Source organism: Rhamphochromis sp. 'chilingali' (assembly GCF_963969265.1).
Source record: "Rhamphochromis sp. 'chilingali' genome assembly, chromosome: 6".
Classification (NCBI taxonomy): domain Eukaryota; kingdom Metazoa; phylum Chordata; class Actinopteri; order Cichliformes; family Cichlidae; genus Rhamphochromis; species Rhamphochromis sp. 'chilingali'.
Genome location: NC_137933.1, coordinates 26,076,171 through 26,220,349, shown reverse-complemented (window position 1 = coordinate 26,220,349; position 144,179 = coordinate 26,076,171). Strand labels below are relative to the sequence as shown.

General features: G+C 39.2%; 5 protein-coding genes across 12 annotated transcripts in view; 4 read left to right on the top strand and 1 right to left on the bottom strand.

Moving 5' to 3' along the window:
- spon1a (spondin 1a) overlaps positions 1 to 58,172 on the top strand; it is a 58,715-nt gene extending 543 nt beyond the window's left edge. Inside the window, exons 1-16 of the mRNA XM_080884126.1 lie at positions 1 to 163; positions 1,118 to 1,224; positions 5,551 to 5,684; positions 15,284 to 15,357; positions 15,743 to 15,865; positions 19,464 to 19,612; positions 38,876 to 38,940; positions 46,570 to 46,771; positions 48,821 to 48,961; positions 49,906 to 49,981; positions 50,087 to 50,269; positions 51,706 to 51,876; positions 51,988 to 52,155; positions 56,135 to 56,299; positions 56,926 to 57,192; positions 57,277 to 58,172. The exon at positions 1 to 163 is cut by the window's left edge and continues 543 nt beyond it. Coding sequence (XP_080740252.1) covers positions 1 to 163; positions 1,118 to 1,224; positions 5,551 to 5,684; positions 15,284 to 15,357; positions 15,743 to 15,865; positions 19,464 to 19,612; positions 38,876 to 38,940; positions 46,570 to 46,771; positions 48,821 to 48,961; positions 49,906 to 49,981; positions 50,087 to 50,269; positions 51,706 to 51,876; positions 51,988 to 52,155; positions 56,135 to 56,299; positions 56,926 to 57,192; positions 57,277 to 57,440 — 2,352 coding nt within the window. The 3' untranslated portion in view covers positions 57,441 to 58,172. The remainder of the gene's footprint in view (positions 164 to 1,117; positions 1,225 to 5,550; positions 5,685 to 15,283; positions 15,358 to 15,742; positions 15,866 to 19,463; positions 19,613 to 38,875; positions 38,941 to 46,569; positions 46,772 to 48,820; positions 48,962 to 49,905; positions 49,982 to 50,086; positions 50,270 to 51,705; positions 51,877 to 51,987; positions 52,156 to 56,134; positions 56,300 to 56,925; positions 57,193 to 57,276) is intronic.
- A 9,633-nt stretch (positions 58,173 to 67,805) lies between these two features.
- LOC308398070 (putative nuclease HARBI1) lies at positions 67,806 to 69,766 on the top strand. The gene is made up of 4 exons (XM_080884464.1): positions 67,806 to 68,443; positions 68,520 to 68,632; positions 68,718 to 68,829; positions 68,910 to 69,766. Exons 1-4 carry the CDS (start codon positions 68,011 to 68,013, stop codon positions 69,290 to 69,292), a joined length of 1,041 nt encoding a protein of 346 aa, XP_080740590.1. The 5' UTR covers positions 67,806 to 68,010; the 3' UTR covers positions 69,293 to 69,766.
- A 45-nt stretch (positions 69,767 to 69,811) lies between these two features.
- On the bottom strand, positions 69,812 to 71,361 carry LOC308398885 (uncharacterized protein; the record flags this gene model as incomplete). Its single annotated transcript, XM_080885753.1, has 5 exons — positions 71,074 to 71,361; positions 70,890 to 70,960; positions 70,541 to 70,717; positions 69,948 to 70,009; positions 69,812 to 69,871 (listed from the first exon to the last, which is right to left on the bottom strand). Exons 1-5 carry the CDS (start codon positions 71,244 to 71,246, stop codon positions 69,812 to 69,814), a joined length of 543 nt encoding a protein of 180 aa, XP_080741879.1. The 5' UTR covers positions 71,247 to 71,361.
- A 14,020-nt stretch (positions 71,362 to 85,381) lies between these two features.
- On the top strand, positions 85,382 to 114,014 carry syt9a (synaptotagmin IXa). Its single transcript, XM_080885365.1, has 7 exons — positions 85,382 to 86,035; positions 94,877 to 95,372; positions 96,027 to 96,582; positions 101,454 to 101,574; positions 101,672 to 101,843; positions 102,095 to 102,224; positions 113,430 to 114,014. The coding sequence occupies exons 1-7, from the start codon at positions 85,888 to 85,890 to the stop codon at positions 113,496 to 113,498; spliced, it is 1,692 nt and encodes a 563-aa protein (XP_080741491.1). The 5' UTR covers positions 85,382 to 85,887; the 3' UTR covers positions 113,499 to 114,014.
- Positions 114,015 to 121,368: 7,354 nt separating this feature from the next.
- On the top strand, positions 121,369 to 141,163 carry ppfibp2a (PPFIA binding protein 2a). Of its 8 annotated transcripts, XM_080884549.1 has the most exons (24): positions 121,369 to 121,492; positions 122,428 to 122,675; positions 125,897 to 125,983; positions 127,010 to 127,123; positions 128,793 to 128,924; positions 130,509 to 130,805; positions 131,098 to 131,190; positions 132,389 to 132,500; positions 132,694 to 132,726; positions 134,097 to 134,158; positions 134,792 to 134,870; positions 135,022 to 135,146; positions 135,272 to 135,339; positions 135,422 to 135,482; positions 135,714 to 135,852; positions 136,767 to 136,890; positions 137,986 to 138,114; positions 138,391 to 138,541; positions 138,738 to 138,849; positions 139,119 to 139,207; positions 139,382 to 139,504; positions 139,950 to 140,075; positions 140,188 to 140,376; positions 140,464 to 141,163. In XM_080884549.1, exons 1-24 carry the CDS (start codon positions 121,429 to 121,431, stop codon positions 140,683 to 140,685), a joined length of 2,979 nt encoding a protein of 992 aa, XP_080740675.1. In that variant the 5' UTR covers positions 121,369 to 121,428; the 3' UTR covers positions 140,686 to 141,163. The 8 variants fall into 8 exon arrangements, with proteins under 8 accessions (XP_080740675.1, XP_080740676.1, XP_080740678.1 ...); XM_080884550.1 differs by lacking the exon at positions 132,694 to 132,726; XM_080884552.1 differs by lacking the exon at positions 130,509 to 130,805 and having other exon boundaries at positions 121,370 to 121,492.
- The last annotated feature ends 3,016 nt before the right edge of the window (positions 141,164 to 144,179 follow it).

The window sequence follows — 144,179 nt, the reverse complement described above, 5'->3', positions numbered from 1 at the left end:
ACGTTTGCATTCACCGAGGAGCCTTCTGACAGAGGCGGGAGGGCGGACGGGTATTGTAGTCGGGTATTACGGGCTCAGAGCAATAGGAAAGAGGGCAACAGCGAGTTTCGGCTCCGGGTAGAAGGAGACCCGGAGAGCTATCACCCAGGGAGCACATACAGAGGTTGGTGTTAGCGATATACGCGTAGTACGCTGCTTTCCATTGTGCCTGTGCATTGCCTCTAAGCCACAGTCACCAGACTATGCAAACTTAAGATAAGTTTCTGCACAATCTACTTTTGATGCGGGGCGAGCGCTAAGATGATTACGCACAATCGCAATAAGCAGACGTGTATTTTAACTACTAAAAGATTAACGAGAGATCATTTTAAATCTGATTTGAACATCTGTGAGCAAATAGAGTGCCTAAAATAGTTTTGTATGATCAAAATTTTAAGAAGGCTTTTTTCTGAGAAAGCTAAATCCCTCTATGAACTCTTGCGTGCTTTTGGTGTTGTGTTCCATACTTAACAAGTTTCTTGAAAGCCAGCCCCGGATTTCTCTCTCTCTCTCTTTTCCTAAAAGGAAAGTTTTTGGGTGCAGTAAATGGGCATGTGCCATCTGCTCTGTGATTTCTAGTCTCCTGCCCTTCTGGTTCCGACAATGTGTTGCGCTGCAGTTGGATCATTGCTGCCTGCTTTAATTCCAACTACTTTTTGTTTAGCAATCAAAATGACAACTGCATTATTTTAAATGTTTGAATGATTTAGCTTCAGTTTAAATCAGTATTTGTTAATATCTAAAGACACCAATTAAGTTGCCGAGTACAGCAACTACAGTTTTCTGCAGTAACTCAACGTTCTTTAATGTTGTGACTGATTGTAAAAATGGGCAGAAATTCCATCCTAAACATAATCTGGCTAATTTGACAATCTGAGAAAGGCAATGTGCAAATTACATTAACTTTAGCTTGTCCTTTATATATTTGAGCTTAAAATATATAGTATTATTTATACATACAACACTACTCAAGCAGGTATTTTAACCCACTTTAATCAGGTATTTGGAAGAAGAACTGTAGTTAAGCTGCTCCCTGTCAGGTGATGTTGTCTTCTAATATTTTTTTGTTTCCATGTAGTGACTGTGACTGCAGCCAGCCCCTCCTACTTCAGAGGGTTCACCCTTATTGCCATGAAGGATGGTGCAGAAGGTGACAAAGACGAGGACTATGCTGGGAATTTTCAGGTATGGTAACAGCCAACACATATGGCTGTGTGTTATGGATTAGAAATTTCTCACTGATTAATAACCCATCCCCTTATTTGTCTAACATGTTTATTTTTTAAATTGGGACACAGCAAATTTTAAATTAATACTAGCCAGCATATTTCGCCACGCCTGCACTCTTCATACCATCCTTCATCTAGCATAACAACTGTGCATGACATGAGTGGAGAGACAGATATTTTCCTTAGACAGCCCTCCTGTCTTCACATGTGTCAAAGTGTGATTATTCTCACCTCACCTCCTCTAAAAGGCTTGATATAGCATGTGAAAGGAGCCTACTCTCAGCACATCTTCCCTTGAGCTATGCTTTGCTTTGACTGCTGGAAGGTGTGTGTAGAGTTTGAGAAGCCATCTATTCAAAAAGTAGGCATGTATGTATGTACTGTACAACAAAGTAGATGAGAGGGTAATTAACCTTTTATACAAGAAGGTCCAGCTGGAGTACTGTAGGGAGGAGGAAGAGAACAGAGAGGGGCCAAGAGTGTGAAAGACAAAAAGAGAAGGCAAGGCAACTGGTGCTGCTATGCACATGTGATAATGGCCAAATAATTGTAATGCAGCGTGATCAGACAAGTGGTAGGGAAAAGACATGATAGTTAATGAAATTTCATGTGTATTTCCAATAATTTGTATGCAGTCTGTGTTACTACTATACAAAGGAACTACACTATAAGGTGATAAAATTTATCCATCCATCCATTCTATTCTGTTTATCCTTATCAGGTTTGTGTGTGTGTGTGTGTATGTTTGTGTGTGTGTGTGTGTGTGTGTGTGTGTGTGTGTGTATGTTTGTGTGTGTGTGTGTACAGTTAGGATGGCAGTTTAAAAAATGTCTAGGATTTAAAGATTGCATAAGATGACACAAAGGATTTGGAAAGAACTCAGCAAGAAAATAACTGATTTTAGCTTCATAAATATTTCATAAAAATCCTAGATTATAGTTAATAAGGCGTATAATAAAGCCATTATATCACATTAATATACTATAATAATAAAGAAAAACCCATTTCAGTCTTAGTCATAGCCAAATCCATATTCCTGTTGAGAACTTTTAACAGCATGTCTGGCTTTCTCCTGTTTAGCCTCCTGCAAATGTGTTCATTTTAACTGTTTCTTACATAAAAATCCACTATTTTACTAAACCTTTACGGTTCAAAGAGAGGTTCACACAGCAGTGCACAGGCTGCTCTGATCACAGTTACTGCAATGCTGTGGCACTCTTTGTGAACCTAAGCCTTGATTATGACAGGACATAAAGACAGGAACACATTGTTTTTGTCCTGTCTGCACCTCACAACTCATTACCCAGCATCAACACCACCAAGGTTCTTTTTTCTCTCGTATTTGTTGTTGCAGTTGATTTCATGACGTTTTTCTTTAATGCCAGCCTCGAGTGCGTCCCTCAGACATATGCCGGAGTGTGGCTTGGAGTGACGGGGCGCTAAACGTCAGGAGTTAATATAGGAGAGACTGCATCATTTAAATGACACTCACATCCCTCAGCACATGAATGGGTGCTGAGTGGACAGAGAATAATAGATAAAATGGATAGATGTTTGATCATTGCCTTTTAGATGTTCGCTTTAGAAGTAAAAAGAGCAGATGTGTCAGTACTGTGACCTGCTGCTTTTGATTGGACTCCTGCCGGGTTTTTTAGAAGTTTAAGGTCTCTTTCACGGCTGCAGATGATCACCTGTCTTTCCAAGCAGTCTGTGACAGAGCAGTAAAAATAAACTGCTGTCTAAAGAGATATGTCTCTATCATCACCTGCTCAGTCAGTCTTTCATACTTTATGTCTCTTATGTCAGAAACCTATATACACATACGCGCGCACAGACACACTATTGCTCCTTTGTGAAAGAGCTCTGGGTGGACCAGCCCCAAGGAATTGAAGGAAAAGAAAGAAAAAAAGGAAGCTGCAACAGAGGCTTTAGGCTTTATTTAACATACAGCTCATTTGAAATCTGCTGGTGTGCCCCATCTCAGCCGTCTTAGGACAGCTCCCGACTTGATGAAAAGCACTTTTATTGAGCTCTCTGGGGAGGTCAGCTGCCACTGTGTGTCTGTGTGTGTTTTTTTGGCAAGAGTGTACACCAGCAGGGAATGCTGGCGATGTCTGATGAGACATTACTTCTCAGCAGGGTGAGATAATAGGACAAGAAAAGGCAAATTGTCATGTGGCTGTGTAGCTATATGTGGGCTGGAATTGTCAGGATGTGTTTTGAAATTTCTGTGGCGGTTGTGCCATTTGCAGCTACTTTTCTGCAGCCCCTATGTTATTTTAGATTGTTGCTGAATGATGTTTGGCTCTGACCAGGGCATAGCATAGAACCAAGCACTTTCTTTGACACAAAACTCTTGCATAAACTCAGAAAACGCAACTCGAGTCTTCCAGTGGAATGTCCCGTTTTGTTAGTTTTCCTAACAGCCATTGTCAAGCTATTGGCAGAAGATCTGAAAACGAGGGAGTAAAAAAACAGGATCATAGGTTGTCTTGCAGCAAATTAGTCGCTTCTTTTTGCAGATGGTGTTCAATGCAGTCCCATGTGACTTCTCTGCTTTTGACATGTGGTGTAGTCCATTCAGGGCAGCCCAGAATGCCTGTTAGAAACCATGGGAACATGGAGGGGAGGGGGTGTGTAATCTTTCAGATCACGATCGGCTGCATACACATGGATGGCATGCACACACACAAAGCTCCCGGACTCCCCTTCTGACTCTCCGTCTAACTCTTAACACACTCTCTCACACACAATTTCAAAGGGAACTCATTCATAACGTGGAATGACAAAGGAAATTCTCCGCTGACAGCTTTATGGAGTGAGAAAGTTCCCTGCCTTTACTGCCCGGATGTCACTTCCTATCAAACAGATCCTTGGTCTCAGCGGTTGTGCTCTCTCATGCAGCCAACTCAACTAATTTTCTGTCCCACAGTTAAAATCATTCAGGTGCTTAATATCTCAGGTGTGGAGCTGAGTAAAGAGGGGAGCACGGATTTGGACTCTTCAGCCTAATTCAAGTCTGGGGACTTTTTTTAAATGACCTGAAGACATCAGAAGCGAAAGCTAAAGTGACTGCATCCCGCCTGTGCCCCACGTCATGCAGTGCCTCTGCTTCGGCCAAGAAACCTCACCTGGTGTGCATAGCTTTTATGAGCTCGGTTGGCTTACCCACAGGGATGTTCACACTGTGCTTTGATGCCAGAAAAAATTCTAGAATCAAGGTTGAGACTTGCAGTGGCCAACATTTGCCTGCTAGTCGTACAGCCAGGCGAGCCAACATGAGCTTGGCTGACATGATAGATAGTGACCCCCCTCTATTCAGGGAGGAGAAGCCCCCCCGGTGGTGGAGCCTTCAATAGCTTATTACTTTAACCAAAACTGCTGATTCGTTTCAACTGTCACAAGCATCTCTCCGCTCAGTAAAATAGATTGTTCTACTGCTTCTGTTTACCAGAAAATATATAAATATGCAGCACAGTCGGTAGGTTTGGCATCCTGATGCCACTTTATTATAAACAGCACCTGCTCACAACATCTTCTATAAATAGCTCTTGCATAGTTTGTAGCCACGATTTGTCCTGTTGTAAGAGAACAAAAATTGTTTAGGCACATCAGACATGTATATCAAGCCATTAAGCTCCCACATTACCACCCTTGGGAGATAGCTTTGAGCATGTCTATGTTTTTTAAGTGTTCCTTTTCTCTTTAATCCAAACACGTCAGCCTTAGAGCATTTTTCCATGATATCTGTAGCTTTTCCTTAAATATCTTTTAATATCTTCTCTGTGGAAGAAGGTTTTGCTCCTTTTTTGTGTTTTGACGCTATCATGGAACCCACAAAGGCTATCTATGTATCTATCTAAAAATGCAGTCCCCAAGATTAAAAACCTATTTTTAAGAGAGTCTTGGGCCAACATCTAGCACAGGTTTAAACCACGGACCCTCAACAACAGTAACCACTCAGCCAACATGCTGTTAAACTCATTACAGTAACTATTAAAGCTGGAAATGTGTTCTCTAATAACTAAAGCGTGTTTAAAGACCAGATAACTGATGGTGTAAGACTAACACGATTCACTGAATTGACTCATGTTTACAAAAAAAGTGTGTTTAATCTCAGTTCAGCTGTTAATTATGTTTGTGAGATCATGATACGACAAAATGTATCTGTGCGATCCAGCATCAAGAGAAGAAAATTACCTGCAAGTGTTTCCAATTCTTGTCTGATGCATTTATACTCATTACTGATCTCTTTGTGTGTTTGTGTGTCGATGCTTTACAGATAATTGATGAAGAGGAAACACAGTTTATGACCAACTGCCCCCCTGCAGTGACAGAGAGCACTCCTCGCAGAAGGACCAGTATCCAGGTGTTTTGGACTGCACCCCCTAGTGGCTCCGGTTGTGTTTTTCTCAAGTATGTATACAGCAACGGCTGGTCAGCCTGCTTAGCAGAGTCAAGCCCTCAGCTCAAACAATGAAAACAATATTCAAATTTAGTCTACATATCCAGCCTTCTGTCAAAAATACGGGTAATTGCAGGTTATCCTCCAGATGTATTACTCATGTGAAACTGATTCATGTAAGCTGAAGCTAGGCTGATCACGTTTAGGCTGCAAAGCAGAATTGGTCCCAACTACAGTTTAAATATGTACCCGGAACAAGAAACTCACCGTTGAGGCAGGCAGACATAATGCTTCGTTATTGTATTGTCACAAGGAACTTTGCAATAATTAAAAAAATGCAGAGCAGCACCTTTATAAACAGCACAGTGTGTGCTTTCTCTCCTGTGTGTACACACTTACACTCACACCCCCACAACACCGCAACCATCGCAAACAGAATCCAAATCTGACACTCTGTAACTGTCTGTACTTACTGTGCTTTGCCTGACTTAATATAGCTTTATAAATATCTTCAGATATTTAAATAAGATATTTTTTACCAACACTCTTGCTCTCTCTTAATTTCAAGTCCACATCTAATGAATTAATATTTATACAAGTATACTAAGTGAAATGTAGCCTCAAGTCTCAAGTAAGCAGCTTTTCGATTTTAAATAGATTATTTAGAACTAGGATTTTTAAAAGAGATTGATTTAGTGCAATGACTTTAGTTTAATTTTTTAACTAAATCCTTTCATTTGGCTTGATAAACTAAATATTACCTTCAGTAGTTTTATACCTGATATGCACCACTCATTTCTTGCTGTTGTAAGTGCTCTGGGCTTACTTGAACACAGAAGACTAGTCATGTTAAGCTGAGGACACATCATGACAGAAATCCATTTATTAATCCTGTACTTCACTGCGGGGAAATAATGAGAGTGCATGAAGTGGAAAGGCACTGAGGGTCTGTGCGGTTCACGAAGGCTTCTGATAAATGCATTATTTAACAGTTTGTATGTTCTTTCTCTGGTGTGTGATCTACATCTATCATTGTTTATTTACAAGGGAGATAATGGTTGAATTGTATTTGGTACTTAATAGATAAAGGAAACAGTTTAAAGTGTGACAGAGTGCACAGCCTTGAAAGAGATACTTAAAAGTGCAGAGATGTCGCTGCACTATCAGCACATAGACAATGCGGAAAGGAGAGAGTAAGAAGCTTACTGTTCAGAACACATGTCTGTGAAAATCATAATTACAGGCTGGCAGTGGGTATTTGTCTCTGCTCTTCACCCTGACTGCAGTAATGATGACAAGGTTTTTGCATATGCCACTCTGCTCGAATGCAGCGACTGTCCTAGTACAGTCTTATTGATATAAAAAGTGAAACTCTGTAAAAATTTTATGTGAAAGTCCCTGCACAAAAACCTCTTAGAGGGAGATACATTGCTGTTCACTGGTGGTTATTATATTGCACAACTTCCAGTAAAACGTTTGTGCATAAACAGGCACATACGGCATAATCACTGAACAGCAGAAAACAACATAACAATGTGAGATACCTTCCTATCTTAGATTAGCTTAGAGTAGACAAGTTTCATTACCAATGCAGGTATAGGGTAAATATTTGTTTTTCATTTTCTCCATATCAGGGAAGGTAGCTGCCTTTCAATAATGCTGTTGGTAAAATGTCATCTTTAAAAAAACAAACAAACAAGCAGACAAATAAAAAACATCTGGTCATGAACCTACAAGTGTGTGCACAAGTCTGTCTCATAGAAACTGACTCACATGTACCAGGAAATCCTGCTCCTCGTGAGTGGTTTGCTACAGTATAATTGATGGTCAGTTGCTGTCTTTTAGATGGAAAGTCTGAGCTTGGTGGTTTGGGTTTCTCAAAGGTTGATCCGTGATGATAGGGTTAGGCAAGGATGCTCATTTACCTCCTGAACTCAGAGCATTCATTTAAAAAATCTTACCATTTATTTTTAGCCTTCTCATAAGCTCAAATCAAAACCAAACTTTCCTTTGCTGGGTTTCTGTTGGTGTCTCACTCTTGTTTAACTAAAAATGATAGTATACAGAAGCGATGCAAAGATATATAGGCCTTGCAGAGTGCTATGAGCCTATTAGCAAATATAATGACCGTTATTAATGAAAGTGGCTGCTTAAAATAAGAAGCTGCTATATACGTGTTACAGTGTTCAAGAGAGAAATAATCATTTAATACGTTTTTTATTTATTTATTCCCTTGAGCTTAAGGGAATAATTGCTACTAGCCATCGTAATTCAAACCTAGTTAGACACCAAAAAGGTTTAAAAAAATGTCAGAATCTGAGAAAGAGTTGATTTTCTTCTCAGTCCTCTATTATTACTTTGGTGTATTATTATTCCTTGATTGGAAATAGAACATAAGAGACTACAAAGGGCTCGATAAATATAAACCTGTAAAAACCCATACCCATAAGTATCTAGTGACACAAAGTACTCTAGTCACAGTGGTATTATCAGACTGTAGTTCCACACAACCTGATTGGGTTCCACGGAAGCTATAACTAAATTCACTCCATATGTTGCTGTCACCACTGAATTTGCTACTATCTTGTCTCTTTCCATTTGTTGGTGCGAGATGTTTTATTTGTAATTTCCCTCTGGCATGCTATATGGATAGTAGTGTGGTATGTTTTGATGAGCTGTCTGAGTATATCAGTGATCTGGTGAATGTCACAACCACATGCAGCTGTCAGAGTGTGTTTAGCTCCATCAGTTAGATGACGCAGCAGATAAAGGATGCTTTGAGAACACTGGAAGCAGTCCTACAGAAATTAAATGTAAATACATTTGTCTTGGAGTGGATTTATGTTTAGGCATCTTGTGAGTTCTTCTTGCAACTGAGAATATGGATCTTCATTAATTTCATCTTTTTGTTGTAGCAGGAGCTGGTTGTAGCCCTAAAACAGTAGTCTCTGCTGCCCCCCCCCCCCCCCCCTTTTTTTTTTTTTTTTTTACCTTTGCTTCTCTCTTTCTCACTGTCTTTCCTTTTTCTTTTTGTTAATCTCTCAGACTTACACTACCCGGAGACAGACACTCGTACACACACACACATTCAAATCAGTGCACTTTTGTGGTGATTGGGATCGGCGGTGGTGTGGATCCAGCAAAGTAAGATAGAATTTAAATTGGATGTTAAATAAGCATTACTCGGCCTGATTGTCTAGCCAGTCCAGGAAAGTGGGTGAGCAGTGAGGCAGAGTTTGCTCGTCTGTCTCTTGGAGATATGTGGAATTGGGGTGAGATTGAATTAAAGTGTGAACAATTAGAGAAGTGCTGGTGGTGTCACTTACCTTGAATCAGTTCATCTGTGTTATATGAGAGGCTATTTTGGCAGTAAAATCATACCTTCTTTCAAATACCATTTTAATCTTACATCAAGCAGGGATGTGAGGGAAGTGAGTACTCTCATGTGTAATATGATCTTATTGTCAGAGGTTCCCAAATTGTCTAACTTCTCAGTATTTGCCAAATTTTTAAGTTAGCAAACAGGATATTTTGATTAGAAATAAAAAAAGAAAGTACAAACTCAGTGCAACAAGAGTTAAGGGACCTGTGATCGCTGACGCAAGCTAGAAGACCTTTGATCATCGGAACAGAATCACAGACATGATTTCTAATGAACCTAACTACTGGAAACGAGAAAGGACAGGGGGAAAGATCGATGGCTAACTAAATAAAGGTTTTGGAAAACATTTCCAGCAATAATCTGGAGATATAGATTGAACCACTGTAACATTATTTGAAGTTGCAGGATGTCCTCAAAGACGTGCTTCAGAGTTAGTAAAAAGGTAATCAGCGGAAATTTAGGTTTCTGTGACAACCTGGACAATGTGAAGGAGACTGCATCCAGTCAGCCCCTATGGATTATGTCCAAGAAAAAAAATCCTTTTTCTCTTCTCTTGTTCTCTTCAGCACAGCACTGAAAGATTGGTGGAATTTGGTCAGGATTACTACTGTGAATGCATAGCCCTGATGGCTGGATGAAAGCGCTAAGCCAGTGTGGGTTTGTGGATGCAAGAGTGTTGAGGACACAACATTTATAGAGAGCACAATGCATGTCTGTGGAAATAACAAAACACTGGCTGACAAGATGCCTCCCAGCCCCTAGAAGCCTGGCAAAAGAGGAATATCCCAGCATGATAACAATATGAAGCTTCTTCTTATTCTTTTGGCTGCTTCCTTTAGGGGTTGCCACAGCTGGTTGCCTGCCTCCATCTCCCCCTATCCCTTCTGTCACACAAACACACTTCATGTCCTCTTTCACTACATCCATGGATATTTTCTTTGGTCTTCTTTTTTTTCTTCTGCCTAGAAGCTTCATCTTCAACAACCTTTGCCAGTATATTCACTATCCTTACACATATCTCTACCAAACCATCTCAGCCTTGCCTCTAACCTTTTCTCCAAACATTTCAACCTTAGCTGTTCCTCTGATTTCGATTTCTTATTTCCCTGCCACCTCCAGTTCTGCTTCATGGCTTTCTGTTACTACCATCATCTCCAAACATCATCACATCATCGCAGGTGTCAGTATAATCACGTAAATCTTCACTTTCACTCTTGCTGCTATCCTTTGGTCACAGATTACCCCTGATACTCATTCCCACCTACTCCACCCTGCCTGCAATGCTTTAGTTCACATCTCTTAGCCACTGTCTGTTGCTTAGGATGGTTTGATCCTATCTACCTTCAGTACCTCTACTCCTTGCAGCTTCATGGTTATACCTTTCTCGCTCTCTTTCACACAAATTCTGTCTTGCATCTACTGACTTTCATCCCACTTCTTTCCAGAACATGTACCCAACTCCAGGCGCTCTAGATGCCTCCTGCTCTTTACTCTAACTATAGATCACAGTGTCATCTGAGAATACCATAGTTCATTGCTGCTTGACCTCACCTGTCAGCTTGTCCATTACCACTGCAAACAAGAAGGGGCCTAGAGCAGATCCCTGATGTAATCTATCCCCATCTTTAATTTATCTGACGCGCCAACCACTCCTACCTTGCTGTTTTCATATATGTCTGGCACCACCCTTGTATACTTGCTTGCTGATCCTGACTTCCTCATTCAATACTATATAGAGTTCCTCTCTTGACACCCTATTATATGCTTTCTCTAGATCCACAAAAGCACCATGTAGGTCTTTCTTACTTTCTCTGTTCTTCTCCATCAACACTCTGCTCTTTTTTGACATAAACCCATACTTCTGCTCACTGATCATCACCTCTCTTTTTAATCATGCTTCAATAACTCTTTCCCGTATCTTCATGGTATGGCTCATCAGCTTTATTCCTCTGTAGTTAAAATAGCTCCACACATCACCCTTGTTCTTGAAAACGAGCAAAGTCCTTTCAGTTTTTCAGGCATCCTCTCACTCTCCAAGACACCAATTTCCCCAAACTGCAGAGGAATGAATTTTGCTCCATCAAAGAAAACAATGGCGGCTGTGATTTTGATATAGTGGATCTAAACTGTTTTCATTTATACAAGTGTAAGTAGCTTACTGTAAAACTTGCAATAATGTAATTACTGTATAATATCGAAACATTTGGCATTTAGATGATAGAAGCATACAGTAATGTCAGTTGCATATTGTACACAGTGACACTCCGGGCAGGATGTCCACCAGGACGAACAGGCGACTAAATCTACCCATTTACACTCCAGAGGTTTATTATATCCCATATAACGTCTCCCCCCCATTCTGTAGAGGGGCACCGTTGCGAGCAGCGGCAGTGTCCACAAGGACCAGAGTTACTTGACTTCACTGTCGAACACCTTGTCCGGCGCTCAGACTGTTCCTGCAGCTGTGGCTTCTGCTGGGCCACTATCCAGGCTAGCGACTCAACTGGCAGGGCTGGTCGTGGTTCTGCCGTGCCACGGCTCAGGTTTCAGCACCACTGTGACAGAAATAAAGGACCCACACACACAGCCTTACACGTTGTCAGGTGTTTTATGTCTAACTGATCCTGACACACTTTGCTGCAGCTTTTCAGCTGCCTTCTCCGGCTTCACACACCACACAGCTCCATTCAGGTCCTGGCAATCTACTTAGGAAAGGCATAACCAGGTAATGAAGAACAGCTGTGGGGGTCAGCCTACCCTCACACCACACCCTGAACCCACTGCTTCACCCCTCCTGTGCAGCTGAGCCACAAACCACACCCTGCCACAATAGGCTTTATGTCAGCGAGATTAGATGGCATACAGCATGTGGAATCATCTAATTGCGTGATGTCAAAAATGAGAATTTTCTGCCTAATTGACATTTCACGTGGTGGAGAATGGTAGCCTGTTGGAAGCCTTAATTCAAAAGTATTTCAACTACAGTCAGGCTTCTATGGCTCACCAACTCTTGAAATAAAAGACTGGATCTACTCAGTGGCACTGTTCATAATATGTTGAAAAGCTAAATGGGGGGGGAATCCCAAAATTCACCATGTTTTGTTAACATTAAGGAGCAGATACACTTTTTTTAATCAATAACAGCTGTAAGCCTTCCAGACACTGAAGTTGATTTTTTGTTTGTTTTTTTTTTTTTTGGCAGGTAGTTAAAATGGGTGGAATTGGTGGAAAGGTATTTTTTGTTACTTGCAAACGGTCTTATCCAGAGGTGTGGACTCGAGTCACATGACTTGGACTCGAGTCAGACTCGAGTCATTAATTTTATGACTTTAGACTTGACTTGAAAAAATGTTCTAAGACTTGTGACTTGACTTGGACTTTTACACCAATGACTTGGGACTTGAATTGGACTTGAACCGGTTTACTTGAAAAGACTTGATATTTTACCCCAAATACAAAATTTAACATGCATATTATATAGAGATTGAAAATGTGACGTCATTCACGGGTAGAACCGCAAAGGATTCTGGGAACTCGTGGCAAGCGGTACTAGCGCACGCAGGCTTTCAATTAAAATCAGTTATACAGCGATAAAAAGAAACACAAGAAGCCGTTGTATTATTAACTGCAATAGCCGGTCGCATGACAGCCACGGGAAGCAGACGGGTAAAGAGATCGGTTGTTATCGGATTACCTCGTTGAAGAGAAATTGTTCGAGCCATGTTTCCGAAGTAACAAAGAGGCGACGGGTGGCCTGGATTGCAGCCATTCAAAGGTCAAATATAACGTCCCAGAACCCTCCAGCTCACAGGTTAGTCTGCTCCAAGCATTTACACAAAGGTCAGTGTTTTTTAGTAGTTAATACGTCACTTTCATAACATAACTGGTGATATAGGTTACAAGCATGTCTGGCGCTGAACAGAAATTGTCGCGCTATGCTCCTTTATTTATTGTGCATAAATAGTAAATTGTCCTGACACAATATTGCGTTTCGCCTCTGTTATTATGGTACATTGACAAAAACATATACTTTTATTCACAGGATAAAACAGGTTTTTTGTATCACTAATTGCCCAGTACGATTACAGCATACAGTATTATTGTCACTGCTACATTTCTGTGATGCTACCAGAAATTATTTCCACTACTAATTAATTACCGTTGAGCTCAAAGGTTATATTAATAAACGGTTAACGAATGTGTATTTATGACGACGATTTGTGAGACTGGTAAACTTATGATACGTACGATGGTCTTTACTTTCTACACGGTGCATTTCAAGGTCCTGCACCCATCCGTCGGTAAACTGTACCTGGGCTTGTTGCAGTGACCGGAAGTTACTAAACTTCATGAGTGTATGCACTCACTCCAAGAACCGTATAATTATAAATATGCATATAAATATGCTACGATGAGATAGCTGACTTCATCTAACTAGCAAATGTTGTCCAGGCTACGTTGGTGATACAGTTTTTTTAATGTGTATGATATTTTTGTCATGCGATTTTAAAGCCGGTCCTACAACCGCATCCAAGAATAACATGCAGCTTATCTCAGAACTGTCGGTGAAAATTATTCTTGGAGCTAAGTTTAATTGAGCTGCATTTTAAAGAGGTGCAATTTCACAATTTGTGTATATTTTCTAAGTTCACTATTTTGTCATGTGTTGAGAAAAACACAGATTTTAAAATGACATGGTCTAACATTTACATTTAGCATAACTGCAACATTATTTTTTCGTTGTTTTTTTTTTTTAAAGACTCGAAAGGACTTGAAATTCAAAGTTTCAGACTTGTGACTTGACTCGGACTTTTACACCAGTGACTTGAGACTCGACTCTGACTTGCCTGACATTACTTGAGACTTGACTTGAGACTTGAGGATAAAGACTTGAGACTTACTTGAGACTTGCAAAACAATGACTTGGTCCCATCTCTGGTCTTATCCTTCAAACTATACAGTATTCTCAGTCACTTACAGAATGTCATTATTGTACACACAGAGATAACTGGATGTGTTAAAGTCCCAGCATTTATCAAATTCTTGATCTTCCACCTAATCTGCAGGATTACCTGCATTGAACATCTTGGTTTTAAATGGATATTCACAGTGATCATCTCTTTGTTTCTCCAGTTTTGTAGAAAACTAATATTTGGCTATTTAACAATATAAATATAGACTTTGGAATTTATTGTATATTGCTGTTATCCACTGATATAGACTTTGCATTTGCCATTGAAGTGGTCATTCATGCTTTTTTTAAATTTATGTGAGAGGTGCATGTGGACATATCAGCAGTGAGATGTGCAGCTCTGTGTAAAAACACAATAAATATATAAGATTTCACACCCTGTAGGCTAATGCACATTTCCTGTTGTTTTTGGGATTAGCTCAGCTCAATAGAGGATGCTGCTGCTCAGCGTAGCATAGCATCCAAACTGTCCAGCTGGAAGGGGCCCACCTGGATCAGATGTTACCCCTGGACTTGCATCCAGTATCTCATTGTTGGGGTTTATCCCCGTGGAAACCTTCCTGCAACCATGGCTGGTGTAAATGGCTGGTGTTTGTGAGGAAGTTAGGTCCCCGTTGGCTTGTTTTCTGTTGTTGCTTCTCAAGTCTGTTGGCATCTGAAAAGGTCTCTTTGTGGCTAATTTACATGTCAAGGCCCCACATAGACATATGCTTCTTCACTACTGAATGAAATAAGCCTCTGAAACAGCTCAATCTAGAAAAACCTCCCCATTGCAGACCTCACATTTGGTGGGCATTACTTTTGGCCTGTCATTCATTCTTTATTGACATAGTGCATAGCCAGCTGTACTGTACCAGGCATTTTGGTGAACTACCTTAGGAACTTTTGTCGAACTTTAACCTTTATTACTGAGGCACACTTTTTGGTTTATTGCAGTTTAATGCATTAAATAACTTGAAAAACATTCTTTTAATTTCCTGAGTTCTAATATCTGCTTTCAGGAAGATACTGAAAAACAGAGAAATAGGTCTATGAATAACTCTACAACTATTTGCTCTGCCATGACAAACAGCTCAGACTAGTATTGTTATTAAAAAATACATAAATAAATAACATTTCCTCATTTTGTCCTGTCTTGGTATTTTCTTTTTGTAATTTGCACTCTTACTTTTTCCTCACTTTACACTTGCACGTTGTGTTCCCCTCAACAAACTTTGCTTCTCACAGTTCCCCTCTTTTCTTGTTAATCTATTTAGGGCTAGCATTGTGCAGAAAAGGATAATCTATTTCCAGGATGAAGGCTTACTCACCAAGAAACTGTGTGAGAAAGGTAGGTTCCTTATAACGCTTTGGATAAAAAGTATTACTATCAAAATGATGCTTTATTTTTGCTCCCCATTGACAACCTTTTATTTTTTTCTATCCTTTTACTCAATTTTTTTGTTCGCAATTTTTACATTTCACTTTGTCATGCACTGATGCGAATGATTGTGAGTACGACGCCCCGGGGGTTGCATGGCAATGGATGCCACACTGAGTGGCGAATCAAAAGAACAGTGCTGTACACCTTTTCTCCCTGTTCTTCTTTTTGGCTCACCGCTTTCTTAACCATCACTCTCTTATATGACAGGCACCCATCTCTTCTGCTGCTTATTCTAATCAGTAATCTTACTCTGTGTGATCTTTTTTTTTTTTCTCCCATCACTTCTGTACAGAATCCCTGTATGGAGATACTACTGATAAACCATTGCTTGACTGTTGTGCCTGTGGAACGGCAAAGTACAGAGTCACCTTCTATGGGAACTGGTCAGAGAAGATTCACCCCAAAGACTATCCCCGTAAGCACAATTTTTCAGTTCTTCATGTCATCTCATGTCTTATACATACTGCATGAATTAAGGAATTGTCACTAAAGAAACTAAACCTGTAGTAATGTGATTTTGCTAACACGCATTGTGGGCATAGCCATAATTTTAATTTAAATTAGCATTGATTCTTCTGTGGTTATAAATTCTTACTATGAACATTTAATTCTGCTTTGATAACATCAAACGTAAAACCACAGTGCCTTCTTACAAAACAGGTGTTTGTCTTCTGATTTGTTGAAAGACTGTTCTAAAATAATGGATTGGAACTAAGAGTCACATAAAAGGTTGGATATCAGTGGGAAAATAGACTGTATGAAAAAATTATGTAGGGACGTAGGACATAGCCAGTTCTGGCTACCTACTACCTTGAGCACCATGAAGGCAACTGTCGTTGTGATTTGATGCCAAATAAATTAAACAGAATTTATCCGAATTGCTAATAAACTACTAGGATTTAATTAAACAAAAGTGAAGTAAGAAAGAAATTGTTATGGAGGATTGAACAACATGCAGAAAGCATTCTGGAAGTTTGAGAATTGTAACACTGGAGTAGGGATTGACTTCTTTTTGGTGCCTGCCTCAGTAGGCAGTTTTTGGTACTTCTGCAAACCACCAAAATATACACAATTTAGTGCTTGTTGTGGTTTACCCAGGGAAAGGATGGCTGCATGATTCACTGTGACAGTGGTTGTTTAACTGTGGAGCAACCAGATGACCAGGGTAAAAAAATATGGAATGAATCTAAGGCTACGTCCACACGTACCCGGGTGTTTTTGAAAACGCAAATTTTTCTATGCGTTTGCACCTTTCGACCACACGTAAACGCCGTTTTTGGTCACTGAAAAGATTTTTAAAAACTCCAGCCAGGGTGGATATTTTTGAAAACTCTGTTTTTGCATTTACGTGTGGACGAGAAAAACAGACAAAACGCAGCGTCAGAGGTGTGCGCATTTTTTGACTCACACTGTGCGCCACGTTATTGTTTCAGTGCAATGAATTTCTACAATACTGTTACTGTTAATTGTACTCTCTGCAGTGTTTAAATGCTTACATATACACACAGTTACTGTCCCTCCACACATACGACTCGGTTCTGCTTCTATGCCCCAGCTTTGTTTACTTTTTCCCACCGAGGCTTCTAGACTTCTGATTGGCCAACATTTCTGCACAGTTAGGAATATATCGCCACCTGTTGCTTTGGCATGTTCCTAGCAGAGTTTTCCTTCATTTCTGCCTTTACGTGTGGACGGGATTATTTTTTAAAACGAAAACGGAAAATCTTTGTTTTCAAAAATACCCGTGTACGTGTGGACGTAGCCTAAGTTGAATAGGAGTTGTGTATGGGAAAAGGATAAACAAGAATTTGTTGATACTCTTATTGGGAAAAATGTGTTTCCCTGACCAGTTAGTGAGTGGTTGCAAGTGGTTGCTTCCAAAGTTTGCATAGAAGATGCACATTGCCTGTAAACAGTTGCCAACTTCATTTAAATGCTTTCTAGCTTTTAATGTAGGACATGCCAAAAACAATGTGAAAACCACTGCATACCCCTTAATGGCAACACCATTCCCTGGTCATTTGGCTGTATAACAAACACACAAAAAAAATGTTCAGGAATGGTTTGTGTAAGATAATGAAGCATTTAAGATAAAACTTAAATAACTAGCCCAAATAAACACCCTAAACTTATAAAGAATAGCTAACTCACTCTCACATTTGACCAAAACAGCAACTCTACAGTGTGGATGATTTAGCTCTGTGGTTTAGGCGCTGGTTATAGGCCTGAGTAATGATGTGAGTATTGAGCTATTTTACTGTGGTTGGGTGCACTGCATATAACCTTGAGACTCACAATCAGGATGTGAATGGACTTTAAGATTACACTGGCTCTCTTGTTTAAATCAGGCTCTTGCCATTCAGATCAATATGCCGATTAGAGTGGAATAAGATAAACCCTGAGATCGAAAAGCGAGCTAATTCACTGTTTTATAGAAGGAGTAGCTATATGAGAGTCACTGTCACACAAATTTATGAAGACACACACAAACACATACACATACACGCACACACCTCACAGATAGATCAATTGTTAAAAGGATAGGGCAAGCTGTGTGGCTTCTATTTCTTTCCCTTGCTACAGATTGATTCGTCCTTGCACAAAGTTATTTCCTTGGTAAGTAGTTGAAATATCTCTGCACATATTGTACTACACAATATTATTCACTGACTACACCACAGAAAGGATATAGTATGATTTTGCTCTTCTGTAGTAGAAATACATTTTTTGCTACTCGAGATCTGCTTTTGAGCCACATTTCACTCTCCTATTCTTAACTATGTTTCCTTTAACTGGAGAAGCCATACACTGCTGTTCTGACTGAATTTTAGTGTAAAACAGGCCAACAGGAGATTTTTTTTAACTACGTGACATGATAACCTTGACAGTTCTATTTTCTTTTTCCCCCTTTGTCCCCATTATATGTCATACAGACAAGTGCAGCTATTTAGTTCAAGTGATGGCAGTTCCCTTGGACACAGAGCGTAGACACCTGCCCTAGAAAGATTGATAGAATTAATATATAAGATATTAAGATAAAAGAATAAAAAAGAACAGCATTCCTCCATCAAACTTAAACAAAATATATTAAACAATTATGTCTTTCATTTTTTATCTTGTTTGTCTTCTTTTCCCTTGGACTAAATATTAATTTTCTTTGTAAGATTTCACAAGCCTGTGCATTCACAGCGACAAAAATTGTTTCTTTTTACATTAGATAAAGTAAAGTTTTTCAACACCACAACTACACTGTCCTAAATTCATCTTCTATGAATCCAAACATCCAGACTAATTTAACTGCCTTATAGTATGTCCCAGATAAATATACGACTTGCCACTTGACTGCTATTGAACTATTTTCCATCATATGTGGGTGAGAATATCATGTTTAAAATGAACAAAAACTTTACAAAAACCTCTGGCATTAACTCATTTTTTTTGCAGCATTGTATTTTCATTTGCAATTTAACTTTGAAAAAAATAATAATTATATATATATATATATATATATATATATATATATATATATATTTTGTATGTATAATAAGGGTATAATAAGGCTTTTAGTCACAAGCTCATGGTGCTTTATAGGTTTAACCAGGGGTATACAAACATTATTATACTTTCTGATTGGTAGAGCAGAGTGTCCTTTCAATACTGGTTCATAATAAGATCCTAGTAGGCAAGGTGATAATAAGATAGGATGGGGGATAATATAAGAATGTGAAAACATGAAACACCAAGAGCTTGAGTTAGATTATTGTGATCCCACAGTAAGATAGTAAGGACAAAAAATGACCTGTAGTCACGAGGAGCCTATCGATCCTAGATAAACTACAGTATTCTATATATTGTTATGCTTTACATAATAGTGGAGGTTGAGGTGTGATGTCTACTGCTGCATTCTTGGTTTGATTGCCGGTGTGGGATCAGTAATGGAATGATGCAGAGGGCATTTTAGGAAAAAGGGTGAGATGGCCAATTAAAATAAGCTTTATTGTTTGGCTTTACAGGTCGTGCCAATCATTGGTCAGCAATAATTGGTGCCTCCCACTCTAAGAACTATGTCCTGTGGGAATATGGGGGCTTTGCCAGTGAAGGTGTCAAACAAGTGGCTGAGCTGGGTTCACCAGTTAAAATGGAGGAGGAGATCAGGCAGAAGGTAAGATACTCCAGTTGAGATGACTGTATTATACATGTGGTAAAAAGCATTTAAATTTGTATTAATAAGATATGCAGTCGGGATATTTACCAAGTAAATGGGTCGATTGTGGCTCAAGAGTTGGGAGTTCGTCTTGTAATCGGAAGGTTGCCGGTTCGAGCCCCGGCTCAGACAGTCTCGGTCGTTGTGTCCTTGGGCAAGACACTTCACCTACCGCCTACTGGTGTTGGCCAGAGGGGCCGATGGCGCAATATGGCAGCCTCGCTTCTGTCAGTCTGCCCCAGGGCAGCTGTGGCTACAACTGTAGCTTGCCTTCACCAGTGTATGAATGTGAGAGTGAATGAATAGTGTTATTGTAAAATGCTTTGATGGGTCCCAAAAAACGCTATATAAATGCAATCCATTATTATTATTATAAGTAAATGAACTTATTTCTAAGAATGTTTTTCCTTGACGAAAACTGGTAAAAAAAAAAAAAGGGGGGGGGGAGGAAAAATGAATTGTGCAACACCACAGGAACCTTAGTTAGGCACACCTGAGTGCGGTATATGATGAATTGCTTTGACATTGTTGTCCAGATCATTTAGTGCTTTCAGGCATCTTTGCTATTCTTAGCCTGCCTCTACTACCACATTTAACCAGTACACAGCATCAGGAGCAGTACCGCTGCTGGGAACCGGTTTAGACGTTAGAAGCTTAGAAGATATTTTCCCAGGTGTTTCATGAAATTTGGATCAATTATACCTCTAAAAAGTGCAGCCGCATCAGTTAATCTTTGATCACAACATGGGGTTTGAGACAACTCAGGAAGTGCTTTGAAGGCAAAAGGAGGAACCTGTTGTTTTTCATCAAGACAGTTAATTAGTAGCTGATTTCAGTTAGGTTGGACTATGTCTCTCTATGTACTATGTATCCGAAGGATGTTTCTTTTATTTTAACTTTATAACTGTCTTTTACAGCATCTGATTTTCTTTCCAATGAAGTCTGAACTTTTTATACAGTCTTTGTACTTGTCATGTTCTTCCTGCTTCCTTGGACTATAATCTCTGGTACTTCCACAAATAGCATGTTATAACTTTTTTTTTTCTACCTCCGCGTTGCTGTCTCTCTGTCTCAAAATTACCCATGCAGGCGTCTCACCAGGCATATGGTCCCGTTGAGCGCTTCCTGCTAGCTAATTTTGAAGACCTGGTGTTGCAGCAGATAATGAGGGCATAGTTTGAGTAAGGGGGTCTCCATGTCATTTCTACCTTCCCACAGCTATTGCAACACACTCTATTATTCTTTTCTCTCTGCCTGGATCATTAGACAAGTTTCTTCCATGGTTAGAGGTGAAAGTGAAATTGGGTTTGGATTTGACTGACAAATAGAAAATGTTTTCTAGAAAACACAAATTTGATTTAATTTAAACTGGCTTTCCTCGTATTATGTCTGGAGAACATGAAACAGAAATTCTTCACAAATGTAATCAAACTGTGAAAGAGAACCCCCTTTTCTTTAGATGATTTACATTGCTGGACTGGACGCTATATTTTTTTCAGCAAACAATAATATGTGGCAGAGCACGCAAAAACCTGGCGAACAACATTTTAATTATTTTTTTTTGCTTTGTAATGTTTCTTTAGGTTTTGAAACTTAAAGATTAACATTTGCAAATGTAAATGATTAAACTTCTGATTTAAAAAAAACAAAACAAAGCAAAAAATCCCCCCTCCAACAGACTTAGAAGAATCCAGTGATAAATCACAATCCACGCATTATTGCCAATGGCTATACATGGAACAGTTGCCAACATCACTAAAGGGGGAGACTTTCTCTCGTGCCTTGCCTGGTCAACCCTCCCTTAGCAGTTTGGCTGTCTGACCCTGGGTTTCCCACTCGCAGCCGAGAAGTTTTTTTGCATTTTATTCAGCAAGCTACATTTTTGGGACACGGTTTTGAGAGATTTTGCAGACAGTGAAGTTAAGATAACAAACACTGGGAATATTGCAAAGTCTAGTTGTTCTTGATGGTGTCTTGCTTGGTTGTTTTTGTGAGCACCCAGGACTGCAGCGAATGATTGTACTGTAGTAAATGAGGTACTTTTTCTCACCAATAACAATCATATCATCACCGAGTGTGGCTTGGCTTGTGCAGTTTATTTTATCTCAAGAAGGTATTGAGAGCTACCCCTTGTTTACAATTATGTTGCCTAACAGCTGCATAATGACTCAGTAGTAAAGTGGAATTGGCACATGATTGCAGGATGATGGTTACACTGGCAATCAGTATAAACCTGATTGGTCTCATACTAGTGAGATGCATGCTGTTATTCATTGCCCGACATGATGGAAAAGTAGTGAATAATCAACCTTTTTCAGTCATCTGTACATGGCTTAATTAGCATCATTTACAGAATTGTGTAGGTAGACATTAGGTATGATGGTTCTGTAAATAGGTCATTTTCCCTCACGAGGCTCATGCGTTATCCCCGTTTGTTGAAAACGGGTTTAGTCTGATGAACAGAAACTAAAAAACATGTTTTGTGCAATCACCTCACATGTCCACCGTATCCAGTTTTCTACAAATAATAAAACACAGAAAGTCAGTCGATGCCTTTTAAGTACGGAGGCTCGGTGAAGGAGACTCCCTCTTTTGAGCAGTGTAACGCGGCTTGGTAAACGCTGACGCAAACAGAAAGCTGATTCGCTTTTGTGTCAGGTGAGGCGTCAAGGGGGAGCAGCTAGCGATGAATGCAAAATTGATATTCATAGTCAGGCTTCACTCCAGCCAAGGGATGCACTGATCTGAGTGTTCATAGAAAGTTTCATTTGCAGAGCCAAGCAGTTATGCAGACCACGCGAACACACACACACACACACACACACACACACACACACACACACACACACACACACACACACACACACACACACAAAAAAAAAACATTTCTACAGACAGTCTTTTTTTATCTTGCCTCTGTCAGTTCAGACTATGATGACTTTATTTTATATTCAACTTTGCCACCCTTTCAGACCTACAACAAGGGTTGGCTCTACAATGTGTCTTGCTGCTCCTGCTCCTCAGATAGGTGGCGAAAAATATTTGACATCTCATATCCTCTGGGATTAGCTACATCTTTAAAATTGGAATTTCAGTATAGTACACCTCTACCGATAACGGCACCAATGTTTAGTATTGGATTTTCTTTTTAGAAGAAGAATGATAAAATATATTGATGTGACATGCACAGGTGGCTATATTTACCTTATCCATCTCCACTAGCTTTCTGCTTGTCTTGCATAATTAACAAGCAGTTCCATATAAAACTGTCTTTAAAAAGTCTGCCAGAGACTTTTTAAATGAACCCTTCAGCCTCATATCATCTATGTAGCTTGTGCCATACAACTAAACGAATTAAACTAAAATGACAAAGGTTACTGTAATTACTCATTTAAGGATTTATATATTGAAATAATTGCCATAAACTTACATTTTTCAGTGGTTTAAAAGGTCTTTTGGTCCAATGTCAAATAAAAGGACACATGTCTTAAGACATATGTAAAGTAGCTTTAGTAGGTGAGATGCAGATTGTAAAGCAGGACCGAACACTTTTTTTCTTTTATAAAAAAAGGCTTTCGGACAGTAAACAGATGTGCATACTGTTCCATATGTCATATACAAATGCGATTATCAGAGGACTTGGCAGCACCGGGATGCAGCCAGAGTTCATTGTTGTTGTCCCTCCTTTCATGTTTGAGGTGATTTGTATATGCATTCAATCATTATAGACGCACAGTGTGTCACTAATGAGAAGTTTAATGAGACTCTCTCCAGGACAAGCGGCCAGGGCCAAGGCCTTAGACGGATTATGAAATCTTCTATTTCCTTTCACAGCATGGGGTGTTTTTCATTATTGCACAGTACAGACGCTTACGGAATTCTCTATTATCGTGAGCTCTGCAGCTGTGTCATAGAGTGGCGATAACACCACTCGGGCTAGAGCCAGAAAGAGACATTACAGATTAATGACAGGAAATGCAGATCTGTATAAACAGATACACCTGTTGCCCTTAAAATATTGCCTTTTTTTTTTTTTGCACTTTTATTTTTTTTAATTTTGTTTGTAAAAGTGACTGAGATCCCCTCTAAATTCCATTTTGAATGTCAGAGCTTAATGTATGAAATTTCTCAGCTGGATTCATTCAGTTGGTAAAGCTGTTACCCTTATTGCTGCTTGCATTTTATTACTGTCAAATTGTCTTGCTGATGGAAGCTAAAGGTAGGATTAGAGCTGACTAGGAGAACAACAGGTATTATGGGAAAAAAATGTTAGCTTGTTTTTAATGTTTTCCTCCTTCTGATCCCCCTTTGTGTGCTCCTAACAAGAATTCAAATGATAATTCTTCAGTTAAGTTGTTGTCAGAACAGTAAGGTCTGCCATCTGTAAGTGGGAGGCCTGTAGTTAGGAGCGTGGGAAGAGAATAATAGATATGCAGGTTCCTTTGGGTCCTTGACTCAGTCTGAATGAGCAGGTGTGTATGTGTGTTTCTGCTTGTATACAGAGAATTACCTCAAAACCACTCTTCAGTGCATTGAAATCTTTATTCCCTGTGGTTTTTGCTATACTTTAATTACCTGTCTTGGTAGTATTGACCAAACACAAACCCCACTGGTTAAAAAAAAAAAAAAAAAAACAAAGCAAAAAAAAAAAAAAAAAAGAAGAACGACCGAAAAGAAAAACCAAAAACCAAAAACAAAATCAAGCACTGATTTGAAGTACCATTTTTAGAATTTATTAATGAAAGGTATCATAAGAATTGGTTCTGGTGACATTCCTACTTTTCATCTAGTCTTTGATGAGAAGAATAAAGTAATGTTCTGTTATCTTCGATTTCTATTAGTGTTTTTTCTTTATGAGGAATCGATGCTGTTTTGTTGTTTTCATTTTTCGTTTTATATAGCTGGATTTTGTTTTCTTTAACCAACAACTCCACTAATGCAATAATTTGCACAGGAACAGCTACAGAAACCTGAAAAGTATCTGGACAAATGTGTGCACGGCTGAGCGTGAAATACACATCAGGAGCACATCATGAAACCAGAATTACAAAAGCATACAAATTTCAAAGTGGGTTCAAATTTGTATTCACATTTTCATCATGAGTGGATGCATTTATTTTTTTTACTTATTTTCTTATACTGAAGGTTTTCTGATGTAATTAAAGAGTCATGTAATTGAGTATTAGTGTTTTACTGGGTGTAAAAGGAAAACCTGCAAACACTTACATTACTTAAAAAATATTTGACCACCTGTATAGATGCATCAATGAAATTTTATTTATTTTTATTGTGTGTTCCATGACATCGTGTACTTCACAATTGCTGAAAACACACACTCTTTGTTTTAATGACTGTTGACATGATTGCATGTGTGGAAATGTGTTTATGAGATTCATACAGTAGGCACTCTCCTTGTATATTTTATGAAGTCAATGACACAGAAAGACAAGTGGCTTACTAAAAGGGGTCAAGTTGTGCAGGTGCTGGGGGTTTTAAATTCTGTTTGAATTCACGGTGGTTCAGATTTTTACACTCGAGTGCTTCTGAGCTAAATCTTTCTCAACCATGTTATAATATAATGAAGCACTGAAAGGGGAAACTCACTGTCTTAAAGGAGGCCATGTCCTAGACTGTTGCCAGATGAGGATCTTCCAATTTTTTGGTTGGATAAACAATTTCATACATGTCTAAATAGCTATGTATTATCTTAAGTACTGTTGTATTAATATATTAGTACACTACAATTGCCACAAGTTGCATGCTTGTTTTTCCCCCTCCCGTTTTGTGGCTTTAATGATTGTACTAAACTCCAGTATACCGTTTTTGTACTTCTTGTGTGTCTGTGCTTGCATGCTGGTGCACGAGTTCAGGTTTGCCACAACGGGATAGCAATTAGCTCTAAAGGGGCCTCCAACAGAGTGAAGTCTTGACCCTAACTCTGTATCCAGCCTTGCCAAGCCGTGTTGGACGGTGCCAAACCTCAGTGGGTGAAAGAGCATGCAGAAATTCCTAACACTTCACTACCCACTACCACAGTACCAATATATATATATATATATATATATATATATATATATATATATATATATATATATATATGAACAAAAACAAACAAACGAATAAAAAAACCCTCGACTTTAGGAATGAATTATTCTTTAATTTCAGCTGGCATTTTTTTCTTGGCCTGTCAAGCCCAGCAGAGATATTCCTGTTTGAGAAAACAAAGCTCTCAAAAATCTTAATGCGGGCTTTGGCTCCCAGAACTGTTATTATGATTCCCACAATCGAACAGTACAGCCAGAGGCAGGCACATTTTAAAATTTGGTGGGGTAAAAGTAAGCCAGTGTGTGCTTTGTGTATGTGTCTCTCTGTGTGCATTTGACTGCACACAGAAATGCATTTTTATATTAACAGGTTATAACAGCGAGACGTATTCATACAGATATGTTTTTATATGTCCTCCATTTGTGTATGTGTGTGTGTGTGTGTGTGTGTGTGTGTGTGTGTGTGTGTGTGTGTGTGTGTGTGTGTGTGTGTGTGTGTGTGTGTGTGGCCCTAATGTTGAGTTAACTGGCATTGGGTGTAACTGGCTGACTCACATTTCAGGGCTGCCTACACAAGGATAAGAGGTGGATTATTCTGGAATCTCACACATCTTGGCCAGAGGCAGCTTTGATAAAGCCATCCCAATACCAAGTCCCATAGAGAGGACTAGGCAGAGCTGTAGTCCCTCATGTGAATGTTTCAAGGCATTCAAAGACTGCTTATTTTCCCTGTGTGTCTTGTTTGGATGTGCCAGAACTTTCCTGTGAATGTTTGTCAGTTCCTCGGAGTGCGAGATGACACAGTTTAGGGAAGTTAAAATTAAAATTTATGCTAAACATTGAGATGCTTTGACTTAGTGCTCAGTTTTTTGTCTCTAAGGGTTAGCTTTCTCCCTTTTATCAGGGAGAAACATAATCAAAGCTATTAATACCTCCCTTGTGTTTCATGTGTTTATCTGTTTATATGCATGTGTGCTTTTGAGCTTGTTTGTTTGTGAAGTCAACTTCAGATTTCCTAGTTGACGTGGCACTGCCTGTGTGTGAGTAGTCTGCTGTTAAGTGTCCAGACTGCTACATCTTGCAGATCTAGAACAAAGTATAAGGAATTGGCAAAGCGGCATAGAGGGATTGGGAAATGGTTTGAGAAAGTATGTTTAAATTAAGCATGCACTCAGTAACAGAATAGTGTACATGGTTAATGAGACACATGCATGGGACTATATGCCTTTCACATGCTCACACACATGCTTACTCAACTGCAAAAGGCTGTATTACTCAGTGTAGTTTTCCTTCCCATCTGTTGGGAACTGAAGCTATTCTAATTTACTGTACATGGTAACATTTGATGTAACAAATTAAACAAAAAATACTGGTAAAAATAGTTTTTTTTGCTGGTTAATCATGGTAACATATTGTGAAGTTACAGTACAACCTGCATGCAGTATTTTCCATTACAAAGTTTGAACTTACCTTTGAATTATAGAATGGAAGCGTCTCTAATTTTTTTAAAGATGGTCATGAGATGAAGGCCAACTAAATAAATAAATCATCTTTAGAAATTTGTGTAATCGTTTATTCATGAGGTGCCGCGATAAATCTGTTTTCAGTAATAGCTCTTACCTGTTATGTTGTCCCCGTGAAAATGAGACCATGGGTCTGAGGCCCACTATTCACCTCAATCTCCATATCATTTGGCAGATTGGGGACTACGGGTATGTCTTCACAGGCATGGGTTAAACAGATCAAACAGAGAAATACTGACTGACAGCTAAGGACCTAGCAAACCATTAAGACACTACCATGAAGCCTCTGTTGCAGAGTACGTTGTGATTGTACGCCACTAAATTCATCCATAGAAAGATTTAGCTGGCGAGGTTATTGCATTATTACATTGCTGGTAAAACAAACAGCTGCTGTGGGCATTAGTGAAATATAATGAAAGGAAAAACTGTGTCTAAACATGAAGAGGCACAGAGAGTCACAGTTACATTCTAGCTGATGTGTGGCAGCAGCCATTCAGCTGCTATCAGCTAATTTCAGAACACATGAGATAAATCCACGCATTTTTAGGCAACAAATGAACCTGTAAGCTGCATTATTTGTTTTCAAATCTTAAAAAAAAACCCACTAAAAATGTGGGACGTTTACAAATTACACCTCCAACGGATGCTTCTGTCCTGCAACATTCAGTGATAGAAGCTGCGTTCGGTAATAATAGAGCACACTGTGTGAGTATATTTATAATGGTTTAGTACCAGGTTTCGAGATAAAAATCGAACCGTGTGAGAGGGAAAAGAGGAATAGATAGCTTTATCTTTCATCATCACTATCATTAGTCTACAGTTGCTTCGTATGAAAGTCAGGGAGACAGCCATGATTTATTGTCTAGAAACACTGTTTTTGTACCACTAGAGCTTTTTTTTAAAAAAAATCCTGGGTTTATTGTTTATTCATTTACTTTTAATGCAGTGTCTTTCATTTATAATGTATTATTTCCTCAAATGCATTAAAAAGCTCATTACTCTCTGTGTGTGTGCGTGGGTGTGTGTGTGTGTGTGTCTGTGTGTGTGTTTCACACGAACAAAACACTCTTATGATTCTTCACTGCCTTTAGAGAGAACTAACAAACACATGATATTAATTTTATCTGCTTGGGTCAGCTTCTTGCATTGAAGATTTTAGAGGCAGTAAAACTGTCTGGTCATTGTATCAGAACTGGTAAATGTTTAATTTCATGTATGTGTGTTAAAGCTGCCTTATAATAACTTTCTTGCATGTAAAGATTAACGGGGACAGTGGTGTCCGCATAGATAGTTGTGTTCTTTGTTTGTGCACTGCAGCTGAGCTCAGTTGCCGCACATGTTGTAAAATAGCTATGCACTGTTATACAATATATGCAGCACAGAGATATAGCTCTGACAGTTTTTGTTGTTTTGCATACTGTGTATTTATGCTAAGTTATGTTTTGCCTTTAGCATGTGTGTCCCCCTTGCTTAGTTAATGTCTCTTGTGAGTTCCAGACTGAATTATGCATTCTGATTCATAGCTGTTTGTAGAGTCAGTAATGATTTAAAGGTATCTAATTTTGTATGGATGGCGATGCATGGCTGGATTATATCTGGTTTTAATATTACTAACATTTGGTAGTTTTATGATTATCACATACTCTGCAGTGCAGTACATCTAACCACAGTGGCCACTGACCTCCTTAGAGAGCACGAATTCTGAAAGTAAGAATGAAAGTTAGTAAAATGGAAGAAAAAGCATAGAGAGCAGAGACACCCTAAACTGGGTCATCAAAGGCAGTTACCTCAATTCATCTCTAATAATATACCCTAGCCCTGGGCCCAGGTTTGCTGGAGTAGCCTGTATGATGGCTCAGGTTGCTTGATGAATGAGTGTGCCAGGCAGCACTATAGCCTTCCAGACTGTGCTGCAAGGCTCAGAGATTGCCACTGAGGACAACCATGGTCAGCAAATCAATTCATAGCTCTCTAGAGAAGTAGTGAGTGCTTGCAAACCCATCTGCCTTTAGCATGGATGATTCACTTGTCACCACATTTTCCCCATAGCCTGTGGGATGTTCTCCTGTCCTGTTTTGAGCAAGATTGGTGTGACTGAAGTGACTTCACCTATGCAATATCTGAGCTGCAGCCTATTCTGCAGGGCAGGATATGGGAATGTCAGTGGAGATTTAATTAACACCTAAAGGCTGCGTAAGCCTTTACGCTATGCGCTGATAACAGCCAGCTTGCATCCCATTGGAATTTCGAAGCAATTTTTTTATGTCTATTAATAGTTTGGAGTACGTGCTGGGACAGACAGATCAGAGATTCCTGAGCAGAACTTTGATTACAACATCAGACATGCTCGTATCTCACCCGGGGAAAAGACTGCTTTAGACCAAGTGGGGCTTTGGCTCAGAGGCAGAAAACAGCTCTTAATTCTACATAATTGTACTGTCCTAGGGAATAGTTTGGCCATTTTAAATACAGAAGGGATATTCTGGCATCTCTTCATTAAGAATAATCCTTCTGACCCACATCTTATTACCAAGAGCATTATGCAATAATCAAACAATGTTGGAAGTTCTGTATAATAATAATAATAATAATAATAATAATAATAATAATAATAATAATAATAATAATTCATTGAAAGTATATTGAAGTACATCTGAAATTGCAGGCGTGTAGACAAATTATAAGTTAACACAATAGTTATTTAGAGTCTTCAATGTCAGGTCAGGTTAGCGGTGGCAAAGCATATGAATGACTAATCTGCATAATTCTGCACACACAGGAAATATGTTTTTTTCTTATGGTAATAATATTGAGGTGACAAAATAACTGAGGTATTTGCATGGTAATTAGCACTAATGATGTTTTTAGCATGGTGATTATATGAGCGTCTGCTGAGGCTGAGCTTCCTGAGGGATCTGAAAAGAAGCTTTATTGTCACAGCTTTGTCTTCCTGCTATTGCATTGAGTGAGAAATTGGTTCCCTCCCTTGTGTTAGCATAGCCACTAGGAAGTGGCATTAGCCATTAGTACAACACCAACTCCAAAAATGTGAGTAAAATGATTTGCAGATCTCATAAAACCATGTTTTATTCATAATTAAGCATATAAAAAATATCAGATGTTTAAAATGAGAAAATGTGACAGTTAATTTTTTTTAAAAAAGAATTTGATAAATTTGATTGCATCAGGATTCCAGCTGCTCAACAGTCCTCTGTCGTCCTTGTCATATTTTTCATTTCATGATGTACCAAATGTTTTCAGCTGGTCAAAGGTCTCAATAACAGGCAGTTCAGCACCCAGGCAGTCTTGCTGTTAAAACAGAGGAAGTATAAGGTTGAGCATAGTCTCCCTGAAATATGGAAGGTGAGAGCATGTGTTTTAAAACCTATATATACCTTCCACCACCGATAGTGCTTTTACAGATGTGCAACCTGCCAATTCAATAGGCACTAATGTAGCCCCATACTATCAGAGGTGAAGGCTATCTCTGAACTGAGTGTTCCTCACCTCTTTGATCCACCTGTTACACAGTGGCCATGTTTTCTAAAAGAATTTCAAGTTTTGTTTGTCTGACTAAAGAACAGTTTCAAACATTGCCTTAGTCCACTTTAAATGTTCACTGTTTCTGGATCATGTTCCCATGTTCACTTGTTTGCATGATACAGCTTTAACCTGCAATTGCCGATGGCACGGTGAACTGTGTTCCCGTCTTGATTGCGTGATTTAAAATCTATGGATATGTACAGAGGCAAAATTACAAAAGTGGTGTTATTGTCCAAGAAATTTTGTATCTTATGGTACAGACATACAAAAACATGCAGAGAAAGTAACAGAACAATTGCTCTGGTCTTGTTTCTGGTGCAGATTTTGCCAACACAATGGACTATTTCATTTCATTTTTGTGACCAGATCATGAAAAAAAAATAGTGAATCAGTATGTCCTAGGGGCACTGGTCATCATACAATACCATATAATCCACCTTTCTTTGAAGGTTTACTTCCAGCTAGACAGAAACCCCCCAAAAAGATCCAGAACTCAGTGGAGGAATTACATATCGCAGCTAGCCTGGCAATGCCTTTGGCTACCCTGGGAGGAAATGGAGAACATTGCTGTAGGCAGGGAGATGTGGAATACTCTGCTTAGCCTGCAGCTAACACTGACTTTTGATAAGCAGAAGAAATGGGATGTATGGCATACAAATAAAAATGTCACAGTGCAGTTAAAAGATTTGTAGTATAAAGCAGTTAGGCAATAAGTGTACACAAAAGAACAGTCTGAATAGTTTATTCTGTCACTGATTATTGACCTTTCAGCTGGTGGATACTTGTAGGAATAAATTATGTGACAGCTCTTAAAAGCTGGTAATGGCAGCTTCAGGGTTGAACGGTGTATTTCTGTTAGATAATCAGCAAATCAATGATTTGCTTTCACCATGAAAGCTATGTGATGTATTACAATGTTTATGCCTTATCCCTGGCATTTGAGTATTCTGTTAATTTATGTGAATCTGCATCAGTGACAGGGAAATCAAGTTTTCATTACAGACTATTTCCCTAAAATGTGAAAACTTGAGGACTGAAAGAATTCTGCCAATAAGTTGCTTTATCAGGTGTTCAGATAAAAAAAAAAATCAGTTATGTGAGTGTATTTGAAGACCCCAAACACAACTCAAATTCTAAAGCTATTTATAAATGCTTTAATTAACTACGTACTATTAACTATCCAAACTTAGTATGGTAGCTGAGTAGATTTAGTAGTAAACTTAGTAGAATGAATGAATGTTCCCTATAGTAGGTGTTTATTTGTGTAGTCATGACTGTAAAGCCTTCTTAACCTAAATGAAGTAAACAGTCTTTCTCTAACTGTGACAAATACATTCTTGTATACGTAACTAAACCAAATACAAATATGTACATTGCCTTATGTGTTTCCAGTTGTTGGAGATGTTTTCTGATTTGGTCTCTTCACCATAATCCACATATTAAGTTGTCATTCCGTTTATATATCTAACATTAAATAACTATTTCTGTTTTACCATCCATGTACAACACAGCTGTGTGTGAAGGTTAACTTAATGTGAAACAAATGTGAAGTCATTTTGAAATTAACCTGAGCATATTTTTGTGTTGTATATTCAGTAAAAAAGGAACAAACAAAAAACCCCAAAACAAACAATAACAACATCATAATATCCTAAAGTTGCGTAACTTTTTTTTTCTCAGATTTAGTCTTTTATGTGTTTTTGTTACTCTCTGTAAATGTTGTGCTGTAAAGCAGCACAAATGAATGTTCACTGCGCTTGTCAGGGCTGGATGGAAATCATTCATGCAATATGAATCTTTTCCCTCCAAGATGAAAGAGTATGTCATCTGCACTGCATGATGTGTCTTCTCTAATGGATACAAATACTACTCTGTTATGAAATACTACTCAATTACAAACAAATAAGTGGAAGGCTAAGTTGACTAAGGTGGTTCAAAAGAACTTTTCCCAAGAATCATGCCCTCTGAGTACATGTTACCATTCAAGTGTAGTTATTGTAAAAATATATGGTTCTATTGTTTCTGGGTTTGCAGGTAAAGAAGCTGAAACGTATCCTTCCAGCTTCCAAAAAGGCTAGAATGTCAGAAAAGGGTTCATTTTTGCCTTGTGCAGTCTGTAAATGTTGAGTGTTTGAGTTACATTATCATCACTATCATGACTGAAAAAGCGATGCAGATTTAGGACAGGTTTGCGATTGTTCATTTTGCTGCATTAAAGCGTGTAAACAAATGTATGTTTGCCATTCCAGCCACATTCATATGAAACCATTTCAAATGTCAGTAGGGCATGCAGCCAATATTAAACCATATTAACACTGTGACTCTGTTGCTAACCATTTCTTATTTGCAATGATGCCAGTTTAAATGCCGTTTCTTGCCTAACAGGGAATTACAAATGCTAAATCAAGCAGCACAAATGAATGTTCACTGCGCTTGTCAGGGCTGGATGGAAATCATTCATGCAATATGAATCTTTTCCCTCCAAGATGAGAGAGTATGTCATCTGCACTGCATGATGTGTCTTCTCTAATGGATACAAATACTACTCTGTTATGAAAAGGACTTCAGAGGTTTTTTTTTTTGTTTTGTTTTTTTTACAGTATTACAGTATTTGAATGCAAACAATATTTAAAATAACATGTTTATGCTAGCGTAGAATGCAACAGCTGCAGGTCTGTTTGAGTGTCTTTCTCCTTCTCTTCCTTTCTTTGTGTGTCAATGTTATATATTTGAAATATTAAACAGTAATATCTGTTAATTATATTAGTAAACAAAACAAATATGACAATACTATAAATAATCTATTGGTGTTGATTGTGTGTTAGCAGATGCTTTCTCTTTTTCCGACTCACCATAATGACTCTTTTAGCATCTTCATCTGAAACCCTCCATGTTTTCATGTTCATGGTGCCTGAATGACATACTTCTTTATGAGCTCTTATTCTTAATTAGAACTTTTATTGCTTTTTGGGGGGCAATAAACCATATTTAAGCTTTAAAATTAGGCCACTCAAATTTGTGTATGGTGCCAATTTGTAAGGCACCTAATAATTTGTATTACCCATATAAAACCATGTGAAGAACTGCCCCGTGTCTGCTGCCTTGTGTGACTGTTGGAGAAGGAGCAGTGTGACCTTAAAGGTGAAAAATTTTACAGGAGAAAATTACTGAGAGTCAGATCAGAGAATCAAAGATTGTACACAACTAGTAAATTCATCTTTGTGAATAAAAACATTGCCTAACCTGAAGAACAGCTGAAGAAAAGCCACCCTGCACAGTTGTCTTGGTAATGAAGTTAAAGGAAAGATCCGATGGTTGCCCTTTTGTCCAATAGGGAACCATGCACAACTTGGATATTACCTCGCTGAGGCAGCACTTAAAGACTATACCTTCAGCTCGCTGTGAGCCAATTTCATGGCTGATCTCCTCAGTGTGAGGGAGTGCGACAGGTCAGTTCTATCCCAGCAGGAAAGGCTTGACCCAGTGGCTTTCGACGACTCTGTCAATGGGATGCATTCCAGTGATGATTCTTTTTAACAGGGTCAAGAGAAAAATCCAATGCAAATGAAAGATTTATTATTTATTCATGCATGTCCTTGCTATTGCACATTTTTGATTTCCCGAAATAATTACAATGTTTTTGACCAAAAGACTGCACGTTCACCTCAAGTATGACCTCTATCCGGGTTTAATCGAGGAATAATTCATGAGATTTTGAATACAGTTGTGTTTTTAATTTGACTGAATTTTTGTTAGTAGGTTGTGAAACAATAAACAAAATACCAAACTATTACATTTTCAAGCCTACTCTCACATTCTGTCACTTTTCTGTCAGAAAAAACAGTTTTTATATCAGAAGAGTCTGATCATCAGCAGTAATAAGTCAATCTGCTACACTCATGCGTAACCGTAACATAATTAGAAAAAAAGACACTCTAGACTTGATAAACATGAGCAAAAAAATCATTATCTGAACTATTTTCAAATGCTTAAGACCATGAAAGAAATGTTTACATTTATATAAGAAATATAAAACACTTCTTTTTCCTTTTTCATATTTCCAAATCCCATTTGACAAAGTCACATGATTAGGTAATTATTTGTATTAATTATATATGATATAATCAATATTTATTAAATTAATATTTAATTTAATAAAAAGAACTAAAGATAAAATTAATTAAATGGTTACTGACAGTAATTACTAGCTCTACATTGACAAATGTGCCCTTGTTTCGTATTGAAATGTTTGTTTATTGTATAGAATATTTTAATTTTTAATGTCACTTTGTACTTGGGTTTGTGTGTCCTGTTGGACAGAAGCATCTGACTGCTATCGCAACATGATGAGTCATTAATGGAATTAACTATATTGTATGACATGATGTGTTAGTGTAATGGGGTTCATTTATATAGATTTCACTGATTCTGATTCTAATAAGAAAAAAAATCATATTTCCTAAATGAACAGCTGAAGACATTTCTATACAGACAAGCCTTTAATTAATTTGTTGTTTTATGTTGTCGTTTTATTGTGTTACATTATGTTTTTTAATTTCTGGTTTCATTGTGAAGCACTTTGTGATTTTTATCTGTGAAAGGTGCTGTATAAATACATTTACTTACTCAATAGCAAAGATTGATGAAAAATGAAATTCTGCATGTTTGTCCGGATGGACATTTTTATAACTTGAGGAAACACTCGAATTGGACATGTGACATGTGAGAGCAGGAAAGAGCTGTGGATTTATTAGTAACTGCTTTTTTTCTGTTCTAAAGCATATAAATTGAAAAGACACTTTCTGAGTCCATTCTAATGACTTCCTGAGAAGTTGTTCCTCAGCTGCCACCCTGTGAAATGCAAAAGATTTATAGGTTTGCTTTTGCTCAGTATTTAATTAGTTGAGGGAAATGACAGGTTCTCTGAAAAGCTAACTACTGTATGTGTTTGCAGGGGAAGCAAAGAACAAGTTACATTGGTAATAGGGCTCAGCTTTAGACTTCCCTGTCATTACTGGATTTATAGTCAATTTAGGCAGTAGGAGGTCTACTTACACCGAATCTTTGAAATTCTATCCCTCTATGGCTGCCTCTGACATACACATGAGGAAAAGCAAAAAATTTGAAATAATTCTTCCATTGAGAACCCTTTAATTAGTGGTGTAGGCTGACCAATAACATTCAGTATTCTAAGCAGGAAAACTGCAACATAAAACATTAAAACAACTTATATTTATATATTATAAAGAAACAAACAAAGTAACAGAAAAAAGATGACAGTAATGAAATCAAAGCATCTCTTAATAAATTCTATGAAGAGCCATCTGGGAAGCAGAAACATGATGGCATGATATTCTATGTCTTTCGAGGCACTGCCATAAAGTGATGCTGCAGTAACCAGTTGCTTAGGCGATAAAGATTTTCTTATAGCAGCACGACAATCTATGGTAGATGCACTCGATAAGAAAACATAGAAAAAAAATATCTGTGCAACGTTATACATGTTAATTAAAAAATTAATTCAGACTCTTGGAATTTTGTGCCAAGATAATGATCTGTTGCAGATTTTTTTCATTAGGCCAATAAATGTGTGTTCTCTGTTCTGCTCGATAAAGCTAGCAACAAAGTTGTATGGAGTGTTTGTTTTCATGGGTGCTTCTAATACATTAAAATATTTATACACAACAGAAGATGGATGATCTCTCTGTAATTCAGAAGTAATAATTTTGCAATTACAAAATAAAACATTTTTATTTCCTTTTTTAGAGTAAAATATAGACACATAAACCTCTTTGATAGTCAAACAGTTCTTTAAGCTACAGTAGCTTGGCTCAGATGTTAGCAGTTCTCCTTTACCTTTCTTTTTTTTCTTTCCTTTCCGATTTTGCATTGACAGATGGTTCCTTTCTTCTTGAACGGGAATAAAAACATTGTTTTTCCTTTTTTTTCTTTTTTACAAAAAGAGCAATTCATATCAATTTCAAACATAGTCAATAAGGGTCTAAGGTTGTTTTGCTAGGAGTTGTGCTGTAGGTGCTTTAGACTATTTGCTTGTGTGATGCTCTTGCTTTACATATTTTTCATGTGACTAACATTAAAACTCAAACATTATTCATGTATTTTTTTAACAGTTGCAAAGAAACTGTATATTGTGGATATTGTGAACTTTCACTTATTGCCAACTTAGAAACTGTAAGAAACTGTCTGTGTTTGTCTATGTGTGTATTAACAACTGCAACTCTTCACCATGTTGTGTAACTTCTGAGTGAGAAAACTGGAACATTTTAGCATAAAATAAAATTCACTAGAAGATAAGGTCAGTGGTGATGTCAATTATAGGTAAATTAAAAATTAATAGTACCGAGGGCAGGGGCAGATGTGCCTGAGGCTGCTTCATAGCTTGCGGACATGATACTGACATGTCTCCTATTAATTATGACACTTATCCATTCCATTAAAATGTCTAGAGAGCTACTAAGTGATGGGTATCTGGCAATTACTGAGTAATGATGGGAAATATTAGATGACATCCTCTTTACTGCTCCTGAAAAGACTTTCAACAGACGGCCACTATCTAAGATACGGCCGGGGGAATACCACTGAGATTCTACTCTGTCCTTTTTTTTAACTCTTTGCAGAAATTTATTAACCCTGATACTTTATATTTACTAGTTTATTTTCAAGTGCTCTTATATTTTCCCAACCACAGGTACACATTGTGCCCATTTAAAGTCTAATGGTTTAGATTTTGGCATCAATTACATCTAATCATCTCCTGTCATTCTCTTTTAAAGAAGGTCCTTTCACAATAAAAGAAAAAAAGATGCTCATATTAGGAAAGGTGCAGCATGTTACCTTTTACATGCAGCTCTCCACTGTGACATTTCATTAACACTTTGATATGAAAAAAAAAACATCCCTTTTCACTTTTTTTTATTCAGTGCAGTATATGGCTCAATTACAAACAAATAAGTGGAAGGCTAAGTTGACTAAGGTGGTTCAAAAGAACTTTTCCCAAGAATCATGCCCTCTGAGTACATGTTACCATTCAAGTGTAGTTACTGTAAAAATATATGGTTCTATTGTTTCTGGGTTTGCAGGTAAAGAAGCTGAAACGTATCCTTCCAGCTTCCAAAAAGGCTAGAATGTCAGAAAAGGGTTCATTTTTGCCTTGTGCAGTTGTGATCCTTGTTACTGTGGTAGTCTTGAATATTGCTTGTTGTGTTATTGGCTTTTCTATTGGTCGTAGAGCAATATTTGCTAGCTCTTTTCTCATTAGTTTACAAACTGGTAAACAAACTCTTGTTCTAACCTACTGCCAGGAAAGTTAGATGGCCAAAACATTTCTCCTCAGTCACCTTTGCAGGTCGAGATAAAAACAAATACACCAAAGTTGTAGTAATGTGAGATGCTGCATTATTATCTGACATTTCTTTTAAATACAAAAACACCTGAGAAAATAAAAATGTTTCCTTTTGCATAAATACAAACCAAAACCTTTTTTAATATGTGAACTAACCTACGAATTCAAAAGTGATAACTCGACGTCATATTCATATTCACACTTCGCTTTAAATTTGCAAGTGTGGCGTTAACTTATGTTTTAAAACTGACTGACTGAGGATTTTACGCAAAGGTTATAAACCTTCTTAATATGATACAGCATCACAGATGGAATTAAGATTGGATACCATATTTTGACATAGAGAATATATTTTAGAAGAAAACCGAACACAAAGAGATGACAACAAAATGCATGTATGTGTAATTTCTTGTTGTTATCATTGAGAGTGGAGAGTTCCAACTGGAACAGAGCCAATAGCAGTTCTTGTAACTGCCAGATTAAAAGCTCTACAAACTGTCTTATCAAATATGATGCTTTTACAATTTCCATAAAATTCAATTACTAATAATTTCATTACATTTTATATAGTTTTATATAGGATAGATTCTATCTATGGATACGTTGCTTTCAGCTATTTAACCACACATATCACATGTATCCAAGTCATAGAGTGTGGAAAGTCTTTCACTGGTCTTTTTGAAGTGAGATGTTAGATAATTTCAGCAGACTAACACTAAATCTTTGTGCATTTATCTTTCTCCTGTAGGGTGATGAAGTCCTGACCGTCATCAAAATGAAAGCACAGTGGCCCGCCTGGCAGCCGCTTAACGTGTAAGTGATATGTCTTTAATTATGATGATGCCTATTTGTGGTTTTGGAAGGTTTATAAGAAATGTAACAGCACATTATTTTATGCTTTATACCAGGACGTTTCAGTTATCGTAATATAAATAAATAAATTAGGTAATTATCATGTCATGCATTCAAATATTCCTGAGGTTGTGAAATAAAACTCTTTTAGACAATAATACATAAAAAAACATTTTTCACTTATAAATCGATAAACAAAATTCATAAATTGCCTGAAAACCCTAATTGATTGTATAAAATGAATAATACAAATAGTTAAACTTGCTTTTTAATACTGTTTAGGACTTAGATGTGTAAAGATGCATAAAGGCTTGTGAGCAAAAATAAACTGTCAAGGCCCGCGGTACTCATTTGTATCTTGGATCTGCAGTGTATCAATGACAGACCAAAAACAAATAAATCATAAATTTATCAAACCCAATCCTGGCAATGTGATAATGTGATATGGGGCTATAATGTGTCAGAGCTGCTACACAGGAACAAGTTTAATCTAAATTGACTAGGATCACTTCTGGAATTTGATGATTTTTGTTTGAAATCAATATATCTCAGATATATACTAGTGTATCTCAAAAAAAAATTAGTTTTGATGATTATGGCTTATAGGTCATGAAAATAGAAATGCAGTATTTCAGATTATTAAAATTTTTAATTTTAAGTTACAGTGAATTATTTTTCAAACATTATGAATATGGTCTAATCAGTCTATTCTAGTACACACAGTCATCAACACCCTCCGCAAGGAGCTACAGACGGTCATTACTGAAAAAGGACTGGCTGGCAGAGTGCTTTATCGTAGTCTTGAGCCTCATTTCTTCATATTTTGCTTCCAAGGAGAAAGACTTTCTTGTAAGGCAACAACCAGGCTGGACCCAAGTGCAGGCTGTGCAAACATGCCCCAGAGACTCTCGAGCACATAGCTGTAATATAAAAAAATTCAATATGGGACACTATACAGTGAGAGGCACAACCAAGTTACTGGGATATCATAGAGGAACATTCATGCCACATGGAAGTTCCCAGCTCCTGATGGGAGATACTGCCAAAGGTGGACCCTTTTCTAGCTGTTTTTGGGCTTCCAGTCAACACTGGTCTAACCGACCCTACACACTTCAAAATATTAGCCTTTACATCACTTTTGGCTAGACGTTGCATCTTACTCCTTTGGAAATCTTCAAAGCCACCTTCAGTTTCTTTTTGGTTTAGAGATGTGATGTCATCTCTTAAATTGCAAAAGATAGGCCTTGTGGCGAAGGGCAAATACAGAGAATTTTATTCTATCTGGGGCCCCTTCGTGGACTATTGCAAGTCATTAAACGCTCTACCAGCTGATTAATATCATGTCTCCCCCCCCCCCCCCCCCCCCTTTTTTTTTTTTTTTTTTTTTTTTTTTTTTTTTTCTCTTTCCCCCCTTTTGGGGTTTGTGTTTGTTTTGGGTTTCTTATTAGGTTTTGTTTTGTTTGTTTACTTAAGCGTGTGTGTAGGTGTGCCTGTGTGTGTGTTATTGTGTCTGTTCATGTAAGAAAAACTAAAAAATATGTGAGGGGAACAGATTGTGTTGTCATTGTAAACTACTGTACACTTGTCTCTCAATAAAAATATTAAAAAAAAAAAAAAAAAAAGGTGGTTAAGAACCCCAAAGCTAAGGTCCTGTGGGACTTCAAGGTCCTGTGGGACTTCAAGGTCCTGTGGGACTTCAAGGTCCAGACAGTCAAGCAGCTGCTGGCCAACAAATCAGACATTCAGATGGTTGACAAGGAGCAGAAGACCACAGTTATGATTGATGTGGCAATCCCCTGGGACAGCAACATCAGAAAGAAAGAGCACAGAAAAAAACGGAGAAGTACCGAAGGCTGAAGGGATAACTTGAACAGATGTGGAATGGTGAAGTCCAAAGTGGTCCCAGTGGTAATAGGAGCGTTATGTGCTACAACCCCCAAGCTGAAAGAGTAGGTCCTGCAGCTTCTAGATACAACATCAGAGGTCTCTGTCCAGAAGAGTGCAGTCTTAGAAACAGCTAACATATTGCACAGAACTCTCAACCTCCCAGGCGTGGACCTGAGGTTAAGGAACAAACACATACTCACTATCTCTAATTGATGAAATTTCAAAATCTTAATCATCTTAGGTTCTTTAAATGCATCATTGATTGCAGTGCAGTACTGATTTCCTACCAATATTTCAGGGATTTGTTGAGCCATTTCAAGCAAGAAGCCTTATCAGTAGAGTTTGTTCAGTACTGTGAAAAAATGACTCAGTTTTTCACCCAAGTTCACTAACACTAATTGGTAGTGCACTAGAGGCAGTGGAGCTGTTTTGTAAGGCATTGGGGAATGTGCAAATTGAGTCTATATTTGAACTTTAAAGTAAAAAGTCACGTTTATATTTTGTTTTTTTTTAATCTTACAAATATTTTAACTGCATTAAGACATAAAGAAATGGGATTACCTTGAAGTAAAAAGATGGGAGGCAAGAAAAAGAGTCTATATTATTATCAGTTACAACTGCTTTTGCTTTATCATCTGGCTTGAATGATACAGTGAGTTTTTGAAAGATTTTGCATGACTAAATCATCGTGTGAAGTTTTTAAGATGAAGTTATCATTTTAAAGTCGATCATCAGAGCTCGCTGATCAGGGAAAACCACCAGCGACACTAACTTACTGTTTGCTTATTTATTTACCCCTATATTCATATGAGTCATTTGCTTTCTCATTCATGTCAACAACAAGAACCTGTTTTAATCCGTTAGTATAGAAAAATGTCCTGTGTGTTGTTGTGTGTGTGTTGTTTCTTCAACCACAGAGCTAGAATAAGGGCATTGGGATTAATATCTGAATGGAAGAACACAGCCAGAAATAGAAGCAATGATATCCACAAGGGCTAATTAGCCTACCCTGCTCTGTATATGCAACCAATTAACTGTTTCACACAGTGATTATGAACAGCACATGCGAGAGTGTGTTGGATCAATTATGTTGGTTGGAAGAGGAAAAAGGAAAGGACATTTTATGTAAATAATTACAGAGAATTGCCCTCACCATGGTCACTGTGCGTCAAAAGAGTTAAGTACACATTTCAGTCATGAAATTAGAAAATGCACCATGTAGTTTTTAAAAGAGTCTTATTAGGTTCGCATATGAAATTACATACAGTGTATGGATATTTATGGAAGCAAAACATAAGGTTTGCTGGTACCTTTGTGTGTTAAAGGTACCAGCAAACCAGAGCAAATGTCTAAGGTGGTGTGTCTCAATGTTTGTGCTTCTTTAGGTGTATGAATGACTTTTCTGTGCAAAGTCTAAGTACAACCCCTAGACTAAACACAGAATAGAGATGGGCCTTTATCCCGAAGTTAAAGTGTCCATAATAATATGCTTTTATTATAGATTCCTGCCAAAATAGGTTTATGTGCTTTAATGCTAAAAAACAAATTGTCTTAAACTGAGCATTACTGAAACACCTCTTTTCAATCTGTCTAAGAAATGCTAGACCGATTGTCTAAGAATCGCTTCCCCAGATGTTCAGTTTGCTCTTTTGACTAGCTAGCATGATGAAAGTTCAGTTCTCTGAGTATTCCCCAAAGTTGCCATGTCTAACAAAGCTATTTTGTCAGCTGGATACGCCAGATCCTCTTCTGAAAATACCCAGCTAAGAGTATTTGAAAGCAGGTGCAGGATTTTTTTGACTGAGATGCTTTGTCTGCAATATTTGGAAGTAATGTGTTGCATTACTTTGATAGCAATATTGTTGTAGTACAGACATGAATACTCAGAGACCAATATTTGTGCATCCCATCTCCATTGGGATGGTTGATGAGGTGTTGATGTAGTGTTTCTCAACACCTCTTCACTTTGATTGGACGTTTTGGATGACACATGACAACCACAAGAAGCACTGTTTTTTACCCAAAGTTCAAAATTTTCAACTCTTGACTGAGTAAATAAATAAATAAACCAACAAACTACTCAGCGCTCAAAGTGAAGAAGCAGCTCTGTGCCTCAGTATGCTGCAGGTGTTTCTTCGAGTCAACACTCTGTTTACAAACATCTGAAAAATTATCTTTCTTAGGTTTCTCATTCTTATCTCCATAGTCCTTACACTGTCATATCATTTTGCAGTCAGTACAGACTGGTACTTTTCTTGTTTAAAAGACAATATTTTAAACCTGAACTCTCACCTAGTACAAATAATGCTGGCAATTGTATTAAAAGTAACTGATCCTGAAATAGTCCAGGTAAATGTTGTGATCTATCTCAGCTTCCTGACTGTGAGAGTCTGAGGCAGTCTTAGTTACTGTCTCTCTATAAAATATTACAGAAATAGCGCTGTTGGTTTCAGTAATAAGAAATTTAACATGTAATTAAAAGAACTATCATTTCAATATTGTTTTCCACTGAAGAAGAAAACTCTTATTTTCCTAAATATTGCAAAGCCTACTGTAACACCAGCATCAGTATGGATAGAGGTTTTGTGTTAAGATGCGCTAAAACAAACAGATCGTTTTTCTTCGAAAATGCAATAAATCAGTTTTAGTGCACAAAGTGTTGCTTCTTACAATCTCAGTTTGAGCCTTTTCTAAAGGCTAGAAGAAGGTTACAACTTTATTTTCACAAACTACTAAAGACCACTTCTCAAACATAACTTCATTGACAGCGTTTGCTTATAAACTGAAACACACACATTTTCAGTCCCAAATAGATGTCAGTAAACCATTTCAACACCAGTTTTCCAGTAGATTTTGTTGTGGGCGTTAACATAATAGATATTCCTGAAGGCTTCACACAGATTCTGACGAGTCTACGCTTTATTCTCTGACTCACTCCTAAATCACATTTTTCACTACAATGTTGCGCTTTCAGTTTCTAACTAAACATCTTTTTATTAGTTTCACTGTTTCTATCTTTGGTCTGTAAAAGATAAATAAATAAATGGCAGCTTGACAGCTCCATGACACTCACACTGGCTTCTTATTGCCTCCCCGCTCCCGCTAACCAGGACTATGGTGTTATTCTGTGAGTTTTATGTGAATAGCAGCTAAAAGCTTTAAGTACTTTATTATACAGTCCTGTGCAATGACTTGCTTCTAATTTTTAAAGTGCTCTTGAGCAATAGTTTTCCAGGCTTTCTGAAGGTCTTTCAGAATTTTACTTTGGACACTGGCTGCTTTTTCGCTCATATTCATTCCATTACCTGCCCATTTTAAAAGGATTTTTAGGTCATGCATACGAAAGGGGACATAACTCAAGCGATGAACCAGTGTTGTGTCTCACAACAGACAAGCTGTCAAAAAGCCCATTTTAAATTGGCACTTTAGGCACTTTATTCCGAGCAGCCTGTCACAAAAACACATCATTTGTTCCCATTTCTTGAGTTGGATCGACAATAAATGCCAGTGATAAAACAATTTGACAGGCATAAAATAGTATTATACCAAAGAGCTTATAGCCAGAAACCTTGGCATATCTCAGTATGGTGTACAGTGTGCCCTTAAAAAAATTAGGAAACCAAACAAGTGGAGGATGAAAAAAAAAGTGGGAGGCATAAAATAAAATAATAATAACATAAAAAACAATTTGCAACAAAACAGCATCTGAAAGTCATGTCCCTAAGAAAACAGGAAAAAGCCCAACAAGACCTGAGAGATGGAGCTCACCCTTCAGCTGAACTATAAATGATCACATTGAAATAGTGACTGTTAAGAAATCATTCGTAAGGAAGGGAAACGGAGAGAAAAAACTGAAAATCAGTAGCAACAAGTCTCGTGAAGTGATAAAAATTCTAAAATTTCCTTTCATCAATATGTACCGAGGGGGTCAGGAAAGAAGTACAACAGTACAGCAATCTGTAAAACACAGGTGAGGCTCTCATTGTTTTAGGCTGCATTTCAGCCAGTGGTGTTGGGGATCTTGTCAAAATTTTATAAACCCAGAAAAATATGATCAAATTTTAATTCACCATGGATAAAAAAATAAAAAAAAAACATCGGTAATGGATTGGCCTCTTTAGAGTTTGAGCCTAAACATTATGGAAGCAGTGTGAGAGCATCAGCCCATTTTATGTTGTGTGCACAAAACATGCACGTGATATGAAACAATAGCTTTATGTCGTATAATAGAATATAAAACAATTGCTAGCAATGCAATAAGAAGCAGTGGAAATCGATCAAAAGTAACTTTGTCAAGAAAAAACTTTGTTTTTCATTTGTTTGATTTGCATGCAGGAAACATTTCCTTTTATCTTAAGTAAGTAGTCTATGTCTCCTTTACCAAGCATAACGAACGCACCGATTAACCGCCCACACAAGTCATTTTTGAAACTGTCATATTCACGGGAGTGACTGAATATATCCCTGTACCAACATTTTGACACCTACTAAAATTTATATCAACTCTCTTCTCCAAAAACACGCCTGCGCGTATTTATAAACCAAAACATTTTGGAATTAGTAAAACATTTCACTGGGGTTATCTAGGGTGATTAATCCCCTGCCTTATTTGCAACCAGCCGTGTTCTGTCTCTTCTTTTCTGTCAATTACACCTGACTTTTTTGTGGAACCCAGGTGGCACTCTGAGATAAAGCGGAGACTTGCAGTACTCTCTGAACGGAGACCTGGGGGAGTTGAGTCAAGTTGTGTGTTCTCAGGGGATAACAGTTATTTCAGCTCCTCAGAGGCATCATTAGCAGAATGTGCAAGTGCAGGACAGAGTTGGCTGAAGTCATAGGTTTATGTAGCCATGATGACAGGTGAAGAGGAATCACTGGCTAATTGTATCTCTTAGAAGAAGCTTCTTGCTCCTAAATATTCTTCTGTTATCTGGAAAAATTCTTGCAATTAGTTTTGCTGTTAATCATTGGTCAAGTAAGATGGTGCAAGTGTGTGAGTCTCCAGTGTTAGAACAGAGTAAATGTAGTGTGGAGATAGATGTGGTCTGACAATCTGAATCTATAAAAAATGTCAAAGAAATTTTTATCAGTTACTATGACTTTTAAGCTGTATATTTATCTTCTTATATGCTGCCTGTAAAATTCCACAATATTCCAATATTAGATAAGCTTTCCTTCTAGCTGAGCATAATATTGAGAGTGTTGTTTTTCTTATTTCTGCTTCAATTTATATTAACCTTTGTGAAACTATAATAATCTTGGACCAAGTTGCATGGCAAAATCCAATGTGCCAGGAACCAGAAGTACAAAATATTTATTTTCACATCACAGCTTGAATGTGCACACAACATTAAAGACACCTGATTCGGTTCAGCTAACTCTGGATATCTCTTTTGTGATTGATGGACTGATTAAACATTCCACAACCTCAGAAATCTCAGTAACCTGCAAACTGTTTCATTCATTTCTGGGACACTTGAGGGCAAAATTGAAAATGCATGGCCCCACAAACACATGAGGATACAGCAAATGCATTACTGGATTACGTTTTGTCCAGAACAGGTGCAGCTTACCCTAAGGTGTTATGAAGGACACATCCATTGTGTGCCACAGCCTTTGGAGATTCCCACTTGTCAGTTGGGCTCTCCCTTACTCACAAAGTGGTTTGATGCACTCAGAACTCATACTCACGCTCTTCCTCAGGCGGGCTGCCCCCTCAGCAGAATTTTCAGTAGACCGGACACGTCACCTCATGTCCTTCCTGACGATGTTGGGGCCCAGTCCAGACTGGAATATAGGTCTGTCTGCTGAGGACTTGTGTACAAAGGAGTGTGGTTGGGTCCAAAAGGTGGTCCAGGACCTAATCCCCTGGGATGCAGGCACTGATAGTGGGGTGTCATATGAGGTGGGTACAAATTTTATAAAATTAAATGTAATATGTTATTAATTTACCCTCAAACAATGGCACAGTAAAGTGTTTTTTTTTTTCTGTTTTTGCTCTAAGCGTGCTTGTGCTATGTAAAATGTTTTTAAATTTGTTGTGACGTCAGCCGTTACTAAAGTGAAACATGAGGAACTACCATTAATCTAATATATGGTGAGGAAAGCACTTATACCAGTGTTTCTATGTTTGTTAAAATGTAAGATTGTACAATTTACTACTGAGATGTTACTAAACATTGTATGTGAATATCAAAACTTGTTAACATAATAGCTTATTAATTTAATTAGTTAAGTTGTCTTAATGCATGCTCAATAAGCAGTTAAGGTTTGACTTAACTAATTTTAACTAAAACCTTCTGAAAATGATGCAACAACAACATTAGTGTCCCCCACTCAAATAAGGTTACAACCCCACATTCCCTGGGCAATCGCAGCCTTTTGCAAGCTGTTGTTCGCTCTGCCTTTTACCCCCTGGATAACCTTCCTCGCTCTCATCACCAGCTGAGACTTCCCTTCACACTCACATTTTGACCTTGTCATTATACCAACCTCTTCATCTGCCTGTCTGCCCACATTCACAATCACTCCCTCTCTCACATCAAACCGCCAGGCTGCAACAATTCAAGTGTCATCGCCCATCCAATTCTCCTCTAAAAGCCTTGAGCAATGTCCCTCCTTCAGCCCTCACTCTCAGGTGCTGCATGCTCAATATCTCCTGTCAGCACCAAGAGATTAGGCTTACAGTTCGACCAAATTTTGTGACTAAACATGTATGAAACTTTTGGCTGATGTATTAGAGCTCATACAGTTCACCCACTGAACTGTAGCCTCTTGTTTATTTTGGCCAGCCTATCGGTTAATTTAACCTTTTCTCTTCCTCTGTTTTTTACTGTACAAATATACAAAATTGTATTCAGCAGTGGATTTTAAAATATGTGAATTTACCACTTGTGAGAGGAACACCTTGTTCCTCTCTCAAGTGGACCTAGAAGAACCGAAAGAAGTATGTAGGCTAAGAAATATAAAAGGCAATTGTGGCAATGAGCCTCAACAATTGTTCTTCTTTAATGCTGGTTGAGGGAAGTCTGAATCCACAGTTTTTGGCTTTTGTTTGACATGCATTTTAACATAATGTAATGACTGCAGATCTCTGCCTCAAATAAATGTCAGTAAATTGCATGTGAATAACACAAAAAAAAAGTTCCTTCTTGGAACTGTATGTATTGGAGCAATGTTAACACAAATGTTCATTTTGTCTTTAGGATCTAAGTAATGCAGTGCACTCTTACGTTTACTCTATCCAAATGCAACATTTTCAGCGCAATGAAAAGGCTCCACTGTTCTAATCTCCATTATTTAAATATTGCCAAAATAAAATAAAATAAGTATTGAGATATAAAACTATTTGTTGTTGAGAATAAAGAATGACCATATCAGTAGTGCAAAAGCTTTTTAAGAAGTCTGTTGTTGCTATTCTGGAAGGATGAGACGTTGCGTCTTTGTTACAAAGTTGTTAAACGCACAGGTCTGTAACAGAGTATCAAGTCTCAACCATTGTACTTTTACAGTAACGGTTGATTAATGACCACTCTTCACCTTTTTGCTTATCCTTACCTCTCTGACAAACAAAAACAGCTCTGCTCTTTCTCTATTTTTCTTTTGGGTGGCCTCAGTGGGGGTTGAAGGATGAGCTGGTCTTCTGCCTCCAGACTGCCTCTGGCGGTGGTGCTTCTATCAGCCCCCTGCTGGCAGACCTTTACTGTTGACTGAGAGTAGCTCCCATAAAAACTACACTGCTCGTCCACAGCTGCTCTCTGACTTTGAAACTTGTCCTTTGTTCAACTTGCATTTTGTGTAACTTTTGTGACTTTGCGCTCACTGTCCTTAACGTGAAAATGTATTTTTCAAAGAAGTCTTGTCAGAGTGTTATTTTTAAAATCCTAAAGCTCCACTTTCTTGTGGCTCATGTATTTTTTCCCCCTTTTTCCTTCTTTGTCTGTGCTTCTTTTAGTCTCCTAACAAGCCTAGTGTGCCCCAGGAAAAAATTCGTCCCTTAACCAGTCTGGATCATCCACAAAGCCCTTTTTATGATCCTGAGGGGGGTGCTATTACCCCTGTGGCGAGGGTGATGGTGGAACGCATTGCCAGAAAGGTTTGTCTGTTTTCCTAACAGTCAAGTCTTGGTTGTGTCTTTGATGGAATAGTGATATAATGCACCCAATTTCATTATGACAGACATACACCGACCTCTAAAGGTAAACATTTAGTCATTATACAGTGTTTATACAGTGTTTACAGTTGATCATTCTTTTTTTTTTACCACACTTTGTATTTTAGTTGTGAAAAGTGTTTCAGTGCAATCAGTTTGGTGATCTGAAGAAAGCTCCATTACAGCACACTAAAACTCATCAATCCAGTGATTCCTTTATGAAGGGGAGAGATAGGGGTTTCCTCCCCAAACATGAAGAAAAAAGCTTAGGGAGCATTTTTTATTCACTTCCTGCATTCTGTTAGGGCAGTACGGTGAAAAAAATGTGTATATTTAAACCACTTATGAACAAATTAGTGGTTTATTTAAAAAATTTTAATTTTTTGTCATATAATGATATCAGTAGTAGCAATATGTGCAGCACTAGTATTGTGATGTTCAGTACAGCTTGTGAAGGAAGTGCAGCATAAACATTTAATTAATTAAACCATTTAATGCAGGTATTTAAATTAGTTTTCTACAAGATATTAAGCTTTTTCAATTATGAGGAGTGATGAAACATTATCGCTGCAAGAGGGCTCAAAGGTTAGCAGTCCTTCAGTGGCATCTAGAGGCAGCTGTGGGTATTTTTTATGCATGATTCTGTGTTGACATCCACAAATTATGAAATGCATTCCTGTACTCTATAGTCATTATCTATATTGTGTGCCTACCACAACTAGGATCATTTTAAATGTATGGTGACCTTTTGCTTACCTGTGTGCTTCTGCTAGCCCTAGGAGGTGAATAGAAGGACTGAACAAGAATAAACAGAAACCCAGAGCAACAAACCACTTCCACAGCGGTGGACTATTGTAGCAATATAAATGTCTGTCTTGTGTTCACAGGGTGAACAGTGCAACATTGTCCCAGACAATGTGGATGACATTGTAGCAGATATTGCCCAGGAGGAGAAAGAGGAAGGTCTGCATCCTGTTCCATTTTCTCTTTTTCACACACCCAAGATTAAAAGCACACTTAACAATGGTAGGCTATTATAGAACGCCTATTCCCCTTTCTATCCTGCAGATGATACTCCTGAGACATGTATCTACTCAAACTGGTCTCCATGGTCTGCCTGCAGCTCGGCCACTTGTGAAAAGGGCAAACGAATGAGGCAGAGGATGCTGAAGGCACAGTTGGACCTCAGTGTTCCCTGCCCACACACTCAGGATTTTGAGCCTTGCATGGGGCCTGGATGTAGTGATGAGGGTGGGTATTTATCTAAAAACAAAAACTAATCGCACTGGGTTGGCCAGAAAAAAATAGAAGACTGCTTTGAAGATGGAGAAACAGTATAATTAATTAAGATTCCTCCACAGATTCCCCATCCACTGAGCACCTTTATGAGCATTTTTAATATCTGTGATAATTATCGTACCCATTAATGTCTTGAAAAAGTTATGGCATGTTTTGAAATGCTTCTTTTGTTTGTTATTCATAAAATACCCGAGGTAGCACTCTACAGCAGCAGGAACGTTAGAGTAGAAAGACAGGCGAAGAGAACACTTTGTTTCGAAGAGGCCATTAAGCATATTTATTTAGAAGAGACATTTGGCTGTAAATTGTACTCTGTGTTCCGGAGCACTGCCTCAGGGCTGGGTTAGACTTGTTTTATGTTTTCAGACTTCACCTAGCCATTAGTTTGTCATTTATTACACTTGGAGAAAGGTGTTGGTGCTCTGTATTTTGAGATGACTCGTGACACGTATGAATAAATAATGTGAGGAATTCAGCTGTCCATTAAGACTGCGCCCACATTTAAAACAGGCATGATGCCTACATTCAAGCCATTTTTTATTTTCCTGTTCTCTGTTAAATCCTTCACTTTTAACAACAAATGACTACGAACAAAAAAAAACGGTAAAAAGGCCAATTTTGTTATTTATATGTGGCACGGGCATTATCAGTGAGTCTGCACTAACATCATTCTTACTTTTTTGTATTTGTGTTTCTGGTACAATCAAACTTATGATGATAAAAAGAAAGTAAGAATGATTAGAGCATTCGTATTAATAATAATAGTAATATCACTTAACATCGTGAACGATACAATAGTGTTATTCCACTTTGAAATTTATTTTTAATAATTACCATAAATTTGAAAGCAACTTTTTTTCCATAGTCATATTGGCTTTGTCAAAGTTGCTAATGAGATCAAGATCTGTAGATATTATATAAAGAAACTCAGCTATTCCCTTATGAGCAACCACTTGGGAACAGGGGGGAGAAAAAAAATCCCTTTTAACTATAACAGACCTCCAGGAGAACCAGACTCAGGGATACAGGCCATCTGCCTCAACAGACAGCAGAGAGATAAAAGATTAACAGTATGGAACAACAAACAATATTATAGTTAACATAGGAATTATATATGAAAACAGAAATACAGAAAAGCAAATCACAACTGCGTCATTCAGGGAGATTTGATTATAAGCCAAATCATTCTGTGTAAATAATTTGCAAGGGCACCACACTTATACTGTCCTAGAATATTTAACACAATTAACATTTTATATGCAGTTTCATTAAATACAATGCAATTTGTGATTATGTACAGTCAAAATTCATAATTCTTTCTGTTGCCAAAATCATCCGGCCTTTGTTGGACTCATTGGCTGCTTCATCTTTCTCCTTTGACTCTCAAGATGCTTCCACTTGTATGATGTCAGAGTGGATAACCTGGTCTCCATGCAGTGTGTCCTGCGGTGCAGGGACACGTTCCAGGGAGCGTTATGTTAAACAGTTCCCCGATGATGGCTCAATCTGCACTTTGCCCACAGAGGAGACTGAAAACTGTGTGGTAAATGAGGAATGCTGTGAGTTTTTGCTTTCATTTTCCGTTTATCAAACTTTCATATCAACACATTACTTCTCAACTGTAAGTAACACTGAATTTTCTGTACCGTGCACTTTCCTCTTGGTCTTAGCTCCCAGTAGTTGCCTAGTTACAGAATGGGGTGAATGGGATGTCTGCAGTGCCACTTGTGGTCTTGGCATGAAGAGGAGAGAGCGAATGGTGAAGATGCCGCCTGCAGATGGCTCCATTTGTGGGGCAGAGGTTCTAGAAGTGGAGAAGTGTATGATGCCAGAATGTCGTGAGTAGCATCATTTTCAGTCCACAACTATCCTAAAACCTCCTACGGTGAAAATCTGGTGAAAATTGCCCCATTAACACTATCTACACCAATCACAATATATTTCAGCAGTCAGTGTTTTCACATTATGTAAAGTGTTAAAACTATTTTTTGATATAACCAAATGGATTTCCTGTAGTTATTGCCTGAACTTCTGTCATTTGAAATTATTTTTTTCCCCTTGTTCCCTCATGACAAACTTTCTAGTGCCTTCATTCCAAGTTTCAATTATACGTTTTGATTGCATTTAAAATAAAACATTTGTTACAACTTTCCAAAAAAGTCAGGATGCTGTATAAAAATGTAAACAACATCTGAATACAATAATGATACAATAATTAATACACTGTATTTACTTGCTGCAATATTTTTAAGTGTCAAATGTTAAAACTAAGAAATTTGAACATTTTTTGTAAAATAAATACATAGATTATACAGTGCGTAACAAGTTCTTTAGACCATCACCCAATGGTTTATGCCATAGCTGTGCTAAATTAACAGTATTCGTACTTTTTATGTCTCTGTAATAGCTACTCCACCAGGTGTTTAACTACAAAGTATTTAATAAAAATAAAGCAGAAATAAAGCAGAAAAAAATAGTAAAACATTATTATATTTTTTGTAACCTTTGTTGATATCAGCTTGAGCATATCATCACCTGTGTTGAATTATATAATTAAATCATTCAGAGGATCCAACGAGATATCAGAATAAAATGTACACGGCTAAAAATGAAAACAGCTATGACATTAAGAACTTTGGCAGCACGACATTTAAAAGACAATTCTGTAGTGCAAATCACTATATCACAGCATGGAGTCAAGTATACTTGTCAAGATGCTGGTTTAGTTCATTACAGATAAGGTCAAAACCCATAAAAAATGGTGCTAAACTGGGCTGTCTACAGTCCAGGCCGTCCACTTTTACAAAAAAATAGCCTATGGCAGATAGAGAGAGAGTGAGGAAGAACAGAACAGGATTACAGCTATGAGTTTCCTTACTTCCCAAATTCAATACAGTGTTATTAAAAGAAGTGGTAATACAACACAGTGCTGGAATAAAATTCAAACATATATATATATATATATATATATATATATATATATACACACAGTGGGGCAAAAAAGTATTTAGTCAGCCACCGATTGTGCAAGTTCCCCCACCTAAAATGATGACAGAGGTCAGTAATTTGCACCAGAGGTACACTTCAACTGTGAGAGACAGAATGTGAAAAACAAATCCATGAATCCACATGGTAGGATTTGTAAAGAATTTATTCGTAAATCAGGGTGGAAAATAAGTATTTGGTCAATAACAAAAATACAACTCAATACTTTGTAACATAACCTTTGTTGGCAATAACAGAGGTCAAACGTTTACTATAGGTCTTTACCAGGTTTGCACACACAGTAGCTGGTATTTTGGCCCATTCCTCCATGCAGATCTTCTCGAGAGCAGTGATGTTTTGGGGCTGTCGCCGAGCAACACGGACTTTCAACTCCCGCCACAGATTTTCTATGGGGTTGAGGTCTGGAGACTGGCTAGGCCACTCCAGGACTTTCAAATGCTTCTGACGGAGCCACTCCTTTGTTGCCCGGGCGGTGTGTTTTGGATCATTGTCATGTTGGAAGACCCAGCCTCGTTTCATCTTCAAAGTTCTCACTGATGGAAGGAGGTTTTGGCTCACAATCTCACGATACATGGCCCCATTCATTCTGTCCTTAACACGGATCAGTCGTCCTGTCCCCTTGGCAGAAAAACAGCCCCATAGCATGATGTTTCCACCCCCATGCTTCACAGTAGGTATGGTGTTCTTGGGATGCAACTCAGTATTCTTCTTCCTCCAAACACGACGAGTTGAGTTTATACCAAAAAGTTCTACTTCGGTTTCATCTGACCACATGACATTCTCCCAATCCTCTGCTGTATCATCCATGTGCTCTCTGGCAAACTTCAGACGGGCCTGGACATGCACTGGCTTCAGCAGCGGAACACATCTGGCACTGCGGGATTTGATTCCCTGCCGTTGTAGTGTGTTACTGATGGTGACCTTTGTCACTTTGGTCCCAGCTCTCTGCAGGTCATTCACCAGGTCCCCCCGTGTGGTTCTGGGATCTTTGCTCACCGTTCTCATGATCATTTTGACCCCACGGGATGAGATCTTGCGTGGAGCCCCAGATCGAGGGAGATTATCAGTGGTCTTGTACGTCTTCCATTTTCTGATGATTGCTCCCACAGTTGATTTTTTCACACCAAGCTGCTTGCCTATTGTAGATTCACTCTTCCCAGTCTGGTGCAGGTCTACAATACTTTTCCTGGTGTCCTTCGAAAGCTCTTTGGTCTTGGCCATGGCAGAGTTTGGAGTCTGACTGTTTGAGGCTGTGGACAGGTGTCTTTTATACAGATGATGAGTTCAAACAGGTGCCATTCATACAGGTAACGAGTGGGGGACAGAAAAGCTTCTTACAGAAGACGTTACAGGTCTGTGAGAGCCAGAGATTTTCCTTGTTTGAGGTGACCAAATACTTATTTTCCACCCTGATTTACGAATAAATTCTTTACAAATCCTACCATGTGAATTCATGGATTTTTTTTTCACATTCTGTCTCTCACAGTTGAAGTGTACCTCTGGTGCAAATTACTGACCTCTGTCATCATTTTAAGTGGGGGAACTTGCACAATCGGTGGCTGACTAAATACTTTTTTGCCCCACTGTATATATATAAACACCCAGCACGCCCATGCGGGCGGTTTATCCTTCAAGCTCGGGTCCTCTACCAGAGGCCTGGGAGCTTGAGGGTCCTGCGCAGTATCTTAGCTGTTCCCAGGACTGCGCTCTTCTGGACAGAGATCTCCGATGTTGTTCCCGGGATCTGCTGGAGCCACTCGCCTAGCTTGGGAGTCACCGCACCTAGTGCTCCGATTACCACGGGGACCACCGTTACCTTCACCCTCCACATCCTCTCAAGCTCTTCTCTGAGCCCTTGGTATTTCTCCAGCTTCTCGTGTTCCTTCTTCCTGATATTGCTGTCATTCGGAACCGCTACATCGATCACTACGGCCGTCTTCTTCTGTTTGTCTACCACCACTATGTCCGGTTGGTTAGCCACCACCATTTTGTCCGTCTGTATCTGGAAGTCCCACAGGATCTTAGCTCGGTCATTCTCCACCACCCTTGGGGGCATCTCCCATTTTGACCTCGGGACTTCCAGGTTGTACTCGGCACAGATGTTCCTGTACACTATGCCGGCCACTTGGTTATGGCGTTCCATGTATGCCTTGCCTGCTAGCATCTTGCACCCTGCTGTTATGTGCTGGATTGTCTCTGGGGCATCTTTACACAGCCTGCACCTGGGGTCTTGCCTGGTGTGATAGACCCCAGCCTCTATGGATCTTGTGCTCAGAGCTTGTTCTTGTGCTGCCATGATTAGTGCCTCTGTGCTGTCTTTCAGTCCAGCTTTGTCCAGCCACTGGTAGGATTTCTGGATATCAGCCACCTCCTCTATCTGCCGGTGGTACATACCGTGCAGGGGCCTGTCCTTCCATGATGGTTCCTCGTCTCCTCCTCTTTCTTGGGTTTCTTCATCATCATCAACCCAAGAAAGATATATATATATATATATATATATATATATATATATATATATATATATATATATATATATATATATATGTGTGTGTGTGTGTGTGTGTGTGTGTGTGTGTGTGTGTGTGTGTGTGTGTGTGTGTTTGAATAAGACAAATTTCTCAGTCTTAACATTTCATAAGTTGACTTGGTATTATTTCACTTTGTACTATTCTGCATTGCTTTATTATTATTATTTTTTGATTTACACTTTACACAATGCACCAATTCATTTGGAAACCAGGTTGTAGAATATGTTTGATATTGCATTCATCTAAGCAAATGAGAAAAAGTATGTGTTTTTCTTTGGCTTAGATACAATTCCCTGCTTACTGACTCCGTGGTCTGACTGGAGTGATTGCAGTGTAACTTGTGGGAAGGGTTTGAGGACACGGCAGCGTATGCTCAAGTCGCCTGTGGAACTGGGAGAGTGTACAGAAGAATTAGAACAGGTTGAGAAGTGCATGCTACCAGAGTGTCGTAAGTAATGAAATTAACCAAGCACTGAACATGTTCATCTCTAATTTATTAATTTATGTCATTTATCATCTAATACTTGTTATGAAAACTTGAGTCTTCATGTGAACATTTACATTCATAAGGGGACTTCTGTCACAGTAAGAAAGGGCAGATAAACAGAGTTGGTCTTTATCTTGTGTATTCTAAGTTTCTTGTTTATTCTCATTGCGTTGATGTATATTGATATAGATGTGAGTAGCAACATGCCTAACCCTTCCTGAACCTGTCTGAACATGAAAAAAGCAAAAAGTCTGCTTGTCACACTTTTGAGAGTTCTTGAGATCTGTTTCAACAAATGAAATAAGATTAGACTGAACTTCCTGCATGAATGGACCACTGAAATGTCTGTTTTGTTATATGGTAATTATCATGGATTCTCTTACATAATGACTCAGAGTATTGGATTTTGTCAAGGCATATCTTGAATCTTCACAGGGATAGAACGTTTTCTCCAAGACAGTGATCCAAATGTTAACTAAAATTTGATGCAGAAATTAAAACTAATGTCCTTCATTACTTTTGTGTCATCGTGTGATTTATTGTACGGTTACTCATTATTAAGGCTTTTTTTTCATATTTCTTCTTAGCCATAGACTGTGTCATGACAGAGTGGAGCGAGTGGTCAGAGTGTAATAAGTCCTGTGGGAAAGGTCATACAATCCGAACACGCATGGTGATGCTTGAGCCTCAGTTTGGCGGAGATCCTTGTCCCGAAGCGATCCAGCGGAAAAAGTGCAAAATCAGGAAGTGCAACCGAGGACAAGGCAACAGTGATGAGAAGAAACGTCGCAAGGAACAGCGTGAAAAGAGGAGGAGCAAACAGGGCAGAGCTGAAGGCAACTCCGAGCATCCAGGTTGGTATCCACCATCCTTTTTGCTGATTCAGGACTACAACACTTACAATGTACCTCTTTTTTTCTCATTTTTCTTACTCTTAGGGTGTAGAATGAGACCATGGTCAAGTTGGACAGAATGTACAAAGATTTGCGGCGGAGGAATTCAAGAACGCCTCATGACAGTAAAGCAGAAAATTAAGACTGCCCAGCTGTCCAGCTGCAAGGACAGGAAGGAGATCAGAGCTTGTAATGTTCACCCCTGCTAGGAAGGAGTAGGGGAGCAGTGGGTGGTGGGGATGGGAGGATGGGTGGACTGGGAAGAGTACAGGGCACACTGTTGCACAATGATCCAATGCACTCTGTTTAGGGCTGAAATGACACATTCTTGAATCCGTATAGGTTAAATCCAGACATCAGGTCAGCTGTCGTTAACAGAAGAAAAAAAGTCAAACATTTCTCTGTAAGTCTGGATTTAAACTTTAAAGCTGATTCTTTTGTGCTTTCAAACTAGCTCTGACATGACTCTTTTGCAACATTACTGTAAACTTGTTGTGGTATATTATATCTTGAAAAATATAATTATGAACTATAAATTGTTTTCATAAAAAGAAGAACTGTTATATCTTGTGGTATCCTTAAGTAGTACAGTATATTCCAGACTTTAAAGCACAGGTGCCCAGCCATTCCAGTGTTTTATATGCCTTCAGTTGTTCAGTTGTTTCTAGGGAACAAAAAGCCCAGTTGACTTTATACCCGGCTATGTCGTTGTACATGTAGATGCACCACAGCTGACATCTATATGGTTTGGAGCATTATTAGAAAATGTATTATTTTTTTGCAGTGGAATTTTTTGATAAGAATGTGTCCCAAGATTCTTACCAAAGTCTTGTGTAGATGTTTTCTAGATGTATTTCCCTCATTTTGTTTATCTCTGTTCCTCTAACATATTAATATTTTGGAATAATATCACCTTTACAATAAAAGTAAATGTGACAGCTTGTCAAATTGATCTGTGTTTTTATTCTGGGGATTAACAGGCACAGTAACATGGACGGTTATATACCCTTGTGCTACCACTAGATGGGGACAACAAGCCTAAAACCTTTAGGTCATTTCTGAGGCTGGTGCTTTATCTGCCTGTTGTGCCTCGCTCGCTCTATAGAATAGCCACAAGGGGGCAATGTAATGAAGATAATTTCATACTAAGAGACGGATATTTTATTCATTTCTGAATGTTGATTTGGTTTGCAAATAATACTTGAAATTTCCTGAAACTGATTGGGATAATTTGCTGCTTATTATCATTCATAGAGCAGCAAACGGTACGACCTCTATTCAAAAGCCTCCTATCAACAAAATCGTTTTACAGGAGTGTTCTGATAGGCAGAAACTGGGGAGCATTCAGGAGCATTTGTTAGCTACACAGAGGGTCTGCTCTCACTTTAAAAGATCATAGCAGTTGGAGAGCGCTGAGTTTTTATGGACGTGCTTGCTGAGATCTTAAAAGAATCTGCCCCCCTATCATGTAATAGGTGGGGGGAGGGGATGGTGTTAGGCCTTCCTCACTGTGTGGAACTCTGGGGACAAGGGTGAAAAATTCAATACACACACATCATAATGTCATTCCTGTTTCCATGCCAACACAACCACACATGGGGGAAGCCTACACACTGCACAGGCGATGGAAACATGGTGGGGGAATTATTACAGGCGTGACTGAGATGTTAAAACAATAAATGCTTTGGAAGCTATAATGAGAAGTGCATGGGATTTTAAAAAGATGCATTTGCAAGGAATGTGTGTTTATATTTGTTTGTAATCTGAACCCCTAGAAACCCTTGTAGACATTATCTACTTTCTAGTTCTAGTGGAGAGCCAGCTGCTGATTTTTTTTAAGCCCACCTTAAACTCTTATAACAGACTGAAAATGATCTCAAAGATGCAAGTGAACTTTACACGTCTCTGATATTGTAATGAGTGTCCTCTGTCTATGGACAAATTTATAAATATTTATATTGACGGGACAGTGCCCACTACTAAAATAATATCTTAACTCTCCGCCCTCTTCCTCATTTTGTATGCTTCTGATTCCAACTGAGAAAAGAAATTAGGTCCAGCTGTTGTTGGGATAGACACACATATCTGCCATGTGGGTTAGGCTGACATCATCTTAAGTGATACAAGCTTTTTTAGCCTCAAATATTCATGTATGTTAGCCTGCTGCAAAAACAGTCCTACTTTTAGAAGTTCTGCATGCATGGAATGGCATGGAATTTTTTGCATGGCGTGCAAAAATGACACAGTATAAATTCCATTGTAGTTAAGTTATTTAAGTTTTGGTGTCATAAATTACCCAGAAAAGCACTCTTTTTACCACTAAACATCAGTTTCTCCATTTTTAAAAATGGTGTTCCCTACAAATCTTCCATAAATTCTTAAGATACCTGTAAGAAGCACAGATACTTTGATAAAGAATTAATTCAGTTTTGGATGTGAATATACGTCTGGTCATAGAACTGAAACGCTTCTACAGCCATGTTAATGCGCTGTGAAACCGTTCTTAGGCAAGGTTATTTCTTTGAGGTGAGTGCTAACTGTAACATGTTAATATAAAGCCCAGGCTAACGTCTGTGTAACATGTTGTATTTAGCACACACAGCATGTTGGCAGGACATTATCTGTTAACACTAAGCAGGATCTACTGCTGAGGCTTCTGGAAGCATTTATTTCCTCATAATAATGGTATTGGAACTGTAGTGAGAAGAACTGTTGAGGATTACCAAAGTCATAATTATCTATATAATATTTATAGACATTTATCCAGGCTTCTGAAATAATGGCCCATCCTAGTTTAGAGAACCCCACATTACATTAAGCAGCTAGTTAGAAACCAGTATAATATGATCTTCTAATATTTCTGACTGGTTTCTGAACATTTTTGTTGGTATAGAAAAAAAGCTCTTGGCTATTAAATTTTTCTAAAAAAGGTACAAGGTTTGAGTTCCTTTTATATTGTCCTCTTAAGCAATTCCTCAGTCTGGAGAGGAAGACAGAGGAAATACAGGATTTCATAAACTAATAAGCCTCAGAGGGAAAATCAATAAGGTTGTGAGCCCTGCAAAGGATGGTTTCCTCAAATTTATAGACTAGGACAACAATCAGTGTCCTGCGCTGCGAAAGCTCAGTTTATATTAGAAAATGTTTAGCATATTTAATTAAATCAACAGTTATAGTGAGTGAGTGAGGCAGTGAGGCAGAGCTTTGTGAAGTCTGAAGCCTCAGGCTGCAGCTATTTCCTCAAGGGTATGAATGCATATTTATTTCAAAGCATAAATGGCAGTTCTGCTTATTGTTCTGCTTTTCTCCCGCTATAATTTGCAGTCACACCTTTGTAATGTTGGTAGCAACTAGAAGGGCCTTTTACACTAATATCAAAATTTGATTTCACTGTCATGTTAATTTCCTGTTGCTGGGGAAACATGTTTTTCTGGGCTTCACAACCTAAAATTTAGTGGCACCCCAAAACAAGACTATAAAAGCTTCAAATTGTCTCTGTTGTTGTGTTTTTGTTTTATTTTTAGCTTTGAAGAGTGATAACACATGAATACCAGGGCAGTAAAATAATGTTGCACATACTAAATAGGTATTATAATGCCTATTACATAGTAATAGTAGGCCTTTTTTGAAAAATTTTATTTTGCTTGACATAATCTCTGTTAGCCTGAGGTGAACTGCATGACTTCCCTTTTTCTTGGATTATTAGGAATCCTGTACTTAGTGAGTATTGCCCATTACAAATCGCTATGTGTATACATATAATGAGCTGAAACTACAAAGCTTGTTTTTGTGTTGATGAATAAAAAGTGTCGGCAAGTTGGCCTTTTTAAAAATATTTTTAAGAAATTCAACCCTATGACCTTAAATTAGATATGTGAGTAAAACAACCCAAAAGCATTGGACTGCTAGAATTCAGAATCTTGGAGTGTAGGAGGAACACTTAAATTATCATATGTTCTTTAAAGGGACAAGTTACTCATTTCTTAACACTTTTCATGCCATTAAAGTGATATTTCACCAGCAATGAGAAAGACAACTGCAAACTATAAGCAAAATTCTATCTGTCACTAAAGAATTTATATAAGTTCAGCATGTTGACTGGAAATGGGTAGCTGTTTAGTAAATAGTTTAACATTTACAGTACTACGCATCCATCACTTCTTTATATTTTGCCAAGAAAATGGTAAATATGTGGAGTGATTTGCTGAAATGTGCAAAAGCACTTTTGCACATTTCAGACAGACTGAATATTTCCAGATGAATGGTGCATAAAAACTTCAAGGCCCTTTTCTGTATTCACAATTTCATCAGATTTGACAAGATCCCCCAAACCTCTAGCCGAAATGCTCCTCCAAACCATGAGAGATCTTTCATCATGTTTTACAGATGACTGCAGACACTAGAAATGTTAAATTTGGATTCATTGCTGATATGGCATGTTTTTGGATAATGCTTGAGAATTTTACTTTCAAGCATTTGGACCTTACTCCCAAACTCATTTTTAAGGTTTTAAATTTATTTACTTGACCAAAGAGTTTGCATTATTAAAATAGGAATGCCGAATTTAGGGTGGAAATACAAGACTGCCATCGTTCTGCCATCGTTTTTATTACTGCCACTTTTGTCTTTCAAAATAAAAGTATCAAACATTTAACCCTGGAGAAGCCATGGGGTCAGAGCCGACCCCATGGTTTCTCCAGGGTTAAACCTTAAATGAAAAATTAACCAAACCAACAACATGCTTGTTACTACATTATTACCCCCGGGTTCTGATCTGTTATTAACCAGTTACATAAATTTAATATAAAATATCACTGAGCTTTGGATATTATTTTGGAAATTAAGCTTTGATAACTTGCTATTACCTTCTCGTTTCCACCCTACCCCGCTAACAGCACATTAATACTTGGCTGAAATAGAAAGTGCTACCCCTTTTTCCTTTGTTGTTTGTGAGTTAGTTCTTTAATCCACAATAGTTTATAATTAAACACCCCTCGTGTTTTACCCTCACAACTGCTTTTGAATAGAAAATACGTTGTTATTTGTCGATGTGTCTATATGTGGGTGTGTACACAATATGTTTCTTTGGCTACATCCTGAGAGAGCTTAAACCTCCTTCTCTCAGCATGGCTGTTGATTCCTTCACTCCAAACCGATTGGCCTGGGTCACAGTGAATCAGAAGACAACAGAGAGAAAGCCAGAATCACACATCCATCTGTTCTCACGTCTTTGCTTATCGTTGTCAGACAACTTATTAGAACATCAGGTAAATGGATAAAACGGAAGAAAAAAAAGTGAGCAAAAAGTGCTGCAAATGCAAGAGTTCGCTCCTATTGGAAACATACCCTTAGGATTTGCATTTGTCTGTATCTCGGTTAGTTTGATGGCTGAAAACAGTTTTGATAGTCACGGCTAAATGGGGTAATTGTCTCAGGAAAGAAATCCCAAATCTAGATCGCCACCAAAACTGAATCAATTATTCAACCGCCTGAGGATTGTCTGTCTAACGAATTTCATGGAAATCTGTACGTTTTTTTTTTCTTTTTTAGTAGCATTGCAGACTATCAGACACAATAAATGACCCCCTTCTGCAGAGTTAATTATTTTAGTGGGTGCTTGTTATGGATATAAAAGGATTTTGTGAAGCTGTAAAGTTGACTGTAGGCAAATTTAGTCAACTATCTCTGGCAGTTCTCACTCAGTGTTGTTAACAAGACTTGGCAAAAGCTTTGAGATATTGATGTTTTTATATAAAGCCTAGTTTCTCCACTCTATAGTTTGGCAATATTCCCATAAGGACTGCATAAATAGAAAGTGTGTTAAACATGACAGATTTTTTTAAAGGTAACACAAAGGTTATTTTGTGTGGTGACAAATCTTTCTTCCCCAAACAACTCTGTCATTTTCATTGAGTAAAGCGCTTAACTCATTCACTGCCAGCCATTGGCAGTGAATGAGTTAAACCCATTGACTCATTCACTGCAATTGACGGCTATAGACGTCAATGGCAGTGAATGAGTTAACATTCCAATGGGAACAACTTTTTGCTGATTTATTGATCACAATAGGTGACCCTCGGGACACCTCCAAAATAACCAAATGCTAAAATGTTAAAATTCAGGGTTTCCCCTTTATCTATGGAGGAAAAGCCTAGAGGGCTATACAAATGAGGCTTTATAGTAGTTGTATATGCATATAACAAAAATAACAACGAAAATCAAATATTTTCTATTTTTCTCACAGTGGACATGGATTATTTTTCATTACTATCAAATCATTCTTCAGACTCTTGTATATAAATGTTATGTGTACTTTTTGATACATGTAATGTACTTAGATAATCTCTGTAAGCACGTGGCAAGTTGTCCTACTTAGCATAGCGATGGTGATGAGTGAAAAACTATTGTGACCTGTATCCACCACACACTGGAAAAACCACAGTATGAAATTCATCTGTTTCTTTCTGCATGTAATATTTCTTTCCATGTAATATTTATTATTACCACTCTAATTGTTAGCGCTGATGATCTGAAGCAGTTTTTAGTGGGTCAGCACCCATTAGACTGTTTAAATCTGTCTGGGTTTAGCATGCCTAGTTTTTTGTTTAGTAAAGCTACTGAAAAATCAGTCTAAGCATTAGTAGTGCCTGGTGTGCAATCTACATATGAGATGTGCACCAATGCATATGTACCAATATGTCAACATAGTTGCATAACTATTTCAAGTCAATTGGCTTGTGTTACTGGCATCAAGTTAAAAAAAACAAATAAAAACATTTCCCAGTTTAACATTTAAAACATTTGATGGTCCATCAAATATTTGATGGACTGTGAAAACACAATGTTAACACTTGTTGACATTGTGTGTGTGTTTTTTTTTACCTTGCTTAAATGTTATTAATTTTAAAAGAACTCTACATAAATGTTGTTGAAGGATTTCTGTTATATTAAAAAATATATCTAAAAATGCAAAGGCCTCTTGCGCTTCCAATTTATACAACCCCCCCCCCCCCCCCCCCCCCCGAAACAAAACACATCAACAGTTTTGCTCAGCAACACATCAAAATGGAGAAAAAGATGTGTATGTAGAATAGAATAGAATAGAATTCAACTTTATTGTCATTGCACATGCACAGGTACAGTGCAACGAAATGCAGTTTGCATCCATCCAGAAGTGCTTTAGTGATATAGATACAGTGGGGCAAAAAAGTATTTAGTCAGCCACCGATTGTGCAAGTTCCCCCACTTAAAATGATGACAGAGGTCAGTAATTTGCACCAGAGGTACACTTCAACTGTGAGAGACAGAATGTGAAAAAAAAATCCATGAATCCACATGGTAGGATTTGTAAAGAATTTATTCGTAAATTAGGGTGGAAAATAAGTATTTGGTCACCTCAAACAAGGAAAATCTCTGGCTCTCACAGACCTGTAACGTCTTCTGTAAGAAGCTTTTCTGTCCCCCACTTGTTACCTGTATGAATGGCACCTGTTTGAACTCATCATCTGTATAAAAGACACCTGTCCACAGCCTCAAACAGTCAGACTCCAAACTCCGCCATGGCCAAGACCAAAGAGCTTTCGAAGGACACCAGGAAAAGTATTGTAGACCTGCACCAGACTGGGAAGAGTGAATCTACAATAGGCAAGCAGCTTGGTGTGAAAAAATCAACTGTGGGAGCAATCATCAGAAAATGGAAGACATACAAGACCACTGATAATCTCCCTCGATCTGGGGCTCCACGCAAGATCTCATCCCGTGGGGTCAAAATGATCATGAGAACGGTGAGCAAAGATCCCAGAACCACACGGGGGGACCTGGTGAATGACCTGCAGAGAGCTGGGACCAAAGTAACAAAGGTCACCATCAGTAACACACTACAACGGCAGGGAATCAAATCCCGCAGTGCCAGACGTGTTCCGCTGCTGAAGCCAGTGCATGTCCAGGCCCGTCTGAAGTTTGCCAGAGAGCACATGGATGATACAGCAGAGGATTGGGAGAATGTCATGTGGTCAGATGAAACCAAAGTAGAACTTTTTGGTATAGACTCAACTCGTCGTGTTTGGAGGAAGAAGAATACTGAGTTGCATCCCAAGAACACCATACCTACTGTGAAGCATGGGGGTGGAAACATCATGCTATGGGGCTGTTTTTCTGCCAAGGGGACAGGACGACTGATCCGTGTTAAGGACAGAATGAATGGGGCCATGTATCGTGAGATTTTGAGCCAAAACCTCCTTCCATCAGTGAGAACTTTGAAGATGAAACGAGGCTGGGTCTTCCAACATGATAATGATCCAAAACACACCGCCCGGGCAACAAAGGAGTGGCTCCGTAAGAAGCATTTGAAAGTCCTGGAGTGGCCTAGCCAGTCTCCAGACCTCAACCCCATAGAAAATCTGTGGCGGGAGTTGAAAGTCCGTGTTGCTCGGCGACAGCCCCAAAACATCACTGCTCTCGAGAAGATCTGCATGGAGGAATGGGCCAAAATACCAGCTACTGTGTGTGCAAACCTGGTAAAGACCTATAGTAAACGTTTGACCTCTGTTATTGCCAACAAAGGTTATGTTACAAAGTATTGAGTTGTATTTTTGTTATTGACCAAATACTTATTTTCCACCCTGATTTACGAATAAATTCTTTACAAATCCTACCATGTGGAGTCATGGATTTGTTTTTCACATTCTGTCTCTCACAGTTGAAGTGTACCTCTGGTGCAAATTACTGACCTCTGTCATCGTTTTAAGTGGGGGAACTTGCACAATCGATGGCTGACTAAATACTTTTTTGCCCCACTGTATATTAGCAATAATATAGATATGTGAGTATACTACAGAAATGGGTCTATTATGGTATGTTATAATGTACACGGTATGAAGTATGTTGTGAATATTCTATAACTATAAGTATGTACAGGCTGTAGTGAGTACAAGCTATGTACAGGCTATGAACAGGATATAAATATGAAAAACTATACAGAATATGAAATAAATAACTTTACAGAATCTGAGATATACAGCTATACAGAAATGGGAACTATGCAAGTTGTAAACAGTTGTAGGATTAAAGATTATCGAATGTACAGAATGATTATTTACACAGAGCTATACAGTAGTGCAGTTAAGATAAGTGAGGGTGTAGATAGTTTCTACAGAGGCTATATAAAGTGCTAGTGGTTGTGAGTGGTGGTTCAGTCCATGTTATTATTGTATGTTTGAGGGTACAGTTGTAGAGATGGAGACCACTTTACAACTAGAAGTCTTTCAGCATACACTCTGTGTCTTGTATTATGCTGCTTTACAACATCAACTCATCTCCCAGAGTGCATTTCTGCCTAGAGGGTGTAAAGGGACATGGCCTTAGAACAAATGCCTCAGTGTAAACATAAAGGCTCCAACAAGCTTATATGAACTGTTCTTTAAGTCTCTGTGGATTCATGTGAGACTGGCAGTTAAAAACGTGGCTTCTGGCACATTGTCATGTGGATGATTGCAAAAAGAGATTGTACACCTAGTAGTTGTTTATGGCATGGAGTAGTTTATCAAAGAACCTTTTTAAAAAAAAAAACATGAAACAGATATACATACTACTAGTACAGATGGTACAGCATGCATAAATTTAAACACACCATAATATCTACCTTAATTGAAGCCACTAAATCATCTGATAGACCTTGTAGGTCAGCCTCAAAATCTTTGGTTGCCACAACATTTGTGCTGAACTGGCTGTGCTCATTTAGTTAAAGGAGGAGCAAAGGTAGATCAATGAGTACAGCTCAGTAAAGGAATGACCTGTTTATGCAAGCTAATGGCTCCCAGAGCAGTGTCGGTGCATGTAATAGGTCCCAGTAATGTCTTCCTTATACCATTTAATTTCTCTCTCTCTCTTCTTCCACCTCTCCCAAAGGAAATCTTTATCACAGGCAATATAACTCTGGCTTCTTCAGTCGCTTCAGACAACTTTACTTTGACATTATAGGCCAGCATGATGACCTAATATGTATTAATATGTATACTAGCATAGACAATCTACAGGAAATGTATATATTCAGTATTAGCCTAGGTCTTTACAGAAATATGATAAAAATAGACATTTTTTTCCTGTTTTAACACAGAAGTCAAATAAGAAAAATTTAAAATTAAGTTAAATGAAATTATATTTTATTCACATAGCATGAAATCACAACAACAGTTACCTCAATGAGCGTTATATTGTAAGGTAAAGACTCTACAATAATAAAGAGAGAACCCCATAAAAATCAAAAGTCCCCGAAGCACTTGGCGACAGTGGGAAGGAAAAACTTCCTTTTAACAGGAAGAGACCTCTGGCAGAACCAGGCTCAGGGAGCCATCTGCCACAACCGGTAGGGAGCGAAAGGAGAAAGACACACTATGGAAGAGAGCCAGAGATTAATAATAACTGATGATTAAGAGTTGTGTATAAACACATAGTGTGTGAAAAAAGTGAGTGAGTGAAAAGAAACACTCGCGGGAATCCCACAGCAGTCTAGGCCTAAGCGAGGCAGGATAACTAAGCGAGGATTTAGTCACCTGGGCCCTGTTTCAGGAAGCCGGTTTAGTGGAAAAACTGAGTAAGTATACCCTGAGTTAACGAAAACTCTGGGTTTTCGGTTTCACAAAGCGAGTTCAGCTGAAGCCTGAGTGAGTCACTATGACGACACACGCCGTGAAGCTAACCTGCCCCCTAGCAGGTTTACTACAACTAACCCTGACTGACCCCGCCTCTTTGTCGGAAACCTGACAGCAGGAAGTGTCAGACATGGCGTGTCCCTTCCTTGAAGAGCCAGTAGATCTTGAAGCCCAAATTCTCCGCAGAGCACTCCGCCGGGAGAGAGTGATCAGAGCGCGTATGGACATCTTATCATTACCTGATGATTTCCTGTGCGAACGTTACCGTTTCTCAGCACAATCAATAAGTTATTTGGATAACATCCTCAGGCCATATATTGCGCATGTGACACATCGCGGACATGCGCTCAGTCCATTACATATTCTTTGTACCGCACTCCGTTTCTTTGCAAACGGGAGCTTTCTGTACAATATCGGTGACGCTGAGCACGTTTCCAAGGCTACCGTCTGTCGGGCAGTCAGGAATGTTACAGTAGCACTGAAACGTCTCCTGCACTCGTTTGTGGTGTTCCCCGGTCACAGACCCACAAGATTCATCAAAGAGGGATTCCACAAAATTGCAGGTATCAGGATGAACAAAACTCAATGCATGATGTGGTGATACGTGAACTACCACTCAAATGGTACATAAATTTCCAGGGTTCCCAGGCGTGATTGGCTGTATAGATGGCACCCACATCCCAATCATTGCACCCTCAGCAAATGAAGGAGACTATGTGAACAGGAAGTCCGTCCACAGCATCAATGTACAGGTACATAATTCCCTGTAGCATTTCACACCAACAAGTGATGGCATCATGGTAATGGATGCTAATATGTGTTCTCTGCACTGGGTAGATCATATGTGATGCTGCCAACATCATCACAAATGTGGAAGCCAAGTGGCCAGGCTCTGTACATGACTCACGAATCTTCCGGGAATGTACACTGAGCACCAAATTTGGACATGGTGGGTCGAAGTAACTGTGAAATATACAGAGACCAATTGCCACAGGGACGTTTGCACTGACATGTATTCTTCTGTCCTAGGAGAGTTCACTGGCCACCTGCTTGGTGATAGGGGGTACCCATGTCTACCCTATTTGCTCACCCCTTACCCTGACCCTGAACCGGGCCCACAGCAGCGTTATAATCTGGCCCATTGCAGGACACGGGCCAGAGTTGAAATGACCATCGGAATGCTCAAGGCCCGGTTCCAGTGCCTTCGTGGACTCAGGGTCACCCCAGAAAGGGCATGTGACATCATTGTGGCATGTGTGATCCTACACAACATTGCCACGATTAGAGGTGAACAGTGTCCAGCTGAACCAGACAACAGCAGTGATCCACACGATGAACATCCTGACCCACCCACGAACGTACAGGATGGAAGAGCAGTCAGAGACACCATATGCCACAACCATTTCCTGTGACCCGTCAACCCAACATGTTACAAGACAAATACACAGATACTGTGGTCAACTGCCTTTATTGGTCACCCTGTATGTCCTGTACACAAAGAATAAATGCGTATATTAGTATGTTGTACAAACACTGACATGATTCGTCCATCTATGATCACTCCACCCACCCTTAACTGTTGTTCCAGCAGTACAATCTCCAGCTTCGACTTTTGGATCTGCAGCTGGAGGTGCACCATTTCCATGTCGCACTTTCTTATCTTCCTGGCCAGATATGTCTTATACAGCTGCTTCACAGGGAGCTATTGCAACAAGGGACATAGCATTGGCATCCATAGTACATGCCTACTTAGGTTGGTTGTAAATCAGTGCTGAACAACCCACTGTGGAAAGGTTCGTTGTAGGAGTGGCTGGACCCTCTTCCTCTTCATTTCCAGCATCACTCTGCCGGGGACATAGTAAGTCCATGGTGTCATCATAGTACCACATTGTCGTCAGTTGTTATATTTTCCACTGTACACTGTATACCTCTTAGTGTGGCTCTGTTGCGGCCTCCTCTGTAGCAGCTGTCACTGTTTCGTCATCATGTGCCTGTGGTGGAGACATTTAACAACATTGCTGTTCTACTGTTGACACATGTAGTCTGTGGAGTATTACGAGTACTCACAACTGCATGTCGGTCTGGCTCAACAGGGGGCTGCACCAGATGCAGTACACCATCACCGTCAACTGGAAGAATATGGGGTTCATACAGGTCACTCATGACTTATGTGGGCGCAAATGGCAATTACCAGACATACCAATCACCATACACCTCATTGTCAGTATGCTCTCAGAGACAACCGACACTGAGAGAAGGCAAAATCAGTAGGTGTCAGGGTGGAAACGCTTTTATGAGCTTTATGTTGCATTGAGGTATATGTTCATATGTTACACTTATTGGGAAAGGTACGGAATGTACTACTCGCTCTGTCTCTGGGAACAGGGAGCTCACCCTGTGGGAGGTTAATACACACACACGCATGTATGCAAAATTAAAGGACACTGCTATGCTCATAATAAAGACGTACCACTGCAGCTCGGTGTGTGTGAGTCTCTCCCTGGGCCCTCACCCGTGCAGCACGTTAACAGTTTCCAAGTGTCTCAGTGTTGTTTATTCACCTAACTGTTTGATGACTGTCATTCTCTGTCAGTAGGACAGTAACTTCACTACGACATAGTTCATTTTGGTCAAGGTGACTGTGCAGAATGGATGTATACCCCTTATGTAGGCACTTGTGTCTTGTGGGGTTGTTGCCACAGAGGATGTCCCCGCAGAGATGCCTTCAGCCACAGGGCGCCCACTGTTTTGGCTGAGGGCCAACTGCTCAGCCTCTGTGAGTGGTGGTGGTGGAGGACCCCCACCTGTTTTTCGGGCCTCCGCTTTTTTTCTGTTGGCTGTGACGGCACACATTTGGGCATACAGAGTAGGCAAATGTGTACTTGTGATGTGCTCAGATAATTTCAATATGTGCTTACAGGTGGTATATTACTGTAGCCTCTAACTGCAATTGATTTACATAGGACACACAGACCAAGCACTATGGCTCATAATACAATTACACCTTACCTGTTTGGACTATGTTTTTATACTTCATTTTTACTTGCTGCCAGGAACGTTTGGGGCCTGTTGGGTTGCACCTGCGCTCACATCACATCACAAAATAAAATGTATAACATAATAAATAGAATGACATAAAATAACGTGTTATATGGGTGGAAATCCCTAGATCAATGTTTAAATTAACACTCACGCATTGACTCTGTCGGCTATGTTTTGCCATGCATGCTCCCTTTCCTTTGCAGCTGCGGCTGTGTTACTTTTTTTCTGCATGATGTGCATGCTGTCGGCATATGCTGCCATCAGAATTTCCGCCTCGAGCGCTGTGAAATACGTCGACCGCGCCTTCTTTCCCTCCGTCTCCATGGTGACTCGCTTAATCTGTGCTCCACTGATCGGGGCTTTATGTATCCTCGTGCGCGTGCTTAACTTGGGGTTGTAGCAACTCCGCGTTGATTGAACTAATTGTTATCAGCCTTTCTGAAACCGAATATTCCGAGTTGGACAGTTCGGGGTTACTCAACCGTGAGTGTCGTTTTTCACTCTGAGTTTTCTAAACGGGCTTCCTGAAACAGGGCCCTGATCCAGCCCTGACTATATGCTTTGTCGAGAAGGATAGTTTTAAGCCTAATCTTAAATGCAGAGGGTATTTGTTTCCCAAATGTAAACTTGGAGCTGGTTCCACAGAAGGTCTGAAAGAAAAAAGGAAGCTTGATTAGACCTTACTGTCACTCCTAAAATGATGTTAGAATATTAATCGGTTTCAGGGAGTAATAATTTAATAATATGTGTTAAATGTTCCAGAAGTCAATCCTTGAAGAAGTGCATTTATCTTAAGTGTCTCGAAAATTACAATACTTTGTAGAGGACAGTAACTGCAATTATGTGATGGACAGGTGACCTGCTCAGGGCGTAATCTGCCTCTCACTCAGTGACAGAGGGATAGGTACCAGCACCACCAAAGCCCTAAATCGGATAAGGGGTACTACATGTTATTTTTGCAGATATTCTTTGAGTGCAAAACAAAACCATACATAATGTTATTGGTGTCTATAGGATAACCATAGTCAAAGAAAACCAACCAGGTGTTTCAGGCCTATTAGCACACAAACATTTTTTTAAAATTTTATGTTCTCTGAAAATATTTCATGATGAAAATAAAAGATAGCAGATGTAAATGAAGCACAAGAGGAACCTAATGGAACTTCAGATGATGATGTCACATCCAGAAGATTTCATCAGACTTAGAGAAATAAATTATTTAGATACAGAGCATCTCCTGAGCATGCTAGAAGTAACTGTGTAGGAGTTTCTTTCTGTTGTCTTATGAGAAAATCTTTGGTGATTTTTTTGTTTGTTTGTTTGTTTGTTTTGTAGATTAAACAAATCGTAAGTGCTTTCTCCACAACAAAAATACCTGCATAAATCAAAAATTGCAGACAGAAACATTCCATGTTAAAGTCTACAGTAATAAAAGAGAAAGAATAGAGTAAAATAATACTGTAGCTGATGTAGTTAATTGTGAATTAATACAGCTGAGCAGTCCTGATATGCTGCCACACGTCAAAATAATATGTTGTTGCAGGTTTTGTTAAGAGACAAAGTTGTGTGTATTGTCATGGTTATTTGCATCTTAACAGGTTCCACCACCCTTGTGACTAACACTGTTATCATGTGATAACATTGTGGTTCACAGCCATACCCCAAACACATAATTTCTTAATTAGTTTCTTCAGTGTTGCTAAGCAATTTCAACTGTACCAGCAGATACAGGAGCCAGAAAGAAACCGTTTTAATCAACACTTACTCCATCATGCTCAGGTTAGGTTCAGAGAGACACCAGTTTTTCTACATCATCAACGTGTGATGTCAAGAGGTTGCAACTATTTTCTGCGTATTAATGTAAAATGTGTTTAAATATTTAGATTGCAAGTTAATGAGGGTTTTTACAAGTTTGTAGTGATACTGGTCACAAATACATTAGGTTGGCTGTTTCCACCTGTGGTGGATGGAACAAATTTCATCTCTCCTAGGTTCCATCAGATTTTCCCTCTTATGTGATTTCTCATGTAAGAAGCAGGTAGTCAGTCTCAGCTGGGGCCATCCTCAGATGTTCTGCCCCAGTGCCACCCTGATTCGATGATTGGTGAGCAGAATAGTGATCAATCCCTGCACCTAAAAATGGAAACGGACAACCATAACCACAGATATAAGAGCTATAGAGGTACTCGTTGCTCTGTTACCATGGCAACACTGGGTGGGGGTGGGGTGGGCATCATCATCAGCTCTCTGAGATTGGCTGTTGGTGCTATGGTGCAATGGTTCAGCTCAGTTGGTTGTTCTGCCCTCTGACTGGCACGGATAATGGTTCATTCTACCTTGATCTGGTGGACAAATGGGAAAGGCTGTATAATTGACACATTAAAGCCTAATCACATGAAGCATGAAAAGAATAATTCCTGATTCAGTTATGTAAAAGCCATGTCAGACTTTGCCATTAAGGAAGCATCCTTTGTCTGTGCATCTCTGTGTGAGTGCGCGCATGTGTGTGTGTGAATCACATATGGTCACATGTTTCTCACCATTTAGTCTCAAATACAAATTAGGCATAAATACATTCATTAGAACTTTATAAATAAAAGAAAAAATAATTCTAAACTTTATATATTGTGCTTGAAGTAAATTTTCCTTTATCATACAAAAATTACACTTCTGTAATTCTGTAAACTATGATAGTTGTTCCTACAACTCACAGACAGACATGCAGTATACACATCACAAAACCTAGCTGATGAATTATTACTGACATGGTAACACTGTCACCAAAACAAGTGAATTCCCTAATGGAATATTGTATGTTCAGTATCATATAGTCCATTAAAACATGCAATATACACCATATGCACGCACTAACGCAAACACATGAATGCTTCCACACACACACACACACACACACACACACACACACACACACACACACACACACACACACACACACACACACACACACACACACACACACACAACACTGTGAACCAGCAGTGCAGTAAGACTGTTGATGCTCTGGGAAAGTGTCAGAATAACAGAAGCGATAGTTACTACATTGCTCAGACTGCCCTCAGGGTAAGGATATCTCTCAAACAAAATCAATAGTAGCCTGCAACAAATAAAACTCATCAGCGTTATTATATGTGAGTCACACGTGTGGTTTCATGCTCACTAATGAGAAGGTCCAGGCATCCTCTGACTGTTTGTAAAGACTCAACTCCTTTGCGCTAATTTATATGTTGGCTTCTTCACATATAATAGATGTTTTATTGTGCATTTTGGACAAAAAGACAACTGTAAACAATACAAAATCTGGTTCCTCAAGAAACAACAACTCAAAGGGCTTTTTTTTTTTTCAACAAACTGTGTCAGCTTCTCAACTATATCATTTTTCTTTCTCTTTTCCCCCTCTCTTGCTAAGATGCACTACAGCCAAATCAACTGGGCAGCCTACACATTTTACCTATAGGAGCTGCTCAGCCATGGAAACTCGTGACATGAAGTTCCTGGCGCACAGTTTTTGTGCTGATTTTAATGCCTAGGAGATTTTAGAGCTCTGCAGTTACTGAGTCAGCAGAGCGTTGGTGACTTTTGCACACTGTGTGCGTCAGCACTCAGCAACCCTGCTCTGGAACTTTATGCGGTCTGCCACTTCATAGCAGAACTGCTGTGGTTCCTAAATGCTTCCATTGACCGTGGAATATTTATGAGGAAACAAATTGCACAAATTGACTTGTTGCAGTGGTTACAATGCCACACTCAAATTCAGTGAGTTCTTTAGAGTGACCCATTCTTTCACAAATCTTTAAAAACTCTATGCACCTCAGCTAGTGGTTGTGAAAACACCTGGATTCTAAGACTAAGTGGTGTGGCTCAGTCGTCTTCTTTTTCTTTTGGCAGGTCCGTTTAGAGGTCACCACAACAGATTATCTTCTTTGATTTCACACTATCCCTAGCGTCTTCTTCTATCACATCAACCCTCTGCATGCCCTGCTTCACTACCTCCATGAAAATTTCTGTGGTCTTCATTTTTATCTGCTGCCTGGCAGCTTGATATTCAGCTTCCCTTGACCTATATATATCCACTATCCATCCTCTGCACATGTCCAACCCATCTCAGTCTTGCCTTTCTAACTTTGTCTCCAAACTGCTCAACCTGAGCTGTCCCTCATATATACCACTTCATCCAGGGTACCCTAGAATTCCTCTTTCAGTTCTAATTGACATCCAACTTGTGGGGAATAAGCCCTGGCAATATTCAACACCACCTCTTCAGTTTTAGCGACAAACACGTGACCCTATCTGACTCTCTCTTCACTTTCATAATACTCCCTAAATATAAAATCCTCACTGTCATGCTGCTTCCTAACACACCTTACCCCTCTCCTCTTCCGTTTCCTTTGGGAAAGAGTGGCAAAGTTTCCAACCTGTTGGCCCATGAACTTCTTGATTCAACACTACTCATTTATCGGGGCTTGGGACTGGCAATAGAAGCATGCTGCCTTAGTGTGGCTCAATACTTTTGTCCATATAGTATACTGGAGTTCACTAAATATTTTCTGACTACTAGCAATTTTACATTTTCTAAGTAATTCAGACTGTAATGTTTCCTAGTGCCCATGGCAAATTGTAATGCAAAGCATCTAAACATTCAAAAACGGTGCCATCGCTTTCATATGTAAATTTAAATTTATTGTGTGCAAATAACAGACTTTTTATGACTGTGAAGAATAATCCATATAAATAATTTATTTGTTACATAAAGTGCTAATATAAATGCAAAAGAAGATGGATATTTCATGTAATCATGCACTTAACAGGTTCTCAGGTGCCGATTTTATAATGCATTGGCGTGCAGCATACAGTGGTTGCAATAGCAGTAATGAATTTCAGACTTAGGACAATCTAAAAAAAAAGTGCACGCTGACAGGCATCAAGTCCATGTTTGTTTGTTTGTTTGTTTGTTTTTTATTTCTAAAAATCACATAGACATTGAGAAAAACTTGCCCAAACAGGTCTGCACGTGTGCTGGTTCCTAGCTGCTAATACCTGTTTAATATGCATTTAACCAGAAAGCACATGTGCGTGCATGCTTGTGTGCATGTGTCCATGAGTGCTTCTCTGTTTATCTTTCTCTCCCTCAACTAAATTCTTTTTATAGGAGCATCCTCCCACGGGCCTCAGCAGGTTTAGCAGGTGTTAACCTCTCTCTGGGAGGCTCCCTCTTGAGGCAACACACCATCTAGCAGAGCAACACATCTCATTCCCAGAGTAGCCTGCAGTCTGCCAGTCATGCGGGCAGAGATGATGGACAGGCAGATGACTCTCCATCAGCTTCAAAATAATATAATGCTCCCTGCTCCCTGTGGAGAAAATAACATGTTAACTTTATTAAAGTTCACGTGGTAGGTAGTTAATTTCAAGTCCCAAGATTTCTGATTTTGATTCTTATATGGCGACTTCTATAGAAGATTGACCCCAGATTTGTGATCATTTTCTGGGTCACCAAATCAAACATCGGCTCTGAGCACGACCTTTTTTCAGGTAGAGGGTTGATTCGTGCTCATGTTCTCTCATTCTCTTCTTCTCTCTCTTTTCGTTTTACTGTTAAATAACTGCTAAATGTTACTGTTAAATAATAATAATTTATTGTTGTATTTAATATATATTGTACACTGTACACTGTACAATGTACACTTTTATGATACTAAAGTTAGAGCACATTTATCTTGTGTCATGACACTGGTTATGTGAGAAAAGATCTAACCCCAGGTTAAATAATAAAGATAATTAAATGCTACACATTGTATGTGTAATGTGCGTGTACTATTGGGCCTGGGGTAGTGAGCTTTCGTAAGACCAGAATTATACATATAACCACTGTTTTGGGATTGTTGGACACCCGCTTTTCAATTTTCAGGAAGTAGTTTAAAAGTTGATCCATTGTCATATGCTATTGTCTGATGTGTTTAGAAATGCCATGCATGTCACATTTTAAGCGCATCTCGTGGCACTCTTGTGTTACTTTAGTGCAATAAAACACATACCACAATGCAGCTGTGGTGAATCGGTGAGGTCTATAATTATGGTCACGCTGGATGTTAGAGAAAAGGTCAGACTTAAACCAAGGGATGTTACACTGTTCCTGGGACTTTTTCTTTCTTTCTTTATGTGTTCTGTGTTGATACAGTCAGGCATTTATATGTCTAAAATAGCAGCTCTGTTTTCTCCTGAAGACACAACTGTCAATAAAACACACAGACTGATATAGAGAAGCATGTAAATTTTATTAAAACAAAACGTAGTAGACCACCTTATTGAGGTTTATAATGTAAACATATATAGTTTTAACTAATGAGTATCAGCCCACAGTTACATTACAAGATACAAATCTAAGAGTTCATAGACTTTGTACATTACTATCAGTTAATGGAATTCAAAAACCAAGATAGAGAAGATAGAGAGAGAGAATATCTAATTTCATATTCTATCTAATCCATTTCTCTCGGGTAACAGAGAATAGCATGTGCCTCTGTGGCTATTTTTAGCTTCATTCACACACTGTTTTGCATTCAAGCATGCAGAGAGGTTTGTGGCATTAAAGCTGAACTTTTCAAAGCTAGTGCTTTCATGGCTGAACATAACTGTCTAATTAACAAATGTTTTCCACTACTTTTTCTAAACCTATACAACCTCTTATCCACAGATCAGTTGAGTAGGGGGAAAAAAACTTCTTTAGGGTCACCACTATAGCTCATCTGCTGTTCACTACATTCATGAATCTTCTGTGTGGTCTTCCTGTTCTCCTCCAGCCTGTCAACTCTGTATTCAATATACCTTTTTCAGTATATCATTTATCCCTCTTGTGGACATGTCCAGAGCATCTCAGTCTGGACTCTTAACTTGTTCTCTTCACCACTCAACCTGAACTGTCCTTCTAATACACTCATTTTTAATCCTGTCCATCCACATGACTCCAGATCTTAGCATCTTCAACTCTGCCACCTTCAGCTGTGCCTCCTGTAAAAAGGCAATTTATTTCATGCTCGAGAGCCCATGGATCTGACAGTTTTATCCATAATAGCAAATAGGCATGGGATTAGTGCAAACTGATTCAGCTGTGTGGTGTACTATCAGCTATGATAACTGTACCTGTATACATTACTATTGTCACACTGTTCTGGCTGCATTATTAGTGTACATCTGTAAATCATAATGAGGGAATATGATATAAAAATTAAAATAAAATAGACCATTGGCTTTGGTGTACATTTCAAATTAAAAGTGATCTTTATATATATATTACTAAATCCATTATTATTTGTTAATTAAACACATTGTAACTTGGAAATATATGTGTACAAATGCCTCAATTTATTTACCCCAGGTGGCTTCGTCCCCCAGGAATCCCTTACTTTTGATGTTTTCACTGGCATGATGTGGCACCTCACAGTGTGTTCTGCCTTTGGCATGGTTTTCCCACTTAATTCTAAGAGAGAACTTTATGGTTTTGTGCCTTTGAATATGCAAGTAAGTGGGATAATTCACAGCTAACGGTAGCTTACTCACTGGAAGAAGCTGAGCTCAGCTTCATGTTTCTTTTTTCTTTCTCTGCAGGAGAGCAAAGCCCTAAACTACAGTAAGAGAGGAACAGAGACTTTTAGTCTTAGCTCAGCAACAAAGGGATAGTAAGCTGATACCTGGGGCTAAGTGCAAGAGTGATCATATTGAATAATAGCAGACAGTGAGTGGTTATGTTGTTAAGGATGCAGTAAAACTATTATTGTTACAGTATATCATAGTAAAACAGCCAGTCATATAAAGCCCTGATCTCCAACATTTTCACACCCTTTTACAAATCTCCAAGCTTATTGGTCATGCTGTACATTTTTATGCTGAGAAGGAATTTAACAGTTTAATTCTTGCTTTACATTATGGAAGCGTTTTTGTGTGTTTGTTAATTAGGTCAAAAGCTGTCAAACAGATTTATTACAGTCACTATAGAGAAGTATAAGTAAAGGTATAGTGCTCCAAGAGTGCAAACCCCCACCGAAGAAGCTCACTCTTTTCTTTTAATTTAAGTGGATAGAGATAGTGTTGTTTCAATGTTTAGTAAAAAATGTCAAAAAAATCAAAATCAATCAAAAAAAATTTCATCACACATTTATTTGCCCCCCCCCCCCAAAAAAAACAACAAAAAAACAAAAAACAAAAAGAAAAACCCCGAGTTATTTCTGGATATGGTATTAAAATTGTTATGTATTAGTACGGTTATGACCTGTTACCATACTGTACATAACAAAGTCCTAATAAGTTAATGTGACATTTAGAATCCCCATATATCATTCACATTCAATTTAGTTTAACTTTCAGGTTTTTTTTGTCACGTTTCAATTAACACAGGGTCAACAAGAATGAAAAAAGAGATAAATAATAAGTAATATATAACATAAAGTAAGTACATAAGTAATAAAAAACATGGGGATGGGGATGGTATGACAGCTGCAAGTAGCAGTCAAGTGTCAGGTGTTGCATTTGGGTAATCTGAAGGCTTGACTAAAAACTGCTCTATAATCTCGCGATCTGTGCAGCCACATCCCTGTGCCATCTGCCGTAAAAAGGAGATAGCTGGTGTGGTGGATGGCTGTGATCAGTCATAGTATTTTGGGCCTTGCAGGAGCTGCTGGAGGTAGAAGTCCTTAATGGCAGGAAGGCTGTTGCCAGTAATGTTCTCTGCTACCTCCATCAGTCTCTGTAGTGATTTCTGGTTGTTGGCAGAACAACTCTCATACCAAACTCTGATGCAGCCCATCAGCAGGCTCTCATTTGTGCTCCTGTTGAAGGTTAAGGAGATGTTGGCGTGCATGCCAAACCTCCTAAGCCTCCTTAGGAAATGACGCTGATGAGACTTTCTGATCACAATGTTCGTATGAGGACTCCAGGAGAGATCCTAAGTAATAATATGTGCCTTTATGTTTTGAGTAAAAAACAATGGCAGTACGAAAACTAGTTTTAAATAACTTTCCATACTGTTATTATCCCTTTGACCTTTAGCTATTGACCTTAAAGGAGAGGTCAGAAGTCAGATGTCACATGATTTATATTGAATATATACAACACACTTGAAAGAATCATAGTTCCTAAGTTATAAGACCTTTTGGCAATTTTTAATCAATAAATTATTAAGTTGACCTTGGTGGTACCTTGGAGTTCACATCACGCAGGACCTGTCATGGTCCTGTCACATCAACACCGTGGTGAAAAAGGCCCGTCAGCGTCTCTACCACCTCAGATGCTTGAGAGACTTCCAACTGCCCTCCAAGGTGCTCAGGAACTTTTACTCGTGCACCATAGAGAGCATCCTGGCGGGAAACATCTTAACCTGGTTCGGGAACAGCACCATGCAGGACAGACGAGCTCTACAGAGGGTTGTGCGGTCAGTTGAGCGCACCATCCGCTCCGAGCTCCCTGACCTGCACTCAATCTACAGCAGGCGGTGCTGGACCAAGGCCAGGAAGATCGTGAAGGACCTCAGCCATCCCAACAACAGACTGTTCTCTCTGTTGAGGTCAGGAAAGCGATTCCGCTCCCTGAAGACCAACACAGAGAGACTGAGGAGGAGCTTCTTCCCGCAGGCGATACGGTCTCTCAATCACACCACCACACAGTACTGACCCACACATATGGTTCTTACACACACACTGGACTTTCTGGACATTGTTTTCACTTTATCACTTAATCACTTTAAGCATATTTGCACTGCACAAGACATAATGTGGATTGCACAACACTGGACATTATATTTCTTTATTTCCAGTTAATACTTGTACAGCTGCTGTTATTGTATATATATTTATTTATATTTATTCATACATTCTTATATAGTTCTATATTGTGTATTTTGTTGCACAGTTATTTTATTTTCAACTTTAATTTATATATTTTATCTTATTCTTTCCCAGTTAAATTTACCCTTCATTCTAATTTGTGTTGTACAGTTATTTCATTTTTAACCTTAATTTATATTTTATTCCTTCCTAGTTAAATTTACCCTTTTTAATTTTTCATATTTATTTCCCATCTTATTCATAGCCTTTTCCTTTTTTTGTTTTCTTTAGGTCACGAGCAGTTGTCCAAGCATTTCACTACATATCGTACTGTGTATGACTGTGTACGTGACAAATAAAATTTGAATTTGAATTTGAATTTGGATGTAAGCCAGATTTTAATGAATTGTTAACACGACCCCATTCTACACCTCTACAAAGTTTTCTCAGAATTTATTCAACATTTTTCAAGCTATCATGTTTACACACATAATGAGATGTGACACACATGCCCACACGCATTCACGCAAAAGCTACCAAAAACAAAACCTCCTTTTCTGAGGTAACAACTTCTTGGTTTATACACCTCCTGATCAACAGCAACTGTTAACCCACACGGAAAGTACTTTATATCAAACAGTCTTCTTTTTAATTCTTGAAGTTCTCATTGCAGTAATTGAAAATCAGTAATCAGTGATTTCATCAGTGATGAAGTCGCCGGTTCACTAACAAAGAGAATGGCTTGAAGCATTAATATGAGCTGAGCTGAATTAATGTTCCACTTTTTACGGAACAAGGCTTAACTGCAGACACACCAACAGTAATATGGAACAAAAATCCTTGTGAGGTTATAATGGTCCAGTTTTACCTTGTTTGATGGAAAAGCTATTGTCCATCAAATTGTACAAAGGATAATTACAAAAGATGAGGATATAAAAGCCAGTTTTGTTGCTTATTTCTATGATAAAGTTCTAAGTTTTGAAAATTGAGATTCCCATCCAATTTTAAGACTGCTTTTACAATTTGTTAGAATTAAAAAATCAAAAATATGCTACTCCACATAGACTGAATATGTTTTCTTTTTCTTGTGTCATCTGCAAATCTGTGTTGTTGACTGTATCTTACCTGCCCACATGTATTCTCTCCCCTGTGACCTTTTACTTACCTGCATCGAGTCCCTCAAAGCCTCATTATGTTTCCTGTAACTGCATGTACCTCGCTTGAGTGTTCTGGCCTTTCTAATTAGCTTTCATGTTTCATCTGCTTATATGATTGCATGCTGTCCATATAACTACAGATACAGTTGAGTGATGTGTAGCTGATACTACCCAAGACATTATAAGGAAGAGAAATAACACATATTGTCAAAAAAAAAGACATATCTCATTATTTTTTAGCATTTTTGTCTTTGCTGATGCAAACCTATGTATGTATTCCTGATTTGCCTTTGTGTATTTTTTTCTCTCCTTAACAGCTTTTCCTTCTCATTTCTTCCCTCACACACTCACACCCAGCATTATTCTGTTATTCAAATACACAGCATGATTTAATTCTTAACCACGCTGTCTCTCTCACACAGAAACCAAAATATCTTGAATTGGCTTTGCCTTTGAGCCTTTGCCTTTTCGGTTTTTTTTCTTCTTGAGACCAGTTGCTCAAACCCTTAAGGCCTCACTGTTAGCTGTACAGAAAAATAGAGATGGAGCAATTGAGATGAGAAAAAATTCCAGCCCATCCTCCTCCTCCTCTCTGCACAGCTCCTCTAAGAAAACACTTTGTTTGTTTCAAAGGATGCTGAGAAGCTTGGGCAGCAGATGTGAGATTTTGTGGAAAATGACAAGTAATGAATCTCTTCCACAGTTTTCTAGTCACATAGTATATGATGTTCTGCTGCCTCTTATGCGGCTGATTAATCCATGTGCCATGGATGCTTCCTGTTCTCCCTCTTAAGTCTGTACATAAAAAGAACATTTAGAAAACTCATGTGTGATTCAAATCATGAGGCAAGTTGTGATTAATTGTGTACACTATTATGTGAACACTATGACTCAATCATTGGATTGAGTCATAATGGTAATTCAGAAAAGACCATTTTATACCTTCTTGGAACCATCATCCTCTTCTTGCTGATAAAGAGCAATTTTGCAGTTGTACTGGTTGAGCCAACTACAGGGATTTACCATGGCAAAATAAGAAATGTGGTGCTTGCAAAGGTGAACTAGTTTACAACAAAAGAAAAGAGCAAGAAGACAAGCAGAAAACAACATTGGGGGAGGTCTGAGAAAAACAGAGAATTAATGGATGGCATGGAGGGGAGAGACAAACGAAATAAGCTGAGGGAAGAAATGGGTGAAGTGTGCCTTCTTTCTTTTACAGTTGCCATGGACACCAAGAAAGCTGAGTTACTGCTGTGTGAACCTTTTACAATGAAAAACACATATGCACAATAAAAGGCCATCATAATTGTCATCACCTATGTCTCTCCACTCCTAAAACTCCCACCTTCTTGAGTTAAAGAAGAAAAAGAAAGGATTTCACATAAATGCCTGTTATCACAAGGCATTTGGGGCAGGTCAAGTGAATTCAGCATACATCTGCTGAGTTGGGTCCTCAATTCAAATGAGGTAAAACTAACGACACAAACACCACAAAAAAATCACTGAGAGGGAAAAAAGGGATGAGCGCAGCACATCATTTGCAAGACAGCAGTGCAACAGGATAAATGCACTCGTTAAAAAGTTGTGTTTATCTTTGATGAGAGCTGACTGCTGGGCTCTTTATTCTTGGTGGAACAAGCAAGAAAATCATCAACACAGCAAGCCCATTTATCTGTCATTTCTCTCACCCTGTCATCCTTTTCCTTCAGAATTTCTTTTTCCTTTGTCCCTTTTAAAATTATAGCTATTTCCTAACTACTATCCCCTCACCTCCACACTCCCATTTAGGAGTTCTCCCCATACATCATTTCATATCATAGAGGAGATTACTTTTCATTAAATGTCATTAGCATATATGTTTTCTGTGGCTTTGTGTCAGGTTCATTACTTTATCTACTCAAGTGTAATGATGTGAATTGTATAACCACAAGGATTATATTCCATAATAAGTCAGCTTGTCTTTTGTAGAAATAAACTCAGCAAAGGTGAAACTAACACCATATCACAAAAGAGTGTAGTTAATGAAATACATGAGTGACAGCACATCACAGGTTATCCAAAGAGAACTACACTCCAAACTTATAAAAGTGTCAGTTGTTTAATAATTTTTGTTGTTTGTTTTACATTTTGCTTATCCTATGCAAGCTGACAGCTAGGAGAGAAACACTGTTGTGAAACAGATGTTCTTTTTTGGTTTGTGGATAATCAATATTGACATTAGCTGTCCCATGAGAAATATATTATGTTTTGCTGTTGATTGTAATTTAAAATTAAGCAACACGGAAAGGATTAAAAATAATATCAAATAAAGACAGGGCGATACATAAACACATCCTACTTGAATGTGTGGGCACCCATACTGTTCCTGTCTTATAGTCTGTGGTAGGCTCTCTGTGGTAATGGGTTTTAGAGTTTCTTTTCCACTATTTGTTTTTTTTGTTTTCTGAATACGAGAAGTACGTAGTTTTCACTTTGGAGTTTCAAACATTTTTTTTTCTAAAACTTTATGTAGTGCTTGGGCTCCTGACAAATCCCCAACGGTCACAACAACACAGCTTCCGTTCAACTCACTGTTACGTGCAAAAAGAAAAAAAATCTTGCTTCTAGCCTGAGCAGTACCCCAAAGAGTTGTATGTGAGGATCAAACAGCTGGAACGGACATTAAACGGTTTTTACCCCAGCTCCCTAATCATTGTACTATACGATCCATCCCATGTGTTAATAGCTCTGGCAGCTGTCCAGAGAATTCGCAGGAATGAGTGAGCATAATGCATCCTGCCTCCTGCATGCTGCTCGACCACTGAACAAAACCGCACTATGTGTTTCCAGTACTTACACCTGACCTGGAGAATCTACTGAGCGACGTGTGAGAAACTTCAGAAAATGCCTAGACCGGATCGGGGAGTTCGACGAGTGCAGAAATGGGCAATAGATATAAGGTGGAAAAACCTTTATTTATTTATTTTACAGAATCTGTCACAGCCAACTGAAATCGCCATGAAATCCATAAATCGGGTAATTCGAACTTACATTAACAGCTGTTTCACGTTATTCAGAGGTTGCAATAACTAGTCGTAAAAATGAGGGCCAATAACCCAGCTTTTAAAGTGGTCATTCAAGTTGGCATGGCAACGAAACTGCTTGGTCCCCTGTATTTCCGAATTCTACGTCCAGTCTTTGACAAAACAAATCGTAGATGTCATTGTAGCAGTTATCTTGACAAAGATAAGATGGCACCAGGGGGAAAAGGTATTTTAAATTACCTGCAGCAAGAACTCCAAGTGAATGGTGCGTTTCTTGAGTTGATTTACCAAACTTGTAGGCTTTTTAAAACATTTAAAATGTAAAAGGGTAAAGTGATTTCACAAAGTGGAGGGGAAAAAAGCAAAAAAAACCATGTCATTCTCTGATTGGCCATGTGCGGGCACGTAAAACCACACCAGCCTCATCGGAGCAAAGAATAGAGGCATGCTATCGGTATTAGTGCTGGCGAATCCAGCTATTTCTCACTGTAGTGAAGTGCTGCTCAACTTTCCCGGCGATCGATACTGTTCGAAACCTTAAAGATAACGGATTACGGCCAACAGGACCGCCTTGTGCAAAGACACTCCGTGCACACATTTTCAGCACGTTGGACAGCGCACGGCGCCGCAGAGGCGGTGCGCGGATTCAACCGGTGGCTTTCAACGAGCAGAGTGAGGACCAGAGTGGACCGTTTGACTAAATGCTGTACAAAAACTCTTTTTACGTCACATGTCTGATAGGATTTTTCTGCTTTCTGCACTTGGACTAGTGTTTTTCTCGTTCTTCCTAATACACGGTGTCTTTGTCGATTCCATCGTGTGGGAAGGCGTGCCGAGAGTGGCTGACTCTTGAAGCTGTGTGCTGAGTAGCGTGGAATAGGTGACTGTCAGGCGGGAGGAGTGGTGTGGTGGTGCCTAAGAAACCTTCCCTTTATAAGGATGCTGGTGGGAAATGCCTGGAGACAGAGATGACGAGATTTGTCAAAAGGCGCTCGAACTCTTGTCAGATCTTTGTTCCAAGGGGGAAGTGCAGAATGAAAACTGTCGGGATTTTATCTACTATTTCCGAGATCTCGCCAGACCACGCTACACGGATTCAGGTGAGGCATCATTTGCAAGCTTGATTCAATGGTTGCACTAAATTCAATGTAAGTGAAGTCGCATATGACTTCTTTCACTGAACATCGCACGCATAAAGCACACTATAGGTGGTCCAAGCTTGGCTCGACTACTTCACGACGAAGATTAGTCTATAATATCAAAGAAAAATTAGACTTGTACATTATTTTTTCACATTAGTTAGCTCACCGATCCGGTTAAACTATGCATTTTTCGAGGAAGTCCATTTTTTCTTCCATTTTTTTCCCATTTCTATCACACGAGGTTGGCGTGACATCGTGTAGGCTAGTCTGTGAACACTCATCAGATATGTTTCACTGGATGAGTTGCCCTGCATCGTGTATTTACTGACATGTCACAAACATTGAGTCATACTACTTTGAAACTTTGCCTCTTTTTTTTAAATTCTTACCTAAAAGCATTTGCTTTTTATAATTAGATTTAGAATTAGCCACTCTCGCTTCATAATTATCAACACTTAGGGTAAACACATTCGCCTAAATGGCATGCATAAATTAGTGTCAGTGTGCATGTGTGCGGAGGAGAGAAGGAGCGAGCGAGAAAGCGTTATTTGGAGGCGCGAGAAAGCGTAATTCCTGCACATTTCCACTGCATTCATTCTGCTTCCATAGTTTGCATCAATGATTATTCATCACGTGACAGGACTTTGTGAATTGTCAGTCTCCTCCAACCCCCAAGCTCTCCCTTCTGTTCCTTTCCACTTTACTTCAACTATCCCCCAAAGTCCCAGCTCTCTTCTTGCTTCCTCATTCATCATATAGGCCGATCTTCTCTTGTCTTTTACACTGACACTTTCAAAAGTGAAATTATGTGGGTAGCCCGTGGGGCTAGCTATCAAGAGGGCTTACGGGTTTAATTTCTGTTCCAGCTGGCATATATCACTCAGCGTGATGGAAGAAAGCCATAAGAGAATAACAAAGGAAATAAGTACAAGGCAGAGGACAGCTACTCTTTCAGCTAGAGTTGAAGCTGTGGGTGTACCGGTCATATATATATATATATATATATATATATATATATATCTTTTTGTTTTTTTTTACAAATATGCTAAACATAAAACATCATTTTGACTTCAGATTTGATTTAAATCAATTACGTAAACATATTTACAACTATTTTCTCAAAAGATCATAAAATATCAAGGATCAATGAAATAAAAACTGGAACATGAAAGAAAAATAAAGATGTGTAACATGTCTTTTAATGGATTAGTCACCCACTTGGAAAGATACCTTTCTTGACACTCTTACAGAGAGTATGTTGAGAAGTTTAATATCAATCCCAATGACTGTGGTCAATCAATCAATGCCTGTCTTGCTGAAGCCAAATGCCAATTAGTTTAGCTTTAGCAGGAACAGAAAAATGTGTCTTCCACTGTTCAGAGCACATATCACAGCTTCTAATTTTTACACTTTAAAACTAGCATGATTATTTAACAGACTGTGGCAATTAATCAGCTTTAGAGATACGGTAGGAGGATTAAGTTACCTTGGAACAGAGTCAGGTTTCAGAGTTTATGAGGGAAGCTTTATATTTAACAGATATGTATACGAGTGGATTTAGTCTTTTCATCTGTCAATAAGCAAGTAAAAAAAACAAAAAAACAAAAACATATTTGCAGAAATGCAAATGCAATCGAATGCATCATCCTTTACAACATTGGGGACAACAAGTTGGAACCACCTACTGTACATGTGTAACATATTACATTTCCAATAGTTTTTACTTACAGAGAGGTATTCTTAGGGAAAATAACATCCCAGAAGTAGACATTACATATATTGCCTTTTCAGCACTTGCTTGCCTCCTACACTTTTGCACCTTTGAAGGTCCTGTGCACTAAAATTGGTCCACCCTCTTTGTTCCAATGTAGTCTTTAAATCCCTCCAGATGTCTATAGCTTCTTCTCCACCAGGCAGCATTTGGGCGGCCTGCCAAACCGACTGTGGGCTCAGCATCCTCAGATGGCAAGTCCCTCAATTTCTCCACATTATTCTCTCAAATCACACATACTCTGGTATTCACAGAATTTCACAGTGCAGAAAGGACAGTTGGTCTGTGTTCCTGTGCAAGGTCTTATGACAGCTCCCACACACAGAGCCAGTCCTAATTGCAGGACTGTGGGATTTGGAGGATGGGTTACCTTACCAACAGCATATAGTGAAAAGTGCAAAAACCTTTATTGCCAAATAAGTACACTTTTGGCTGTTTGGACTAAAACAGTCATGCAATTGATGTGTAGTCTCATTAACTTTTATCTAATACTCTTACCATGACAAAAAGTCAGCCTCAGACTCTTAATTACAAGTGTGATCTTTACATTAGATGTGTCAGGTGTGATTCAGCTCATCACGAGTCCTCTCATATTTTTTAAAAGCAGCTCTTCTTTGTAGTATCAGTCAGACCAAACACTCAAGACAGACTGAAATCAGCTCTAAATCTGTGCCCAGCTCTGTAAGTGGGAGCAGAAGTTTATATGCAAAAATTCTAAAGTTCATGATTATTAATCTCACTCATTAAAAACAAAAGAAGAAACAAAGTGGATCTTGACAGGTACGGTGTTCTGTTGCTATAGCGTGCAACTAAAAAGAAACAAAATGAGAGGATTGAATGTGATGAGTTCAGGAAATAGTTTGCTTCAACTAAACGTAACATGATATCTGTCAGCTACAATTCGGATTAGTGTACAGCTTTAACATTTCTAATATAAGCTACTTTCATCCAAAATAAAATAATGCATTCAGTCCAACTGTGTAACAGCAAATGTTACATCTAATCAAATGCCTTGTTTTGCAATGAAATTTAAACTTATTGTAGAGCCATTAATGATAAATAAATTATAATGATAATCCTGTATCTCATTAATCCACTCTCTGTTTCATTTAATTGTGCATTAGTTGTACATTTGTTGCTTGTGTCTAAGCAGATTATCTGTTCGGGTATTCATGAGGAGAAAGTCTCCTTGATGTGATACACATCATGATTATTACCCTTTTGTTAAATGTATCAACATACCAATCACTTGATTTCCTGGAGCTTTTATAGGCTAATAAAATAACATGCTCTGCTTAACAGTAATAGGTTAATCAGGAAAACAATCATTGCTTTTTCTAAAAACTTCACTCATTGTTATGACTAATGTACTTAATACAGATTACACCAATATTACACTTTTGAGTTTTTTTCTTTTGAAAATTTTATTCCAGTCTTCACAAGCCAGATTTGTCTTCGCATACATGAAGGGACAAAGGATATGTCTGCTATAATACTATGGGCAAATAATAGCCTGTTGCATAGTCAGCACATAAACTGGGAATAATCTGTATCGCTGCCCTCGCATAGCCAAAAATAGATACAGTCAGGTGGATACAGCAGACTGGTTCTATTCAAAACACTGTGCAAGAGCTTGGGCTTTTCAATAAGCAAAATTACCTCAAAGATGAAAGACCGTTACATTAAATTAATAGAAATCATGTGTTAAAGAGAGATGATGGGGAACTGGTTAGAAGAGGGATTTGGGAGTCAGTTTAGCTGGTATCAAAGCTTAGAGGAAGCAGCAGACAGTGGCAGAGCAGGAAAGCTCAGGTGGACACCCTGGGGACTTAAAGGGTAGAAACAAGAGACCTCTGCTGGTGGGCCAGAACAGAAGAGGTCAGGCAGATGGACTGAGCAATGGAGACTGACGTTGCAGAAGAGTTCAGATGGTTCTGGCTGTCGGCTAAGGTGCTAGACAGGATGGTTGCTGGAAACCAGAGTCATCTTTAGTTAAGGGAAACCAGAAGAATCCTTAGTCCTGGCCAATGAGAGGATGGCATTTGGAAAGGGGTGCAAGACAGGTGACTGCGGTGCTGGGAGCTCAGTGAAGCGTGGCAGTGTAGAAAACCATATGGAATAAAAATACGAAAACTGCATCTAATTACCCATTATCTCTATTGGTTAAATCAAACATACAGCACATATTTTATAAGGTCATGTGTATAAGGACATGATATACTTATATAAGTGGCCACTTCCATTTTTAACATATGATATAATGCTTTGCCAATTCTTATGTAATTCTTATAATCACAGGCCATGAGATGGTTGTGAAAGCAGACACTTAAATTAGTCGATAATAGTATGAGATGCAGCATTAATAGCAGGTTTTCTGCAACTAATAGGGAAAAAAGGGACTTCAAAACTATATGTCTTGTAAGACATGCATAACCTGAATGATTGTGATCAAGATTTTCGAATTCTTATTTAATGTGATTTTTGAAACTATGGTGACAGGGGTGCATAGCTGGTCAAAATCGTCACATACAAGAGATGAAGAAATAACTGAATGATGAGTCTCGGTAGCCCTGATAATACAAAATATAAGAGTAAAAGGGAAAAAAAGACTGATGACCATTAATGATGCACTGGAGACGGTTGTTAACAATGCAGTGGTAAAGCACCATGTCAGTATGTGTAGTATTTTTTCAGTACTTATTCAGTGCATTTGGCCACGTTATGAACAGCATTTATTTCTTCTGTTATCTTGATGATGAACAATTAAAGTAATTACCACTTAATCATTTTTTGCCTCACAGAAGCTCAAGGATGGATAAGAGCTTAGGGAATGAGGGAATTCAGCATATAGAAAGTGTAAGTCTTTGATATTTCCATAATTACACATGCATAACAGCTTTAAAATCTATACAATCCCAGATGCGTACTCCATCCTTATTTTATTTTGACCTTGTCATTGCCCCTGGGATTGGTTAGTTTTGAAGGTTTGGATTCTTGTTAAATATTAAATAATGCTGGTTTCTTTTCTGCTTTCACTGCTGCTGTTTTTAAATGTTTGTGTTTTTGGTTCCTACTTTGGGTTTAATATACTTGTGATTTATTTCAGTTATGAGATATTATTGCCTTTTTAGTTTCTGTCTGGAGCTGATTATCATTTTTGTTTCCTCACTGTTTTCTTGTGTCCGTGTTGAGTAGGTGTTCTGGATTGTTTCCTGTTTTACTTTGATAGTTTTCATTGGTTGTTTTAATTTGGGTTTTTTTGTTTGTCTTTTTTTAAAATTTGTGTCTAATTCTCAGCCAGTCCAGCATCTGGATCCTCGTCACCGCTTCCTTCATGACAGACCCATCCCAACTTAATATCTACTACTAAGACATTAGCCGACATAAGGAGTTTATAAGATTGTTCTGGTCTGCTTCAGTGACATTACATCATCAAATAACGGTGCATAAAAACACACTGTTCAAATTCAGATATCAAACAGTAACTCAAAAACATGACATGGGATTTTCAAAGCAAAATTGTGTGCATATCTGTAACACCAATTAGGATGCAAACCATCTCAAGCCTGTTTTAACAACTTTAAACTTTAATTAAAGCCTCAATTAATTTTTATGAAAATTACACATGCTGTGTTTGAACTTGTGACATTTAAAGTTCCCTACAGAGCCACATTTCTTCAGTTTGGTATCTCAGAGACTCCAGCTGTAAAACATGGTTAAATGTAACCTTTTTTCATATCTTCCATGGTCTTGATTGACATTAACAGCACTTTTTTAAAAAGGCACAACATTATTACATGTTTTTAAATATCAGTAGAATTAACAAATTTCTGGGGTTAATACATCTAATATATGTGAATACATACATACCCTTACCTCAATTTGAGGCAAATGGTTAATACTCCATGGGGTCCTTATGATCCAAAACAAGACTTCAGTTAATTTTATTTGCTTATAACAACAGTTATAACAACAACAATGGTGCTTTATATTGTATGGGGTAGAAGACCTTAACAATATTAGAGAGAAGGAAACAAGCAAGCACTTGGTGAAGGTGGAGAGAAAGAACCTCCCTTTACTGTAACAGCCAGAAAGAGGCTCGGGGACATTTGCAGCTTCTGGAAAGAGGGAAAGTAGAACAGTGAAAACAGAAAAGTAAAGATCATTTAAGAAAAGACAGGTAATAGTAATGTAACTTAGTATATTATCACTGTTTGGATGAAAATTCCTTTTACTTGCAATAAAGTTGCAAAGTTCATGTAATTATTTCAGAGTCATTGCAGCAGTTTCTATTTTTTTTTTAAGTGCTTTTGTTTCTTGAGAGCAGAGATGATTCAGATGCCCTTGATGACTCTGTTGCTTCACACCTCATCTCCCTTTCCATGGTGACTTGCACACCCTGGGCTGGTGTAAACAAATGCAATGCACTGAAGAATTATTCAGTGTCATGCTTTGAAACTATGAACTTGATAGATGAAGACCTGGATTGATATGCTGGTAAAACTTTTTATACTCCCACGGCCATTACTCCTGGTGTTGCCCACAAGTACTGCTTATATATAATCACACAGTTTATGATGCACATGTGTGAACAGCAACCGAGTAGTAACTTTAATTTTGCAAAGCTGTTATCTTTAGAGTGACATCTTCAGTTTGTTTATACGTGTTTTGTGGATCCACAGATTTAACAGGAGAGCTAGAGTAGCTGTTAGGAGCCCTTTAAACTCCTACATGTACCAGTGTAGAGCAGCTTCATGAGTGATCTTGTCCTTGAATTTTGGGATTCGATAGTATATCTCTTATAAACTCATCTGTTTTCAGAATGTTTTTTTTTCTGTTTTGTATAAATTGCGACTTTCACGCCTTCCCTCCCCATTTGTCAAATTGTTTTTTTTAACCCTTTAAGACCTACCATAGAACCAAGTCCGCCAGAGCTTATATTATATTTTTACATGCTGTGTAGCCATTTTTGGGAGCATTTCAAGTTGCTATACATCAATACAACCATTATAGCCCAAACTTTAATAATATGTCTGCATTAGGTGCATAGTAATTACATAAATTGCAAAAAAGTGCAATAAACTACAAAAAAATTGAAAATCGGTTTTGTTTTTTTAACATATATTTCTAGTTAGAGAAATTTAAGAGGCTCATCCCTCAAAACTGTAAATACAAAAAAGTTGCACAAACTAGTTTCCCACCACAGGAAATTTATTTTGAGTGTCTTCATAGTTTTATTTTTGAAATACACCAATTTTTATATACTGCAGGAAAAACGAAAATAAATATTATAGTGCAAATTTGCAAAATAACAGCATATGCATCAAAATAAACTATTTCCAGCAGTGCAATATGAGTCCTAAGCATCCCAGAAACGACACAGAAAGTCATAAACTCAAACATAACTTTTTAAAACACAAGTATAGGCTCATAAGGCCCCGATCGTAAAAAAACTACATTTCCGCAAAATGACGTCACTTCCGGTTTCGGGCAGGTCATGTGGTCATGTGATAGTTCGCGCTGATGGACATAGGAAGTATTACAAACAGCTGATCGGATCGGCGAAGCGTGTTTCTGGAATATCATGTTTTTGTTGCTGCAAGTGATTTTTATGCAGTTTTTGCAAAGCTATATGTGGAAGGAAACTGTGACCTAGGACAAGCTGATGGCATAAGATGTAAGTACAACTCCTCCGGTTTCATATGCAAAAAAAATTATTGCGCTAGCTTACGTGGTTGCAGTGCTACCGGGATTTAAAAATAGTTACGCAAAATGGAGCGTGCCCGCTCCGATCGGCTGTAAAGGGTTAACCACAGACCATATATAACAGCCTGTAAATGTTTTTCTTGCAAGCTGTTTTTTATACCCTCTCATTTATTTACATGATAATATGCATTAACCACACAGGCAGCATGAAGCGCCTTGGGTTTAGCACTTTATCAAACTACTGGGAACATTTTAAATTCTTGCAATTAATGTACCTCACTGACAGTTTCACATTATAAATTATACTCATGGAAGAGAGTTAGTTCTGCTTTCTTGTGGCTGTAGCTCAGGTGGCAGAGCAGGTCAGCCACTAATCAGAAGGTCGGTGGTTTGATCCCAGGCCAAATATCCTTGGGCAAGATACTAACCCCATGTTTGCCAACTGGTGGTGGTCAGAGGGCCCGGCAGCCTCGCCTCTGTCAGTGCGCCCCAGGGCAGCTGTGGCTACAATGTAGCTTACCATTGTAAATGGGTGAATGACTGAATGTAGTGTAAAGCGCTTTGGGGTCCTTGGGGACTGAGTAAAGCGCTATACAAATGCAGGCCATTTACCATTTCTTTTCAAAGTTCTTCATTGGTTATTCCTATGGAAGCCAGGAGAGCTCACCAGACTCAAATAAACATCTGCAAACAGACAAATCCAAGCAAGTTCAAAAAAGTAATCTTCATCTGTATGACAATAGCTGCTTTGCAAATACACACAAGAAAAACCACAAAGCAAAAGTCAAATGCCATGTGCATGCTTGAAAAGAATTTCTGAATTGTCATGTTAAAACAAAAATATTTTAACTTATTTTCTGAAAACAACAACAAACCAAGAACTGTGGTCATCTGTGGTTGTAATGCTGCATTTCTATATTTGGTTTTGTTGTATTTGCACCTCTTTTGTGGAAAAATCCTTTTTAAAGTTTCATTTTTTCACCATAATTATCAGCAAAGGAAATGAAATCGAAACATGGGGGGCACACTACCCTTAGAGTGCAGATATGAGCCTCCATTGGATAGTTAAATACTGCTACTACTACTGTACATAATTTTGATTTTATTGAGCATTCTTTATGAGAATCTGTTAGAAAAGAAAAAAATAAATCCAACAGGACCTATAGCTGTGTACCTGACATGTCCATCATGCAGTATTTTTAAAACATTTACTGAGTAACTTAATCATGAAATGGTTATATATGATGGTGATATCAAAAATCAGAGTGCAACAAAGCAAAGAGAAGACTTATTCACTGTCAGATCTTGTTCTCTCTTTCCAGACATATCTGTGAGTCTGCTGTCATTGGTAGTGACTGCCTGTGGCTTGGCCCTCTTTGGGGTCTCCCTCTTTGTTTCATGGAAGCTCTGCTGGATACCATGGAGGGAGCGTGGGCTTTCCCCCACCACCAAGGAAGCCCATGGGCACCTCAACCCGACTATGAGCCCTCTGCCATCACAGTCTGCACCCAGGCAGCCAGTTTACACAGCTGTGGACCCCCCGATGCACAACCGCCGTGAATCATCACATTGTTCCATGGCCAGAGAGCCTACTCCCGTGGCATCTGTTGTTTCAGTGGAGGCTCCGGTGACTCCTGTATCACCACCACCTGTGGTCATGGCCACACCAGAGGCAGCTATGAAGATCAGCCACACATCTCCAGATATACCACTGGATGCCCAGAGTAAAAGCAGGGAAAATGGAGTTCACACTAACCCCCGAATGCAGAGACAGACCACTGAACCCCCACCTTCTGGATGCTCAATGTCTGAAATAGGGTCAGTATGAGGTATTTGTTGATTTATGTGCTCCCATAAGATATGCTGGCCTTATTTTCTAAAAATCCCCTAACAATTATGATCTCTGTTAAAAACGCTAACATTCAAACTACTAATTGTTTCTGCTACTTTTCCCAATAGAACAAGAGAGATGAAAGACAAAATGACTTGGACTTGACTTTAGTTATGACTCCTGCCAACATGTTTCACATTTTTACTTTCTATTTGTGCATCAACTATAATACATTTAAGGATTTTGGTAAAGGAAAACAACTTACACCTTATTTATGATTAGGGTTAGGTAGTTCAGAGGCTTGGTTGAAATGTGGATTTTGTTAAGTGTAGGTGTCTGAAACATGACTAAATGTCATGTGCAGATGTGAGTATAAAAAACAGACACATTATAAGGCAATAATGAAACCAAAACAACAATTTCTGTCTGCTAGACTATAAAATGTATAATACAGCACACTATGTGTACACTATGTTCTTGAAGTGAAAAGCAGCATTGGCACTAGATATAAATTATGATATGCAGAACAATTCATTATGCAGGTTGCTTCAAAAAATATGCAGCTGATGTTTTAACATTCCTTCTTTTCATTGTGTTAATGTTGTATGATTTTGTTTTCTGTTGATTTCCTCTGTGCACAGTCAAGGGTCCATTCGTAGACACATGAACCTCTCTAACCCAGACTTCAACGTGGCCCAGTTCCAAAGGCAGGACTCCCTCACCGGAATGGGCCTGGGCCTGGGCCGCCTCAAACCCGAGCTCTACAAACAGCGCTCCCTTGAGGGGGACGAAGGAAGTCGAAGAGACGGAGGTTGTGGGCGCCTCCATTTTATCCTCAAATATGACTGTGATCTAGAACAGTTAATAGTTAAGATCCACAAAGCAGAGGACCTCCCGGCCAAGGACTTCTCCGGTACCTCTGACCCTTATGTTAAGATCTACCTGTTGCCCGATCGAAAGACCAAGCACCAGACAAAGGTGCACCGCAAGACACTCAACCCTGTGTTTGATGAGGTCTTCCTGTTTCCTGTGGCATACTCTGAGCTTCCTACACGAAAGCTACACTTCAGTGTCTATGACTTCGACCGCTTTTCACGGCATGACATTATTGGTCAAGTGGTGGTGGACAACTTCCTGGATCTGGCAGATTTCCCCAGGGAGACAAAACTCTGTCGAGACATCCAGTATGTCTCCTCGGTGAGTTTGAACGTTCACTCAAAACTATGTCATATTTACTTAGAGCTGCCAGGTTATATTTAACTTTTCCCCCACAAAGGCTGTGTGTGACAGCTGTGTGGAGAGTTCGAAATTTGTCCCTCTGTCTCCCACTGGCAGTACAAAGTACTGAATTTTTTTCCTTTTATCACTTGTCAGGTCTGAAAAAACAGGACAAAAATTAGTTAAGGTTATCAGGCCTGTGTTTGAAAACTGATGTTTTCTTTTACTTTGCTGTCTCTCTCTGCTGTCGAGATGAAAAGACTTAAAAAAAAACATCTGTTTAATAACAGATGTAGTGACCCCGAGCGCAAAATTTTACTACACAAGACATCTATGGCATCTGTGTTGATATTATATGCTTTTTAAAATTGCCTTTACATGCCCGGAGAATGATTAGCAATAGATTTTTCATTAAATATGGTTTTTGGAAGGAATACTAATTTAAAAAATATGCATTTAGAATAGTGTTTAATACTATACCTTCCTTTTTCTTTAACAATCCTTGATGCTGCACATATTACAAATAGATGACACAAGTGAAGGACTGAGGCATTTTATTAGCAATTACTTTTACTGCATCTGCTCCCACTTATCTAAATTCAGTTTGCTCTGCTGGAACGACCTGTTTACCATGAGTAAATTAAATCCTTTGAGACTTTTTAAGGTCAACAGGATTACAGGCCTCTTGCCATGTTACCTTACTGACTGCGTGCTAGTAAATCTCATTTTGTTAGGACCAGTTTCTGTTAGACCTATAAAGTGAGCATACAGTTGCACAGAGAGTGTCTGTCAGTGTATGTACGTCCTTATAAGACCAAATGTGTGTGAGAGAGAAAGAAACGGAGAACAGGAGAAAAAAATATTTAAAAAAAAAACTGAGAAAACTGGTTTGGGAACAAGACATACGCACCATTTTTCTTTCTTTCTTTCTTACATTATTAGCTATTTAAGATCTTTATAATGTTTTTCACTGTTCCTGCTCATCTCCTTTAGAGGTGAAAGATCTCAGACACCACAATACAGCACTGGTATTTATATGTTGGCCTGTTTTATTTACAGGCATTTCATTTATTGAGCTTGAACAGCTGTAACATGCAACTGATCCCTATATTCTGTTTGCAGTTGATTGCAGGAAACAGTTTAGGCAACAGAACTCAATAAAACAAGATCAATAAAGCACAGCTGTGTAAAGGAAAACTATTGGTTGAATTTAGATGAGATCAATTCCCAGTCACTATGTTAGTTATGATTTTACTTGTGTAAGGGCATAAATCTTAGTTAAAACATTGCAACATTGCTTAATAAGCAATAAGACAGTCCAACAGGAACAGCCGTGGTGAGTCAGTCTGGAAACTGTAATAAATGTTTACTGTGGAACATAGTTAACCTTCTCAGCAAAAAGATTTTAATAAGATGTGGAGTGTCTTTGCAACTGGGCTTACTTTAGCAGTGCTGCAGCTTTCTGAAATCTTTCAGAAAGCACAGTGTTGCTATAACCGAATGTACTGCGCTTTTCGTTAAAACAATATTTTGACCACTGCCGACCTTTAAGAATGAACTGTTTTACAGACTCATCTCATCTCAGTCAATTCTTCTCATCTTAAGAATTGACTTTTGAGCAAAACATGCAGCCAGTTCAACAGCAGACAAAAAAAAACATGGGAGTATTTGACTGAGCAGCTGTATGTCTATGTTGTGCATATGTCTGTCTCTTGTTTATCTAATAAGCGAATCATCATCTGCCTCTGTTGGCGTCCAGGCTTGTCTGCTACATCGCTACGTCTTTTGCAAATGTCTGCACTGCAGCCATATCATTTTTAATAAGGAGAGCACATTAGTTAGCAGAGTTTGTGTGCCTGATGCACTGGCCATTAGTAATGGAAAACAAATTGTTATGCTTTCATCTCTAGTATAAGCAGCTCCATCACTGAATTTAGATTTTCATTTCACAATTATACTTTCATTCAGATTAAGAACAGTAATACAGATGGGAGAGAATCAATTAAATATTAAATCTAACACCACGCACTTGTTGTGGTTGTTTTTATTTGTTTGTTTTTAATGCTCATTCTTTGTTAGAACTTCATTACATGCAACTTAAGATTGCATTATCACACATATTTATTGTTTATTCACAACAGCAATATGTAATTAAGTGAGTATTACTGCATATATACTTATAATCTGGTATTATTTCAAAAAAGTGATTAAATGTATTTTATAATGTTCACTTTTCTGTATGGCTAGCATGCTTTTATATTCTTCTCATCAAAGCTGCCACATTTATCCATGCATTTTATTGTCTATGGTAAAGGCACAGTAATCAGTTTTCTTTTGCCTTTTGATCTCGTCTGTTTCACCTCATCGAAATTTAGATATGTGGTGTTATTTTGTGCTTTTTATTGCTGTGTCAGTTTAAATTATGACAACGCAGAGCTCAAATTTGTGGCATAGTCCACGCCTGTCTAATTTGCAGGCTACTGATAGCAGCTAAGGTTTTAGTGCATAAAGTCTCACATACAGTGTGCCAAAGACCATTAACGGCTTCCTACTCATGGCCTCTAAAAATACTGACAGAATCTGTCTCTTCTTTCTGTCTTTACTCTGTCTCTCTCTCTTTATCTATCTCTGCCTGCCTTTTTTTCCCTCAACATGTCTCGGTCTTTCTTCATCACACGCACAAATGCATAAACAGACACGGACACACCTGTTTTAACCCAGCTGTGACGAAGTCATCAGCTGTGTCCAACTTTTAGTACGCAAACAAATTGTTTAAAGTAAAACAAAAAAGAAGTAGCTTACTCAGAAAAAGTAATTAGATGTGAATGCATATTATACGCATTCTGAATGTAGTGCTAATGGGTTCTATAGAGTGCTCAGAATGGCTGAGATATTCACAGACAGTAAAATAACAGCTTTTGAGGCAGAAGATACTGGAAAACATAAAAGTGAGAAATGAAGAGGGGGGAGGAGATGCCGAGAAAACAGCATGACGATACACGAGCATGCCAGATAGAGCCTTCGGGGGAAAATGCTCACAAAAAGTATTGGGATTGTTTTGATCCATCAACATATGGATGTTTACTGGATCAGTGCACCTTTGCCCTGTTTAACTGATTGCTAATCAATGTTGCCTGGTTGGAACAGAATGGTGTGTGACGTCTGGTTGATGGGAACCAGTGATTAACAGAATCTGGAATTCTCACATTTTCACACTGTTCAGTTTTTGTCAGTTTCACAGCACTCAGCTAATGCACACAAACAGAAAAAAAGGAAAAAAAAACCCCCACAGAGTACACACAGACTCTTACACTTGTACAAATGCTTGTTCTCAGAGATTGACACAGATGCCCCACACATATATCCTCATAAATGAGCTAATTATCTTTGGACACCAGTACATAGACATGATATTCTGTAACCAGTGCACAGAGCTTATTTGATAGAAAATAAAGAATTATCATTAAGTCTTGATTTCCAGTGGGACAGGCCATATTGATGTGTCATTGCCAGATTTTAGCTTGTTTAGCTCTGCAATAGAAGCAGATTGTAGATTAATGAAGAACATCTGTTATTTTTACTGGATTTAAGAATGACAGTCTCAGTATGAACAAAAGCTGTATAATACATTTGATGGTTTGAGCTTTTAAATACAGAATATACTTGTGGCATACCAGCCTGATTATCAGAAACGCTGAGCATGACATTCAACCTGCAGATGTTACATGCTATTTGATGCCTAAGAAGTTTTGCGGAGCACGTAAAACACAGTGCTAATCTGTTTCCCACCTGTATCACAATTATTAGACCATGAAGCATGTAAAACAGATAGTTCTGGGATGTGGGATGCATTTTCTGGAGGGTTTTTTGAGTTAATTCATCCTTCACATTTAAAAGCCTTGATGAGTAATTGATCATGATTGCAGCAAAATATACAAGTGCAATTCATGGGTGATCTCTCTCTCTCTCAGAAAAAAACAAAAAACAACACAGAAATACACACTCACAAAATGCCAAATCAGTTTCTCTAGCTTAACCAAAAATAATAATAATAATAACTCAATAGTGTCCAAGTGTGTGTGACATTCCTAAGACATGCTATAGAAATTGTTGCCAATTGTATGGATGTCCCTCTTGATAGATTTCTGCATCTCCCTTTTCACAGATACTTGTAAAACTAGCACTTAACATATATTATACTTTGGATACCAAATTAGTTATTTTGAATATCTTAATTTAAAAGGCATCTTAGCATACATAAGAGTTGTTTTGAGTTGTTTTTTTCATTGACCTGCTGCTGCAAAAAACATTCCTACTTGGTCTTTGTTACTTTTAGTATGAGAGTTTCATAACAATATGGGGCAAATCTCAGTCTTAGATTTCTCAGTGCAGTTGAGTAATATGATGTCATTATCACAATTACTGGAGCAGCAAAGTCAGTTGATCCTAAGTTTTCAGTGTTGTTGTTTTTGCACTTCAGTTGAATTTACTGAGCTTACCTTTGTAAATGATCAGATGATGATGATGAGTTGATGACACGTGCTTTGAAATACCAGCACAATCTCACCAACATAGCAGCAGATCAGCAAGAGATTCTACTGTAGGTGTCTTTACCACACATATTTGTGTGCTTTCCTGGTTCACACTTCTTTTGTGGAGTTATTTTAAGCACTAGTGATAAGTGAGCAGCAGCTGAACTGAAGCCTCTGTGCCGGGTGAAATATGGGAGGCTTTAATTGGAGCAATATGACAGAAAATAGTATTTGTAGAAAAGTTGTACACTGTAAATAAATGACCAGAATAATACACAATCAAACTCATTTTAGAGTAAATATTTTTGTGTCTTTTAGGATAATGTGGACCTTGGGGATCTGATGTTTTCACTTTGTTACTTGCCTACTGCGGGCAGACTGACCATTACCATGATAAAGGCTCGCAACCTCAAGGCCATGGATATCACTGGTGCATCTGGTAATTAAAATCTGATACTGACTGTAACTGCAGCACCCCACTGGTATCCCAAATGTAAATCAAGTTAATTTTTCTTGTTTGTGTCATTTTTTTATAGATCCATATGTGAAAGTTTCACTGATGTGTGACGGTCGCAGATTGAAGAAGAGGAAGACATCAACAAAGAGGAACACTCTGAATCCAGTCTATAATGAGGCCATTGTGTTTGATGTCCCTCCAGAAAACATAGAGCAGATCAGCCTTTTGATTGCTGTGATGGATTATGACCGGTTCGAGAGTTTCTATAGAGTAGTTTCTACATCTTTTGCATGGGTCAATGTTTAATTTATACTTGCTGCATGGCAAAAGTGGATAAAATATATTCCAAGAACATTTGCAAATATTTCCTCAAACTCTTTGTCTCTGTAACATATTGTCTTGGGTGGTTTTCACACACAATATGTAAGACATTATTATTTTTGGAAAGCATGGGAGGATTTATAATATTTTTTCTTTCTCCCTTATCCTCCTGGGTCTACAGAGTAGGCCATAATGAGGTCATTGGTGTGTGTCGAGTCGGCAATGATGCTGACAGCCTCGGTCGAGATCACTGGAGTGAAATGCTTACATATCCCCGAAAACCTGTCGCCCACTGGCATCCTCTCGTTGAGGTGAGATGGCATGTGTTGACACACACACACACACACACACACATATATTAGGGGTGCAACGATACACAAAATTTACGGTTCAGTTTGGTTTGATACTTTGGTGTCACGGTTCGATATTTTTTTGAGAAAAAAAATGTTCATGCCTTTTTAATTTGTCATTTATTAAAATTATAAAAATATATTTTAACTCAAAAGTACAGTTTTTAAATTTAATGTTGCTGAAACAACAAAATAATAAAAATAAATAAATCTATCTGATCGAGGAATCACTCATCTTTGGAAAAGAGAGTTTTTTACAGAGAAATGTCTCTTTCCAAAATAAAAGCAATACTATACGCTTCTTCTGGGCTGTATTCTCAGCAGCATATTAAACATATCAGGTGCCCATAAAGAGAATCATGTGCTAACGGCTGTCTAAATGACTCGGGTAAAGTTTGTAGCATGTGTGCTTGTTGTTTTTGTCTGCTTCCACTTGTCTTTGCACTAGGATAATGTCGGCGTAAACATGCAGTCATATTCATTGTGTTCCCACTAGTGCTGTCAGCCTTAATCTCGTTAAAATGACATTAACGCCATAACGCGGCAAATCTCCGTTAACAAGTTACCGCGGATTGCCCCGTACCAGAGCGTTCTCACTCCCGAGGCGTAACATGTCGACGTTTTGTCACGTCCCGCGGCGTTCCTGAGGAACGCGAAAGGAGACCTTCGGCGTTCTTATGGTACGCGGCGGGTTATGGCTGGAATCCAGTGCAATGACGCTCCCGCGGTAGTAGACGTTCCAGCCCTGTATTCCAGCCCTAAACCTAACCTTATCCCTAGCCCTGACCATAACCTTATTCCTGACCTTAACCAGGACTTTAATGATGTTAAATAGCGTGTTTCTAAGCGATTTGAAGAAAAAGAGCGAACATGTGTAGGTTCAGTCCAGACGGTTCTCATATTTCCTCTTTTTCCGAGGTCGTCATTTAGGAACGTGGTGGGTAGCCGAAAACGTAATATGGTGACGATTTGTCACCTAGCGTAAAATGTTACGCTTTGGGAGTGAGAACGGGTTGCCCGTACATGGGGCTGGGTGGCGTCAACACGTTAACGAGCTAACTGCGCTAACACACTAGTTCCCACCAATTGAACATTGTGTGGCACATCTGACATACTGTTTTACTTTTGTCCATGACGCGCTTACCATCAGGGTCATACTTCATGTTACAGGCATGGTCCTTTAAGGGTGAAGCCTGATGGGAAATGTATGCGGGTGTGTGTAGCGGAACTGCCTGTCGGGTGTGTGAGGGTGAGCGGAGAAGGAAAAGAAAAGTAACGGTTAACTACAGAAGAGACGAAGAGAAAGTAAATAAAAGGAATATAATAACTCCCTCGGCAGCCAAAGTTGTATCGGCGATGCCCGCTGTGAGTAAACTGTTTCAGCCCACTGTACGCGGTGTTCGTGCCTTGGAGGAGAAATAAAGGTTCGGTAAAGCAGTTTCCTACGCCTCCCTCGATCTTCTTGCTAGCGGAGTTGACCTGTATAGTAAGCTGTTGCCGGCTGCGAGTCAAGTAACTGCCAGAGGTTTCCTTACTACGGTTCGGGGCCGCGGATCTGGTGCGGTAACACTGGGGGCTCGTCCGGGATAAAACTCCGCAAAGCGCCGAGAGAGAGGGAGCGAACTTTCTTTTTCTCTTTTCCCTCGGACGACAGAGAAAATGGCGGCTCCGAGAGATGCTGAAGGGGATGGCATGGGAATGTACTTCAGTAAGAGCAGCAACCCATTTTTGCCAGAAACCCCAGAGAGTGGCACAGCTAATGTGGACCGTGCCACTTATGTAAACAATAGAATCCACAGCAGCAACCCCTTCATCACGGACATAGAGTTAACGCCAGCGGCGAGCATAGCAGCAGTCTATACGACGGAGTTTGAGGCTGCATGGCATCTCACCCCGCCACCTTCAGCTCACACCAACCCTTTCTTAACACCAATAGCGAAGCAGAATGCAGTGTGCAGTGAGTTTAAGCAGTTGCAGTGCTCAGACTGCGGAGGCCCTGGTAACACTGCATCTACACCGCTCACAGTGGGACAGCATGGCTCGCATGATCACCCACCTCGGATTGTTACATCTCGGCCATGCAGCCAGCCATTCACCGCCATGAACTGTACCTGCAGTGTCCCTAGAAAAACGCCGTTTACTGAGCCAGCGAAGCTACACATTATGCCGGGTATACCCCAACCTGCGCAGTACAGCTATGAAATGCCAGCTCAGGGCTATTTTTCCCCAACAACTCGCATGGCAATACCAGCACCAGATGGGGGGTGTGGGCTTTGCAAGCATGACCAGGGTCACAGTTCAAAACAAGCCATGCCAGGGCCACGCGGCTGTTTTCCTGGTGTAGTGCAAAACGGGGGTTTTGCAGATTGTAGTGCTGATGGACAGACGAGGGGCAAGGAGAAAATTCCCACATTACAACCAGACCATTTCGATGGGTCAGGGTCATGGAAAGACTTTCTCTATCAGTTCGAGACCTGTGCAAAGGCCAACTGCTGGACGGAGAACACCATGGCTGTCCAACTGAGATTCAGCCTGAGGGGCGCAGCTGGAGCCATAATCCACAAAAACCCCAAATCTGCTCGCTGGAGTTACCAGAGGATTGTGGAGGAGGTGGAGGCTGCCTATGGGCCGTGTTCAGAGCATGCAGCAGCCATTGGCATTGAGCTACGGCAGAGAATCCAGAAACCAGGTGAGGCCCTGCACACCCTCAGAGATGATATATACGAGAAGGTTTCCATTGTGTATGCCAACCGCTCCGAGCTGGAGCAGGACTGCATTGCTGTAGAGATCTTCACTAATGCTTTGGCAGATGCTGAAATGGTCCAGAAATTGTTGGAAGAACAACCACGCACCCTGGCAAGAGCCTATGAAATCGCCCACAGGTTCGAGACAACGAAAAGGGCCGCCAGGGCAGTCACACAGCTTATGCAGCCAGGGCCACGAGTCTCTACAGCACAGGGGACCCGAACAGCTGCATTACGGGAGAGTGTTCATATGCTAAGTTATGAACCACCGCAGAGGGCCCAAAGACCTATCCAGCGTGGGCGCCAAAGCTGGAGCACATCTAACAGGTCAAGCAGGAAGGAGGCTGTTTGCCATAACTGCTCCGGCATAGGACATCTACAGAGGAACTGCCCCTCTCCTCGCTCACCTGCCCAAAAGCCTGTAAAAGCTGCTAGAGGCCCAGCCCCTGACCCAGGCACAGTGTTCCACAACGGAGGCCAAGATGTGATGTGTGTCCAGATAGCAATACAGGGACAGGAAATACGGGCCTTGCTGGATTCTGGTGCACGGCGGAATGTGCTGCCCCTCCACTATTTTAACACCATCCCCGCAGAGTCAAGACCTCAGGTGCAGGCATCCATTGCTCAGACTCTACAAGGCATTGGTCCAGAGGGATTGGCCGTTCTGGGCGAGGTCATCCTGCCTGTACAGGTGGGGAGCGGTGTTGAAAATGTAGACTTTCTTTTGGCCGCCATGGCTGAAGGCACTGAAGTTATTCTGGGGCACCCTTTCCTGCAACAATCGTGCGCTTGCTTAGACTACGGCCGCCAAGAGATAACCCTGTTTAATGAAAAGATACCATGTTCTGGCGTGGGCCCTCGACCCCAGGTGCTTGTTGTTAGGGTGGCACGCACTACGGTTTTGGAACCAGGCTGCGAGTATGTGGTCCCCGGGTTTTCCAGCTCCCACTGTGCCGCCCATAGAGACATGATGCTAAGCCCTACAAAGGGCTTTGTGGAGAAGCACCAAGTACTGGTAGCTCACGCAGTTGTGCAACCTAGTAAACCCTCTAGCATCCCAATCAGAGTCTTTAACCCTGGGGCCGCAGCTGTCACCTTAAAGCGTGGTGCCGTGGCAGGGGTTCTTCAGCCCGTGCAGGTCCTGGAGGGGTCGGGGGGTCGCCCACCAAGGGTCCTGGCAGCCCTCGAACTTAATGGTACTCCCCCTGCTTCTGTACCAAGCCATTTGCAGGCCCTTTACGCCGAGAGCAGCCCCGGTTTGACTCATGTTGCCCGCTACGATCTGGCAGGCCTGCTGAGGTCCTACAGTGATGTCTTCTCCACTGGCCCGAATGACCTTGGTCGCACTGGTGTTGTCCAGCATGACATCCTGACCACGCCAGGGCCACCAGTTAAGCACCCGCCGCGCAGGATGGCAGGGGACAAACAAATAGCGGCCGACCAGCAAGTACAGCAGAGCTTGGAGGCTGGGCTAGCTCAACCTAGCAATAGCGGCTGGGCTGCTCCAATTGTGATGGTGAAGAAGAAAGACCAGAGTCCCAGACTATGCGTGGACTATAGACCACTAAATGAGCGAACCCTTAAAGACGCTTATCCCCTGCCACGCATCCAGGACACCCTTGACACGCTTTCTACTGCCAAGTACTTCAGTACACTAGACCTGACTTCAGGGTACTGGCAGGTAGAGATGACCCCCAGAGCCCGAAAAGCAGCTGCATTTTGTACCCGTAAGGGATTGTTCGAGTGGAATGTGATGCCGTTTGGACTGTGCAACGCACCGGCCACATTCCAAAGGCTTATGGACAGAGTCCTGGCTGGGCTGCAGTGGGAGACATGCCTAGTGTACCTAGATGACATCATTGTCCTGGGCCAGGATAGCACCCAGATGCTGGAGCGGCTCGAGCAAGTGTTCATCAGATTGCGTGGAGCCAACCTAAAACTGAAGCCATCTAAATGCTGCCTGTTACGGGAGCAGGTGGCCTATCTGGGCCATATCATCTCTGCTGGAGGTATTTCCACGGACCCCCAGAAAGTCCAGCAGGTGACGGACTGGCCTGCACCGCGGACCGTCACAGAAGTGCGTCAGTTTGTTGGCTTAGCCTCATACTACCGCCGGTTCGTGGAGGACTTTGCCACAGTGGCTAAACCCCTCCACGAACTCACTAAGAAGTATGCCCGTTTTAACTGGACTGCCGACTGCCAGGGAGCATTCCAGGAATTAAAAAGACGGCTTACGGCAGCCCCTGTCCTGGGTTACCCACTGGACCAGGGTGACTTCTTCCTCGACACTGATGCCAGCAATTGTGGGATTGGAGCGATTCTCTCCCAAGTGCAAGGGGGCGAAGAGCGGGTCTTGGCCTATGGGAGCAGGCGGCTGTCGGCTACCGAACAAAACTATTGTACGACCAGGCGAGAGCTTCTGGCGGTTGTGGCGTTCACTTCCCACTTCAGACAGTACCTGCTGGGTAGGCCGTTCACTGTCCGGACTGACCATAGCAGCCTCCGCTGGCTGACCAGGCTGAGGGAGCCCGAGGGCCAGCTGGCCCGCTGGTTGGAGAAGCTGGCAGAGTATAACTTCCAGGTGCTGCACCGACCTGGGAAAAACCACCAGAATGCGGATGCACTTTCCAGGAGACCCTGCCGCGCTTCATGCCCGTGCACACTCCCAGAGCCCACCATCAACAGCGACCGGTTCGAGCATAAAGGTGTGCAGTGTAACTTAGAGGACTGTGGTACCAGCATGACCCCCCCAGGGCAGCCCCCAGTGGGGGTAGTGGGGCCTGATGGTACCGATGGGAAAAGCTGGGTAGCAGAACCAGAGTGTGCACCCGTAGCAGCAGTGGACTGTTGTTCCAGTAGTAGCCACGACACCTGCCCAAATATCCACCGGGTGGATGAGTCCCATCACACTAGCTTGTTCAGTGGCTGGACCCCAGAACAGCTCTTGGCTAGCCAGAAGAACGATGTGGATATAGGCCCAGTTTGGGAATGGAAGGAAAAAGGGGAAGGTCGGCCCGTCTGGGCCGATGTAGCGGCATGCAGCCCCACAACCAAAGCCTACTGGGCGCAGTGGAAGAGACTGTACCTAAAAGATGGAGTGCTGGTGAGGAAATTCCACTGTACAGAAAGTAATGTGTTTTTCCCCCAAATCCTTCTGCCTCACGCCTATCGTCACTCCGTAATGCAGCAGATGCACGATGGCCCAGTGGGTGGCCACTTTGGGGCAGAAAGGACCCTGGCACGCTTGAAGAATAGGTACTACTGGTACAACATGAAAGATGATGTGACCCTGTGGTGCCGCACTTGCACCAGTTGTGCTGAAAGGGCGTGGCCCCCAAAAACCCCCCAGGCAGCGATGGGCACGGTACGTGTTGGCGCCCCCATGGAGAGGATTGCAGTCGATCTGATGGGACCGTTGAATGAAACAGAAAGGCATAACCGATTCATATTGGTGGTACAAGACTACTTCAGCAAGTGGGTGGAGGCTTATCCAGTCCCCGATGCACAAGCGCCCACGTTGGCAGGAAAGGTTGTTGCGGAGTGGGTATGTAGATATGGAGCCCCACAGTCTCTGCATAGCGACCAGGGCACCAACTTTGAGTCGGCTGTGTTCCAGGGGATGTGTGAACTGTTCGGAATCAAAAAGACACGCACCACGCCCTTTCATCCACAGTCCGATGGCCAGGTAGAGCGTTTTAATGCTACCCTGCAGAAGGCCTTAGCCACCACCGCGGAGCGCTGCCACTGGGACTGGGATATAATGATCCCCTATGCTGTCATGGCTTATCGGGCAACTAAGCACAGTTCCACAGGATTGACCCCAAACATGATGCTTCTGGGCCGAGAGATAACCGAGCCTATTGACCTGGTCGCGGGTCTGCCGGCCGACGACACCCCCAACTGCACTACACCACAGTATGTGGTGCAACTCAGGGAAAGGCTGGAGCTTTCCCACCAACTGGCACGGGAGGCTCTCGGGAAATCTGTTGAGCGCGCTAAGAAACAGTACGATAAGAATATCTGCCAAGTTCAGTATCCAGTCGGCGCTGCAGTGTGGCATCTGATCAAAGGGACCAAGAGACTGCGGCACAAGGTTCGCAAGTTTCTGCTTTCCTATGAGGGCCCCTACTTCGTAGTGGGCCTGTTGGATGATTTAGTCTACTGCATTAAAAAGGGGCCCCGAGCAAAGGCTAAAGTGGTTCATCATGACAGACTCAAGCCTTATCACTCAAGAACGCCGCTGGACAACAGCTGGGTCTTCCAAGACTCCGACCAGGCAACACCCACCGAGGTGCCTCCTCCAGCGCTCGACGAAAGCGATTCTGACATTGATTTCGGCCCCTTCGACTTGTGGGAGACCCCAGCTGGGGCAGATCAACCAGATACTGGTGCTTCCCTGAGAGCTGGCTCTCCGCCACCCGCTCAAGGAGATGGTAGTGGGTTGCCAGCCAGCCCTGTTCAGCCTTACGTGGATGGGGCTGAAGGACCAGAACAGCACCCTTCCTTCAGGTCCACACCCCGTTCCAGACCACAGCGTGTGCGGCGGGCACCGGACATGTTTGGTGACTGGGTCAGTCACTAGGCTAGTATGTCCTAACTGAGTCGGGGTGTAGGCGGATCGCTGCCCTGCTCAGTAGTTAAAAAAAAAAAAAAAAAAATTGTTCATGTTACATATGTTAAGTGATATGACTGTTGTAAATTGAGTTGTTACAGGGGGCTATTCTTACGTGTACTGTTGGGCTTGTTTGTCTTGCTGTTTCCTGGCAACATGGCTGTCGACGGGCTGCAAGTTATTGTTTGAACTGTTTATACTAATGAGGTAAAGCTGGATATAGGGGTAAACGTTCAGCTGTAGTGCCTTAATGTCTTTCTTTATGAATACTGTCTATGTGAAGGGCGGGATATGGACATTGACTTGCACCCTCCTCAAAGTGAACCCTGTACATCCTATGTTTTCTTGTGCTTAAAATATGGACAGTTGTCTACTTCAAGATTGTTCCATCCTAAGGATCGCCATTTTTGGACTGGGGGCACGAATGCTGTATGTTTCCTTGTTAATGGGGGGTTCATGTGCTGGAATGATGTTAAGGGTTTAATTATCATCCAGAGTGGGGGTAGTGTTACAGGCATGGTCCTTTAAGGGTGAAGCCTGATGGGAAATGTATGCGGGTGTGTGTAGCGGAACTGCCTGTCGGGTGTGTGAGGGTGAGCGGAGAAGGAAAAGAAAAGTAACGGTTAACTACAGAAGAGACGAAGAGAAAGTAAATAAAAGGAATATAATAACTCCCTCGGCAGCCAAAGTTGTATCGGCGATGCCCGCTGTGAGTAAACTGTTTCAGCCCACTGTACGCGGTGTTCGTGCCTTGGAGGAGAAATAAAGGTTCGGTAAAGCAGTTTCCTACGCCTCCCTCGATCTTCTTGCTAGCGGAGTTGACCTGTATAGTAAGCTGTTGCCGGCTGCGAGTCAAGTAACTGCCAGAGGTTTCCTTACTACGGTTCGGGGCCGCGGATCTGGCGCGGTAACATTCACATGAAGACCAAGATAGTTCCAAACGCCAGATCTGAATGAGGGTGGGGGAGGTTCAATTTCAGGTAGCGTTGAGGCAGTTGCCATGTTGCAATGAGCTTAGCTTCTGCCTTGCTAGCTTGCGCTGCACTCAGTGGATCTGTGCTCGACAGTGCAGCCTAGGCGGAGAAGTCCACTGAGCGCTCAACACAGACAGCATTGTCAGAAGAAAAGTTGATAAAATAGATAAAAAATTTTGTATTGTTCGATACACGAAAGCACTGCATCGAACGGTTCAATATCGATACATGTATTGTTTCACCCCTAATGAATGTATGTATGTATGTATGTATGTATGTATGTATGTATGTATGTATGTATGTATGTATGTATGTATGTATGTATGTATGGATAGATGGATAGATGGATAGATAGATAGATAAAATTCCCCTCTCTCCCCTGAGGGGGGTCTATGCTTCACGCTCGGGTCCTGTACCAGAGGCCCGGGAGCTTGAGGGTCCTGCGCAGTATCTTAGCTGTTCCTAGGACTGCCCTCTTCTGGACAGAGATCCTACTTGGGACTCACTGCACCTAGTGTTCCAATTACCACTGGGACCACTGTTACCTTCACCCTCTTCTCTGAGCCCTTGATACTTCTCCATCTTGCACCCTGCTGTTATGTGCTGGATTGTTTGAGGGGCATCTTTACACAGCCTGCACCTGGGGTCTTGCCTGGTGTGGTAGACCCCAGCCTCTATGGATCTTGTGCTTAAAGACTGTTCCTGTGCTGCCATGATTACTGCCTCTGTGCTGTCTTTCAGTGCAGCTTTGTCTGGCCATTGGTAGGATTTCTGGATGTCAGCCACTTCATCTATGTGCCAGTGGTACATACCATTCAGGGGCCTGTCCTTCATTGATGCTTCCTCCTCTTTCTTGGGTTTCTGGTGCTTGAGGTATTCAGGTCGGTTGGGCCATCTTCCTGAAGTTTAAGCAGTATAAAATATTTATAACATAAACATAATGATAAAAAAACATTTATCATTAATTGAGGTTAGAGTTGACAGATGAAAGAAAAAGAAAGTACAAGTGGGTAGGAAGCTTATCACTGTCCAGTTATTAAGGCACACTGAGCTCATTACTATTCACTGATACTGAAGTGTGTTGTTAGAATGCGGCTGTGAAAAGATTTTTGGTCAGTGGTAAAGGGAATATGGTTGTAAGCTATAACAAAGCAAAAAAAAGAGAGGATGTCTGCCATTTCATGGAAATCACTTTATTGCCAGAATTGACAAGAAGCCTAGAAAGCTCAAAAACATTATATATCTGATTTAATCATTTTCAGTGAAAAAGAAAGTGGCTCTCTCCAAAAAGTCCACAGATGGTGATGCTATTTTATGTGAAATTGCATATCTGTGTGTGATGGCTAAAATATAACCTGTTCCACCAGAGATCAAATTGGCTGCCAAAGTTTCCATAGCAATGTAGCGCCTTCTGTAAAATCGTTTATTTAATAATAATAATTAATAATTAACAGACGTGACCATTTTAACCCATGGAAGTTAAGTGTATTTACACAGTGTAATAGTGACTAGAATTTACTATACATTTTAGGTATTCCTCTACATCTACAGAATTATTGGGATGACCTATGAATTTTCAAGTTCCAATAGCAGCCTAAGTTTAGTCACAGGCTTTTCAGTGACATTAGTCATCATCTGTGGATGCACTCAACATACAAGTCCTTTACTTGGAAAGTCTCCAAGCCTCTTGAAAATGTGCAGGAGCCATTGTGGGGAAGTAGGTTCAATTTTGACAAAAATATCTCCAGGCTTTATATTTTTCCTTCTTCGTTTCACTTTTGCCTCTTCTGCAGCAAAGGTAAGTATTCATGTACCCATCACTTTCTGCACACTGAACCTTCTCTCTATGGATACACATTATTTCTTGAATAGCCCAGTGGTAAGACCTGTTTACCTTTCATAAACTGAATATGATGTAGTTGTTGAGGTTATCTGACAATATTTTCTCAGATAGTAATACTGCTTTGACAAAACTGTGTTTTACAGGTTACAAATACATACCTGAACTGGGAATCTTTGGCCAACCTCCATGCAAATGATACTCTGTGCCCTCTCCACAGGAGATAGACATTGTAGCTGAGATCAAAGGGTTATAAAAAGTTAATAAACAGCATTTAAATGTCTGATTTGCAGCATTCCCTTAGTTGGTAACAGCAAGGGGAGTAAGATTGGTTTTCCCAAGGGATGAAACTCCCCAAGTGCCAATAAGCAGATTTCTGAAATATGGTGTCTGGCAAAAATTCTATTTTTTGCTTTCGATGTAACATTTATTGCTCTTAGTTAATGATTGGTCTTCAGTTTGTTCATTTACAATGATGGTCAACCTAATGAGTATCTTTGCCAAATTCACTGAATGCTAAAGAAACCATAGTTATCCTGCCCAATTTTGAGTCAGTTTATTCTCATGCTACTCACAAAACAGTACTGTACTTTTATGCTGTGAGGTTTCAAATGCAGGTCTGTTCATGTGTTTCTATGCCAAATGAACCACTTTATCTATAAAAGCTTTTATCCTTTCACTTGGACTTGGCAAGAAAAAGGTGCCATAGAAAAAACGTCTATGCTAATAAAATTTAGTGAATGCATAAATAAACTGACCTCCCAAAAATCAAAAAAATGAAATGGCAGACATACAGTGTTTGTTTCACTGCCCAATTCATCGCTCTGTAGGTGGTGAGTACATTTGTTCCAAGATAAAAAGGTAGGATTGGCTCTAGATTTATTTGATATCATCGTACATCTGTTTATATGACTAATAGAGATGGAGGTTTTTTTTGTTTGTTTGTTTCTTTTACACTAACTATCATTGCAATCTTTCTGCTTTATTCTCTTGCAGTACCAGGGGACCACAGGTAGTAGCCAGGGAGGATCCTGTAATTCTCTGAAGACACCTCCTTCTCCGTAGCCATGAGCAACAATTCAAATAAGCCGAAGGCTGTGCTATATGTACCTTTGGGCAGATGTGATACAGAATTTTGCTCATATATGGTCCTAGCATAAAAAAATAAACACATGCATTAATACCTATGGAAAAGAAAGACACAAACTGTCTTGAGCTCTGCTCTTTTGGATCAGTTGCATGTTGAATGACTGCAAAGATGGATGTTTTTTTTCTATGATGTTCCATAAGAAAAAGAACCAGCACAGGCAGATATTTTAGGTCTGAGCTGTTCCTGAGTTTATAAACTCATTGCTCTTTTTTTAAATAGTCTTGTTACTTGTTTTAATGAGATGAGTCTCTGTAACTGCACAATGTACTTACAACCAGTTGAACTGCCATACTGTTCTCTTTTTTTTGGTTGTGAATTGGTGCATGAGGTCATGTTTTGATGGGATATCTTCTACTTGTTTGTTGGTTTTTGTTTCTATTTTTTGAATAGGATGTATTGTTCTGTCAGTTGATGTGCAGTGACAGTTCATTTTTAGGCAAAATACCTGTAAGTAAAAGTATGTTAAATGTTACGAATAAAAATTATTCCATAGAAAAATGTTCATCAGTTTCAATTCAGTTAATTTGAATGTGAATTAGAATTTCAAAATATGCTAGATTTCTATCACTTTAGCAACTATAGTACACAACACTAGCTCTTCAAGATAAAGTAAGTAAGTAAGTAAAGAGCAAAACTGTGTTAAACAGTATACAGTAAAATATATTATCTGTAGAATATATTTTTTATTACTGTTTAAGATTAGTGTTTTAGAGCACTAAATATAAGACAAAAAGCTAATGCAAACACATTAAAGTTTTGCATATTATTTTATTTCTAAGGTTTTACATGTCAGGACATAATAAAAATTTATCTAGTCCTCATCGGGTCTTAATAGTAGATAAAGGCAACCAAACAATCAATTAGATTGTTTATTATCATTCATCATTTATAAAAAAAAAAAATGAAGCCAAAATGAAGATGCAGCACATAAAAAACATAGTTCACTCCATGAATTAGAAGCATATGGAACCACATTTAACAGCAATAACTTGTAGTAAGTAATCATTTTCTATATTTTCAGATTTTTTATGTTCGGCTTAATTAATGTTTTAATGTTGGCCATGTTTTGGTTTTCAGAGTGATGACCTGACATTTGCTGTATAATGCTATCGTATACATAGGAGTTCATGGTCAAGTTAATGACAGAAGGTTCCAAAGATACGGTGGCCATACTAGCCAACCTTGAGACCTCAGAATTAGGGAGACATTCGAGGGGGGAGGGGGGGGGGGGGGGGGGGATACATGTACATGTACATAAACATATACAAAAAACTAGAATTTTACAGTGTTTATCTATTAGTAGCTAGGCTAACACACTTACCTCTCATATAAAGCTACCATGCTAATGGAGTGATGTAGCTCTTAAGATCACTACTGATTTCACCCATGATGATGACTAGAAAGCTGTCAAAACTATATAGAGGTGCACCTGACTTCTACTTTTTTTCTTAATTCCTATGGAAGCACAAAGCATGTATTTAGTTTTTCACACACTGCTTCTGCATTTTGTCTTATTTCTTATTAAATAAATAATGACATGTTTTGTAGTTAATCTTTGCCAGATTTCTAGCTACTATGAATCTACTGAAAATATTTTTTTCACAAAGCACATCTGATGTTGTTCCCTTTGTAGTGAAAAGCTGATTTAATTTTACAATATTCACCGGATGTGTTGTCACAATTTAGTACCATAACTTATCGGTGAGAAGTAAACAACAGTAAACTGCATCCAGGAAGTTGCCTGACTCACTCGGTGAGCTGGAACTTGAAAATCAAAGGAAACATAATTACCAGTTTCCAGACAGTCCCCTTAAGCTCCTTTCTCATTTCATTTGCTTAAATAGCTTATGACTGGCACTGTATCCAAAGTGCTTCAGTTATTTTCTTTACTTCACGCACTGGTAAAAGGTTAGCTCTGCCAGTCAACAGAAATTACAAGAAATATTTCTAAGAGCAAATAAACAATCTTTTATTGTCTTTTATTATTATGTATCCTTATTATTACATGCACTGAATATATTCTTCAGGCTGTATAGAGCAAAACACAGTTTTAATAGAGAAATCAAAGTGGTAGGCATAATCCTCAAAGCATTTTTAATTTCAAAACAGCCAGAAGGAAAGGACATTAGTATTTTATCAAAATATTACAGCCACATGAGAAAGAAAAAAAAAAAAAAAAAAGGGGGGGGGGGGATTTTTGGTAAGTAGGTTGGTAGGTAGATGTGAGAGTGAGAGAGTGAGCTTGCTTTTCTTTTTTCTCCTTTAATGAAATTCCTCTTTAAGGCCATCTTTGAAATTGTGTGTCACCTGAAGGAGGTGAAGATGACAGTGTTTTTGTGTATTTACTATTAGCTGACAATCATGAGTGGTTTTTTGAAAAGAGTTTCTCAAACTATTCCCTTAGGAGAAGCAGTAATAAAATACTACAAAACATGCAAAACTGTATTCATGGAAAATTGTGCATCGAGTATTAATAATAATAATGTTTCCCATCCGGATTAAATGGATGGTTTGTAGCGCCCCTGAGGACAGTATCTCAAAAACAAAAATAGACAGTCATACATCACAGACCAAGACAGGCCATCAAAGACTTGCGTGTGGCATGGTAAACTGTCAATAACCATATCAACAGGGCAGATTCAAAATATTTCAACAAGATATTTTTCATAAATGTTAATCCAAAGGTTCTGGCTGCACCTGGTCAACTGAAGCTGTCATATTAGACATATATTGTTATAGTTTCTTTTTCAAGATGCGAGGACAGCAAATTAAAAACAAAATTCAAAATTAAACTTCAGCTGATTTTTGGCTTATTTAAATATACATTTAAATTACTGCAGTTCGACTCTTCAAAGCCTTCATATTCTAATCCACAAATATTCAAAAGATTGTTACATACAATCACAGCCTTTTTTCCCCATCTTTATTCTATAGCTAGGCAGCTTAGCTCAGTACCGCTTGTGTCCAGTGGCAGCCTTTGATAACATTTTATGCAGTCTCTGAGCATGAAAGGGAAAGAATGTAGTACTGTGCAGCTCATTCATCCACAGTTCATGTCATGCTATGGTAGAGAATCGTGATACAGAATGAAGCAATCACAAATGACTAAAAAATTTTAACACAAAAAAAAAAAAAAAAAAAAATACAGCCACAGAAAAGTAACAGCTGATCTCTCAAGTGATTAAAACACTCTAAACACAAAAATGACAACACATACAGACACTTTCTGAACAGAATTTATTAAGAGCGAAATGGAAGCCTTGAGTGTGTGCACTTTTCTTGTGTGACCCTGAATCGTATTCTGGCTCCCTAAACTGGTACTCAGACATCAAAATCTTGAGAAACTCCTGATTTTATGTGAATTTACAAGAACAAAAGTAAATTCAAACATTTAAACTGTGTATTTTGTTTGAGGACAAAGGAAACACATTAATCCTTTAATAAAAACCTGTGTTACCATAAGATCTCAAGGTGAAGATAGAAATGCATTCAGAATATGGATACACTGTATTTTTGAGTACAGAAAGACAGATACATTTATTTGTCCCCAGTAGGGAATTTGGCTTGCAAGAGAAGTCACCTGACATTCATACAACCACATAAAAACAAGCACATCAACATAAAAAGACAGGCACACAATGTGCAGAGACTTTCACTCTCCTTGGATCTTAGGGAGGATTTTCACCAATTTGGCAACGTATGTGTCACTCACGTTCAGAAATTTGATGGCTTGTGGAATAAAAGGTCATTTGAACTTGTTTTGTGAACATAGTTGAATAACAATGCTGTGCGTGTGTGTGTGTGTGTGTGTGTGTGTGTGTGTGTGTGTGTGTGTGTGTGTGTGTGTGTGTGTGTGTGTGTGTGTGTGTGTGTGTGTGTGTGTGTGTGTGGTAATAGTTTAGAGGAGGCAAGCAGATGTTTCACATCACTGACAGTATGGGTAAGGGATCTAAAGCTTTGAGGCAAAGATAAGGCATAAATAAAAACCCATGTTTTATAAAAGGCAACAAAGTTATTACACATTTTTTAGTTTCTAATTGTTGCAGTTTCTTTTAGAAATTTTACTTTAAAATATATGAAAAAGTTATGATTTTTCTATACATAGGAAATAACATACGATAGGAAAAAAGAGATTTGAAGTCAAATTATATAATTTACAAAACTTTAAATTACCAGCCTTTTGTCACATTTTAAGAAATTTTAAGTGTATTGTCATAGTTGTGGGAAATCTGGACCCAAAATTCAGACTCCAGGACAGGATTTAATAGACTTGAACAAACCTATATTATATAAGGCCACAAATTCAGTTGACTGAAAAAAAGCAGGGTTCAAAAGTAATCTAAGCAGTTAATACACAAGATAAACACTTAGGCACACACAACACACACAGAACAAGAGACTATCAAAATAAGACAGGAAACTAGCACTGAGACAGAGGCTACGATACATGAGCTTGGTAGGCCAAAGTAAACACAAAGACAAAACTAACTAAATGCAGGAGACATCACAGAAACACAGACTAAGCATGGTGAATATAGGAAGACAAGAAAAACTTAACAACTAACAAGATCAGAATGATAACTTTTTTGACAACTTTTTTTTCAAGTGCATGTTGTTAATGACATTTACACACTTTTCCACCAGTTTAAATGTACAACTTTTCAGTGCCCTTTATACTTGAAGCTTTTAAATAGGACCCGAGTGCTTATTCTACCACTGCAACTGATACAATATCAGTTTCATGACATTACTTTAAAAATAACTAAAAAATGGATTATGGATAGATAACTAGTTATTTGAAACTTTTAAACCTACCAGTCCCTTAAGAAGACAGAACAGTCCATCTATTCTCCAGCTGTTCTCCTTGACATTTCTTATCTGGTGCTTCCTGACTCATCTTTCCTCCCCTCTTTCTTACACACTGCTGAATTTGCACAGATTTGTCACCAGGTTTGGAAACCTCTTCCTCAGAGTCACACCACAGCTGATTTGGAGCAGCAGGTTTCTCAGTCTGTCCTGATTCTGGATGCTTGGAGTCCAGGATTAATGGTAGGATTAAAACTTCATTTTAATTTGAAATCACATGTACATAATTTGTATTTTTAAATCACTGAGAAAAAATAAGAAAGAGACAGGACAGACAAAATACTGCAGAAATATTGGGATTGATAACAAAAGTGGGGTAAAACATTATAAAATAGCACAGCCATATGTGCAACCTACATCTAGTAAGTTATCATAGTTTCTGCTCCTTAATCCTTTTTGATCACAGCTGCATTGCTGGTAAGTAATTAACATAAAGGGAGAAATATGGAACAACTGAACAGAGAGATGATAAAACAATAAACCTGAAAGATAGAAGTTTGGGTTACTGAGAGAAAATGTCATGATCTTGCCCTCAGGAAACATTTTTAGTTTTGTGTTCTGTTTGTGTTTTAAGACTGGGATGGATACGTATAAACAAAGCTCTAGTACAAGCTTTTATTCTGTGAATTTCCCATCTTCCTCAGTGCAATAATTGTGCTCATCTCCTGGGTTAAGACCTGCTCAATGAAACCCCACAAGCTGACTACGGCTTTGTAGTTGATCTTTAAGGCAATCAATTCTCTGCGCTGTGAAAGAGAAACTGAAACCTGACTGGTGTTTTTCACTTGGTTAAGTGAGTCCACAGCACAAATTCAGTGCTGCAGCTCCTTTGTTATTGTCTAATAACTGGCAAATTAAGCATAAAATTTGGACTCAAGTCAAATTTCTGTGAAGCAATTATTGAAAACCCATTCCAGTGTTCTTGTTACCAAAGCTGGGAATAAACAATCTGTATATTCCAGGGTTTCTTATACAACTGACCTGTTAAGGCACATAGAAACCAATAATCGTTTATCATCATTGAAATCTGAAATTAATTGTTTTTAAATCTACACAGAAAATACAAAATGATCTATCATTTGTAGAAATGCATTGTAGAAAATGGACACAATTTCATACCTTAGCTATAGCTTTACATTCTGTTTGCATACCCTACAAAAAAGTTAAGATGCAGAAAACTAGAAGGTTTAGACATGAGAAATTTAATTTGCTGTGAAATTACATGATAATACTTCAAAGCTCAGCAAGTGATTACTTTGTCCTCCAAAAGAAAGCTTTCTATTATTTGGCAAGGTCTTGATGCCCATTCGAAATCATGAAACAAATTACTTTTAGGTCTTTGCCTTCATAACAGATTCATAAGAAATAACAGTGTGATTGTAGAAATCATTAAGATCTGTGTGAAAAAATAAAATAACTTAAATTTCAATTTGTTCCTTATTTCTGTATTTCTTTGTGGACTTGGATGGTGTTTTTGACCAGGGGCATTAACATGGTTTGTTAGGTTTTGCAACCTAAGGCAAGTTTTTCAAATCTCCAAGCATCTAATATCTACCTGAGGTCTGGGAACTTAGAAACTATGTAGTCCTACAATGTGAATAAAAGAGATAAAACAACTGTTTAGTGGGCATGTGTTTTCTCAAGATAGATGAAGAGATTAATTAGGTGGTAAGACGAATAGAGGTTTGTCTGTGAGCTGAATAGGGCATTTTTGTATCGCAAATGATAAAATACACAAATTTCAGAATACTTGCAATCAGTTTAATTTTATTTATACAGCACCAGTTCACAACAATAGCTATCTGTTTTATATTTTAAAGTAAACCTCCAACAATATTTAAGAAAGAACTCCAGTGATCCAATGATCCCATGAGCAAAGATGGTGGGAAAGAAGAACTCCAGCAGAACCAGGCTCAGGGAGGGGTAGCCATCTGCTTTGTTGGGGAGAGAGTGGAAAAAGAAGCGAGCATACACAGACCATGGACAACAGACTACAGACTGCAGGAGTGACACAAAAGTCAAAGACATGCAATTATGGTATATAAAAGCACCAAGAGTGAAAAGACAAGAGTGGCAAACAAATGCTCAGTGCATTATAGAAACTCCCCAAGAAGCCTATAGCAGCATAACAGGGTCAACTAATCCAGACATCACAATAAGCTTCATCACGGGGTAAGCTTTGAAAATATTCTCAAAAGTATAGAAAGTGTCTGTCTCCTGAACCCAGACTGGGAGCTGGTTCCACAGGAGACAATTTGTGTTACATTCAGTGCAACAACTCTTCAATTCAACCAATTCAATTTGATTTGTTATTTCAGCGTTTTCTTTTCATTTTTAAGTGCTGAATGTCTCCATATAAAGATATTTTCCTTGCCTAGTGATCCACTCCAAATGGTGCAATTGCTCACTCAGCTGCTGCTTTTTCCAGATTCACTGGCTTCATTGGGCCATGTGTGTAATTCTGAATCATATCGTCTGTTATTAATGTCAATCAAAACTAGTCACTATGATCCAAATTGCTGATGTGCTCAGCTGTGGCTAAAAAAAAAAAAAAAAAAAAAAAAAAAAACCTGTTTGAATTTGAACTTATTCAAATATTGGTGATTTTATAGTTTTTATAGCACAATTTAAATAATTCACAGATATCTTTTGTAGAGCAAAAATATACACAAACAAACACTGAAAACAGAGCAACAAACTATTCTAAATATGAGCTCTGCCTTTTTCTGGATAACAGAACTGACAATGGGTAAGGCTCTGGTCACAAAATGAGAGGAAAGTTTAAACCCAAAAGCCACATTCAGGAGGTTATTTACTTGGAAGTCACTCAGCTGTTTGCTGTAAAAAGATTTAAGTGCAACAAGGAAGAGGAGTAGTCTGCAGCATTCTGCCATACTGCTGATCATCTCTCACCCTCAGTCATTCCAGTCATACCAGTGAGTGAGGATCTCCTGCTTCTTTATAAGACGGCGTGTTGCCATGGCATCGAATGCCAGCCATATGTTGGAGGCTGCCCTGGAGCAAATGGATGACATTATTGCTGGTAAGAGGTCCCTGCTCATGTTATCTGAAATTCAAAAGACTTCCCAGTTTGTAATTGCAGGCTTGCGTAAAACCAGATATATTCACATGATTTGAGTGTGAGTTCTTCACATCTTTGCATAGTAAGAAGAAAAACAAGTTAAAGATAAAGATAAAAGAGTTTTAAAGCATTTGTAGAGCATGAGAGACAAGTCTAGAGAAAGTGAAAACAGTTCTAGTTTTTATGAGATAACAGCTTTGCCTCTTTTTGCAATTGTCTTCCTAATTCTTTCTCATACTTATGCAATTTTAATATTTCTCATCGGTTTGAAAATCTCACAGCATACTAAATTCAAACACCACGACTTACATTTTGGCTTCTTCCCAACTGTGTTTTCTAGCAGAGGTGATACATTTGAGTCGCTGCTCTTTGTCACAGCCATAGTGGTGCTGTTGCAAAGGGTCAAAAAACAAGGCTCTATTAATAGAGGTGGCGGCTCGATCATTATCATGCTTCAGCGAAAAACCATTTCACGTGCAATAACTAATGATCACACTCTGTCAGCAGAAACCAATATTTACAAAGTATACATCTGGCCATGTCCGCCATATGTCCTGATGTATTATTGCCCTTTAATTTAACTTCAGATATTATATGTGGAAAGCAACTTTCTGCAGTTTAGACATGGTGATTACACTAACTGCTACTACATGCTGAACCTCTAATTTGTGGACTTAAGAAGCCACAGTCAAAGTATGATGCTATTTACATTCAGCAAGCTGCATGAGAGCATATTAGTGCCCTCAAGAGGTCATTTCTGGAACTATTCTTACTTGCACTTCCTAGAAACTTTGACTTAATCAGTTGTGTACTAAGACAAATACCCAAGAAGTTAGTAGGATGGTTAAATAATTAAGGTGTGTGAATGTTACAGTATTGATTTCATGTGTCCCTAGGGAAAATGGGGGAAGGCCTGTTCATTGCTCGTATGCAGTTAGATGTCAAAGATTATCAGTCTCCAGAATGCAGTCAACAGTTGACCCTTCCCCCACCCTTGGATCCTGTCCTCAAGGCTCTTCAGCTGACTGAGGCCCTCAGGGCAGTGCTGGAGGGGCAGGGGAATGAGGAAGGACAGGATGCTCTCAGGAAACAAGTATCTGATGATACTGCAGATATTATATTAAAATGGTTGGGAAGAGGTGGGGTGAGTACTGATTCCCAGGTTTGTCACCCATCTATAACAGTTATAGAACACCTCACCTAGCATGCAAATCCATAGCTCAGTATGAAATATTTACAAGCTAATGTCTAAGAGAACTGAATTGATAAATATACTAATATTTTGACATGGACTAGCGCTACAAAGAACATGGATTTTATTAGCTGCATGATTTGGCTGTCTTTGATCCTGGCCATTAGTACCTGGAGGGCTTTTTCCTGTCTGTGAAGAAGTAGTGAGCTGGAAGCAGGATCTTTAGCAAATGGCACTGTTAATGAGATCCAGAGCTACTGGTTAAAGCACAAGCAGCTGCTCACTGTTTTTTGGTTGTTGTTTTCTTTTTTAATTCTCCCTTATCTCCTTCATTTCTTTTTCTGCAGTAGTTGTCTGAGTTGTCCTTCAACAGTTTTTTCCCTCTTTTACTATGCTTCTGCTCAAGTTCAATATTGTAAACTTTATGCTCTTGTTCCCCTTAGTGCCCCCCTCCCCTTCTGCTTTGCCTGTACTGACTTCTTTCTCTCCACCACATCTGACAAGCATGTGTGGCAAAAAGTTTCCTCTCCCCTGTTCCCCTTTAGGAAGCCCCACAAAATTAGCTAGGCTGGAAGGTACTTAAGACAGTGCAAGAGAATACTGGAGACAAGCAGAGAGAAGTCCAGAGAAAGGAAGTCAGGGCAGAAAAAGATGAATGATCATACATGAGATGCAGAAGAAATGCTGAGTTGTGGTAAACACTGTAGCAGTTTGAGTACATGTGTTAGAGAAACAGGAGAAAGAAAGAGGGGCAGTTAAAAAGAAGTACAAAAAGGGAAAAGAAGAAAGAAAGGGAGTACAGCCAACTGGCATAGTTTGACTTATTCAGCTCAGCTCTAAAAGTCTCAGGCAGCCCAGACTCCAAACCACACGGACCTAGATCCTCTCTGCACACTCTGCAACTGCAATGTGGAGGCTCTATAAAAGTAGGAGATAGAGAGTGCAGCACAGTAAAGAGCCATTCTTTCAAAACGCTATGGATTTTGTGTTCTGGTTTCTACCAGGGGCTGAATTCTTTCAGTTTTTAACATTAAAAGTCAGACCTGCAGTGTAATGGGCCTGCAGAATGGAGTATGATATTGATTTCTACAAACATTTTGCCTGGCTCAGAAAGGTAAGATGTTTTCCACTTGCATGTCCACTCTTCTTACTTTCATACTGAACCAAAATTGCAGGGTCTTGTTTGTTTATTTTCTTGCAGTGTTGTTGCTTTTACAGTATAATTGCCGTTGCCATGGTAGATAATTTGAGGGAAGATGTGTTTAGTTTTTGAACTAAGGAGGTGTGCTGCAGAACACATGCCGTCTTAAACACACAGGTCCCTTGTGGAGCAGAAAAGGGGGCAATGACTATGAAGCATTAAAAATACCAAATGTCTTTATCTGGTATGTGATTAGAAAAATGTTTTCCATTTAGTTTAAGTGTGACTGTTAGAAAATCTTCCAATTTTTCAATGTTCCGTTTAAAAAAAGTTGGTTGCAAAAAGTGTTTTTAAGAAGCTAAAAAACACTTTTACAGAATCTTTAACAGTGAAGCAAACTGAGGTTGACTAGTGAGCTTACTTCTGTGTCATATGTTAAACTATTTGAGAATAATAAATGGATAAACAGGGTGAGATCATTTCCTGACTCTTTAACCTATAGAGTCTTTGGATAGCACATACCATCTTGCTTCCATTAAAGTCATTACTTATCACTGCCCCCATTTGGTGAATTCTTACTGAATTCTTATAGGAATCCTTTTCATGCCAATCCTACAAGCTAATCATATGCTATTTTTAAAGAACATATATGGACTTTTAACACCTGGAGATAAGTTTCAACGCTGTGTATAGATCTAAACAACATGGAGACCATTCATATCATTATCATGGCATTATTTGTGTCATGTTGAGGCTGTGTGCAGGCAGTAGTGATGGCAAGGAGGATCCAATGCGCAGACACTCAGAGGAAGAAAGCAAACTCAAACTCAGATTTATTGCTAGATGGTAAACAGAGAACTGCCAAAACTGAGAATACAAACACTAAACTGAAAATAACAATAACCTGAACTGGCAGACAGATGACTAGAACAAACAGCATGAAATGTGGGTAGATCACAACACTGACACAGAGAAACACAAGGCTTAAATACACAGAGGGAGCAATCAGGGAATGGGAAACAGGAGGGAAACACAGCTGGGGCAAATCAGGGCTGACGAGACCAAGGAAGCAAAACCTGATACAATAACACGAGACGCAGACTTTCAAAGTAAAACAGGAAAAATAACACAGAGATGCAGACTTGACACGGGGATACAGCAGAAGGGGAGACAGCAACTATGGATCACAGAGAGAAAACCAGAATACTAAAACTCTAACAATACCCACACAGAGAACCTAAACTAAAAATAATCCTATAACCCATAAGACAAAGCTAGAATAGAATGAAATAAACAAAATCAAAGAACCAAAAACACAAAACACTGGGTTGACGACCCAGGCACCCTAACAATTTGTTCCTGTCCCAACACATATTTTAGGAGAATGACCTGAATGTCAGGGTTGTATTGTTTTAACTTAACACAATTAATCAGGCCAGGAAGCAAGAAGACTGTAAGCAACATGTTATTTTGATATATTATCCCTGCAGGTAAAAAAAAAAAGAAGTCTGTAAATACATTTAAATACATTCAAATATTATACTGCTAAAAATATGATGCGTGGACTATTTGAAAGACTATACTTTTTAAAAAAAATAAATTATCACAAACTGCTTGAGTTTATTTGTACAGACTTTTTAAACTGGAGTATATAATGTCCCTATGAGTATTGTTGAAAGGCTTGATCTTTGAGTTCATTTGTTTGCTCTTTACCGCGCTTGTACACTAAAGGTTCTGAATTATCCCTGACTAAACAGAACTCAGACGTCAGCCAACACTTCCCCCCAGTAATCAGCTGGTAAAAAATGTTCTACACAAATGTTAATGCTAGATAAGAACTTTTAAACCTATTACAGTCTTTGCACACATTACACACATTAGACACAATACAAAGTGTGTGTGTACGTGTGTGTGTGTGTGTTTGTGTGTGTGTGTGTGTGTTGTGTGCTGGAAGACAGATTTGACCCACTGTGCTGCTACTCTCACTTAGCAGTGTAACCAGTGAGCCTAACTGCTGCCCTGTATTCTGAAGGTAAACCTCCATTCAAACGCTAACAGTGAGTCTTACCAGGAGCGTTTGTCCCGTCTGGAAGGAGACAAAGAATCACTAATTCTACAGGTACAGAAATTTCTCTGGATGCTTTTCACTTGTTTCATGCATCTTGAACACATCTCCATTGGGTTCTGTTTATAAAATGTATATGACCTATGAAAAGGTTGTTGCACTGGCAACATATTTAACAATAAAGTTGAATCACTTCCACACTGTATGATTCTGCATAAAAAAAAGAAAAGAAAATGGGCACATGATACCGCACATTCAGTAGGAAGTAAATCTAATCAGTGCTCGTATCAGATAGCAGTGTTAGAGAATAGAGGTGAGAGAAGGAAGGTGAAAGGACAAAGGTAGGTCTCAGTATTGTGTTGGAAATGTTGCGTAATTGTGTTTTTGTTCAACTTGTGGGTGAAGTAACAGTTTCAAAGTGGGTTTGGTGCTGTTACAACACTTGAATGTCTTGTTCTGTGTGATCTGTTTGCCAGTGAATGTGTAGGTGTAGGTGTGTTTAGCACTCAAGACTGCTCGGCAAGTGTGTCTTAGACAGGTTGAGGCTAGCACCTTTGTGTGCTGTAGCTGTGTGTGAGAGAAGTCAGATGCCCTGTTTGTTTCTTCAGCCTGCGCATGAAACATTTCTTTGGAAAATCCGTTCTAGTTGGCTGGTTGGGCCAGCTTTTTGGCATATGATTAGCTATTATGTGGCCTTAATAGTTTCTCTGCAGATTTAAATTTAACCTGGTTTCTGCTGAAATTGCTGGAGTCACTGAAGTGTGGCAAGCACAAAAAAAACCTTCATTTCTTTGAAAAGGAAATGTTTACACAGTTTGATCTGGCACAGATGTGGAAATGTCAACAAAAATGAGCAGCAGTCATTAACTGAGAAAAGCTGATATTAATAAATAGTGCACTGTGAGAAACTTTGTAGTAAAAGAGAAAATGTGAATCCTGAAGAATGCTAGGCCCAGGCTGTATTTGTGTGATAAAGTTCACATCTAAGCGATGTTAAAACCATTTTATTCTCCAGCCTTTGCTTAGAAAACACATCCTCATGTCCAATATCTTTCCATCCACCTTCACAAAAACACACAGGTGAGTGTGCTGACAGACCAGGTGGAAGCGCAGGGGGTGAAGATCAGCGATTTAGAGAGTTCTTTGATGGAGCATCGGCACAAACTCAACTCCACAGAGGAAATGTTACAGCAGGTATTCAACTGGCCTTAAATCATGCTCATTTTTGTCAAATCCTTCTCTGTACTAAATACTTGACTTTTATTGCTGGAACAAAATAAGGTATGAAAAGTTATTATTTCAATACTGTTACCCCTATATAATTAACTGGGACAGGGCCTCAGACTGTCCCTCTATCGTTTAATAAATTTTTTCTCATAAACTTCAGAATGTTATTTGGGATGAGTTCAGCATCATGGAAAGAAATTCCTTACTCAGATTCCAGTGCATCTGGCTGCAGATTACCCCAGCAACCAAAATATTTAGGACGCTCAGACTCATTCCAGGACAGCGTCTCAGAATGTCTGTCTGGTTCCTGCAGGGCCAGACTAGTCGGGCTGGGCAGGTGATCATAGCATGAGTAGCCACACCCCTAATCTATAACCACCAGAACTGCTTGCAAACAGGCATTAAAAGAGTAAGAAACAAAGGGAGAGGAGACGAGAGAGAGAGAGAGAAAGAGAGAGAGAGAGAGAGAGAAAGAGAGAGAGAGAGAGAAAACAACAGAGGGAGGGTGGAAGGGACGAAGAAAGGAACAAATGAGGAAGGAGGAACAGCTGAAAAAGGTGGAGAGATGGGCTGGAGAAAAAAGAAAATGAGGTGGTGCTCCTTTAAGAGTTACAAGTGTACAAGTGTGTATACTTTCAAGGACTTTGTTAAACAGTGGCGAGAACACTGAATGGAATAGACGTATGAAAATTTACTGAAACCACAGCATCCATGAAAGGAATACACTTTGGTTTCCTTTACTTCATGCAGACATTGGAAAATGAACAAGGTAGTATGTTTTATTCTTATATTGCAGTGCAAGCTCCATTCTACTGTTTCAGTCAGTTCTGACAAATTTCAAGAGTGCCAGAAGTGTTTCTTAGCTACCTGATTAGCTGTGAATTTGATTTGCAATGTCTACTTGTCTGTGCCATGCTGCCCGAGTGTGCAGAGTATCAAAGGGCAGCCGGGAATGGTTTCTTGGAGACATGGTCATTATGAGGCTTTGGACCTGAGCCGCAAATCTCTTTCTGGTGACAAAGCTCTAATATTTTCCATGTGCACTCTGGAAGAATTTCAGATACTTTCCAAAGTCAGCCTTTTAAATGGATGTATCCATACGTACAGTTTGCCTGCCTCCGATGATTATTTCTAGGCTTTAAGTGATTTAGCACCTGCTTGACATCAACCAAATTAGTTATACATCTGCCCGCATAGTCTGGCTTGACTCTCAAGCCTGTCAGCCATTCAGCACAGACTTTCGCAGAACCATTTAGTGGCAGCCTCTCTTAGCACTGGGTTTGATAGGCAGCTGTTTACAGGACAAAAGCACCTGTTGAAGATATTAAGTTATTTTGATGTTGTTCAAGGATGTTTGGCATGCTTTTGCCACCTCTCTCTCTCTCACACTCTCTCCACCAGTGCTGTGTGTTTTGAGTGAGCTGTGAAATGGGCATTATAAATAGTGGTCATGGGTTGTGTATATTTAGCCTCTCAAACAGCTTCTAAAACCAGAAGGGACTGTCATTACAGAGCTGGTAGTTCGCTGTGTCTCATGCTTAATGTTGGCTTTGTTCAGTAAGTATTAAGGGGATAATGTATTTGTGTATGTCTGTTTGTGTTGCTTCATGCTCTTGCTGAATGTTGTTGATGACAGGAACTCCTGCATAGGGCGTCACTGGAGAACCAGAAGCTGAGTCTTATGGGGGAGGTGTCCTACCTGAAACTAAAGCTGGCAGACATGGAAGGAAAACAGGGCCATGGGGGTGAAAGGCAGCACAAAGCAGAGGTATGGCTTCTCACTAAATTAAACAGGAAAATTCCTATCACCAGATATTTACACTCCAATTAAATGTACTTTTTAAAGTCAGCAATGTAAAACTTTGTCGTTTTCTCTTGGATAATATATACCCAAAAGCAAAAAGCAGCCATATTAAGCACGACCAAAAGTTGATTCACTTGTTCAATTTAATTGGTAGGCTATCAATCATTTCACCTTGTAAATGGTGGGGACAGGAGTAATTAGATTATCTAAAATCTTCATCAGCTTCTACTTTACTTCAGTCCCTGGAAATTTGAACTCTTCCTGGTATGACGAGGTAAACACAAAAATCTGCTTTGTGTTCTGATGGATCTAGCCTTGAAGTCTGCTGCTGATTTTATGGAAGACCGTAAACACATTCTGGACAGATGAAAGGAAACATTAAACCAAAGCCCAGCTCTGTTGTTCCTGGGAAAGGTCTACAGGAAAAAAAAAAGTATCCAAGGAGTTTAATGTTTTTTTGTCAGTCTCAACTGAATCCTGTATTTGCTTAAGGCTACTGTGTTAGGTTACCAATAGACCTCTGAGCATTCAGTGTCGACTTTAGAAAGAGAAAGCAGGGAAAGCAGGAGTGTTACTAGACAGGATACTGTAATGTATGTAGTTACTGTCAAAACACTCCTGGTCAAAGACTCTTTGTGTCCTCAGGTTAGAAGACTTCAGGCATGGTGGATGACAGGCCAAATATGAGTGTGTATAGGCTTCGGCCCAGAGAATTTTATTCTTAGTGGTGTCTACTGGTTGAGTAGGTCCTTCTCCCCATATTGGAAAAAAGATCATTTGAAGACTTTTGAATTTTGTAAAGTTTGTTATTTCTAAGCAAGAAAAACCCCCACAGTAAAGCACTATGTGTTTTAGCAGATTGCAGTTTTTAACTAATTTACAGTTACGTTTTTAATTCTCACTTGCTTTTCTAAATCCAACTTTCCCAGCTGCTTAGAATAAATAGAGTAGAAATAAATGTACTTTAATGGTCTCCCACGTGCTGCCTCTACTACACAAACATGCCCACACATATTCATGCTTCTACACATGCCTCCTTGCTGTAGAGCCAGCAAGCTCACAGTTAAATTTAGCCATCAAGGCGCTCTGGATCATCTGTCATATCCGCTGTACTGGACCTCAAATGAGACTTCCTCTGTCCACAGTCCCAGCATAACTCGGCTGCTTGGCTGCTTTCTGAAGGAACACTGACAGGCATCACCTCTGAATTATTCACCCCTACTGAAATGTATCATTGCAAATAACAATTTTGTTTTTGAAAATGGCGATATAGTTATGATCAACATAAATAGCTGCTTAGCAATGCCCGTTTGAAAAGAGACTGACACTGGGAAACCAACCAATGACGTATGTTTTTCAAAGGTTTAAACATGTATTTATTGAAGACTACATATGTACCTGAAATACATCAAAAAATGTTGAAAAGGTTAATTTCTACTAATATATACTGTATTCACACTCAGACAGACAGATACCTGCCCCACAATTTTTCATCTTTTCTTTCTAAACATTTCTCTCAATCTTTTTCTCTCCCACTACATCTGGCAGACTGTAGTGAATTTCATTAGTGAGCTGCAGGAGCAAATATATCAGTTTCAGAAGGAAATCAATAGCAAGATCCAGGAGAAAAAGGCCCTGGAGATCCCAAATGACAGCAGGCTTCCTGTGGAGTGCCCCGCTGAGTCTTCTGAAAGCCAGGATTCAAACCTGGGGGTGCCATGTGACAAAACCTCGGGGATAGTGAACAAACTGGAGGACACTCCAAACGGGGCCGATGGAAACACAACTACCCTGGAAGAGGGCAGTTCAGATGCAGAGCAAAAGTACTACTGTGGAGGAGAAAGTGTAGGCATAGCTTACTTGCATGACTTCTGTTGTTGCGTACAGCATGCGTTGTCTTACTCTGGTGTGTGGGATCCTTAGGTTTAGATGCAAATGAAACCGCTCACCAAACATCCTCAACAGCATTTATGTTGCTATAGAAAAACCAGCAAAACTAATAAGTGCCTGACACGGTTAAGAGCTGCATTTAGTGTGCTGTGTCTTGTGTGAAAAAAAACAAACAAACAAAAAATAAATAAATCCTCTTTTAAAAGTAAAATAAATTTTTTTCATTTTCTCACACATTCTGTTACAGGGCTTGCTTAAGGAACTCAGGATTCTCAAGGACAAAGTCGAACACCTGGAGGATCAGAAGTTACAGTACGAGAAGAAACTCAAAGCAACAAAGGTAAAAGAAAGTTCAGCTTTATGTGCTGTGTGGACGTTGCACTACACCATCACTTCCCAAATTCCACCATTAACTGTCCACTCAGCTTTCCTAAAAGCTGTCCAATCTGATGTTCCTGCCAGTTAAGTGAGTCATTCCTTTTTGCACATGTTCTCCCATTCTCAGACACCTATGTTTATTTGGGAACTCTGCAAGCTATTTTACTTTCTAAGTTAAAGCATGATAGAAATATACCTAATAATAGCTCTTTAATCATTATTGTTGTAATTTGGAGTGATTTAATGATATTAACTTTTTAGACTTTTCCCATTTTTACTTGCTCTCACCATTTGTCCTCTATTATGATAAAATCTCTACCACTCCCATTATTTTTACATCTCTCCCTGTGTTTTTTTTTTTTTTTGCTATGTTTGTGGTACAATAACTATACACGTCTAAATGCTAAATATGCCTTGTTATGGTGTCAACTTGTTTGGTCTCCTTGCAAATCTGGTTTCAAAGGGCACGTCTGCTAATTCCCTTATAGATCTATTCGTTCACAACAGACAAGCTGCTGCAAATGGTAATTGGCAAGCTGTATAGTTACACCTTGACTGGCTTTAGGGTATTTATTTCTCAAGGAAGGCTGACAATAATTATTATAATTTAATATACTCTTATTCAAAAACATATTGCAACCTGCCGAATAGCATAATGAATAAATGTTACATTTTATAGAAACATTTTTCCTTGCAGTTCTCAGGTGGACACTTTGGTTACTAGCATCAGGGCCAAATGTCCTGATCAGTATTTGAGATATGAAGTTTATTTTCCACTGCTCATTTGCTTCCACACGCATGCTGATAGAAAACACAGGCAAACAGATCAGCTTGAGTCAATTTCATTACCATCTGTGTGTTCCTTCTGTAACTTGCTTCAAAACAACCTATAAACTCCAGATAGCAATGACCTAACATTTGGTACTCTAAACATCAGAGAAGTGATATTTACGTGCCTTCTTGTGGGTTTTCATATATAAGCAATGGTGGAAAAAAGTTTTGGGCTTCACTCGAGGACATGTGCTGACACTTAAACTTGAAATGCATACATACATCTTATTTTTATGAATGTGGAAATGTTTTTAGGTGTTAATCTTTAAAGAGCACATGCAGTACACGTCATCTGCTGGCATTTATTTCTCGCTGTGTGTTACCCACAGGCAGAGATCAGCAGCCTTCAGCAGCTCCTGCACAGTAAGAACGCTGAGATTGAGAGCTTGCACTCTCAGCTGCTGGCCAGACCCTCTTTAACCACAGAGAGCACAGAGAGAGGTAAGCAAAGCTGCCAGCCTCAAGCCCTCAGCCGACCTGCCAACAACAGCGTCTCACTCAAAGTTACCCAACTTGATAGGTGACACAGTTAATGACTCTTGTTTGCACTTTCAGTTAAAGTAACAACTATGGAAAAAGCCAGTCTCAGCCCTAAGTAAACTGTCTTATGAGTTTCTGTCTCTCTCTCTCTCAGAGGAGTTGTACAGGAAGAGACTAAACACCAAATGTAAGCCTGAGCAGTACATAATGAAAATTGTTCTAAACCCACTGGCCATGTCTACTTTTGATCTCTCATTTATTTCCCTTCTTCAGACATGCTTCTCTGTTTCATTATCTTTCATTTCCTTCTGCTCTGAGGGGGAGTTTTGACAATCATCAGCTTGTTTCCTCAATAACTTGATGCATCTCTCCTCCCTTTCACTTCTTTGTTGTCTTTATCGATTCCTGAAGAAATAATATTTTTGTCTGTCATAGATAACTGCTTCTCTGGGCTACTTGCTTGGTACAATCATGGTCACTTACTAGCAGTCTTGTGCATATGATTGCAAACGCTGCAGCAAAAGTGCCTGTGTTTGCGTGCCCAGATGTGTCTGTGACTAATAATAACAACAACAGCAACAATAAATATATCAATAACAATTTACTTATTAATGTGCAACATCAAAAATAAGAATAGGAAATAGTGTGATTCCAGTGTAAAAAAAAAAAACTTCAAATGCAACATAAAAAAACAGAAGTTGAAAGAATAAGATGCAGCTGACCAATGATTATCAAAAAATATAAACTCTATACTAAGAAGAAGCTACTTTATTTCTCCATTATTCACAAGTGGGTGACACAATGGGGGGCTCTGCAGTTTTTAATTTGGCAGAGTTTTTACACTTGATGCCTTTCTTGAACGGGACCCGAAAGGGATAAAATTTATGAAAAAGCCTTACGCTATAAATGAGTCTTTAGAAGTGATTTAAAAGAAGACACGCTTGATAGTTTTTTGTCTTTGAGCGTGTGGTGGAAACAGGTTCTGCCTGAGGATCCGAGGCTGCGCACCGGTCGGCATGGGAAGAGCAATTTGAGTATAGATTCTGGGGTCAGGCCATGAAGGGCTTTAAAGCTAATAAGTAAAATCTTAAAATCAATACTGGGCAGTAGTGTGGAGTCATTAAGACTTATGCAATATGTTCAGTTTTCTGGGTGCTTGCAAGAGGTGTGGCTGCTGCATTTTGCACTATCTGAAGTCTATTTAATGCTTTCTGACTGAAACCTGTTAAAAGACCAATACAGTGAAAAGATCCAAGAGGAAATAAAAACATGAATGATAGTCTGAATGTCACTAAAACTCAGTATTAATCATATTCTCACAATAGGTGGTCACAGACTCAAACTATGATTGATGGCTAAAAAAGTCTTCAATGAATTTAAAAATAAATGGTTGGGAGAACTCTCGTGATGAATAAATCATTGATTTATGTGTTTGCGCCTTTCCTCGTTTTCTAAATAACTATATGCTACTAAAAAGATCTAGTCATATCAAAATTTATATGACACGAGCAGAAGCCTATACAGATTTATAATCAGTGTTGGGGTTTCTCCTTATAGATCAAGAACTGCAGAAGCTTAGGAGTGGTATGAAATCACTGGCAGCTGCCAATGATGAAAAGGTACGTTTCTGGTGACCTGTAAACCTGTCCTTTCCCAGCTGTGATCATAGAGTAAAAGCTACCATCTGTATTGTCATCAGTTTACTGTCCTACAGGCCTGTATATGGATATGCTAACATCACTGCTTCTTCGAAGCTTATAGTGTAACAGTTTTTGGGCTGTGTCATTTGAAGAGGCAACACCCCTTCAACCATTTATAGCACAGAGGGGCTTTTGTATTCTCCCTCCAAGTGTATTTTCGACTTTAAAGACCCACAGACATTGACTTACATGTGGCACACCAGCGAAGACACACACGTACCCACACCCTAAGGCAGGCCATTTCAGGAAAAGCCACACTTAAGCAGGCCTCATTCTGCCAAGCCTAATTTTGGAGTGAGCTACATTAAGAGAACCATAGCAAAACCGGGCATGGGCACCACTTCAAAAAACAAACACTCCATGCAGCTGGTTACCACAATCTCTATCCATTACTTTGATCTAAAGGCCATATGGTGGAGGAAAAACATTTGTGCAGTATATCGGTCAGTAACTGGATGAAGCAGGTAGTCCATATGGGTGTTTCCTAACCTTAAATAAACATCTTAATTGTGTTTTATGGACTTTGGACACTTGTTACCTTGTTTTCTGCAGGACCGACGTATTGAAGAGCTCACTCTGCTCCTGAACCAGTGCAGACAGTTCAGAGAGGTCTCTAGTAAAGCAAGGCAAGGTAATCAGCTTACTCAGTGCTTTATCATTCCCTTGCAGTGCTTATATTATGACGCGTCAGTGTGATGAAGCCCATCATGCGTTATTGTTTTAAAGAGAAATGGATTCTACTGCTTGAGTGGAATACAAAATCCTTCTCTTTGTTACTGTAGCACCATCTGCTGTCCGCACATTGTCGAATGGCAGGAGCCTGTCAAGCAGCAGTGAGGAAGAAGAGCAGGGTCTGATGAAGAATGGTGACACCTCGAGTGCAAAATCGGAGGATGTGAAGTCTGAAGTGGGTGCAAAAAAATAAATTAATCTGCTGGTCTCAAAAGAGCTGATCGATTAGTTCCTTAAATATTTCAATATAAGCACAGCCTAATTATTTTAATTGTATATTAAAATGTTTATTAACCGCAGGCTTCGACAAACAGTTCTGCATCCCAGCAGACATCGATTTCATCAGTCCAGAAAGACAGCGATTCCAGGTAGTGCAGCATACCATTATTAAAGGGTCATTCCAATATTTCTTAGGAGGACTGAATTTATCGATTGTGATTGTCTTCACAGATCAGAAGTACAGACTTTATCAAGCAGCATGAATGACATAACAAATGGAAGTGCGCAAAAGGTATATTTCTTAAAATGTGATACAATTCATATGAAGAATGTTTTAGCTCACAATGCTTCCCTGCTTAGTTCTTTTATAGTTTAAGATCTGCTATACTGTTTCTGATGAACGCATAAGAGAATCACAATTAACTATACATTTACAGATGTATTTATATTTATATTCACAGATTTCTTTTATCATTTAGAAAAGTCACTGTCTTTTCTGTTTGTATCTACTCTGTTGATCCAGACTGGCCCGAGTGAAATGAGAAGTCACACGCTGCCTGTGAATTCCTCTCTGTCAGAACAAAATGGGATCGGAGACAGCAGCAGTGAAATACAGAGTCAAAGGTCTCCAGCTGGGAGTGAAGACGGAGACTCAAGCCAAAGTAAATCCCAGCATATTAAATCAAGTTTTCCTGACTCCTGCTTATGGTTATTTATTATATAATGGCTGGTGTTCTGTAATGAACCTTGGTGTACTGCAGAATCCGTTCTCCATTTCTATGGAGAAGGCGATAGCCTTGTAATTCCCATGAGTAAAGGCGGTATTCATATTTGGAGGAAACCACTTTATGTCGACCAGGCTACTTTTGATCATAGCTAATTGCAGAGCCTCCTGACAGAGCAGATGGATCATGGTATAGACTTTCATACTGAGCACGCCCTCTCTCTTGCTCTGATTGACCACATTCATCCCAGCTCCACCCATCCACAGCATGACTGACCAATTTTAACTTGAGCCCCACCCTGATTTCTCTTTGCTGCAGTCTGCAGGAGTGAGATGACTGTCTGTAGCCTCTACCATAAAGATCAGACCTTGTAAAATTTAGCCTCTAATCCCTTTCTTTTTCATGGGGCATTAACTGATGAATTATTTGCTGAACTCAATGGCCTGTATCCTGAGTCTCTCTACTGAATAGAGCACTGTGTAGCAGCCGGCCACCCTGCATGCACCACTTTGCTCTTAATGTCCTCTTTGCTATGAAAATGTAGGAAAAAAACAAAAAGCTTTTTATGGGTTTTTACTCAGTCACCACCATCATCATCAGGAGTTCAACGCTGATCGTGCCAAAATTACAGGAAACAGCTTAATCATCCATAGAGGCAATCAATCAAATGTGACTTATTTGGCAGGACTACAGTGGAGCTTTGTCTGCTTATATTATCAGAATAAACTCAAATTTTCAAATGCATCTTTAATTTTTTTATGGTTTAACTGGCCATGTAGAAGACACTTTGGATCATATTTTTACTTTGTAATTTACATAACATTTACTGTGGTTTTTGTATCCTCCCAAAGGAAAGCCAGAGAAAGGTGATGACAGCACCTCAAGTGACACTTCCCCTGTTCATTCTGGCCAGCGAGCTGTGGGCTCACCAGAATACATGAAGAATAACAGGAGCTTCAAGAGACTCTGGGGAAAGTGAGTTTGGGAGCATACATAAATACATCAAATACACAGTGCATTAACCTAAATGACTGCCAGATAGCTGGAAAAAAACCAACAACTAAGAAATGCAAAAAAGTTTGATTGATTTGGACATTTATGATTGATTGATTGATTAACACATTAAATTATGTGAACATGGCATGTACCCAATGGTTTATAGGATGTATGTCTTAAATGTACATATATATTTATAAAAAATACTTGTATGCACTCTGCCTTATTTCTTTACTTTTAGACTTTTTTTAGCTGTTACTGGAAAAAGGTGTTACTGAATTGATTAAATTTACAATATATTCTGTTTTTGCTATTCTGTTTTCTTTTTTGGATTAAAAAAAATACATGATAACTGTTTCCAGTCACATAAAAAAGATTTATCAAACTCTTGCAGTCCTGTGAAACTAAGTACACCCTGTGATTTGGTATATTATTTGAAACAAGAAACAATAACTTCACATTGTTGTTGAGGAATTTTGGCACATTCTTCTTTACAATGTTGCTTTAGTTCATTGAGTCCTGTGGGCACAGCTCTCTAAAGGTCTTACCACAGTATTTTAGTCAGGTTAAGGTCTGCACTTTGGCTGGGCCACTGCAGCAACTTGATTTATTGTTCTTTTTCCAGCCATTTTGTTGGAAATTTGCTGCTGTGGTTGGGTCATTGTCCTGTTGCATGACTCACTTTTGGTTTAGCTTTAGGTCTCAGACAAATGACATTACATTTGTCTGTAGAATACCTACAGTACAGAGGAGTTAAATCATTTTGTGATCAATGCACTTGACTGCTGTAGACCAGCAAACTACCTAAACTTTTCCCTTTTACAGAGGTGCTCACACTTTATTATGAGCAGCTAGTCCAGTCCATTTGATAAACAGCATCTGGCTGTTACTGGCCCTCTGGTTACTGTTACTGGTTTCTATGGAAGCAGTTGAGGTGTACTTACTCTTTCATAGGACTGCATAGAGTACCTTGAAAGCTTTCTTTTCAACATAACTGTATATTTTAAAAACATTACTTTGAGAATTAATAACTGGCAGTGTTTCCAGTCACATAATTTTCTCTTCTCCACACAGACTTAGAAGAACACAGTCTGGAGGCCTTCCCGCTACAGATCCAGATTCTGGGCAATTTAGAAGAGGGGGACTGCGTGCGACTGCTGGTCCCAGACTGACCCGAACCCCTGAATCATTTGACTCAGCACGGTAAAACGCTATCTGATCTTGTAATACAATATTTTAAGGGTTATGTATCTCTGAATTGACCCTTGTAATTTGCTGTTTTAAAATATTCTGCTGTGGTTTTCATGCCACATCCTCTTCATCACCATTTCCCAAATGGCTACAATGAAACACGACTATTGGCTAATTTGTTGTTTAATAAAATTACCACAAATACTTGAAAATATGGCAATTAAAAAAACCTTCTCCTAATAAAATAACAATTTTTAACGTTCATTTTTAAAACTTCTTTCCTATCAGTGATATGAATATTCCATTCAGCCAGTGGACCAAGGAGCAGGTGTGTGGCTGGCTAGAGGACTATGGATTGGGCCAGTACGTTAGTCTCTCCAGACAGTGGGTTGAAAATGGACAAACACTTCTGTCTGCCACACCTCAGGATTTTGAGAAGGTCAGAATATAAACCCCTTACAAGCTATTTACATAAAAAACCAAATCTCAAATTTTGAAATAAGTTACACTCTATATCATAAATTAAAATTCATTTTTATGTCTAAATATTAGACTTCATCAGAATTGCACGTGTAGAGAAAATGAAAATACCTCAGTATTTGTGTGATAAGACAAACTGTTCTTTGTAACCTCAGGAGATGGGTATGAAGAATCCACTGCACAGGAAGAAGTTGCAGCTCGCTCTGCGCGCATTCACCACTAAAGCTATAGAGAAGTCCTCAGAGCTGGACCACATCTGGGTCACCCGTAAGTCTATTTGTGTGGAATTATTTCAAATTCTCAGGCTTATGTGTTCACATGTAAATCAGATCTACAAATGCCATACCAACAAGAATATTAAACCAAAGAAAACAAAAACAACTGTAACTGTAAATGCAATTTTAACCTTCCCTCTAAACTCTTAAATGTCTTCTAACTAAGCAGTTCCAGTGGACATGCTTTAAACATGTGAAGCAACATTAAAGTGAATGAATGAAGTTGACGGATTTTGTTTTGAATTTTACACACCAATTCAGGCTGGCTGGATGATATTGGATTGCCACAGTATAAAGACCAGTTCCATGAAGCTCGAATAGATGGTCGGATGATACAATATCTCACAGTGGTAAGGATTAATCTTACACATACTGCTTTAGATTTTCTGTAATTTGTGGCCTGCAAATGCATTCATCTGGCTTTAAAATATAACTTAAAACCCTAAAAAGTGCATTATAATGAATTGACAGATTTTCTACTGTGCTCATGCTTATATGTCTTTTTTGTTTTCCTGTTCGGACAGAATGATCTCTTGACTCTAAAGGTTACCAGCCAACTCCACCATCTTAGTATTAAGTGCGCAATTCATGTGCTTCATGCCAATAAATTCAACCCAAACTGTCTTCGACGTAGGCCAGTGGAGGAGGTAGGACTTTTGAAAGCTGTGTCCCTCAAATAGAGTTTCCGAGTGCTGTAGAATCAACACATTATGTTGTTTGTTTGTTTGTTTTTTTTACTTTCCTTTGTCACCTGAGTTTATGTAACAATTACTCTACTTTTTCATGTTATCCAGTATTCTTTGCAAAAAAAATTGTAAATCTTAACAGCTGAAGCTCAGATATAACAAGCTTCTATAGACATTTAGGAGGTGATGCTCTGGCTGATGTAATCGCATCCATTTCACACAAGATGGCGACAATTAGTTGTCAAATATTTGTCAAGATAAAGCATCTAATTTTATATCTGCTTTCAAAAGCCTTCAAGACTATTTGTTTATGTATTTCTTTAATGTGCTTAGAATGAGTTTTACACACGTACATGTATAATAGAAGGTGGGGTTTTTTTAATTTCTTTTTTAATTTTGCTTTTAGAAACATCCTCCTCCTTCAGAAGTAGTGCAGTGGTCTAACCATTGTGTGATGGAGTGGCTGAGAGCAGTTGACCTAGCTGAGTATGCTCCTAATCTACGGGGCAGCGGTGTTCACGGTGGACTGATTGTAAGTCATGTAAATTTGTGATTCGTTTCTTTGTGATCGTACCAGTTGTATGTGCTTATACTAGATGGGAGCAGAGAGTTCATTATGTTGCCTTTATCTTTGGCAAACATAGATTCTGGAGCCTCGCTTCAGCTCAGAGACTTTGGCCCTGCTTTTAAATATTCCTCCGCAAAAGACTTTGCTCCGTCGTCATCTCGCAACTGCATTTTCTGCTCTGGTCGGGCTTCAGGCCATGCAGGAGAAACGAGAATATGGCAATGCTACGGGCCATGTGCCCCTCACTACAACCGCAAAAGTAAAGGTAAGAGCACTATTTAAATCAGTGAAATACTATGCAGCCTATAATCAACATTATTTGTTAATACATTGGCCTTTTGTGTGTTTTTAGCCGAAGAAGCTGGGCTTCACTCAATTCAGTCACCTCAGAAAGAGGAAGCCTGATGAATCTGCGGACTATATCTGCCCGATAGACAGTGGAGCACTAACAGTAAACGGAGTTTCTCGCCTGCCATCTTCAGCACAAAGGGGCCTCAGCCCCAGGTTGGACAGACAGGCTGAGCGGGAGGAACAAGTGGGTATCAAAGCTCAAACTAATGGCCCCAAACAATAATTAAAATGAAGCACGGAACGCCATGCTGCCCACCCCACATATATCTAAGTGACTTCATAAATCCAGCGGAAATTCTAATGCAGACATTTACCCATGATGCATCTGCTTTGTGATTTGCTGAAAGGGCTGTGATGCAGTATTTAGCAATTGTTAATTGTTGTTAATGTTTATCTAATTAGATAATATTCATCTTAAGAAGGTGATGATTAATGCCAGTGTTTGAATTGTTTTAATAAAGCTACTCTGCATTCCTTATACAGTGGAATTCCAAGGCTTACAATTTTGCTTTTAAGCATTTTATCAACTATTTTGTATGTAGACTTCTTTAGACTTAGTAAGAATAATGATGACCTTTTCTTGTTGCACATGTGGATTTTTGTACAGTGTAATAATGGATCAGCTACCTTCAAAATGTTTAAAGTTACCTTTAAGGCTTCTGTATAAATCTGATTAAACATTTTTTTGCAGCTTGAAATAAGGCTTGTTGGTTTATGGGAACCTAGAACCCAATTTTGTCCTCATTTGCAGTAATTAAAACTTGTATTATATTTAATTTAAAAAAAATGATCCATAACACTAGTTTCCAATAATTTGTGATGCCATCTGATACTTAAAGACTTAAAGAGACTAAAGACTGCCCAGTAACAGTCAAACTTTAATAAGAAACAAGGAATTGATATCAGGAGAAAGTCTGAATATTTGTTTTAATGGAGCTGATAATGGTGCAATAGTGCATGTTTTGATTTTGTTGACGATTTAATAAATTCATCAAAGAACTAATGTTCTCTATATTGGAGTAGTTGTATAGTTTTCACACAGTTAAAATATTTTTTCTAAAGCATCCTCTAAAGCATATATAGGGGTAAATATATGCAGTCATTGTGAAGTAACTGTTATCTGCAGAAAAATTTTCTGTGGCTTTATTGTAAAGTCAGAATAAAATAAAATGGAAACTCTGTAAAGTTTCCATGGCAACTATTTCTGACCCGCCCCGATTCACGAACCACCCATCCCAAAACTATTGTAATAATACCTTAGGAAAAGGGAAATCCATTGTCTATTAATCTTGAAGATCAAGATGCTAACAATGTTTGACTTTGATGCAATAAAATTGAATTGAATGCATCTATGGCTATACAACTAAACAACATTTATGCCTTCATCTGTAGGTTCAACCAAACTAAGGCTGTGGTGATATAGCAGCTCACAGGTGATGAGTAACTGCCTAAATTCATCTAATTCTGTCTTTTTTCTAAATGAGACCTAGAAAGTGACAGTGCTGGTCAGAGTTCCAAATAAAGTCTTAATAACTGACTCAGTGTTGGTGTGTTTGCACACGGTTGCAGAGCTAGGGAATTCACTAGGATTCTGCCAGCATTTCTGGAGCTGGCAGTCAGGGCAGCAGTCATTTTCTCTCTTAACCTTCCTGCAGAAGCACACAGCCTCAATTAGACCAAACACAATAATTAGTGAATCTTTTACCTTTGCATATCATTAGTTCTCTAACAGAGAACACCCTGATCAATGATTATAAATGACAGGTTCATAAATAAATTAATCCTGCTGACAAGAGTGTAACACCACTCAATTGATCCATGTTAAATGGAAATTAGAGGGATGAAGGAGTAAGGACTCAGAAAGCAGGTATTACAGATTTAAAGTTAAAGTGATAAAGAAACTTTTTTTTCATAATGATGCATATTAGGTATCTAATGTTTATGACATAAAGCTTTTTAGCATTCATGCTTAGAAAATGTTGAAATAAAGTTTTTTTGTTTTTATTTGAGCTTTTTTTTAAACCAGCAGATGTCAGTGTTGCCTGTGCATACTGCATTGTGGCAAACTTGGCAGCGCTGAAACTTCACGTTGACTCAGTGAGGTGCAGCACAGAGGATTCAGATAGAAAAAAAAGAATTGTATTCAGTTTTCACATTTTGAGCTATAGGGATTTCTCAAGGTTGATATTATTTTTATTAATTCAGTGACACTGCCTCAGCTGATAGTTTACTATATGAGCTATAGTATGTCTGTACTTCCCTACACTGGGAATGGCACGTAAAGTTGTATGAATTGGAACACTGTTGTTATACCTATCCAAATAACATGAGAGGATATCACATCATCAATCAAATACCGGACCTGGTGTCCTGTGGAATCTCTGAGTTTTTGTCCAATGCTTACGTCAGTCATTTTATGCTATTTTCTCCACAGTATAGTGTGAGTGCATGCGTGTGAGCTTATCTGTAGTATGCATTCATGTGTTAAGAGAGGGTGGCATTGTTTATAATAGAGCATCTTAGGCTAATTTCAGTAATGTGATCCAGCCCGCACTAGCTGACAGTTTAATAGCTATTATTTGTGTCACCCTCCCTCATAATGTGTTAGCAGTAAATTGCCATGTGCAGGAGACTGTGGTATGACTGACATCTTACCTTGCAATATGATATCTATTGTTTTAATTAAGTGAAAGCGTCTGCGACATTTATTGGTTTCCAAGTTACTTGTTAATGGCAGTGCGGGGGGGGAAAAGTGTTAGTAAATTATCATGGTTTACATTACATAAATAATTTGCAAACCCTTTGCTAATGATTACACATTATTCTCCCACTGTGACTGTTAAGTTATCTGAATACATCACAAATATAACACTGCACTGGTGATGGAACTCCTCCTTGGCAATGCCTGAGCCTTCAGTCATCCATCTCAGCTTATTTCTGTGTGTGAGTGGCTCCGAGTAAGGTTTATTTATTCTGTGCCCCTTTTGTGGTAACATTTAACATTGAAATTGGAGAGGCAAACTTTTATTTTGTTGCCAAGTCCCCTGCTTAAAGTAATGCCAGTAGCCAGCGTATTAGTGCTTTAAGTCATCACCCTGTCTGTTTGATCTATGGACTCACTAAGATCTCTTTAGTGGAACATAATCATGTTTTTATGTGATGTCACTGGTCGTTCCTGTCATTAACTTGCCACCAGCTTGCCAGTTTGGGGAACATATTCAATAGTAGGGTGGTGCATGTGTTGTATACTCTCCATCCAGCCACTAAAGCTGTATTTGTCTCCAGCATACCAGTTTGTTCTGACAGGCCTGCCACAATGATGACTACATCATCCAGACGAGGCAGAGCAGCTTGCGAGCCAACCATGACACGCCGTCAAAAGGAGCAGCCAGCCGTCTACATGAGCCTTCTTCTGCCCCATCAAACCTCAGAGCCCATCTCATCCTGTGCAGCCAGTCACCATCAACCAGGCTGTTTCTCTCTGTTTGCTTTCCATGCTGAGTACATCCCATGGAAGAGTCCTATGTGGCTTATATTTTGCTTTATAATATTTACTCCCAAATTTCAGTGGCTATAAATCTTCTTGAATTATCTGCAGTCGATCTGAACTTACCACAAAGAAATTATGACAGTAGTGGTCCAAAACAAACATGATGGGATGTGATTTGGGGAGCTGAAGTAGAAGAGCTTGGTTATGATCAGCCCCCTTGGCGCCAA

What these genes read in the sequence shown, in the direction of transcription:
- LOC308398070 (XM_080884464.1), top strand. Translation starts at nt 68,011, where the DNA reads ATGGCGTGTCCCTTCCTTGAAGAGCCAGTAGATCTTGAAGCCCAAATT. An exon ending in GGGATTCCACAAAATTGCAG is followed by an intron (nt 68,444 to 68,519) that starts GTATCAGGATGA and finishes ATAAATTTCCAG; the next exon opens with GGTTCCCAGGCGTGATTGGC. An exon ending in GAGCACCAAATTTGGACATG is followed by an intron (nt 68,830 to 68,909) that starts GTGGGTCGAAGT and finishes CTTCTGTCCTAG; the next exon opens with GAGAGTTCACTGGCCACCTG.
- syt9a (XM_080885365.1), top strand. Translation starts at nt 85,888, where the DNA reads ATGCCTGGAGACAGAGATGACGAGATTTGTCAAAAGGCGCTCGAACTC. An exon ending in TGCTCAATGTCTGAAATAGG is followed by an intron (nt 95,373 to 96,026) that starts GTCAGTATGAGG and finishes CTCTGTGCACAG; the next exon opens with TCAAGGGTCCATTCGTAGAC. An exon ending in ACTGGCATCCTCTCGTTGAG is followed by an intron (nt 102,225 to 113,429) that starts GTGAGATGGCAT and finishes ATTCTCTTGCAG; the next exon opens with TACCAGGGGACCACAGGTAG.
- ppfibp2a (XM_080884549.1), top strand. Translation starts at nt 121,429, where the DNA reads ATGGCATCGAATGCCAGCCATATGTTGGAGGCTGCCCTGGAGCAAATG. An exon ending in CAGAGGAAATGTTACAGCAG is followed by an intron (nt 127,124 to 128,792) that starts GTATTCAACTGG and finishes TGTTGATGACAG; the next exon opens with GAACTCCTGCATAGGGCGTC. An exon ending in CGGAGGATGTGAAGTCTGAA is followed by an intron (nt 135,147 to 135,271) that starts GTGGGTGCAAAA and finishes TATTAACCGCAG; the next exon opens with GCTTCGACAAACAGTTCTGC.